The sequence below is a fragment of the Calliphora vicina genome, chromosome 5 (genome assembly GCF_958450345.1).
Source record: "Calliphora vicina chromosome 5, idCalVici1.1, whole genome shotgun sequence".
Classification (NCBI taxonomy): domain Eukaryota; kingdom Metazoa; phylum Arthropoda; class Insecta; order Diptera; family Calliphoridae; genus Calliphora; species Calliphora vicina.
The window spans coordinates 3,516,418-3,660,596 of NC_088784.1; the positions used below are offsets into that span (position 1 = coordinate 3,516,418).

Genomic DNA, 144,179 nt, shown 5'->3' on the forward strand with positions numbered 1-144,179 from the left:
TTTAGATTGTTAAAAAAAATTTAATTGCAATTTGGTACACTTGCATTTTTTGTAGTATATGCTAATATAAATAAATGTTTATAAATTAAAGCTTTTTTCTACACAACATTCTTCTAACTATTATCGCCTTGATAAATTTCATTTTTATTGCTAAACATTAATAAATGTAGAAACTATGTATTTTTTTACAAAAAATGGTAAAAAGTTGAAAAAAGTCGAAAATAGTCGGAAAATCGAAAATAGTCGAAAATAGTCTAAAAAAGTCGATTTAACTAAAAAGTCGAAAAGTCGACTTTTATAAATTACCAAAAGTCCAAAGTTCGAAAAGTCGACTTTTTAAAAAACGAAAAAAGTCGAAAGGTCGAAAAGTCGACTTTTTGTTTCAGCTATAGAACCCTAGTTTGTAACTAACTCACTTTATATTCAAAGAGGTGTTGAAGTGTTTTGTATATCAATATATGTTCTATACTTTTATAAAATAACAAATATTAAAAAAATATATTTTCGAATTAAAAAATCTTAAAATCTTTTCAGTGTTTAAAAACAGCGAAAATAAATAAATCTTCACATAGTATATCAAGTTGATATTATCAACACTGGTTAATGCTGATATTACAATCAGGGATGGAAAAGTTGTTGCAATTTATATTTTGTTTTTCTATAAATAACCCCCGTTGCCACATGCAAGTAATTACATGTAAGTAATGAATACGTATTATCATCGAAAAACACCGAAAAACCACAAAATTTTTTGTGTGTCTACACTATGCGTAGCAAGTTCATTTTAAAAATGTCGCCAACAATGATTGTTCTTGCTAAAATTGCTATGTTGAACGAATTAAAAGAAAATATTAAGGGAAAGCCAGTATTGCCGTGTTGTAAAAATTATAAAATTACTGAAAAAAATATTTTCGTTAATTTTATTTTAAATTAATTAAATTTATTTTTAAAAATATTAATATGTGTTGTATATTTGTGTTTTATTTTATTTTTTTTTAAATACATAGAAAATCTGCTAATTTCTTTTACTAAGTTCTAGTAAATTGATATAAAACTCATTCTTGGTAACACTGTTTCTTCATTTGTCATTTTGCTTGCGACAAGTGACACAAATTTACTTACAAGCAAATTCTCTTGTAAGCTGAGTTGTAAGTAAGAAAGATGCGATTGTGTTAGTAAAAAACTTTGAGTGTATTGAGTTTTTCGAACTTGCACTTACATGTGGGGGTAACCAGACGAATTTTCTGAAAATTTGAGTTCCTCAGAGAAATGTATTTTTTTTTTTTTATTATCAGTGTGAAAAATGCTTTTGATGGTGAAAAAAATGTAAAAATTCAATTTACGCTTTCCATCTTTGGTCTGTATTAAGTACTCGGTAGCAAATACTCAATATATGTACAACACTAGTACGGAGCCATTTTATTTTCCTATGTATTCTTTGATTTGCTATAAGAAGAAAGGGTTAGGAAAAGTTTGTGGAATTGTGTATATATAGCTGAAGAAAAAACAGAAAAGTTATTAAAATATGTCTCATGAAACTGAAATTCAAGGAGGTGGAATAGGTTATCAACCCAAGATAAATGATGTTGCCCAAAATTTCTTGGATGATCTGCAGAAGGAACGCTCTCGTCTAACGGAAGATTTTCCATTGTGTGCTCTTTTAATTGATGAAGGTATTGTACAATATATTAGTTATTATTTGGTAAAAGTCCCAGCAAGCTCCCTCTCATTTATTTTGTTAAAGCTTTCGATCGAGTTTATTCTACTGGGCGTATACCCGGCCGCGAATTTTATGCCGATGTACTCAAGCAAAAGCCAATGAAACTTACCCAAAAGGTGTTTGTGCCAGTAAAACAATATCCGAAATTTAATTTTACTGGAAAAATTTTGGGACCCAAAGGAAATTCCCTTATTCGCCTGCAGGACGAAACACAATGTAAGATAACTATCAAGGGCCGTAATTCCATGCGTGACAAGGTTAAGGAAGAAGAATTGCGAAAATCAGACGACCCACGTTTTAGTCATTTAAATAAGGATTTATTTGTGGAAATAAGTACAGTAGCCACACCAGCCGAATGCTATGCTCGTATTGCGTATGTTTTGGCCGAAATTCGCAAATATCTAATACCCGACAAAAATGATGAAGTCTCACACGAACAGTTACGTGAAACAATGGACATCGATCCTGAGATGGCTAAAGCTGGATATGGAGGTAAACCGGAAATATACAAGTAAGTTGGAAGATTTTTACTTTAAAAAAAAATGTCATAAATCAATTGAAATATGTACTCACAGAACTGTATTTGACAAAACTGGAGGTTCAAAAGGAACACGGAAATATTTGGAATTTTTGAAGCATACTTCAAATGCAGAGTGAGTATTACTATAAATGAGATAAAATATAAATGTTATTACTAAAAATTTAATTGTTTGATTCGTTTTAATTTAAAATTTAATCATTTGTATTTTAAAACATTATTTTTCTTTTAGGCGAGAGGAATTGGAAGACGAATATGAGTATGAACATATTTCACATGGCCCACCACCAAAACGCCCTTCAAATTCAAGTGGTTATGAATATATTAAAGGTAAGTGATTCTTCTAAAAATAAAGCTTAGTTTGTACCAGGGTTGGTATTTGAAATTGTAGTTTTTCATTATAAGTCGTAAGGGTATATATGAGTTTGTTATTCCGTCTGTAAATTATATATATACAGGCCTGTCACACATTTTGTTCGGAATGGTTTCAATTCCGTAGTTTTTATTCCGATCGATTTCGTTTTAGGTTCTTCAGATTCCGTGTAATTTATTAATTCCAAACATATTTAATAATTCTATATTTCTGATTTAAATTAGAAAGCGTTTTTATATTAAAACAAAAGGGAAGCTTTTGGTACAGAAATTGATTAAAAATTTTAGAAAATCAAATAATTACAAAGAAATATCAATTCCACTTTGAAAACTGAAAGTGGTTTCATTCCGAAAGAAATTTTCGTTTTACTTTTTCTGAAGAAGCAAAATACGGAATTAATTCCACTTTCGATCGGAATGGAATTCTGTGACAGGCCTGATAATTGATCGTTATAGATACTGGAGTCGGTATAGTCACGTCCCTCTGTCAGTTGAATTCAACATTCCGAAACCCCCAAATAACTTACATATGTACATGATACATCAATATATCCGCTATGGTCCCCGTTCAGTTGCTATTCAAATTCGAGAAAATCGGCCCGGAAATGTTAGATATATGCAAAAACATCGACTATTTCGATTTTCGGTATGGATTACTATGTCATTAACATCGACAATATGGATATATAATTAATATTTCAAATACCTTTCCAACGACCTATAATGACACCTTAAAAATTCAGACCGACAATAGGTCAAAATCGGGAAAAATATTTACCAGTATTTTTTTACCAACAAATTTTTTAATCCCAACAAAATTGTTTATATAAATTTTTTTTAGAAAACTGTTCTTAATCTTTATTTTGAAGTGCTTTGATGAATGGTATATAAGATTCGGCATAGCCAAATATAGGTCTCATACTCATTATAATCCATTTTAAATTACATATTTTCACATCATTACTTCATGTTTTATACAATAATAGTTGGCAACGCTATGCCTGAATAGTACGCGTGTGTAACACAGCTGTCTTTTGTTATTAAAAATAAACACTTAACTGCTGCTTAAATAAATTAATTTGTGGTGATTTATAAAGTATTTATTGCTTGGAACAATATTCCTTTGAAGTTTCCTATATTTTTTAAACAATAAACATTTTCTTGACTGCTGCTGGTGTTGGTGTTTAAGTTGCCTTGTTGTTTGTTGCTGAATAAATAACTGCATTTACCACCTTTATTTTTGTTGCTGTTTTTTTTGGGCTGCGACTGCTATTTCTTTTTATTTACATATAAATAAAAATGCCTGCTGCTAGAGCTATTAAATGTGCTTCATGTAATGATAGTATTGCCAAAACCCATGGTAGCATCAAGTGCAGTTCATGCAACTTGTGGCTGCACCTTCATTGTGCTGATGTTTCTGAGAAGCACCTCGCCTTACTTAAAGACAAACCTTCATTTGCATTTACCTGTGCAGCTTGCCTCAACTCATCTAAAAATGACAACTCTCTTCGTGATGAGCTTCGTGATTTGAAAACTAGTTTTAATGATTTTGTTAAATCTGCGCAAGAGGATCGTGATACTTTTAAGAGCACTATGACGGAAATGTTTTCCGAGTTAAGGCAGATGAAATCAGACATAATCGCGTGCAGTAAATTAATAGAAAAAATTGATTCCTCGACTACGGCAAAAATCAATAATTTAATGGCGGAGAACAATGTCCTGCATCGCAGACTTAATCGCGGTGACATTGTGCTCAGTGGATTGCCCTCTGGGTTGAACGATCTTACGTCTACTGTTATCTCTTTATGCTCGTTCTATGGTGTTAATATTACTGATCGTGACATTAATTATGTTTGCTATATGAGCAACAGAAAGCTTATCCTTGCCAAATTTAATAATGTTTCTGTGCGGGATAACATTATGAGCCAATACTTCAAGACTAGATCATTGAAAGTAAGCGATATTATTGGTGGTGAAATATCTGGACGAGTATACTTAAATGACCACTTCTCTCCTGCTGCTTCGAATTTAAATGCGTTTTGCCGAAAGTTGTTGCGTCAAAAGATTATTTCAAAATTCAAAATTCTGAATGCAGATAAGGTTAAAGCCAAATTAACTATGCCTGACGGAGCAGAAGTTTTCTATGACCTTGATGAATGCACTGGCTTATATAAGGATAATATTGGTGTCCATCAATAGTTTTTACCTTTACTTTTTTGATTATTATTTATTTATGCTTTTTATAATTTGTTTTAATGGCGTATTTGAATTTAAAGTATTTTTTGTATGCCTTTTATTGAGGTTTTTGTTTTTTTTTGCTGTTTAAACAAATTATATGAGCATTAACAGTTATAAACTTAATTAATTTATTTTTTTTTTCTCTCTCTGTTGTAACTTGATCTCATTTTTTTTTGATTGCTTGATAGCTGTATTAATATATAGTTTGTGATTTCATTCTATGCATTTTGTAATTATAATTTTAATCTCTTGGTTCCCCGCCATTTACAAATTTCTTTTTGATTTTCTCCATGAGTAACATTAATATCGGTCCTGTGGTAAGTAGTAGCTTATCTATTAAATCAATCATGTCAAATTGTTCTTCTAACCTGTTAAAAATTGCACACATTAATTGCCAAAGTATTAGGCCAAATAGTAACTCAGTTAAATTTGATGTGCTCAAAAATATTGTTATTGGAAACTTTGATATTATTGCAATTTCTGAATCCTGGCTTAAACCATACGTTTCCAATAGCTCGCTTAACATACCTGGTTTTACCTTGGTTAGGAATGATAGACAACATTTGCGTGGCGGTGGTGTTTGTATTTATGTATCGGGCGCCATTAAGTTTAAGGTAATTTTTAAAGTTTCCGATCCTGGAAGTTGTGAATCGATGTTTATAGAACTTTTTGACGGCAATATTAGGATTATTTTTGGTGTTGTTTACCTTCCTAATGGAGATATTGTGTCCTTTGAAAACCACCACGTTGACTTATTTTCTAGATTTTCCAATGTTATAGTTGTTGGTGACTTTAACTGCAACTTGTTTAATGTTATGAAAGCAAATCTGATGAGATTGCTTTGTCTTAGGTGTAATTTATCTTTATATCATAATTCCAAACCTACTTATTATGACGTTGCTCATTCTTCTACATCATTGTTGGATTATTGGTTAGTAAGTAATTGCTCTATGATAAGTTATTCTGACCAGGTGCAAAGTCCTTCTGTATCTCATCATGCACTTATTTTTGCTTTATTTTGTTTTAATACGGAATTATTATCACCTTATTTTGAATATAGAGATCATAAAAATATAGATTGGAATGGTATTTTTTCATCTTTATCTAATTTTGACCCTTCAAATTTTTATGAAACCATTGACGTTGATTATCAATGTTCCATTCTTAGCGCTTTAATTGAGTCTACGTATTCATTTGTTCCAGTCGTTAGGCGAAAGATTACTAAGCTAATTGATAATTGGATGAAGTCTGATCGTGTAGTTCTGGCAAATTCTATGAAAGATTTAGCATATTCTGCATTTCAAACATGTTCTTCGAATGAAAATTGGAAAGTCTTCTGTCGGTATCGTAATAGAGCCAAAAATATAATACGCAATGAAAGGAAAAAACATTTTGCTAAATTGTTTTCCGGTTTAGACTCATCTGAAATGTGGAAAGTTTTGAAAGCACGTGGTTTTTCTAAGGGAAAGGATGTCCTGCGTGACTTTGATGTGGATGAAGTCAATGATTATTTTGCAAATGCTGTTGATATGGATAATTATAACAATATTGTTTTTGATAATTTTAGTGGTACGTTTACATTTAGGTGTATCTCTGAGGAGGAACTGTGGGTTGCATTGTGTAGAGTTAAATCCAAATCCATTGGCAATGATGGTATTCCAATTTCGTTTTTGAAAACAATTTTTCCACATATTTCTAGTCTTTTAATTTTCCACATTAATTCTATATTGACTTCTTCAAAATTTCCTAATATTTGGAAAGTAGCTCGCGTTGTCCCTATACCGAAATCTAAAGTTGTGCATGATGTTGATGACTTAAGACCGATTTCCATTCTTCCTGCATTATCTAAGGTAGTTGAGCATATTCTTAAGGATCAAGTTTTGTCTTTTGTTCATGGAAATATATCTGCCTCACAATATGCTTTTCGTCGTAAACATAATACTACTTCCTTACTACTAAATATAACTGATTCTATTAGAGACAATATTAATAAAGATTTCCTGTCAGTGCTAGTATCTCTTGATTTGTCAAAGGCCTTTAATTCTATTAGTTTCTCTGTTTTGATTGAAAAACTAAATTCAAACTTTGGATTTTCTAGGTCCGCGTGTATGCTTATTTATTCGTATTTGACTGGAAGGTCTCAATTTGTTGATATTGATGGTGTTTTTTCTGGAATACTTCCACTATTTTCTGGAATTCCACAGGGTTCTGTTCTAGGTCCGCTTCTCTTTATCATGTATGTTAATGATATCCCTGAATGTATTGACACTGGTGTTTGCAGATCTTTTTTGTTTGCAGATGATATTTTTTCTCTTATTTAGTACTGATCGTGGTAATGTAGATGTTTTAGAATCCAATATTAATTTTAGTCTTCGACGTTTTTTGAACTGGACATCTGTCAACTCTTTACATATTAATTCTTCTAAAACAAAGGCAATGTTTTTTGGAAACACTGAAAATTATATTTCTGATATTAATATTTTCATTGGTGATAACAGAATACTGTTTGTGGATCATCTTAGGTGCTTAGGTGTGTATGTTGATCATCGCCTGTCATTTGAAAGGCACATAGATCATTTACATGGCAGAGTTTTGGGTATTTTGCGTACAATATATTCAAATAACATTTATTTACCAGTACGGATTAAATACAAATTAGCTTATGCTCTTTTGATGCCACATATTCTTTATGCTTTAGAAGTTTTTTCTGGCACTACAGCTTTCAATCACGCTAGGCTTAATCGTATTGTAAACTCAATTGTTCGTTATGTCTATGGTATTCGCAGATGGATGCATATTTCTGAATATGTGAAACGATTTTTGGGATGTAGTTTTAAGGAATTTATTTCTTATCGTAACCTGTTTTTTTTCTTTAGGGTTATTAAATTTGGTTTACCTTTTTTACTTTTCTCAGAGTTTTCATTTTCTCATTCTAGGAGAAACCCCCAAATTGTAATTCCTAGAATTAGATGTTCCCATTTTGAGCGTTCATTTATTGTTAGAATTGCCCGTTGTTGGAATTACTTGCCACTTGACCTACGTGTTTTTTCTCATTCAAATAATGCCTTCCGTTTAAAATTATTAGCACATCTTACTTCACATTAACTTTTTGCACATTTACTTATTTTTTGTAAACTTTATTTTTTTAATTTTACTTTATCCCATTTTGATTTTTAATTAAAGAAAATGTATTTCTTTTTGAGTTTATAGTCGCCATGTTGCCTTTTCAGATTATGTTATGCTACTACTTAGGGACATTTTATTTCTTTTTTATCTTTTTTCTTCTTCTTCGGCTGGGGAGCCATTTTTAATATTTTTTTTTTTTTTCTTTATTATTAATTAATAATTGATTAATATTAATTTAGTTTGTATTATTATTTATAATAATTATAATGAATTGTATTCAGGAATTTACTTTTGTAATATATATTGATTGGCCTTATAGGCTTTTTATATTACTTGGAATAAATAAATAAATAAATAAATAAATTGACTTTAAAAATGCTCAATCAATCTTAATATCCAATATTTATATTAAAAATAAAACCCTCGTGTCTTATTTATAACAAGAGAAAACTATAAACAAAATACATAATTGAAATAAAATAACACAAGCAACCACTTTAGATAATTTTGTAAAGAATAATAAATTTTTATAAATAACTATAAACATATAACAAAAAAAAAAAAAACGCCAATAATGGGTATGAACTGAAAATACTCAAACGATTTAAAAAGTAAATCAAAAAAGATGTAACGAAACAAACAATTTAAATGATAATTTTACTTAACATTACATATAAAAAGTAAAAAATGCTACACAAAAAAAATTAAATCTGAAACAACAATAACAAACTCATTACATTGTTGGTTGATTTTAAATCGTTTGACTATAGATTTTCATTACATATCTGAATATAATTAAAAAAATCAAATATAATTTTATAGTTCCATCATCTTCGAAAGGATACAAACGTGCTGTACCCATGTATACAGATACCAAACGCGTACGTGAAGTCTCTTCATCTAAACCGTATAAAAACCGTTTATAAATATAAAAACTTCTAATATGTATGGAATTAAAAAATAAATCTAACTAAAATGAAAATTAATATAAAACATTTTATAATAATTTAAAAAATATATATGAAATATTAACAAAATAAAATATAGATATTTGAATTACAAACAAGAAAAGTGTTCACTTAACAAATAAAACTCTAAGATAATTTTACATAAAAAATAAAGTAAACCGAATTTACTATCTAATTAATAGATGGTAAAAACGGCATATAAAATATTATAAACATCGTTAGAATAAAAATTTTGCTTATAATAAATAGATGCTGCACATATTAGGCCGTATTCATAATTTTGTATGGAAATTTGTATAAAATTAAAAATTGATTATGAATAATAGCATGTAAATTTAAAAAAAACTTTTTTTAATTGGCACAATAAATAGAAAATTATTCCGAAACATATACATTTTTAAAAACTTTTGCACATAAATTTAGGTTATACAATTTTAACTCTTTGAAAAGCCATCATTTTATCTCTGTCCAAAAAGATGTTTACGGATTTTAACTATAATTCAAACAGAATAATGTTTTAACTATAAGTTAAGATAGAGACGAAGTCAAAAAGTATTTTTGCCTGTTTAGGCTTTATATAAATAATATAATAAATAAAAATAAAAAATAAAAATTAATCTTGAGAACAACAGCATATAACTAAAAACACTCATATCTGTCAGATTTACTTTCTGAATTGTCTGTGTTGAAAACATCATCCAAAATCGGTACATAAATGGTCGACATAAAAACGAAACCCTGTTTTTGGGTTCTAGACATTTTTTTATATCGGATTTAAAAAATATTAGGACTAAAATTATAAATAAAATGAAATTTATATAATTCTATAGAAACCTCAACATACAATCGCTTATAATCAAGCGTATTGTAAGAGATGGTATAAATAATAAATTTTGAAAGAAAAGAAAATGTATCAATTATTATGAGTATAATCCCAATAAATCAGAAAACGATATGATAGCAATACCGATATTACTTTATGGGGGCGATTATGATATCATATATTATTATTGAAAACGATATTCTCATAATATAGTTTTCAAATATCTTCCTTCCAATAAAGTAAATAAACCAAAAATATTTGAAAAAATCGAACTGAGAAATAATATAAATTAAAAAAATTGCAAACAACATACGCAAGATGAAAACAAAATAAATATTAAATTATTTAAAACGTTATTAGTTGATCTATAATGTTCTCTGGTTTATTGGGATAATAAATAAGTAGTAAAATCACAAAAACAACAAGATTTAACAGAGGTTGTGGTGAACGTAAGGTAAGTAAGTACATATTTTAATGAATAAATTCAGTAGCAAATTAGGTCTGGGTGGATTAATTAACTTGCGCGTCATTGTCATTATTTCTTAAGGGAAATTAGGTTCGTTTTCATTTTTTTGTCTTTGACAGTTTTGCTTCTCGTTCTGGCGCGTGTAACGGTTCCTTAAATCCTAAATTGGTGGACTACCATTTATAACTCGACGTATGAACTGGTGCAGAACTATTATAACTCTTGATATTAATAATAAAGTTTAAGCGTTCCAGCTTCTTATATGATGATATAGGTCGACTATGGACTTGATTCGATGTGGGATAACCTGGCAATTTGTGGGTCGTTAGATTCCGCCATTAAACTTTAAATTACAAAAAAAAAATAGGTATGAAAAATTTGTTAGTATTAATGTATATTAATTTTTTTTATACAAAAATAAAAAGAAAGCCACGTGGCCAATAACTTTCGTTTAATAAAAGAAAAGAAAAATATAAATAATTTAAAATTGTTTTATTTATTTTAAAAATTAATATATAGTATCTAATAGCAGAATCTAATGCTAGGTATACACGTTACGATAAATCGTATAAGTATGAAATTAGTAACGTGTATCATGTTGTCGTACTAACGAAGTATGAAAATCAAAAATTTTTGATTTTTGTGATATTTTTATTACTTGTCATTTTTTTCAAAGGAAATAGTACGATTTGTAGTAACGTCTATCACTCATTAACGATACTACGATTAGTACGAAAAATGGTATCGTGTATACCCAGCATAAGGGTTTGTAATAGGGTTCTATAAGTCGATTGTTCGAACAATCGACTTTTTGGTCGGCAAAAAGTCGAACAATCGATTATGTCGATAAAAGTCGAATAGTCGATAAAAGTCGACTTTTTAGATTGTTAAAAAAAATTTAATTGCAATTTGGTACACTTGCATTTTTTGTAGTATATGCTAATATAAATAAATGTTTATAAATTAAAGCTTTTTTCTACACAACATTCTTCTAACTATTATCGCCTTGATAAATTTCATTTTTATTGCTAAACATTAATAAATGTAGAAACTATGTATTTTTTTTACAAAAAATGGTAAAAAGTTGAAAAAAGTCGAAAATAGTCGGAAAATCGAAAATAGTCTAAAAAAGTCGATTTAACTAAAAAGTCGAAAAGTCGACTTTTATAAATTACCAAAAGTCCAAAGTTCGAAAAGTCGACTTTTTAAAAAACGAAAAAAGTCGAAAGGTCGAAAAGTCGACTTTTTGTTTCAGCTATAGAACCCTAGTTTGTAACTAACTCACTTTATATTCAAAGAGGTGTGAAGTGTTTTGTATATCAATATATGTTCTATACTTTTATAAAATAACAAATATTAAAAAAATATATTTTCGAATTAAAAAATCTTAAAATCTTTTCAGTGTTTAAAAACAGCGAAAATAAATAAATCTTCACATAGTATATCAAGTTGATATTATCAACACTGGTTAATGCTGATATTACAATCAGGGATGGAAAAGTTGTTGCAATTTATATTTTGTTTTTCTATAAATAACCCCCGTTGCCACATGCAAGTAATTACATGTAAGTAATGAATACGTATTATCATCGAAAAACACCGAAAAACCACAAAATTTTTTGTGTGTCTACACTATGCGTAGCAAGTTCATTTTAAAAATGTCGCCAACAATGATTGTTCTTGCTAAAATTGCTATGTTGAACGAATTAAAAGAAAATATTAAGGGAAAGCCAGTATTGCCGTGTTGTAAAAATTATAAAATTACTGAAAAAAATATTTTCGTTAATTTTATTTTAAATTAATTAAATTTATTTTTAAAAATATTAATATGTGTTGTATATTTGTGTTTTATTTTATTTTTTTTTAAATACATAGAAAATCTGCTAATTTCTTTTACTAAGTTCTAGTAAATTGATATAAAACTCATTCTTGGTAACACTGTTTCTTCATTTGTCATTTTGCTTGCGACAAGTGACACAAATTTACTTACAAGCAAATTCTCTTGTAAGCTGAGTTGTAAGTAAGAAAGATGCGATTGTGTTAGTAAAAAACTTTGAGTGTATTGAGTTTTTCGAACTTGCACTTACATGTGGGGGTAACCAGACGAATTTTCTGAAAATTTGAGTTCCTCAGAGAAATGTATTTTTTTTTTTTTTATTATCAGTGTGAAAAATGCTTTTGATGGTGAAAAAAATGTAAAAATTCAATTTACGCTTTCCATCTTTGGTCTGTATTAAGTACTCGGTACCAAATACTCAATATATGTACAACACTAGTACGGAGCCATTTTATTTTCCTATGTATTCTTTGATTTGCTATAAGAAGAAAGGGTTAGGAAAAGTTTGTGGAATTGTGTATATATAGCTGAAGAAAAAACAGAAAAGTTATTAAAATATGTCTCATGAAACTGAAATTCAAGGAGGTGGAATAGGTTATCAACCCAAGATAAATGATGTTGCCCAAAATTTCTTGGATGATCTGCAGAAGGAACGCTCTCGTCTAACGGAAGATTTTCCATTGTGTGCTCTTTTAATTGATGAAGGTATTGTACAATATATTAGTTATTATTTGGTAAAAGTCCCAGCAAGCTCCCTCTCATTTATTTTGTTAAAGCTTTCGATCGAGTTTATTCTACTGGGCGTATACCCGGCCGCGAATTTTATGCCGATGTACTCAAGCAAAAGCCAATGAAACTTACCCAAAAGGTGTTTGTGCCAGTAAAACAATATCCGAAATTTAATTTTACTGGAAAAATTTTGGGACCCAAAGGAAATTCCCTTATTCGCCTGCAGGACGAAACACAATGTAAGATAACTATCAAGGGCCGTAATTCCATGCGTGACAAGGTTAAGGAAGAAGAATTGCGAAAATCAGACGACCCACGTTTTAGTCATTTAAATAAGGATTTATTTGTGGAAATAAGTACAGTAGCCACACCAGCCGAATGCTATGCTCGTATTGCGTATGTTTTGGCCGAAATTCGCAAATATCTAATACCCGACAAAAATGATGAAGTCTCACACGAACAGTTACGTGAAACAATGGACATCGATCCTGAGATGGCTAAAGCTGGATATGGAGGTAAACCGGAAATATACAAGTAAGTTGGAAGATTTTTACTTTAAAAAAAAATGTCATAAATCAATTGAAATATGTACTCACAGAACTGTATTTGACAAAACTGGAGGTTCAAAAGGAACACGGAAATATTTGGAATTTTTGAAGCATACTTCAAATGCAGAGTGAGTATTACTATAAATGAGATAAAATATAAATGTTATTACTAAAAATTTAATTGTTTGATTCGTTTTAATTTAAAATTTAATCATTTGTATTTTAAAACATTATTTTTCTTTTAGGCGAGAGGAATTGGAAGACGAATATGAGTATGAACATATTTCACATGGCCCACCACCAAAACGCCCTTCAAATTCAAGTGGTTATGAATATATTAAAGGTAAGTGATTCTTCTAAAAATAAAGCTTAGTTTGTACCAGGGTTGGTATTTGAAATTGTAGTTTTTCATTATAAGTCGTAAGGGTATATATGAGTTTGTTATTCCGTCTGTAAATTATATATATACAGGCCTGTCACACATTTTGTTCGGAATGGTTTCAATTCCGTAGTTTTTATTCCGATCGATTTCGTTTTAGGTTCTTCAGATTCCGTGTAATTTATTAATTCCAAACATATTTAATAATTCTATATTTCTGATTTAAATTAGAAAGCGTTTTTATATTAAAACAAAAGGGAAGCTTTTGGTACAGAAATTGATTAAAAATTTTAGAAAATCAAATAATTACAAAGAAATATCAATTCCACTTTGAAAACTGAAAGTGGTTTCATTCCGAAAGAAATTTTCGTTTTACTTTTTCTGAAGAAGCAAAATACGGAATTAATTCCACTTTCGATCGGAATGGAATTCTGTGACAGGCCTGATAATTGATCGTTATAGATACTGGAGTCGGTATAGTCACGTCCCTCTGTCAGTTGAATTCAACATTCCGAAACCCCCAAATAACTTACATATGTACATGATACATCAATATATCCGCTATGGTCCCCGTTCAGTTGCTATTCAAATTCGAGAAAATCGGCCCGGAAATGTTAGATATATGCAAAAACATCGACTATTTCGATTTTCGGTATGGATTACTATGTCATTAACATCGACAATATGGATATATAATTAATATTTCAAATACCTTTCCAACGACCTATAATGACACCTTAAAAATTCAGACCGACAATAGGTCAAAATCGGGAAAAATATTTACCAGTATTTTTTTACCAACAAATTTTTTAATCCCAACAAAATTGTTTATATAAATTTTTTTTAGAAAACTGTTCTTAATCTTTATTTTGAAGTGCTTTGATGAATGGTATATAAGATTCGGCATAGCCAAATATAGGTCTCATACTCATTATAATCCATTTTAAATTACATATTTTCACATCATTACTTCATGTTTTATACAATTGACTTTAAAAATGCTCAATCTTAATATCCAATATTTATATTAAAAATAAAACCCTCGTGTCTTATTTATAACAAGAGAAAACTATAAACAAAATACATAATTGAAATAAAATAACACAAGCAACCACTTTAGATAATTTTGTAAAGAATAATAAATTTTTATAAATAACTATAAACATATAACAAAAAAAAAAAAAACGCCAATAATGGGTATGAACTGAAAATACTCAAACGATTTAAAAAGTAAATCAAAAAAGATGTAACGAAACAAACAATTTAAATGATAATTTTACTTAACATTACATATAAAAAGTAAAAAATGCTACACAAAAAAAATTAAATCTGAAACAACAATAACAAACTCATTACATTGTTGGTTGATTTTAAATCGTTTGACTATAGATTTTCATTACATATCTGAATATAATTAAAAAAATCAAATATAATTTTATAGTTCCATCATCTTCGAAAGGATACAAACGTGCTGTACCCATGTATACAGATACCAAACGCGTACGTGAAGTCTCTTCATCTAAACCGTATAAAAACCGTTTATAAATATAAAAACTTCTAATATGTATGGAATTAAAAAATAAATCTAACTAAAATGAAAATTAATATAAAACATTTTATAATAATTTAAAAAATATATATGAAATATTAACAAAATAAAATATAGATATTTGAATTACAAACAAGAAAAGTGTTCACATAACAAATAAAACTCTAAGATAATTTTACATAAAAAATAAAGTAAACCGAATTTACTATCTAATTAATAGATGGTAAAAACGGCATATAAAATATTATAAACATCGTTAGAATAAAAATTTTGGTTATAATAAATAGATGCTGCACATATTAGGCCGTATTCATAATTTTGTATGGAAATTTGTATAAAATTAAAAATTGATTATGAATAATAGCATGTAAATTTAAAAAAAACTTTTTTTAATTGGCACAATAAATAGAAAATTATTCCGAAACATATACATTTTTAAAAACTTTTGCACATAAATTTAGGTTATACAATTTTAACTCTTTGAAAAGCCATCATTTTATCTCTGTCCAAAAAGATGTTTACGGATTTTAACTATAATTCAAACAGAATAATGTTTTAACTATAAGTTAAGATAGAGACGAAGTCAAAAAGTATTTTTGCCTGTTTAGGCTTTATATAAATAATATAATAAATAAAAATAAAAAATAAAAATTAATCTTGAGAACAACAGCATATAACTAAAAACACTCATATCTGTCAGATTTACTTTCTGAATTGTCTGTGTTGAAAACATCATCCAAAATCGGTACATAAATGGTCGACATAAAAACGAAACCCTGTTTTTGGGTTCTAGACATTTTTTTATATCGGATTTAAAAAATATTAGGACTAAAATTATAAATAAAATGAAATTTATATAATTCTATAGAAACCTCAACATACAATCGCTTATAATCAAGCGTATTGTAAGAGATGGTATAAATAATAAATTTTGAAAGAAAAGAAAATGTATCAATTATTATGAGTATAATCCCAATAAATCAGAAAACGATATGATAGCAATACCGATATTACTTTATGGGGGCGATTATGATATCATATATTATTATTGAAAACGATATTCTCATAATATAGTTTTCAAATATCTTCCTTCCAATAAAGTAAATAAACCAAAAATATTTGAAAAAATCGAACTGAGAAATAATATAAATTAAAAAAATTGCAAACAACATACGCAAGATGAAAACAAAATAAATATTAAATTATTTAAAACGTTATTAGTTGATCTATAATGTTCTCTGGTTTATTGGGATAATAAATAAGTAGTAAAATCACAAAAACAACAAGATTTAACAGAGGTTGTGGTGAACGTAAGGTAAGTAAGTACATATTTTAATGAATAAATTCAGTAGCAAATTAGGTCTGGGTGGATTAATTAACTTGCGCGTCATTGTCATTATTTCTTAAGGGAAATTAGGTTCGTTTTCCTTTTTTTGTCTTTGACAGTTTTGCTTCTCGTTCTGGCGCGTGTAACGGTTCCTTAAATCCTAAATTGGTGGACTACCATTTATAACTCGACGTATGAACTGGTGCAGTACTATTATAACCAGGGAAACCAAAATATGCAAATGCATGTTTTTTCTGGTGAGTCTAATGATCACATGGATAAGATATTTACACGTTTCAGAACTATTTAAGAATTTTGGCATCGATTTGTTAGTGCATATTTTTGCATATTTTACCCTTAAATACATATTTTTGCATATATTTGTTTTAGGAGCATATTTATGTCATATTTTGCGTTTTTAGAGCATATTTTACTGTTTAATTGCATATTTTGAGTTTATCAAAAACAAATTTTGTCTTACTTATTTTTCGCTGTTGTGTTACAGGTTTTTACTTCCTTTGTTTAAAATTCAAAATTGAAAAATAGATGGCTTTACACCCAAAAAAAAAAAAATTAAAAAACAGAAATTTTTTTTTTAAAATTTAAAATAACAAATGGAAAAAAATTTTTATCCAAAAAATTAAAAAACTGAAAAAAATGTTCACCTAAAAAAAAAATATTTTTTTTTCAAAAATTAAAAAACTGAAAAAAAAATTTTGTTCACCTAAAAATATTTAAATTTTTTATTTTGAAGTATAATTAGGTAAAGGGTATATAAGATTCGGCACAGCCGAATATAGCTCTTTTACTTGTTTTAATATAAAATAAGTACTATTTTAATAATAGCTCCATCTAAATATCAAATTTTAGTTCTAATTCAGACTTAACCGTTCTAAGTGTTAATGAAATATTGTCTTTTAAATTTGCTCCTGCAACATCAGTTGATGTCGAAAGAACATTTTCTATGTATAACAATGTTTTCAGATCCAATAGACAACGTAAATTTTTGTTGGGTAAAAATTATGTAAAAGTTTGTTTTTTTAAGAGCATATTTTTTAAATTTTAAGAGCATATTTTAAAGTTTTTACTGCATATTTAAAGCGCCTAAAACGCTTTTTTTAGAGCATATTTCCGGTTTCCCTGATTATAACTCTTGATATTAATAATAAAGTTTAAGCGTTCCAGCTTCTTATATGATGATATAGGTCGACTATGGACTTGATTCGATGTGGGTTAACCTGGCAATTTGTGGGTCGTTAGATTCCGCCATTAAACTTTAAATTACAAAAAAAAATAGGTATGAAAAATTTGTTAGTATTAATGTATATTAATTTTTTTTATACAAAAATAAAAAGAAAGCCTCGTGGCCAATAACTTTCGTTTAATAAAAGAAAAGAAAAATATAAATAATTTAAAATTGTTTTATTTATTTTAAAAATTAATATATAGTATCTAATAGCAGAATCTAATGCTAGGTATACACCTTACGATAAGTCGTACGATAAATCGTATAAGTATGAAATTAGTAACGTGTATCATGTTGTCGTACTAACGAAGTATGAAAATCAAAAATTTTTCAAAAAGTCGAACAATCGATTATTATATCTCAAAAGTCGATAAAAGTCGTCTTTTTAGATTAAAAAAATTGAATTGCAACATTATACTAAAACTATTGCAATTTGGTACACTTGCATTTTTTGTAGTATATGCTAATATAAATAATAAATAAATGTTTATAAATTAAAGCTTTTTTCTACACAACATTCTTCTAACTATTATCGCCTTGATAAATTTCATTTTCATTGCTAAACATTACAAAAGGCGCATCAATAAATGTAGAAACTATGTATTTTTTACAAAAAATGGTAAAAAGTTGGAAAAAGTCGAAAATAGTCGGAAAGTCGATTTAACTAAAAAGTCGAAAGTTCGAAAAGTCAACTTTTATAAATTACCAAAAGTCGAAAGTTCGAAAAGTCACTTTTTAAAAAACGAAAAAAGTCGAAAGTTCGAAAAGTCGACTTTTTAAAAAACGGAAAAAGTCGACTTTTTGTTTCAGCTATAGAACCCTAGTTTGTAAATAACTCACTTTATATTCAAAGAGGGGTGAAGTGTTTTGTATATCAATATATGTTCTATATATGTTCAATATATATATAAAAAAATATATTTTCGAATTAAAAAATCTTAAAATCTTTTCAGTGTTTAAAAACAGCGAAAATAAATAAATCTTCACATAGTATATCAAGTTGATATTATCAACACTGGTTAATGCTGATATTACAATCAGGGATGGAAAAGTTGTCGCAATTTATATTTTGTTTTTCTATAAATAACCCCCGTTGCCACATGCAAGTAATTACATGTAAGTAATGAATACGTATTATCATCGAAAAACCACAAAATTGTTTGTGTGCCTACACTATGCGTTGCAAGTTCATTTTAAAAATGTCGCTAACAATGAATGTTCTTGCTAAAATTGCTATGTTGAACGAATTAAAAGAAAATATTAAGGGAAAGCCAGTATTGCCGTGTTGTAAAAATTATAAAATTACTGAAAAAAATATTTTCGTTAATTTTATTTTAAATTAATTAAATTTATTTTTAAAAATATCATTAATATGTGTTGTTGTATATTTGTGTTTTATTTTATTTCTTTTAAATACATAGAAAATCTGCTAATTTCTTTTACTAAGTTCTAGTAAATTGATATAAAACTCATTCTTGGTAACACTGTTTCTTCATTTGTCATTTTGCTTGCGACAAGTGACAAAAATTTACTTACAAGCAAATTCTCTTGTAAGCTGAGTTGTAAGTAAGTAAGAAAGATGCGATTGTGTTAGTAAAAAACTGTGAGTGTATTGAGTTTTTCGAACTTGCACTTACATGTGGGGGTAACCAGGCGAATTTTCTGAAAATTTGAGTTCCTCAGAGAAATGTATATTTTATTATCAGTGTGAAAAATGCTATTGATGGTGAAAAAAATGTAAAAATTCAATTTACGCTTTCCATCTTTGGTCTGTATTAAGTACTCGGTACCAAATACTCAATATATGTACAACACTAGTACGGAGCCATTTTATTTTCCTAGTTATTCTTTGATTTGCTATAAGAAGAAAGGGTTAGAAAAGTTTGTGGAATTGTGTATATATATCTGAAGAAAAAACAGAAAAGTTATTAAAATATGTCTCATGAAACTGAAATTCAAGGAGGTGGAATAGGTTATCAACCCAAGATAAATGATGTTGCCCAAAATTTCTTGGTTGATCTGCAGAAGGAACGCTCTCGTCTAACGGAAGATTTTCCATTGTGTGCTCTTTTAATTGATGAAGGTATTGTACAATATATTAGTTATTATTTGGTAAAAGTCCCAGCAAGCTCCCTCTTTCATTTATTTTGTTAAAGCTTTCGATCGAGTTTATTCTACTGGGCGTATACCCGGCCGCGAATTTTATGCCGATGTACTCAAGCAAAAGCCAATGAAACTTACCCAAAAGGTGTTTGTGCCAGTAAAACAATATCCGAAATTTAATTTTAATGGAAAAATTTTGGGACCCAAAGGAAATTCCCTTATTCGCCTGCAGGACGAAACACAATGTAAGATAACTATCAAGGGCCGTAATTCCATGCGTGACAAGGTTAAGGAAGAAGAATTGCGAAAATCAGACGACCCACGTTTTAGTCATTTAAATAAGGATTTATTTGTGGAAATAAGTACAGTAGCCACACCAGCCGAATGCTATGCTCGTATTGCGTATGTTTTGGCCGAAATTCGCAAATATCTAATACCCGACAAAAATGATGAAGTCTCACACGAACAGTTACGTGAAATAATGGACATCGATCCTGAGATGGCTAAAGCTGGATATGGAGGTAAACCGGAAATATACAAGTAAGTTGGAAGATTTTTACTTTAAAAAAAATGTCATAAATCAATTGAAATATGTACTCACAGAACTGTATTTGACAAAACTGAAGGTTCAAAAGGAACACGGAAATATTTAGAATTTTTGAAGCATACTTCAAATGCAGAGTGAGTATTACTATAAATGAGATAAAATATAAATGTTATTACTAAAAATTTAATTGTTTGATTCGTTTTAATTTAAAATTTAATCATTTGTATTTTAAAACATTATTTTTCTTTTAGGCGAGAGGAATTGGAAGACGAATATGAGTATGAACATATTTCACATGGCCCACCACCAAAACGCCCTTCAAATTCAAGTGGTTATGAATATATTAAAGGTAAGTGATTCTTCTAAAAATAAAGCTTAGTTTGTACCAGGGTTGGTATTTGAAATTGTAGTTTTTCATTATAAGTCGTAAGGGTATATATGAGTTTGTTATTCCGTCTGTAAATTATATATATACAGGCCTGTCACACATTTTGTTCGGAATGGTTTCAATTCCGTAGTTTTTATTCCGATCGATTTCGTTTTAGGTTCTTCAGATTCCGTGTAATTTATTAATTCCAAACATATTTAATAATTCTATATTTCTGATTTAAATTAGAAAGCGTTTTTATATTAAAACAAAAGGGAAGCTTTTGGTACAGAAATTGATTAAAAATTTTAGAAAATCAAATAATTACAAAGAAATATCAATTCCACTTTGAAAACTGAAAGTGGTTTCATTCCGAAAGAAATTTTCGTTTTACTTTTTCTGAAGAAGCAAAATACGGAATTAATTCCACTTTCGATCGGAATGGAATTCTGTGACAGGCCTGATAATTGATCGTTATAGATACTGGAGTCGGTATAGTCACGTCCCTCTGTCAGTTGAATTCAACATTCCGAAACCCCCAAATAACTTACATATGTACATGATACATCAATATATCCGCTATGGTCCCCGTTCAGTTGCTATTCAAATTCGAGAAAATCGGCCCGGAAATGTTAGATATATGCAAAAACATCGACTATTTCGATTTTCGGTATGGATTACTATGTCATTAACATCGACAATATGGATATATAATTAATATTTCAAATACCTTTCCAACGACCTATAATGACACCTTAAAAATTCAGACCGACAATAGGTCAAAATCGGGAAAAATATTTACCAGTATTTTTTTACCAACAAATTTTTTAATCCCAACAAAATTGTTTATATAAATTTTTTTTAGAAAACTGTTCTTAATCTTTATTTTGAAGTGCTTTGATGAATGGTATATAAGATTCGGCATAGCCAAATATAGGTCTCATACTCATTATAATCCATTTTAAATTACATATTTTCACATCATTACTTCATGTTTTATACAATTGACTTTAAAAATGCTCAATCAATCTTAATATCCAATATTTATATTAAAAATAAAACCCTCGTGTCTTATTTATAACAAGAGAAAACTATAAACAAAATACATAATTGAAATAAAATAACACAAGCAACCACTTTAGATAATTTTGTAAAGAATAATAAATTTTTATAAATAACTATAAACATATAACAAAAAAAAAAAAACGCCAATAATGGGTATGAACTGAAAATACTCAAACGATTTAAAAAGTAAATCAAAAAAGATGTAACGAAACAAACAATTTAAATGATAATTTTACTTAACATTACATATAAAAAGTAAAAAATGCTACACAAAAAAAATTAAATCTGAAACAACAATAACAAACTCATTACATTGTTGGTTGATTTTAAATCGTTTGACTATAGATTTTCATTACATATCTGAATATAATTAAAAAAATCAAATATAATTTTATAGTTCCATCATCTTCGAAAGGATACAAACGTGCTGTACCCATGTATACAGATACCAAACGCGTACGTGAAGTCTCTTCATCTAAACCGTATAAAAACCGTTTATAAATATAAAAACTTCTAATATGTATGGAATTAAAAAATAAATCTAACTAAAATGAAAATTAATATAAAACATTTTATAATAATTTAAAAAATATATATGAAATATTAACAAAATAAAATATAGATATTTGAATTACAAACAAGAAAAGTGTTCACTTAACAAATAAAACTCTAAGATAATTTTACATAAAAAATAAAGTAAACCGAATTTACTATCTAATTAATAGATGGTAAAAACGGCATATAAAATATTATAAACATCGTTAGAATAAAAATTTTGCTTATAATAAATAGATGCTGCACATATTAGGCCGTATTCATAATTTTGTATGGAAATTTGTATAAAATTAAAAATTGATTATGAATAATAGCATGTAAATTTAAAAAAAACTTTTTTTAATTGGCACAATAAATAGAAAATTATTCCGAAACATATACATTTTTAAAAACTTTTGCACATAAATTTAGGTTATACAATTTTAACTCTTTGAAAAGCCATCATTTTATCTCTGTCCAAAAAGATGTTTACGGATTTTAACTATAATTCAAACAGAATAATGTTTTAACTATAAGTTAAGATAGAGACGAAGTCAAAAAGTATTTTTGCCTGTTTAGGCTTTATATAAATAATATAATAAATAAAAATAAAAAATAAAAATTAATCTTGAGAACAACAGCATATAACTAAAAACACTCATATCTGTCAGATTTACTTTCTGAATTGTCTGTGTTGAAAACATCATCCAAAATCGGTACATAAATGGTCGACATAAAAACGAAACCCTGTTTTTGGGTTCTAGACATTTTTTTATATCGGATTTAAAAAATATTAGGACTAAAATTATAAATAAAATGAAATTTATATAATTCTATAGAAACCTCAACATACAATCGCTTATAATCAAGCGTATTGTAAGAGATGGTATAAATAATAAATTTTGAAAGAAAAGAAAATGTATCAATTATTATGAGTATAATCCAGCGAAATGCAAACTCACACCACTACAGTTTTTAGATATTGTAGTTGTATGAGTTGAGAATTATTCTCTGGAAAAACAAAAACAAATAGCTGAAATAATGAAATAAACAAGCATAAAAGCGTAACACAACCTGCTTCTATCAATGCTCATGCGAGACTGACTGTTTTTATACAATGTGTGTGCTTGCGTACATGTGAAAATAAAAACAAGAGAGCTCATTTGAGAGCTCATTGCATTTCGCTGGTATAATCCCAATAAATCAGAAAACGATATGATAGCAATACCGATATTACTTTATGGGGGCGATTATGATATCATATATTATTATTGAAAACGATATTCTCATAATATAGTTTTCAAATATCTTCCTTCCAATAAAGTAAATAAACCAAAAATATTTGAAAAAATCGAACTGAGAAATAATATAAATTAAAAAAATTACAAACAACATACGCAAGATGAAAACAAAATAAATATTAAATTATTTAAAACGTTATTAGTTGATCTATAATGTTCTCTGGTTTATTGGGATAATAAATAAGTAGTAAAATCACAAAAACAACAAGATTTAACAGAGGTTGTGGTGAACGTAAGGTAAGTAAGTACATATTTTAATGAATAAATTCAGTAGCAAATTAGGTCTGGGTGGATTAATTAACTTGCGCGTCATTGTCATTATTTCTTAAGGGAAATTAGGTTCGTTTTCATTTTTTTGTCTTTGACAGTTTTGCTTCTCGTTCTGGCGCGTGTAACGGTTCCTTAAATCCTAAATTGGTGGACTACCATTTATAACTCGACGTATGAACTGGTGCAGAACTATTATAACTCTTGATATTAATAATAAAGTTTAAGCGTTCCAGCTTCTTATATGATGATATAGGTCGACTATGGACTTGATTCGATGTGGGATAACCTGGCAATTTGTGGGTCGTTAGATTCCGCCATTAAACTTTAAATTACAAAAAAAAAATAGGTATGAAAAATTTGTTAGTATTAATGTATATTAATTTTTTTTATACAAAAATAAAAAGAAAGCCACGTGGCCAATAACTTTCGTTTAATAAAAGAAAAGAAAAATATAAATAATTTAAAATTGTTTTATTTATTTTAAAAATTAATATATAGTATCTAATAGCAGAATCTAATGCTAGGTATACACGTTACGATAAATCGTATAAGTATGAAATTAGTAACGTGTATCATGTTGTCGTACTAACGAAGTATGAAAATCAAAAATTTTTGATTTTTGTGATATTTTTATTACTTGTCATTTTTTTCAAAGGAAATAGTACGATTTGTAGTAACGTCTATCACTCATTAACGATACTACGATTAGTACGAAAAATGGTATCGTGTATACCCAGCATAAGGGTTTGTAATAGGGTTCTATAAGTCGATTGTTCGAACAATCGACTTTTTGGTCGGCAAAAAGTCGAACAATCGATTATGTCGATAAAAGTCGAATAGTCGATAAAAGTCGACTTTTTAGATTGTTAAAAAAAATTTAATTGCAATTTGGTACACTTGCATTTTTTGTAGTATATGCTAATATAAATAAATGTTTATAAATTAAAGCTTTTTTCTACACAACATTCTTCTAACTATTATCGCCTTGATAAATTTCATTTTTATTGCTAAACATTAATAAATGTAGAAACTATGTATTTTTTTTACAAAAAATGGTAAAAAGTTGAAAAAAGTCGAAAATAGTCGGAAAATCGAAAATAGTCTAAAAAAGTCGATTTAACTAAAAAGTCGAAAAGTCGACTTTTATAAATTACCAAAAGTCCAAAGTTCGAAAAGTCGACTTTTTAAAAAACGAAAAAAGTCGAAAGGTCGAAAAGTCGACTTTTTGTTTCAGCTATAGAACCCTAGTTTGTAACTAACTCACTTTATATTCAAAGAGGTGTGAAGTGTTTTGTATATCAATATATGTTCTATACTTTTATAAAATAACAAATATTAAAAAAATATATTTTCGAATTAAAAAATCTTAAAATCTTTTCAGTGTTTAAAAACAGCGAAAATAAATAAATCTTCACATAGTATATCAAGTTGATATTATCAACACTGGTTAATGCTGATATTACAATCAGGGATGGAAAAGTTGTTGCAATTTATATTTTGTTTTTCTATAAATAACCCCCGTTGCCACATGCAAGTAATTACATGTAAGTAATGAATACGTATTATCATCGAAAAACACCGAAAAACCACAAAATTTTTTGTGTGTCTACACTATGCGTAGCAAGTTCATTTTAAAAATGTCGCCAACAATGATTGTTCTTGCTAAAATTGCTATGTTGAACGAATTAAAAGAAAATATTAAGGGAAAGCCAGTATTGCCGTGTTGTAAAAATTATAAAATTACTGAAAAAAATATTTTCGTTAATTTTATTTTAAATTAATTAAATTTATTTTTAAAAATATTAATATGTGTTGTATATTTGTGTTTTATTTTATTTTTTTTTAAATACATAGAAAATCTGCTAATTTCTTTTACTAAGTTCTAGTAAATTGATATAAAACTCATTCTTGGTAACACTGTTTCTTCATTTGTCATTTTGCTTGCGACAAGTGACACAAATTTACTTACAAGCAAATTCTCTTGTAAGCTGAGTTGTAAGTAAGAAAGATGCGATTGTGTTAGTAAAAAACTTTGAGTGTATTGAGTTTTTCGAACTTGCACTTACATGTGGGGGTAACCAGACGAATTTTCTGAAAATTTGAGTTCCTCAGAGAAATGTATTTTTTTTTTTTTATTATCAGTGTGAAAAATGCTTTTGATGGTGAAAAAAATGTAAAAATTCAATTTACGCTTTCCATCTTTGGTCTGTATTAAGTACTCGGTACCAAATACTCAATATATGTACAACACTAGTACGGAGCCATTTTATTTTCCTATGTATTCTTTGATTTGCTATAAGAAGAAAGGGTTAGGAAAAGTTTGTGGAATTGTGTATATATAGCTGAAGAAAAAACAGAAAAGTTATTAAAATATGTCTCATGAAACTGAAATTCAAGGAGGTGGAATAGGTTATCAACCCAAGATAAATGATGTTGCCCAAAATTTCTTGGATGATCTGCAGAAGGAACGCTCTCGTCTAACGGAAGATTTTCCATTGTGTGCTCTTTTAATTGATGAAGGTATTGTACAATATATTAGTTATTATTTGGTAAAAGTCCCAGCAAGCTCCCTCTCATTTATTTTGTTAAAGCTTTCGATCGAGTTTATTCTACTGGGCGTATACCCGGCCGCGAATTTTATGCCGATGTACTCAAGCAAAAGCCAATGAAACTTACCCAAAAGGTGTTTGTGCCAGTAAAACAATATCCGAAATTTAATTTTACTGGAAAAATTTTGGGACCCAAAGGAAATTCCCTTATTCGCCTGCAGGACGAAACACAATGTAAGATAACTATCAAGGGCCGTAATTCCATGCGTGACAAGGTTAAGGAAGAAGAATTGCGAAAATCAGACGACCCACGTTTTAGTCATTTAAATAAGGATTTATTTGTGGAAATAAGTACAGTAGCCACACCAGCCGAATGCTATGCTCGTATTGCGTATGTTTTGGCCGAAATTCGCAAATATCTAATACCCGACAAAAATGATGAAGTCTCACACGAACAGTTACGTGAAACAATGGACATCGATCCTGAGATGGCTAAAGCTGGATATGGAGGTAAACCGGAAATATACAAGTAAGTTGGAAGATTTTTACTTTAAAAAAAAATGTCATAAATCAATTGAAATATGTACTCACAGAACTGTATTTGACAAAACTGGAGGTTCAAAAGGAACACGGAAATATTTGGAATTTTTGAAGCATACTTCAAATGCAGAGTGAGTATTACTATAAATGAGATAAAATATAAATGTTATTACTAAAAATTTAATTGTTTGATTCGTTTTAATTTAAAATTTAATCATTTGTATTTTAAAACATTATTTTTCTTTTAGGCGAGAGGAATTGGAAGACGAATATGAGTATGAACATATTTCACATGGCCCACCACCAAAACGCCCTTCAAATTCAAGTGGTTATGAATATATTAAAGGTAAGTGATTCTTCTAAAAATAAAGCTTAGTTTGTACCAGGGTTGGTATTTGAAATTGTAGTTTTTCATTATAAGTCGTAAGGGTATATATGAGTTTGTTATTCCGTCTGTAAATTATATATATAATTGATCGTTATTGATACTGGAGTCGGTATAGTCACGTCCCTCTGTCAGTTGAATTCAACATTCCGAAGCCCCCAAATAACTTACATATGTACATGATACATCAATATATCCGCTATGGTCCCCGTTCAGTTGCTATTCAAATTCGAGAAAATCGGCCCGGAAATGTTAGATATATGCAAAAACATCGACTATTTCGATTTTCGGTATGGATTACTATGTCATTAACATCGACAATATGGATATATATAATTAATATTTCAAATACCTTTCCAACGACCTATAATGACACCTTAAAAATTCAGACCGACAATAGGTCAAAATCGGGAAAAATATTTACCAGTAATTTTTTACCAACAAATTTTTAAATCCCAACAAAATTGTTTATATAAATTTTTTTTAGAAAACTGTTCTTAATCTTTATTTTGAAGTGCTTTGATGAATGGTATATAAGATTCGGCATAGCCAAATATAGGTCTCATACTCATTATAATCCATTTTAAATTACATATTTTCACATCATTACTTCATGTTTTATACAATTGACTTTAAAAATGCTCAATCAATCTTAATATCCAATATTTATATTAAAAATAAAACCCTCGTGTCTTATTTATAACAAGAGAAAACTATAAACAAAATACATAATTGAAATAAAATAACACAAGCAACCACTTTAGATAATTTTGTAAAGAATAATAAATTTTTATAAATAACTATAAACATATAACAAAAAAAAAACGCCAATAATGGGTATGAACTGAAAATACTCAAACGATTTAAAAAGTAAATCAAAAAAGATGTAACGAAACAAACAATTTAAATTATAATTTTACTTAACATTACATATAAAAAGTAAAAAATGCTACACAAAAAAAATTAAATCTGAAGCAACAATAACAAACTCATTACATTGTTGGTTGATTTTAAATCGTTTGACTATAGATTTTCATTACATATCTGAATATAATTAAAAAAATCAAATATAATTTTATAGTTCCATCATCTTCGAAAGGATACAAACGTGCTGTACCCATGTATACAGATACCAAACGCGTACGTGAAGTCTCTTCATCTAAACCGTATAAAAACTTCTAATATGTATGGAATTAAAAAATAAATCTAACTAAAATGAAAATTAATATAAAACATTTTATAATAATTTAAAAAATATATGAATGAAATATTAACAAAATAAAATATAGATATTTGAATTACAAACAAGAAAAGTGTTCACATAACAAATAAAACTCTAAGATAATTTTACATAAAAAATAAAGTAAACCGAATTTACTATCTAATTAATAGATGGTAAAAACGGCATATAAAATATTATAAACATCGTTAGAATAAAAATTTTGGTTATAATAAATAGATGCTGCACATATTAGGCCGTATTCATAATTTTGTATGGAAATTTGTATAAAATTAAAAATTGATTATGAATAATAGCATGTAAATTTAAAAAAAACTTTTTTTAATTGGCACAATAAATAGAAAATTATTCCGAAACATATACATTTTTAAAAACTTTTGCACATAAATTTAGGTTATACAATTTTAACTCTTTGAAAAGCCATCATTTTATCTCTGTCCAAAAAGATGTTTACGGATTTTAACTATAATTCAAACAGAATAATGTTTTAACTATAAGTTAAGATAGAGACGAAGTCAAAAAGTATTTTTGCCTGTTTAGGCTTTATATAAATAATATAATAAATAAAAATAAAAAATAAAAATTAATCTTGAGAACAACAGCATATAACTAAAAACACTCATATCTGTCAGATTTACTTTCTGAATTGTCTGTGTTGAAAACATCATCCAAAATCGGTACATAAATGGTCGACATAAAAATGAAACCCTGTTTTTGGGTTCTAGACATTTTTTTATATCGGATTTAAAAAATATTAGGACTAAAATTATAAATAAAATAAAATTTATATAATTCTATAGAAACCTCAACATACAATCGCTTATAATCAAGCATATTGTAAGAGATGGTATAAATAATAAATTTTGAAAGAAAAGAAAATGTATCAATTATTATGAGTATAATCCCAATAAATCAGAAAACGATATGATAGCAATACCGATATTACTTTATGGGGGCGATTATGATATCATATATTATTATTGAAAGCGATATTCTCATAATATAGTTTTCAAATATCTTCCTTCCAATAAAGTAAATAAACCAAAAATATTTGAAAAAATCGAACTGAGAAATAATATAAATTAAAAAAATTGCAAACAACATACGCAAGATGAAAACAAAATAAATATTAAATTATTTAAAACGTTATTAGTTCATCTATAATGTTCTCTGGTTTATTGGGATAATAAATAAGTAGTAAAATCACAAAAACAAGAAGATTTAACAGAAGTTGTGGTGAACGTAAGGTAAGTAAGTACATATTTTAATGAATAAATTCAGTAGCAAATTAGGTCTGGGTGGATTAATTAACTTGCGCGTCATTGTCATTATTTCTTAAGGGAAATTAGGTTCGTTTTCCTTTTTTTGTCTTTGACAGTTTTGCTTCTCGTTCTGGCGCGTGTAACGGTTCCTTAAATCCTAAATTGGTGGACTACCATTTATAACTCGACGTATGAACTGGTGCAGTACTATTATAACTCTTGATATTAATAATAAAGTTTAAGCGTTCCAGCTTCTTATATGATGATATAGGTCGACTATGGACTTGATTCGATGTGGGTTAACCTGGCAATTTGTGGGTCGTTAGATTCCGCCATTAAACTTTAAATTACAAAAAAAAATAGGTATGAAAAATTTGTTAGTATTAATGTATATTAATTTTTTTTATACAAAAATAAAAAGAAAGCCTCGTGGCCAATAACTTTCGTTTAATAAAAGAAAAGAAAAATATAAATAATTTAAAATTGTTTTATTTATTTTAAAAATTAATATATAGTATCTAATAGCAGAATCTAATGCTAGGTATACACCTTACGATAAGTCGTACGATAAATCGTATAAGTATGAAATTAGTAACGTGTATCATGTTGTCGTACTAACGAAGTATGAAAATCAAAAATTTTTCAAAAAGTCGAACAATCGATTATATTATCTCAAAAGTCGAAAATAGTCGATAAAAGTCGTCTTTTTAGATTAAAAAAATTGAATTGCAACATTATACTAAAACTATTGCAATTTGGTACACTTGCATTTTTTGTAGTATATGCTAATATAAATAATAAATAAATGTTTATAAATTAAAGCTTTTTTCTACACAACATTCTTCTAACTATTATCGCCTTGATAAATTTCATTTTTATTGCTAAACATTACAAAAGGCGCATCAATAAATGTAGAAACTATGTATTTTTTACAAAAAGTTGGAAAAAGTCGAAAATAGTCGGAAAGTCGATTTAACTAAAAAGTCGAAAGTTCGAAAAGTCAACTTTTATAAATTACCAAAAGTCGAAAGTTCGAAAAGTCACTTTTTAAAAAACGAAAAAAGTCGAAAGTTCGAAAAGTCGACTTTTTAAAAAACGGAAAAAGTCGACTTTTTGTTTCAGCTATAGAACCCTAGTTTGTAAATAACTCACTTTATATTCAAAGAGGGGTGAAGTGTTTTGTATATCAATATATGTTCTATATATGTTCAATATATATATAAAAAAATATATTTTCGAATTAAAAAATCTTAAAATCTTTTCAGTGTTTAAAAACAGCGAAAATAAATAAATCTTCACATAGTATATCAAGTTGATATTATCAACACTGGTTAATGCTGATATTACAATCAGGGATGGAAAAGTTGTCGCAATTTATATTTTGTTTTTCTATAAATCAGGTATGTTCTGCAAATCACATTTTATAAAAGTGGTTTGAAATCACATAAAAGGTGTTCTGTGCACATAATTTTGTGATTTTAAAACGTTCAGCAAAGTCACTAATGTTTTCAAATCACTTGGTTATTTCTGCGGCTACTACATGGAAAATATTAAAATAAATTACTTAAGTATATTAAACAATATGTCCTTTATTAATTTTCTTATAGAATTACTTGTTTTATTAAAAAAAACACTTAAAATTTAATAAAAATCTAGAGACACATATTCTGTTGTAAAAAGTTTTTTTGCTTGTGTGATTTCTTTTGTGATTTCAGGTTTGTTTTCAGTTGTCAGCTGTTTATGATTTTCGAAAATACATGGAAGCTTGCCAGACTAAAATTTTTTAATGGTTGTCTAAAATATGTTCAATATCTTTAAATTAATTATAGAATTCAGCATAAAATTTATAATATTTGTTAGATTATATTATAAGTTATCAATATGCGTTAAGTTTTTTGCGCTAATTGGAAAAAAAATGCAACAAAGTTGAAGCAAGTGGTAACCAAAAGCAATTGTGTACTGTGGCAGCTTTGCTGTTTTGTTTTCTTTTTGACATAGTGGTTGAGTTTGCGCCATAGTTTTTGCAAAATTTTTATAAAATGTAATTCCATTCTTTTTAATTCAATTAAAGATATAACAGAAGCTCCAGGCATTTTTTTATTTTCACTTTAATATTTCTACAAAATTATTTGCAAAACAAAACATTTAAAATAAACGAATCAGCTGTTTTCTTGTGCTTTCGAAAATTTAAAATCACACCGAAAAATACAATAACAGTGTGATTTACAGAACAGGCACAAATCACACGTGTGATTTTAAAACGGTATGTGATTTGAAATCACGTGGATTACAGAACATACCTGAATAACCCCCGTTGCCACATGCAAGTAATTACATGTAAGTAATGAATACGTATTATCATCGAAAAACCACAAAATTGTTTGTGTGCCTACACTATGCGTTGCAAGTTCATTTTAAAAATGTCGCTAACAATGAATGTTCTTGCTAAAATTGCTATGTTGAACGAATTAAAAGAAAATATTAAGGGAAAGCCAGTATTGCCGTGTTGTAAAAATTATAAAATTACTGAAAAAAATATTTTCGTTAATTTTATTTTAAATTAATTAAATTTATTTTTAAAAATATTAATATGTGTTGTATATTTGTGTTTTATTTTATTTTTTTTTAAATACATAGAAAATCTGCTAATTTCTTTTACTAAGTTCTAGTAAATTGATATAAAACTCATTCTTGGTAACACTGTTTCTTCATTTGTCATTTTGCTTGCGACAAGTGACAAAAATTTACTTACAAGCAAATTCTCTTGTAAGCTGAGTTGTAAGTAAGTAAGAAAGATGCGATTGTGTTAGTAAAAAACTGTGAGTGTATTGAGTTTTTCGAACTTGCACTTACATGTGGGCGTAACCAGGCGAATTTTCTGAAAATTTGAGTTCCTCAGAGAAATGTATATTTTATTATCAGTGTGAAAAATGCTATTGATGGTGAAAAAAATGTAAAAATTCAATTTACGCTTTCCATCTTTGGTCTGTATTAAGTACTCGGTACCAAATACTCAATATATGTACAACACTAGTACGGAGCCATTTTATTTTCCTAGTTATTCTTTGATTTGCTATAAGAAGAAAGGGTTAGAAAAGTTTGTGGAATTGTGTATATATATCTGAAGAAAAAACAGAAAAGTTATTAAAATATGTCTCATGAAACTGAAATTCAAGGAGGTGGAATAGGTTATCAACCCAAGATAAATGATGTTGCCCAAAATTTCTTGGTTGATCTGCAGAAGGAACGCTCTCGTCTAACGGAAGATTTTCCATTGTGTGCTCTTTTAATTGATGAAGGTATTGTACAATATATTAGTTATTATTTGGTAAAAGTCCCAGCAAGCTCCCTCTTTCATTTATTTTGTTAAAGCTTTCGATCGAGTTTATTCTACTGGGCGTATACCCGGCCGCGAATTTTATGCCGATGTACTCAAGCAAAAGCCAATGAAACTTACCCAAAAGGTGTTTGTGCCAGTAAAACAATATCCGAAATTTAATTTTAATGGAAAAATTTTGGGACCCAAAGGAAATTCCCTTATTCGCCTGCAGGACGAAACACAATGTAAGATAACTATCAAGGGCCGTAATTCCATGCGTGACAAGGTTAAGGAAGAAGAATTGCGAAAATCAGACGACCCACGTTTTAGTCATTTAAATAAGGATTTATTTGTGGAAATAAGTACAGTAGCCACACCAGCCGAATGCTATGCTCGTATTGCGTATGTTTTGGCCGAAATTCGCAAATATCTAATACCCGACAAAAATGATGAAGTCTCACACGAACAGTTACGTGAAATAATGGACATCGATCCTGAGATGGCTAAAGCTGGATATGGAGGTAAACCGGAAATATACAAGTAAGTTGGAAGATTTTTACTTTAAAAAAAATGTCATAAATCAATTGAAATATGTACTCACAGAACTGTATTTGACAAAACTGAAGGTTCAAAAGGAACACGGAAATATTTAGAATTTTTGAAGCATACTTCAAATGCAGAGTGAGTATTACTATAAATGAGATAAAATATAAATGTTATTACTAAAAATTTAATTGTTGGATTCGTTTTAATTTAAAATTTAATCATTTGTATTTTAAAACATTATTTTTCTTTTAGGCGAGAGGAATTGGAAGACGAATATGAGTATGAACATATTTCACATGGCCCACCACCAAAACGCCCTTCAAATTCAAGTGGTTATGAATATATTAAAGGTAAGTGATTCTTCTAAAAATAAAGCTTAGTTTGTACCAGGGTTGGTATTTGAAATTGTAGTTTTTCATTATAAGTCGTAAGGGTATATATGAGTTTGTTATTCCGTCTGTAAATTATATATATAATTGATCGTTATTGATACTGGAGTCGGTATAGTCACGTCCCTCTGTCAGTTGAATTCAACATTCCGAAGCCCCCAAATAACTTACATATGTACATGATACATCAATATATCCGCTATGGTCCCCGTTCAGTTGCTATTCAAATTCGAGAAAATCGGCCCGGAAATGTTAGATATATGCAAAAACATCGACTATTTCGATTTTCGGTATGGATTACTATGTCATTAACATCGACAATATGGATATATATAATTAATATTTCAAATACCTTTCCAACGACCTATAACCTTAAAAATTCAGACCGACAATAGGTCAAAATCGGGAAAAATATTTACCAGTAATTTTTTACCAACAAATTTTTAAATCCCAACAAAATTGTTTATATAAATTTTTTTTAGAAAACTGTTCTTAATCTTTATTTTGAAGTGCTTTGATGAATGGTATATAAGATTCGGCATAGCCAAATATAGGTCTCATACTCATTATAATCCATTTTAAATTACATATTTTCACATCATTACTTCATGTTTTATACAATTGACTTTAAAAATGCTCAATCAATCTTAATATCCAATATTTATATTAAAAATAAAACCCTCGTGTCTTATTTATAACAAGAGAAAACTATAAACAAAATACATAATTGAAATAAAATAACACAAGCAACCACTTTAGATAATTTTGTAAAGAATAATAAATTTTTATAAATAACTATAAACATATAACAAAAAAAAAACGCCAATAATGGGTATGAACTGAAAATACTCAAACGATTTAAAAAGTAAATCAAAAAAGATGTAACGAAACAAACAATTTAAATTATAATTTTACTTAACATTACATATAAAAAGTAAAAAATGCTACACAAAAAAAATTAAATCTGAAGCAACAATAACAAACTCATTACATTGTTGGTTGATTTTAAATCGTTTGACTATAGATTTTCATTACATATCTGAATATAATTAAAAAAATCAAATATAATTTTATAGTTCCATCATCTTCGAAAGGATACAAACGTGCTGTACCCATGTATACAGATACCAAACGCGTACGTGAAGTCTCTTCATCTAAACCGTATAAAAACTTCTAATATGTATGGAATTAAAAAATAAATCTAACTAAAATGAAAATTAATATAAAACATTTTATAATAATTTAAAAAATATATGAATGAAATATTAACAAAATAAAATATAGATATTTGAATTACAAACAAGAAAAGTGTTCACATAACAAATAAAACTCTAAGATAATTTTACATAAAAAATAAAGTAAACCGAATTTACTATCTAATTAATAGATGGTAAAAACGGCATATAAAATATTATAAACATCGTTAGAATAAAAATTTTGGTTATAATAAATAGATGCTGCACATATTAGGCCGTATTCATAATTTTGTATGGAAATTTGTATAAAATTAAAAATTGATTATGAATAATAGCATGTAAATTTAAAAAAAACTTTTTTTAATTGGCACAATAAATAGAAAATTATTCCGAAACATATACATTTTTAAAAACTTTTGCACATAAATTTAGGTTATACAATTTTAACTCTTTGAAAAGCCATCATTTTATCTCTGTCCAAAAAGATGTTTACGGATTTTAACTATAATTCAAACAGAATAATGTTTTAACTATAAGTTAAGATAGAGACGAAGTCAAAAAGTATTTTTGCCTGTTTAGGCTTTATATAAATAATATAATAAATAAAAATAAAAAATAAAAATTAATCTTGAGAACAACAGCATATAACTAAAAACACTCATATCTGTCAGATTTACTTTCTGAATTGTCTGTGTTGAAAACATCATCCAAAATCGGTACATAAATGGTCGACATAAAAATGAAACCCTGTTTTTGGGTTCTAGACATTTTTTTATATCGGATTTAAAAAATATTAGGACTAAAATTATAAATAAAATAAAATTTATATAATTCTATAGAAACCTCAACATACAATCGCTTATAATCAAGCATATTGTAAGAGATGGTATAAATAATAAATTTTGAAAGAAAAGAAAATGTATCAATTATTATGAGTATAATCCCAATAAATCAGAAAACGATATGATAGCAATACCGATATTACTTTATGGGGGCGATTATGATATCATATATTATTATTGAAAGCGATATTCTCATAATATAGTTTTCAAATATCTTCCTTCCAATAAAGTAAATAAACCAAAAATATTTGAAAAAATCGAACTGAGAAATAATATAAATTAAAAAAATTGCAAACAACATACGCAAGATGAAAACAAAATAAATATTAAATTATTTAAAACGTTATTAGTTCATCTATAATGTTCTCTGGTTTATTGGGATAATAAATAAGTAGTAAAATCACAAAAACAAGAAGATTTAACAGAAGTTGTGGTGAACGTAAGGTAAGTAAGTACATATTTTAATGAATAAATTCAGTAGCAAATTAGGTCTGGGTGGATTAATTAACTTGCGCGTCATTGTCATTATTTCTTAAGGGAAATTAGGTTCGTTTTCCTTTTTTTGTCTTTGACAGTTTTGCTTCTCGTTCTGGCGCGTGTAACGGTTCCTTAAATCCTAAATTGGTGGACTACCATTTATAACTCGACGTATGAACTGGTGCAGAACTATTATAACTCTTGATATTAATAATAAAGTTTAAGCGTTCCAGCTTCTTATATGATGATATAGGTCGACTATGGACTTGATTCGATGTGGGTTAACCTGGCAATTTGTGGGTCGTTAGATTCCGCCATTAAACTTTAAATTACAAAAAAAAATAGGTATGAAAAATTTGTTAGTATTAATGTATATTAATTTTTTTTATACAAAAATAAAAAGAAAGCCTCGTGGCCAATAACTTTCGTTTAATAAAAGAAAAGAAAAATATAAATAATTTAAAATTGTTTTATTTATTTTAAAAATTAATATATAGTATCTAATAGCAGAATCTAATGCTAGGTATACACCTTACGATAAGTCGTACGATAAATCGTATAAGTATGAAATTAGTAACGTGTATCATGTTGTCGTACTAACGAAGTATGAAAATCAAAAATTTTTCAAAAAGTCGAACAATCGATTATATTATCTCAAAAGTCGAAAATAGTCGATAAAAGTCGTCTTTTTAGATTAAAAAAATTGAATTGCAACATTATACTAAAACTATTGCAATTTGGTACACTTGCATTTTTTGTAGTATATGCTAATATAAATAATAAATAAATGTTTATAAATTAAAGCTTTTTTCTACACAACATTCTTCTAACTATTATCGCCTTGATAAATTTCATTTTTATTGCTAAACATTACAAAAGGCGCATCAATAAATGTAGAAACTATGTATTTTTTACAAAAAGTTGGAAAAAGTCGAAAATAGTCGGAAAGTCGATTTAACTAAAAAGTCGAAAGTTCGAAAAGTCAACTTTTATAAATTACCAAAAGTCGAAAGTTCGAAAAGTCACTTTTTAAAAAACGAAAAAAGTCGAAAGTTCGAAAAGTCGACTTTTTAAAAAACGGAAAAAGTCGACTTTTTGTTTCAGCTATAGAACCCTAGTTTGTAAATAACTCACTTTATATTCAAAGAGGGGTGAAGTGTTTTGTATATCAATATATGTTCTATATATGTTCAATATATATATAAAAAAATATATTTTCGAATTAAAAAATCTTAAAATCTTTTCAGTGTTTAAAAACAGCGAAAATAAATAAATCTTCACATAGTATATCAAGTTGATATTATCAACACTGGTTAATGCTGATATTACAATCAGGGATGGAAAAGTTGTCGCAATTTATATTTTGTTTTTCTATAAATAACCCCCGTTGCCACATGCAAGTAATTACATGTAAGTAATGAATACGTATTATCATCGAAAAACCACAAAATTGTTTGTGTGCCTACACTATGCGTTGCAAGTTCATTTTAAAAATGTCGCTAACAATGAATGTTCTTGCTAAAATTGCTATGTTGAACGAATTAAAAGAAAATATTAAGGGAAAGCCAGTATTGCCGTGTTGTAAAAATTATAAAATTACTGAAAAAAATATTTTCGTTAATTTTATTTTAAATTAATTAAATTTATTTTTAAAAATATTAATATGTGTTGTATATTTGTGTTTTATTTTATTTTTTTTTAAATACATAGAAAATCTGCTAATTTCTTTTACTAAGTTCTAGTAAATTGATATAAAACTCATTCTTGGTAACACTGTTTCTTCATTTGTCATTTTGCTTGCGACAAGTGACAAAAATTTACTTACAAGCAAATTCTCTTGTAAGCTGAGTTGTAAGTAAGTAAGAAAGATGCGATTGTGTTAGTAAAAAACTGTGAGTGTATTGAGTTTTTCGAACTTGCACTTACATGTGGGCGTAACCAGGCGAATTTTCTGAAAATTTGAGTTCCTCAGAGAAATGTATATTTTATTATCAGTGTGAAAAATGCTATTGATGGTGAAAAAAATGTAAAAATTCAATTTACGCTTTCCATCTTTGGTCTGTATTAAGTACTCGGTACCAAATACTCAATATATGTACAACACTAGTACGGAGCCATTTTATTTTCCTAGTTATTCTTTGATTTGCTATAAGAAGAAAGGGTTAGAAAAGTTTGTGGAATTGTGTATATATATCTGAAGAAAAAACAGAAAAGTTATTAAAATATGTCTCATGAAACTGAAATTCAAGGAGGTGGAATAGGTTATCAACCCAAGATAAATGATGTTGCCCAAAATTTCTTGGTTGATCTGCAGAAGGAACGCTCTCGTCTAACGGAAGATTTTCCATTGTGTGCTCTTTTAATTGATGAAGGTATTGTACAATATATTAGTTATTATTTGGTAAAAGTCCCAGCAAGCTCCCTCTTTCATTTATTTTGTTAAAGCTTTCGATCGAGTTTATTCTACTGGGCGTATACCCGGCCGCGAATTTTATGCCGATGTACTCAAGCAAAAGCCAATGAAACTTACCCAAAAGGTGTTTGTGCCAGTAAAACAATATCCGAAATTTAATTTTAATGGAAAAATTTTGGGACCCAAAGGAAATTCCCTTATTCGCCTGCAGGACGAAACACAATGTAAGATAACTATCAAGGGCCGTAATTCCATGCGTGACAAGGTTAAGGAAGAAGAATTGCGAAAATCAGACGACCCACGTTTTAGTCATTTAAATAAGGATTTATTTGTGGAAATAAGTACAGTAGCCACACCAGCCGAATGCTATGCTCGTATTGCGTATGTTTTGGCCGAAATTCGCAAATATCTAATACCCGACAAAAATGATGAAGTCTCACACGAACAGTTACGTGAAATAATGGACATCGATCCTGAGATGGCTAAAGCTGGATATGGAGGTAAACCGGAAATATACAAGTATGTTGGAAGATTTTTACTTTAAAAAAAATGTCATAAATCAATTGAAATATGTACTCACAGAACTGTATTTGACAAAACTGAAGATTCAAAAGGAACACGGAAATATTTAGAATTTTTGAAGCATACTTCAAATGCAGAGTGAGTATTACTATAAATGAGATAAAATATAAATGTTATTACTAAAAATTTAATTGTTGGATTCGTTTTAATTTAAAATTTAATCATTTGTATTTTAAAACATTATTTTTCTTTTAGGCGAGAGGAATTGGAAGACGAATATGAGTATGAACATATTTCACATGGCCCACCACCAAAACGCCCTTCAAATTCAAGTGGTTATGAATATATTAAAGGTAAGTGATTCTTCTAAAAATAAAGCTTAGTTTGTACCAGGGTTGGTATTTGAAATTGTAGTTTTTCATTATAAGTCGTAAGGGTATATATGAGTTTGTTATTCCGTCTGTAAATTATATATATAATTGATCGTTACTGATACTGGAGTCGGTATAGTCACGTCCCTCTGTCAGTTGAATTCAACATTCCGAAGCCCCCAAATAACTTACATATGTACATGATACATCAATATATCCGCTATGGTCCCCGTTCAGTTGCTATTCAAATTCGAGAAAATCGGCCCGGAAATGTTAGATATATGCAAAAACATCGACTATTTCGATTTTCGGTATGGATTACTATGTCATTAACATCGACAATATGGATATATATAATTAATATTTCAAATACCTTTCCAACGACCTATAACCTTAAAAATTCAGACCGACAATAGGTCAAAATCGGGAAAAATATTTACCAGTATTTTTTTACCAACAAATTTTTTAATCCCAACAAAATTGTTTATATAAATTTTTTTTAGAAAACTGTTCTTAATCTTTATTTTGAAGTGCTTTGATGAATGGTATATAAGATTCGGCATAGCCAAATATAGGTCTCATACTCATTATAATCCATTTTAAATTACATATTTTCACATCATTACTTCATGTTTTATACAATTGACTTTAAAAATGCTCAATCAATCTTAATATCCAATATTTATATTAAAAATAAAACCCTCGTGTCTTATTTATAACAAGAGAAAACTATAAACAAAATACATAATTGAAATAAAATAACACAAGCAACCACTTTAGATAATTTTGTAAAGAATAATAAATTTTTATAAATAACTATAAACATATAACAAAAAAAAAACGCCAATAATGGGTATGAACTGAAAATACTCAAACGATTTAAAAAGTAAATCAAAAAAGATGTAACGAAACAAACAATTTAAATTATAATTTTACTTAACATTACATATAAAAAGTAAAAAATGCTACACAAAAAAAATTAAATCTGAAGCAACAATAACAAACTCATTACATTGTTGGTTGATTTTAAATCGTTTGACTATAGATTTTCATTACATATCTGAATATAATTAAAAAAATCAAATATAATTTTATAGTTCCATCATCTTCGAAAGGATACAAACGTGCTGTACCCATGTATACAGATACCAAACGCGTACGTGAAGTCTCTTCATCTAAACCGTATAAAAACTTCTAATATGTATGGAATTAAAAAATAAATCTAACTAAAATGAAAATTAATATAAAACATTTTATAATAATTTAAAAAATATATGAATGAAATATTAACAAAATAAAATATAGATATTTGAATTACAAACAAGAAAAGTGTTCACATAACAAATAAAACTCTAAGATAATTTTACATAAAAAATAAAGTAAACCGAATTTACTATCTAATTAATAGATGGTAAAAACGGCATATAAAATATTATAAACATCGTTAGAATAAAAATTTTGGTTATAATAAATAGATGCTGCACATATTAGGCCGTATTCATAATTTTGTATGGAAATTTGTATAAAATTAAAAATTGATTATGAATAATAGCATGTAAATTTAAAAAAAACTTTTTTTAATTGGCACAATAAATAGAAAATTATTCCGAAACATATACATTTTTAAAAACTTTTGCACATAAATTTAGGTTATACAATTTTAACTCTTTGAAAAGCCATCATTTTATCTCTGTCCAAAAAGATGTTTACGGATTTTAACTATAATTCAAACAGAATAATGTTTTAACTATAAGTTAAGATAGAGACGAAGTCAAAAAGTATTTTTGCCTGTTTAGGCTTTATATAAATAATATAATAAATAAAAATAAAAAATAAAAATTAATCTTGAGAACAACAGCATATAACTAAAAACACTCATATCTGTCAGATTTACTTTCTGAATTGTCTGTGTTGAAAACATCATCCAAAATCGGTACATAAATGGTCGACATAAAAATGAAACCCTGTTTTTGGGTTCTAGACATTTTTTTATATCGGATTTAAAAAATATTAGGACTAAAATTATAAATAAAATAAAATTTATATAATTCTATAGAAACCTCAACATACAATCGCTTATAATCAAGCATATTGTAAGAGATGGTATAAATAATAAATTTTGAAAGAAAAGAAAATGTATCAATTATTATGAGTATAATCCCAATAAATCAGAAAACGATATGATAGCAATACCGATATTACTTTATGGGGGCGATTATGATATCATATATTATTATTGAAAGCGATATTCTCATAATATAGTTTCCAAATATCTTCCTTCCAATAAAGTAAATAAACCAAAAATATTTGAAAAAATCGAACTGAGAAATAATATAAATTAAAAAAATTGCAAACAACATACGCAAGATGAAAACAAAATAAATATTAAATTATTTAAAACGTTATTAGTTCATCTATAATGTTCTCTGGTTTATTGGGATAATAAATAAGTAGTAAAATCACAAAAACAAGAAGATTTAACAGAAGTTGTGGTGAACGTAAGGTAAGTAAGTACATATTTTAATGAATAAATTCAGTAGCAAATTAGGTCTGGGTGGATTAATTAACTTGCGCGTCATTGTCATTATTTCTTAAGGGAAATTAGGTTCGTTTTCCTTTTTTTGTCTTTGACAGTTTTGCTTCTCGTTCTGGCGCGTGTAACGGTTCCTTAAATCCTAAATTGGTGGACTACCATTTATAACTCGACGTATGAACTGGTGCAGAACTATTATAACTCTTGATATTAATAATAAAGTTTAAGCGTTCCAGCTTCTTATATGATGATATAGGTCGACTATGGACTTGATTCGATGTGGGTTAACCTGGCAATTTGTGGGTCGTTAGATTCCGCCATTAAACTTTAAATTACAAAAAAAAATAGGTATGAAAAATTTGTTAGTATTAATGTATATTAATTTTTTTTATACAAAAATAAAAAGAAAGCCTCGTGGCCAATAACTTTCGTTTAATAAAAGAAAAGAAAAATATAAATAATTTAAAATTGTTTTATTTATTTTAAAAATTAATATATAGTATCTAATAGCAGAATCTAATGCTAGGTATACACCTTACGATAAGTCGTACGATAAATCGTATAAGTATGAAATTAGTAACGTGTATCATGTTGTCGTACTAACGAAGTATGAAAATCAAAAATTTTTCAAAAAGTCGAACAATCGATTATATTATCTCAAAAGTCGAAAATAGTCGATAAAAGTCGTCTTTTTAGATTAAAAAAATTGAATTGCAACATTATACTAAAACTATTGCAATTTGGTACACTTGCATTTTTTGTAGTATATGCTAATATAAATAATAAATAAATGTTTATAAATTAAAGCTTTTTTCTACACAACATTCTTCTAACTATTATCGCCTTGATAAATTTCATTTTTATTGCTAAACATTACAAAAGGCGCATCAATAAATGTAGAAACTATGTATTTTTTACAAAAAATGGTAAAAAGTTGGAAAAAGTCGAAAATAGTCGGAAAGTCGATTTAACTAAAAAGTCGAAAGTTCGAAAAGTCAACTTTTATAAATTACCAAAAGTCGAAAGTTCGAAAAGTCACTTTTTAAAAAACGAAAAAAGTCGAAAGTTCGAAAAGTCGACTTTTTAAAAAACGGAAAAAGTCGACTTTTTGTTTCAGCTATAGAACCCTAGTTTGTAAATAACTCACTTTATATTCAAAGAGGGGTGAAGTGTTTTGTATATCAATATATGTTCTATATATGTTCAATATATATATAAAAAAATATATTTTCGAATTAAAAAATCTTAAAATCTTTTCAGTGTTTAAAAACAGCGAAAATAAATAAATCTTCACATAGTATATCAAGTTGATATTATCAACACTGGTTAATGCTGATATTACAATCAGGGATGGAGAAGTTGTCGCAATTTATATTTTGTTTTTCTATAAATAACCCCCGTTGCCACATGCAAGTAATTACATGTAAGTAATGAATACGTATTATCATCGAAAAACACCGAAAAACCACAAAATTGTTTGTGTGTCTACACTATGCGTTGCAAGTTCATTTTAAAAATGTCGCCAACAATGAATGTTCTTGCTAAAATTGCTATGTTGAACGAATTAAAATAAAATATTAAGGGGAAGCCAGTATTGCCGTGTTGTAAAAATTATAAAATTACTGAAAAAAATATTTTCGTTAATTTTATTTAAAATTTATTTTTAAAAATATTAATATGTGTTGTTGTATATTTGTGTTTTATTTTATTTCTTTTAAATACATAGAAAATCTGCTAATTTCTTTTACTAAGTTCTAGTAAATTGATAAAAACTCATTCTTGGTAACACTGTTTCTTCATTTGTCATTTTGCTTGCGACAAGTGACAAAAATTTACTTACAAGCAAATTCTCTTGTAAGCTGAGTTGTAAGTAAGTAAGAAAGATGCGATTGTGTTAGTAAAAAACTGTGAGTGTATTGAGTTTTTCGAACTTGCACTTACATGTGGGGGTAACCAGACGAATTTTCTGAAAATTTGAGTTCCTCAGAGAAATGTATTTTTTATTATCAGTGTGAAAAATGCTATTGATGGTGAAACAAATGTAAAAATTCAATTTACGCTTTCCATCTTTGGTCTGTATTAAGTACTCGGTACCAAATACTCAATATATGTACAACACTAGTACGGAGCCATTTTATTTTCCTAGTCTTTGATTTGCTATAAGAAGAAAGGGTTAGAAAAGTTTGTGGAATTGTGTATATATATCTGAAGAAAAAACAGAAAAGTTATTAAAATATGTCTCATGAAACTGAAATTCAAGGAGGTGGAATAGGTTATCAACCCAAGATAAATGATGTTGCCCAAAATTTCTTGGATGATCTGCAGAAGGAACGCTCTCGTCTAACGGAAGATTTTCCATTGTGTGCTCTTTTAATTGATGAAGGTATTGTACAATATATTAGTTATTATTTGGTAAAAGTCCCAGCAAGCTCCCTCTTCCATTTATTTTGTTAAAGCTTTCGATCGAGTTTATTCTACTGGGCGTATACCCGGCCGCGAATTTTATGCCGATGTACTCAAGCAAAAGCCAATGAAACTTACCCAAAAGGTGTTTGTGCCAGTAAAACAATATCCGAAATTTAATTTTACTGGAAAAATTTTGGGACCCAAAGGAAATTCCCTTATTCGCCTGCAGGACGAAACACAATGTAAGATAACTATCAAGGGCCGTAATTCCATGCGTGACAAGGTTAAGGAAGAAGAATTGCGAAAATCAGACGACCCACGTTTTAGTCATTTAAATAAGGATTTATTTGTGGAAATAAGTACAGTAGCCACACCAGCCGAATGCTATGCTCGTATTGCGTATGTTTTGGCCGAAATTCGCAAATATCTAATACCCGACAAAAATGATGAAGTCTCACACGAACAGTTACGTGAAATAATGGACATCGATCCTGAGATGGCTAAAGCTGGATATGGAGGTAAACCGGAAATATACAAGTAAGTTGGAAGATTTTTACTTTAAAAAAAATGTCGTAAATCAATTGAAATATGTACTCACAGAACTGTATTTGACAAAACTGGAGGTTCAAAAGGAACACGGAAATATTTGGAATTTTTGAAGCATACTTCAAATGCAGAGTGAGTATTACTATAAATGAGATAAAATATAAATGTTGTTACTAAAAATTTAATTGTTGGATTCGTTTTAATTTAAAATTTAATTATTTGTATTTTAAAACATTATTTTTCTTTTAGGCGAGAGGAATTGGAAGACGAATATGAGTATGAACATATTTCACATGCCCCACCACCAAAACGCCCTTCAAGTTCAAGTGATTATGAATATATTAAAGGTAAGAGATTTTTCTAAAAATAAACCACCTTACTTTTTAAAATTTCCTACATATCTATGTTAGTTTGTACCAGGGATGAAAATGTTTCGTTTACAGAATATTGAAATTGTGATTTTCATTATACTATGTAGTAAATTGTACAATTTTCATTTCCGTAAAGTGGAAGCCCTCAAATAACTTACAAACATGATTGATATTATTGATTATTATATCGATAATCTACGATTTTCCCCAATGTAATGATGTATCATCAAAGGCATTTCAGACCTTTCCAACAATGGTATCAATGTTTCATTACCCGAATTTGTTTACAAAGACAACATGCATTCCTAATGAACAAAATTTCAGTATTCACCAATTTTTTGCCACCAACAATTTTCTGGTAATTATTTTTGTTTACCAAACATTACAGCATTCATTAATGAAATATTATATTAACTATTCCATCCCTGGTTTGTTCTATAATGTGCGGTTTATTATATCATTTTGTATACTTTTTACCATAAGATTAATGGTATTATAAGTTATTCCGTTTTTAATTTCCACATTTTTCGTTTTCGTCTGTCTGTTGAAATCAACTTTTTGAAGCCCGATATAGTCCCGGTTCGCTTGCTATTTAAATTCATAACGCCAATAGGTAAAAATCAAGAAAATATTAACCAAAAAATTAATGTTTTCAATATTTATCTTAAAGTATACATTGGTGTAGGGTATATAAGATTCGGCACAGCCGATATTTATATTAATAATAAACGCTCGTGTCTTATTTATAACAAGATAAAACTATAAACAAAATAAATAATTCAATAAAATATAACACATAATTTTTAAGACAATAATTGAATAATTTTTTAAAGAATATTAATTTTTTATAAATACATAATTCGAAAAAGATGTAATGAAATGATAATTTTTCTTAACATTACAAATGAAAAGTTAAAAATGCTACACAAAAAATTAAATCTGAAGCAATAGATTTTCATTACACATCTGAATATAATATAAAAAAAAACTCATAAAATCAAATATAATTTATAGTTCCATCACATTCGAAAGGATACAAACGTGCTGTACCCATGTATACAGAAACCAGACGCGTACGTGAAGTCTCTTCATCTAAACCGTATGATACAAATATAAAACCTTCTTATATGAAAGGAATTTTAAAAAAATATAAATAAATCTAACAAAAATAAAAATTAAATAAATAAAATAAAAATAAATATATATAAATGCAATTATAAATAAATACAATGATTTTTATAATAATTTAAAAAATATATACATATGAATGAAATATTAACAAAATAAAATATAGATATTTAAATTACAAATATAAGAAAATATAACATTAAAAAAATAAAGTAAACCGAATTTACTATCTTATTAATCGATGGTAAACACGGAATATAACATATATACATCGTACAGATAAAAATTCTGCTTATAATAAATATATGATATACATATAAATTGTTAATTAAAAAAAAATAATTTAAATTGGCACAATAAATTGAAAACTATTCCGAAACGTTTTTTAAAAACTTATGTAACATAAATTTAATTTGAATTCTTTGAAAATAATAATATTACCTCTGTCTTAAAATATGTTTATGTAATTTAACTTTAATTCAAATAGAATATGTTCAACTATAGGTTAAAATAGAGACGAAATAAAAAAGTGGTGATATAAGCAAGAAACCACAACTCCGTTGATTTTTTACCCAAAATTTAAACATAAAAATTAAAGCATATAACTAAAAACAATCATATCTGTCTGAATTGTCTGTGTCGAAAAAATTATCCAAAATCGGTACATAAATGTTCCAGATATAAACAAACCCCGGTTTTAGGGTAGGTGCAGCCAATTTCAATTTTTAATCTGACATTATGTATAAAATCAGATTTCAGTTAAAACACGTAAATATTTTTTTTAAAAACTGAGGTAGTATCATGTTCTAAAGTTATAAATAAGAAATAAAATTAAATTTATATAATTCTATAGAAACCAGAACATACAATCGCTTAGAATCAATTTATGACAAGCGTTTTGCAAGAGATGGTATAAATAATAAATTTTTAAAGAAAATAAAATGTATTAATTATGCGTAAAATATCCAAATATATTTATCATATATACTTTTTTTAATTACCCAATAAGCACCAAAGCCCCAAAAATTTTGTTGGAATTGAACATTTTGTTGGAATTTGACTTGAATGCAAAATTGAAACAAAAAACAAGGCTTGAATTTATGTTTCCTTTTTACTGGATAATGATATTAAAATAAATTGTAATTCCAGGCTTTAATTACACTTGCTTTCAACTTGAATTCCAGTTAAAATGCTTATTGGGTACGTATAATAAAATAAAAAAAACACAAGATTTAACAAAAGTTGTGGTGAACGTAAGGTAAGTATTTTAATGAATACGATTTTTAGTATTAAGGTTCATTTATTTATTCATGTTTGCGTATACATAATGTATTTATTTATTTTATATAATACAAAGAAAGCCTTCGGGGCTAATAATTTTCGTTTAATAAAAGCAATTAAAAATACAAATAATTAAAAATTGTTTTATTTTATTTAAAAATAATATTTAGTATATAATAGCAGAAACTAAGGGTTTGTACCTCACTTTATTTTCAAAGCGGGTGAAGTGTTTTGGTGGCATAATGAAACGCCGCCGAAATAAAATAAATGGCTTATCATGACGTATCATCAAGTGCTTCTTAAATACCTTTTGAATAATTAATAAAGTTTTTTACCTTATTTATAACAAATTATTTATAAAATATATTTCTAGTTTCATGTTAATTCAGATTTTTAAATTTTGTTTCAATATCACAAGTAGTATCCATTTTTTATAGGTTTTTTGAGTTTCCTATAATCTTATGAAATGTGACGTTACGTTATTTCGCATTTTAGTTAACGATAAAAAAAAATTGTTTTACCAAAAAATTTTTCCCAATTTTTTTTTAAAAAAAAAGTTGTTTTTGGTAAACATTTCAATAAAAACAGCTATCATTACGCAAATAATGAAAAGTATTTTATTTTTCTTAAAAAATATAATATGACTGTAATAATAATACATCGCAACACATTTCAGTTAATAAAATATGTTTATTTAAGAAATAGCTCCTACTATTACAATTCCTTCCTTGTTTCAGTCTTAAATAAAGTAAAATACTAAAAAATATTAACCCCAGTATTCATAAAAAATTTTAAATTTAAACAATGTTTTAAAACAAAATTTCCATACAAAATATGATTTCAAAACGTTGTTTAAATTTAAAATTCGTTTATGAATACGGCCTTAAAAATACAAACAAATTTAAATTTTTAAGAAAATACTAAAGAACAAGAAGAGCGTAAAATTATTCTACATTTACAACATTATGTTTTAATTTCATATGCGTTTCATAGGCATCCTTATGTACAAATTCCAATGAACAATAATCGCAATAATACACAATAACATCTATTAATTGAAAGCAGTCATTAGTAGTTTGGCCGTCAATTTTATAGTTTTCCTGTATGTGAACCAACTGATGTTTCATCATTGTTTTGTTGGTCGTAAAACGTCGATCGCATATTTCACAAGTAAAATTATCAATAGATTTACCCGACATTTCCTGCTTTTCGTGCAGCCAGATATGACGTTTGTAACGATATTTTTCATAGAATTTCTTTTTACAAAATTCACACTCGTAGGCGGGTAAACTGTGGCTCTTCAGGTGAACATTCAAGTTCGTTTTTGTTTTATAGGCCAAACCACAAATGGTACATTTATGAGGCTGCCGGGAGGAATGTGTAGCCAAATGTTTGATATAATCCGATTTGGAAGCTGCTTGATACCGACATATATTACAGGGCCATACGTGTAGTTTTATATGTCTGTTCTCGTGCATCTTATGCGATGACTGATGTATGAAGCCATGACCACAGTAGCGACAACGAAACGGTACCTGCCCATTATGATATTTGTGCTTATGGGCCATTAGCAGATGTTCGGATTTAAATCGTTTAGCACACTCATCACATTTCATTGGTTTTAGATGCTGATAAGGTAGAAATTCCAATAACTTTTCAAAATATTCACTATGCATGCAAACAAATTGATAATCGTTTTGCTGGCAATTAAGGAAACGTATATACTCCCGATCAAACCAACGCAGAATAGATAGAACACTGGCTCGTGTGCTTTGTGGGGTAATGTTGAGATTTAAAACTTCGTTTAGTTGTTTGGTTAGGTTCAATGTACTATCGATTCTTTTATCTTTTTGTGTAAAATTGTAGTGTTTGTGATCCCATTGACAGGGATGTTGACGCAATAGTTCAATAAATTTAAGCATGGTTTTGGAGTCTGTAGTATATAGGCGAAAGCAACTGGTACTGACGGATTTAGTGGTCTATAACGATAAAGATTTGTTTAAATTTAAACCGATAAAGATTTGTCTTAATTTAAAACCACTTTAGGAAAATTATAATATCTATTTCAATAATTTTTGCATCATTACAAAACAAAAAACGGCAAATATATTTTTAAAAAAAAATTCAAATATGTAGCTTCAAATTCGTAAAAATAGAAAATTATTAAGGGGTCGCTAATTTGGTGCTCAATTATTCTTTTGGCTTTAATTAAAAAATATGTTCATTCCCGAGATTTTTTTTAAATTTAAATATCTTTCAAAATTTTTGCTTTCGATTTGAAAACGCCAAACAGGTGTTCTGACAAACTAAAACGCTATAAATTTTGCGTTTTTAAAGCGCAGGTGTATACTGAAACGAATAGCGAATCGCAGTTTTCAGAACATGCTGAAATGCGTTTTTCAAACCGTAAGCGTTTTGAAAACGCTGCGGAAACAGAAATGATAGCTGCCAGTTGCCATCTGTAATACCATTTAGGTAACTGAAGTTCAGTTGCCATCCATAATCGACTCATATGTATTTACCGAAAAATATAAACGAAATAGGCAAACTCAAGGTCAATTTGTTTGTGATTTGCAGTAGAATGAATGATTAAGAAATTTATATCACATACCTAGTCTGTTTTATTTTTAATACCATTATTTTGTATGAATATTATAAATTAACTTACTTTTTCCATGTCCAAATTTTCGCCATGAACCGAAATGTTTTCACATTCCTCATAATCTTCCTAGAATGATGAAACAAGTATCAAATTATAAAATAAATTTATTTATCTAAATTTAATTTACTCATGTACCATTAAATACTCCTCAAAAAACTCTTCATTGGTTGTATATTTCAAATCTTCGCTTATTGTTTTCTTTGTAATATCGCCATTCCTTTCACTACAAGAAGTTTCTTCATTCAGGTATTCATTTGTAACTTCATATTTTTCAAATGAATCTTCATCCAATTGTACATTTTCTTCTAAATATTCACTATCATTAGTTTGTTCCAGTGGCACATTTTCTATATGGTGGCTAAGTAAATGTTTGTAAAATTTCACCCATTCACTATAGTCCTTATTACAATATAAACAATTTATTACAAAGAAGGTTGTATTTTCTTGACTGAGGAAAACATAAACTCGAGCACACTCTGTCAGATGGTCTGGCGATAATGTCGTGGTGTCCATCGTTCAGATAAGAATTGTGATTTTCAATAAGAATTATACATTTGTTTACAAAATAAATTACTAAAAATATCCAATTGTAAATAAAAAACTTTCAATTAGAATCTTGACAGTCACGTTAGAATGATATCATTAAAGATAATTGCCAGATGTTTTACAAACAAACAATGTGAAAATAGTATTATACATTTTATTTTCTAAAATGTTTATAATTATTTTAATTACATATTTATATAAAGCCATTTAGATCATATAAATAAACACATTTTAAAAAGAAAATTCTTTAAATAACATTTTGGAGATTATAGTCATCTGTCTTACTTTTTAAAAGAATGGCATCATCTCACTATCCCTTGTTCTCTGCAAAAAATTTGTTGAAAAGATTTTGGCAACACTACAATTTTTACATTCTTCTTTTATCAATTATTGAACTTTTTTTATGACATTTGTCATTATTTTGTGAAATTTTCTTTGAGTGCGTCTTTCTTCACAAAATATTTTACAATTCCATTAAAAAATTCGTGAAAAACACTAAAAATACAAATATACACAGAAATATAAATAGATTTGAATTATTTATAGTCTATAAAGTATCGAAACTCCAATGAAAAGATGGGCGACAAGAAATTCGTACAGGATTACACCATGGTGTGTCGGACATGTCTGCAATCAAATGTGGAAATGCTAAATTTAAGCGCGCTTATCAATGATAATGTACAGGAGGAAAATTCGAAAATATCATATATGGAATGCTTGCAAATGTGCATACAAGTCGAGGAGGCGGTGGACATTGAGATGCCACACAATATTTGTTTAGAATGTGCGTCTGCCTTGCAAGTAGCTTACTGGTTCATGAAAAATGCTAGCCAAGCCCAGGAGTTGTTGAAATTAAAATTGAGAGAAATTAAACGTAAAAAACAACAAATTATGGTGGAGGTATAAAAGAAAATAATAATTTATTGATTAAACATCTAATTGTTAAAATGTTTCTTTAATTTAAAATTTAGATGGCGGCGGAGGAAGTAAGAAAACCTAAAAGATATCGTTGCAAAATTTGCAATGTAAAGGTGGAAACAAAGAGATCTCTTAAAGACCATGTTAAACTACATTTAGGTGGTTATATATTAAATAATTCACGAAATTTTGAATATAAATTAAACATGATATTTGCATTTCAGATATTATTATATATAGCTGTCAAATATGTTCCTTTGAAAGTCACAATCGAAACAGTTTATGTGACCATTATATACAAATGCATGGTATAGAAGCCTCAAAGGAACAATTGAAACCAAAAACAAAGATATCTACGACGTCCTTTTCATCACCCGCCACGATAACATCCCAGGATCAAACAATGGGAGCCATAACTAATGAACATTTTCAAATATTGCCCGAAGATACAACAGAACAAACATCATACGAGACATTTACCACAAATACAGTTTGCAGTAGTGGACCTCTCCAAGTGTCTACGATTATAACAACAGCACATCCCAATTACAGCACAATAACTGCACCATTCACGGCCTTGGAGGGTGATATAAATAGTGTTTCAACTAATGATCTAAGCATGGCTAATGAATTTATGGTTATGGCTGATGGCAGTTTAGAAAAAGTCATTAACAAAGGTATGATTCATTGATAATTTGTTCGTATGTATATATTTTTTTTGGTTTTTTTTAACATCAATTTCCTTATTCCAGGGGTTGTTATAGAGTATATAAATGCACCTCATAATACGAGCAATATTACTTTGGATAATGACATTATTTTAGACAATATAATACAGTTGCAGAATATAGATAACTCGGTCATGCTGGAACCGCAAAATAATATTGTGCAAATGGATGTTGATGATATGATTATAGAAGATCAAGGCGATGTAATAGAAGAAACACAAGGTAAATTATTATACATATTTAGTTTACTTAATATTTGATATTGCAGTTGAAAATATGTTATCTTATTTGTAAATACGTTTTTATACCCCTTCAAGAACTTGATTTTCCGAAGTATCAAGTTGTCTTTTTTCTTTATTTAACAAATCAGATATATTCGACAGTTTTATTATTGCAAATCCTTATATAAAAATTAAAAAAAAAAAAGTTTACTCGTTCTTCAATCTACTTAGTTTTAAGTACAAACTAAATTTATTGGAAAAAGTTATTTAACAGCATAACTTTATTATTTTTAGAACCCATCCCTCCCCCTCTTGAAGAGGAAATAATACCAGTTACGATTATTGAGCAGCCTAAGAAAATTATTTGTAAAATTTGTACCAAAGATTTCACGACACAAGAAAATTTAAAGAATCATATGCTAACACACAATGGTAAGTTTGGAACGAAACCAACGTTATATTTCCACATAATTGTATGAAACGGATAATAATAATCTTTTTTTTTTTTAATCTGTAAAGAAATTCCCCACTTCTTTTGTGATCAATGTAAATTTTATACATTTTTTAAAATCGATTTACATCAACACTATAAAAGTAAACATAATTTACAACCGACCAACAAACAGTTACAACCCAAAAACAAACAAAGAGCCGCTAATGAGTTATATGCCTGTGATTTGTGTTTTTATGAGTCCGAGACAAAGTCGGATATAAAAAGACATTACAAAGTTAAACATAATATAGAAGCCAACGAAATACATTTAAAGCCGACAAAAGTACCAACATTGAATTCCAAATTGTCTCCGCTCTCGGCCAAGGCAAAGGCAGCCGCTATTGTAAGCAATGCAACAACAGCAGCAGCAGCATCATCTAAAAATGTTAAAATATGTTCTATCGAACAAACAACACCAGATTATCCAAATGGCTTAAATTGTCGCAAGTGCCATGAAGTGTTCTATTGGCGCAATAAACTGTACGAACATTATAAGTTGCATAATGCCGAAGAAGCGGCTCTCAAGCAAGAGAAACAGATTGTAAAGGTTCAAAACAAACCAACTTCAAATCTATATCAAAACAAGGCGAAAAACTCTAAGACGCCGTCAGTTCAAACAATTATACATGCTCAGTTGGAAACAACGAACTCACCTAACTATTCTAGCTTAGATTCGTTGACGGCCTTAAATGTCACAACACCAAACAATACGACACACAATTTAATAGCTCCGTTGACACCATCCTCCAGTTCGACCTACACTTTACCCTCGGATGCCATACCACAAATTGTGGAAACCGAACAAACTATTGAAAATGACATGGACTTTGATTTTAATGGCGACGATGATGCCTTGTTCGGTGACTTTGATGACGATGTTGATGTAGAAAACGATTCCGATGACAATGATACTGAATTTCGTAATGTGTTGTTAACGTCGGATGATGATTTCGATGACCTTTTACAGGAACAAAATAGTCTGAATAATGCTACCGGGGAGGCGGCGACAACGGCAACCACACGTGAATCTTATTGTGCCCATTGTCAGAAGTCTTTCTTAAGTCAATATCAATTTGAAAATCATATGTTTGTTCATAGAGGTGAGTGCTTGCTGCCTTCAAAATGTATCCATGATATAATGAAATTATAACTTTCTTTAAAGGGCTGGCTCCTTATCGCTGTGAAATGTGCACAAATCTCTACAACACCAAACGTTGTTTGATACGCCACTACAAAGCTGTACATAAAAGTGTACCTACCCGAGATATGATCCAAGCCAAAGGTGATAAAGGTTTGTATTCCAGCAGAGTGACCAAAATTATTTATACCCTTCATCATTACTTGTGTTTTCGTGTCTTTTTAGTGTGTGAAGATAAAACTCCAGTGGAACATTTAAAACTAGAAGAAACAACTTGTAAGTAATTATAACTAAAATCTATTTCAACATGATTTTCATTCTTAGCATTTGCAGCTCATATGTGTGCTAAATGTCCTTATGAATCTTCAGAACTAAGCGATATTAAATATCATCTCAATTCTAGTCATAATATAAGTGATGGTAAGTAAGAAAGAATTAAATTTATTAACAACTTAAGTAATGTTTTTTAATTAATTATCCCGTTTTTATTTTTCAGAATCCTATATAATGAAAAGTAAGTAAAGTGTTTTATTATTTTTGTGGCTTAGAAATAATCTCATTTTAATATTTCCTAGAACTTCCTTATGAGTGCCCGCGTTGTATACGATCATTTGCAAGTAATGTGAAAATTCTAAGGCATTTACAACGTAATCATAGTTCGACCCCAATTAATCAGCATCAAATACGTTTCGAAAGTGCAGACAATGCATCCTCGTCAATGGCAATAGCAACAAGCACATCCGCAACATCAATTACAACAACACTAAATAACCATGTAAATATGATGAATACAGAAACTAGTGAAACAAACGCAAGTTGCGGTAAGATATACAAGGTCAATACTAGTGCTTCTACCACTAAATTTCTAACAAAAAATCCAAATGAAAATACAGATATAAACTATAATAACAATAACAACAATAATAATCCTATAAATAGTAGTTAGTTACTGGAAGTTAATGGAACAATACATTTTAGTATATTTAGAAAAAGTAAACACTCTACATTCTGAAGATTTGTTATGGATATAATAAATTAAAAAAGCGACACCATGCCAAAAACTTATAAATTTATGAGAACATTTTTTTTCTTTTTCTGGTTAATAATGAATTGAGAATGTGTTTCTCTTTCTCTATCTATTTCTCTCTCCTTATCTTCCTTTGCCTTTATGTGTTTAATTCATACAATTGCCACACGCAGGATACAATGATATATTCACTAAACAAGAACAAGGACAACATCAATGTCAACAACAACAACAACAGTACTCTTATCCAGACTCAACCAGAAAAAAACTGTCAATTGAAGATGCCGTAGCACCCAATGTTATTATGGCCCGCTTCCCAGAATCTACCAGTTCAACAACATCTTTGGCTTATAATGAAACCATTACCAGCATCAGCGATAACTGCCCCATTACCAACATGCCTTCCAGCTCAACAAACTTTACCGCTGACTCGATCGCACCAACCGCCCTAGACGAAGCTGAGCTTGACCAACAACCCCTTTTTAAATGTAAAATATGCCTTTTGACCTGTTACAATCTCGAATCATTTAATGAACATAGCAAACGTATTGACTGTCGTAAATTTAGTTTTAATAGTCCCGGCGACCGAATGTTATTCGAGTGCGAAATATGTCATTGCTATTATAAAACCATGTATTTATTAAAACATCATCTCAAACGACACATAGGCAGGAAATTTCTCTGTGCCAATTGTCCTAAAACGTTTATAAACAAAGTGGAATTGGAGGCCCACAAACATGTGCACAGCGGAGAGCGGCCACATAAATGTGATGTGTGTACAAAATCGTTCCGTTATGTCCACCATTTGAAACGTCACAAGGACAGCGTTCACTTTGGCAAACGTCACGCTTGTACCGTACCCAATTGTGGTCGAAAATTTACAACACTAGCTCAATTGAAGGTGCACATATGGACTCACAATGGCATTGTGCCCTACAAGTGTCCATTTTGTAATCGTTTATTTAAAAAGAGATTGCTGTAAGTTCATTTTAATAATTTATTTCTTATTTTCTAATTTAAATCAAATACTTTTTTCTTTTTATTACAGTCTACGTGGACATTGTTTTAAAGTCCATAAAGTCAATTTGAGTGAAGAGGAAATGGCTGAAATATTCCGCAATAGTTTGGGCTATACAAATCCTCATGATTTTACTGTGACCATTGGCAATGGTAAAATGTTACGTCGTGGTGATTTAGAAACAATGGGTGCTTCTGGCGTTATCAAATCTTCATTTAAATAGATTTTAAATATATTTTTATATATTATGTATATATTATAATAGAATATGTATGGATGTATATATGTATGTAGGTATGTTTACACACATGAAATGTATATTTTAAAATCATATTAATTAAAAATTAATGATTATTCGAATATTTGATCTCTTGAGACGTTTACAAAAAATATACATATAATTCGTGAATCTTTAGATACACAAGATTTAGTTTATTACTTTTTTATGCATAAATATAAAAACTTTAAACAATTATAAGTCTTTTTAGAGTAAACCCATAAACTAGAAACTCAAAATTATCCAATAATAAATTGATTTAGACGTTGCCGTAATTTACAATAAATCTCATATTAAATGCAGCTATAATACAATTTTTTTCTCATTTTTGAAAAATTCTAGGAAACAGTAATAAATTATAATTAAAAGCCTTTATTCTATGTAAAAATACACTGTCTGGTATGGTATATGTAGTTGCTATCAATTACAATAGAACACTTCTAATTATATCTCAGAAATTTCCCATAGCATTTCAGAATTTTCCAATTGAACTCTAATTAGATTTTAGAATTTTCCAAACTAGAGAACTAATCACGATATAAACATGTTTATATTTCCTTAGAACAGAGTCATAAATAAGTAAAATATCGTAATTTGCATTTGATTTCGATCGGATCTTTCATTTAAATAATCAGATATGTGATGGAAATCGATCGATAAATTTTGTTTGATTTCAAGTATGATTTTTTAACAATTGGGTTATTATTCCATTCAAAAATACATACTAGATAAATAAAAAGTATAAAAAAATATCAAGTGATTTAAAATAATTTAGTCAAAAAATTTATAGAAAATAATTAAATTGGAATTTTTAACAACACCCAAAATGAATGTAATAAGTCTCCATTACAAACTTTTTCTGTTTTAAAATTGATTTCGTTCGAAACCTCGAGAAAATTTCCAATTGTGTTTCAGAAATTTCATACAAATGCGTAAATAATTTACAATTATAACGTTTTTTCTTGTTGTAAAGTGCTAAATCCATTTTATTTTGTTAAAATTTGCAAAATTACTATCTCAGTCAAATATAATTGATTATAACTGCGTTATTAAATTTATAATAGCGTCAAACATGTTTTAATTATTTGTTTATTCATTAAATTTCAGCTAAAAAACCTAAATCAGATGTATCTTAATCAAAATCGTTTTAAATTACGGAAATAAATGAAAATGAAAACATTTTATAAAAGTATATCAATATTTATATGTAAATTAGCACAATATAGAAGCGAAGAAAATATAATTATATTTATAAAACACATTAAGGATGTTCATTTAATTTCCAACAACATAGTGAAGTAAGTAAATATATTCCCAGCAGTAGGAAAAGTGCCAATTGGAAACCTTACATTAGTTCGATGTGGCTGCTAAAGGGGAAGAAAAATGGTTATCATTTGCACTACATTTCGCCAGCATATTCAGTAATAAACAATAGCCAGATATTCGTTTTCAATCAAGAAAAAGAGCTATATTCGGTTGTGCCGAATCTTATACATATAAATTATACTTTAAAATAAAATTTTTTAAATGTTTTTAGGTAATTAAAATGTTATGCGGAGTGTGCTTATCGGCCACCTGCAATGACATCCCCGTGTTAAATTCATTACAAAATAATGTTGTTCGTGGGTTGAAAATTTACTAGTAGTAGTTCTCATTGGCTAACTAATTTGATGCAAGGAAACTAGCTCAATGAACTGCAGGGTTATTAATCTAACTAGAGATTTTTTCTCTTTTTATATTCTTTATACCAAAAGAAATTATAGTGTTATATTCGGCTATGCCGAATTTTATATACCCTTAATTCACTCTATAATAAAATTAAAAGTCGTTTTGGTGTAAAATTAGTTATTTAGTAAAAGTTTCATGAAAAAGCTGCATCGTAAGTTGATGTTAAAATATAAACGGCCTTTGTTATCATGACTTCTCTAGCTATAAGGATGCAAAAAAAAAAAATTATTTACCACCATATAGCAAATACATAAATATACATTGTAGAAATTACAAACGGAACGAACAATTTATACTTACCACTCATGGAGAAGGGTATAAATATCCGTTATATTTTATTAAGCGTTTTTGTATTCTTTTTTATACAAAAAATTTACGAGCATTTCATTCAGTTTGTTAGAAATCCTTTAACTAGCTAGCGTTAAACGAATTTTTTTTAAAATAAATTAATAATGTTTCCAAATCACTGCCGCTGTTGCTTTACAAAAACTGGAATTTTACTGTCTTTAACATCCAAATCCTCTCACATGGATGGTAAAACTTTATTGGACTATTTTAATGTAGTTTTTTGTTCATTTAAACCAGAACATGATACATCAACATATATTTGCCTAAGGTGCAGCAAAGCATTGCAAGTGGCCTATCATTTTATCAGTATGGTCGAAGAATCTAGAAAAACTGATGCAAGTGTTAAGGAGGAGTCAAAATGTTTGGGGAATCCATTGAGTAAAGTAATGGAAAATATGTTGCAAGAAGGAGAGGTGGGTATTTGTATCACTTTATGAATTTGAATACATAATAATACTCAAGAAAATAGTAACTGCGATCACCTTTCGAATATGTTTGCTCTATGGACTAAATATTGATTTAATTTAATTTTGCCATCATAAGAAAGATCTTCTACATGAATCCCAATATGACTTTATAATAATATTTATTTTTTTTTTAAATTTTAACTATTCGATAGTCTTAAAAGAACAACATTTTGGAATCATATAATTATTAACCAAACTTTATTTCTAGAGGTCGAGTAGTTCAAATGTATGTATATTCACACTTGTACCTATTCCATTTTAGAGTTCTCAATTGAAACTTCAAATGAACAAAAGTGTCCTGCCGGCAAAACAATTTGTACCATTAAAATTACCCAAAAGTTTTAAAATATTATTGCCGGATTCAAATAAAGGTATATAAATAATAACATAGATTTAAAAAAAAAAAATACTTTCAAATTTCTAAATTTGATTATGACATTTATTTTAGATGCTGGAACATCAATACTGGACAATCAATTAAACAACGATTTCAAGTGTATTATTTGCAATAAATTCTTTGTGGACAAGAAAGGATTTTTTGAACACAATAGGCTAAAACATAAAGGTACATATAAATAAATTTTGATGTAAAACGACAGACAGAGCATTGAATTAATCGAATTTGAGCTTAATTCACTACAATGTTAATTCAGCATTACAAAATATTAACAATTCATTGCACAAAATGCTTCCTACATGCAAAGGCTTTTGTTTGAATATAATTCATTCCAGAGCTACAAATTAATTAATTCAATTCCGGCTTAATTCACTGAAATGTTAATGCAGAATTCAAAGTGTCAGCAATTCATTCCCTACATAACAAATTCTTTAGCTGCCTTTGAATTGCATTTATTTTTGAATAGAATTTCATATATTGTCATAATGGAATTAATTCATAATAAAATTCATCCAACCATTGAATGATTAAATTGTTTTAATTCAAATCTAATACAAAATGTATGAAAATATTTTTTTTTTTTTTAGAAATTGTTCCCTTTAAATGTAAGCTGTGTAACTTTTACACCTGCTATACGGAAAGTCTTTTCAAACATTATAAAAAGGCTCATGGTCTAGATAATGTGAAACTTAACTTGTATCAAACTAAACAGGGTAAATATTGAAATACTTAAAGAGAATTCCTGCATTTAATTAATTATTTAAATTCTAGTCTCCCATATGATTAAAAAGAATCCTAATTTTGGTGAGATTTTTCAAACAATATATATGTAGTTAAGGAAAAAAATAAATTATTATATATTTTTCTAGAAATAACTTATATATGTCTGCAGTGTGACTTTAAAAGTTCTAGCCAAAGCCATATAGATGATCATTTATTAAATATACATTTCATAGACGAAGATAAGGATTTGTTTATAAACAATTTTTTCAATTGCCCCTCTTGTCATCGTTCATTTAATGATCTTAAATCGGCCAAAATCCATTATAGCATGTATCATAATTGTTCCTATAAAAGAAGCAACAGATGTGCCAATAAAAAATATGCTTGCGAAAAATGTGGTATGTAACTGCTAGTTAAATGTGTAAATAAAAATAAACTTTATTTGAATTTCATTAAAAGGTAAATTATTTGATTTAAAATCTGGCTTATTTTTGCATAGACGTGTGTGTGAAACACGCAATGAGGTTAATTGTAACTTTTGTAAATTAAAATTTACCTCGGTCTTAAAATATGAAGAGCATTTGCAGGCCAAACATTTGGTGGCTATTAAACATGAATGTGAAATATGTAGTAAAACATTTAGTTGCTCCGAGTATTTGACGGTTCACCGCAAACGCCACAATGAGCGTTATTACCAGTGTGATTTGTGTCCCAAAAATTATATTAGTAACGCTGAATTAAAAGTGCACAAACAACGTATACATGCCAACAAATATTCCCAAATGGCTCTCTTAAGAAGTCATGAAAATAAGAAGCTTACAAAACGTTGTTTTAAATGTGCCTTTTGTGAGTTTATGTCCTATTCAAGTTTCTCTGTTAAAGTTCATCAATATAATCACACCGGCAAGCCTTATAAATGCCCACTGTGTCCCAAAGAATTTGCCTTTCGCAATGAGTAAGTTCTTCTTCCTGAAAATTATATACATACATATATCATTATTTTTTTCTTTTTATTCCTTTTTATAGTCTGAGACAGCACTGCGAAAGACATCATTCCCTTAGTATAACCAATGATGAAATGGCAAAAATGTTTAAGCAATCGAATGGTTACATCAGTCGTTTTGATGCCTTTTCCAAACAGAATAACAGCCTGGAGATAACAGAAATTAATGATTTGGAACTGGAAGGAGAACTAGAGGAATTTGGTTTGACTCTGCAAGATATTATGCATGATCTGTTTGACGATGAAAATAATAATAAATTACCTTGAATGATTAAATCGTAGTGTTTTTACATTTTATTCATTTGATAACACTCATTTTTTTTATTGGTTATTGATAATTAGACTATTTTTTTGAAATGGTTTAGTTGATACCTTGCACAAATTTGGAAAGGAAATCTGTTGGTTTGGGATCTTGTGATTCTTTCCAGTAGCGCATAATGTGACCCTTTTGTTTCCAGATTTCAATTGTTTCTTTGAGTTCCATTTGACCCTAGAAGAATGAAAGATATTATTTAAATAGTTCTTACATATTTTTAAAAGAATTGCAAAAATCAATGCTATTGTATTATTTGAACTTCAAGGAAAGTATGATTCTTGTTTGTTTTAAATTCGAAACTAGAAATTAAACTCGTAAATAGGAATGGCTAATTTGAACGTAAACTTAATTAGATTGTTTCACCTTTCCAATATAATCTTTAGAAAATTATAAACAATGTCTTTCACGTCATGATTAGCTTAGTTTTTTGGTCATTCTGAGACATTCAAGTCTTTTATTTTTAAGACAATTACAAGAATATGTTTTCTCTATTATAAAAACTTTATCAGGTTTATTGCTTCCTTGTTGGCATTTCAATAAATTCACTTCCAGCCTTTCGCTATACAAACAATAAACAATTCATAAAATTATTCAGCACTGTCTTACCTTAATGACCAACATATCAATGACACGAACATCGGTCACGTTGCGATGCTTAACATATTCATCCCTCAATTTGGAACGACATTGTTCAATCGACATGGGAATATCATAGTCCATAACTGCAAGATGAAAATTTGTTTATATACAGATATTTTCAATATAAAAATACATCTTCCATGATGACATAACATAGCCGCAATCTTCATACTTACCAATATATGGAATCTGGCGATACCAGGCTTTGTACAAATTTAAAGCACGTTTGCGAGCCTCCTCACGATCCACGGATAGAATTGGACGTACTTGTTGTACAGCCCTTTTTACTGCTTCACGGCTAGCCATATTTTTCTAGGAGTTTTGTTTAATCTGCACAAGAATTTCGCTCAGCTAAAAGCTGCACTAATTTTTAATAAAAAAAAACAACAAAAAAGTTGTGGCCAACTGTCAAAACTAAAATATTTAACAGTCAGCTGCTGATTGTCAAATTGTGGTCTTTTGTTGGTAGCACTGCGTAGATTTAGAGATGTCAGTTCTTGTTAAAGCAAATAATGAAATCGATAAAAAAACGATTGTGTGAAAATTGTAAAAATATATGAAAGCTAAAATCTATCTGTGATACGGAGAAAACTTTGAAAGTTCCCAAAAATTACTTCCCGGGAAGTTATCAATGATCTAAAATTGGAAATTAATTCTCGAACGGTTAGTCACAGGCAAATTAAAAAAATCGTAATTCTCTTATAGAATTTACCAAAGAACATTTTAAGACAGTCAAGTTTAGCGTTGGAAATATTATGGTGTGGGGCTGTAATGTTATATCCACACGCTGATGAAAATATGCCCCTAGTTTGGAGAATCCAGCACGACAATGTAACTAAACACACCTCTAGAGTTGTAACCGAGTGCTTACTATCCAATGATGTATGTGTTTTGAAGTGGCCTGCTCAATCACCAGATCTCAATCCCTTAGAAAACCTATGGGAAATTATTGATTGCAAAATACTGATTCTAATTTATACCTCGAAGGAAGCTTTATAAGATGTGGTTATAAGGGAATGACAAACATAATCAAACTAGACGATTTGAATCTTTAATCAATTCAATGCATCGTAGCAGTGAAGTAGTAATAAAAACAATGGATATTCAACAAAAGACTGAGTCAATAAAAAAATTGCCAGACAATTTTTGTAAAAATTAAATCCAAGTCTCCATTGTTTTGTCAATACCATAATAATAAATACTTTTTAGTTTGTTTGCTATTTACAGGGTTTAATTGAATTTGTTCTTATTCCATACATCCACAAAAATGCACCGTTTGGTTTGCACGCTGGATCATCGGAGATCGTTACTGCAACATGATCAATAATTTTTTGTTCGTAAATATGGATGACATTGATCCGGGCGAGCTGTGGATAGCGCTACGTGCAATACGGGGACCGCAACCATCGATGTATTGAAATCAAAATTTGGCTGTAATTTGATTGCAAGAAATTGGCCTCCAAGATCGAGCGATCTGACACATCTCGATTACTTCCTGTAGGGCCACGTGAAGTCACTGGTTTATGCTGATAACCCAGAAACAATTGCCATTGTTCGTGTTATTCGTGGCATACGGTCAGCAATGCTAGAAAAAGTGACCCAAAATTGGACGTCCAGAATGCGATTCGTCAAGAACAGCCAAATATTAATGTCATAAAAACCTTATTTTTATTAATATTTAATTTTTTGTGTTGTTGTTTATAATTTCAAGTTCTATCGGGCTTAAAAACCTCCCTTTATTTTTTTTTGAATTTTGACCTTTACCTTTATTTCGAATAGTTGTTATTGTATTGTGATTTAATTTGATTTCATTTAATTTAAATCGAATAAAAATATTTTCTTTAAAGTAAAAAGATAATTTGTTAGAGACTATTTGCATGTACTATGAATACAAATTTAATTATTCAATAAATTTTAAATTTTTTTTCTAATAAATTAAAAAAATGTAAATGTTTTTATGGCAGTGGTCGGCACTCATAGCCACCAGGACCAGAACATAATTGGTAATTTAACTGTAAATAATCCAAATACAGCGAACTTCTTAAAATTTATAAAAACGAAATAAATTTCCAATGCTTCTTAGGGTACTGCTACACGTTCAGTATATATTGACCGCGATCCAGTATCGCGATATTTATTTAACGTATAGCATGCAGTATTGATGGATCGCGATCCAAATTGCAGAATAACCTAATTTTGCGTGATCCATTAAAATGGATCGCGATCCAAATATCACAATATATATTGAAAATCTACCACGTATTATAATCCAAGTGGCGACCACTGTTTTATTGAATAGTTAAGAGATGAAATTAAATTTTAAAAGTTGATTGAAGAATTAATCCATGCAAACATTTTGATACATGCTCACTAAAACTAAATATTATTTCACTCTTAAATTAAAAAAAAATCAATCATGAAATAAATTCTAAAATCACTCAAAACAACTTTCATTTCCGATATAAAAATAAAATGTGCGATGCAAAAAATTGTATTGTATTATTTTATTTTAAATATAATAAAACCACAAACAAAAACAAAACTTCTCATGTGGAATCTTAAGTTTGAAACATGTTTGTTGTATTTACAGACATATAAAAACAATAAAAATGACTCACTCAGGCTAATTTTAATAATTTTGTAAAATCACAATCAGGTTTCTTAAGTACAATTCACCAATTCACACAAAAACAAATCAACACAAACAAACTAAAAACAAATGCATACAAAAGATACTTCTTAATAGTTTTCAATATTAAACTAAAAATTAAATGTCATAACAAAAACAACAAACAACATCATAGAGAACAATAACAACAAAGCACCTACAAAAACTTCAAACCAAAATCAAAATAGAGAATGTGAGGCTACAGGTAAAGAGAAAGAAATAAAAACGTCACAATGTCTAATCTAAAGAGACACAAAACAAGTAAAGCTTAAAATATGTACAAATGAATGATATATCAATGCAGTGATATAATAAAAGCTTCTCCTCACACACGAGTACCCAACAAATACCCTGATGTTTGCTGTTGGCAAACCTGTGCTCTAAGACCATTTTTCATTGCGAGTTTAATTTTAAACTTTGAAGTGTTAAAACCTCAATTTCATTGTACTTAAAGCAAAAGCGCATGCGTTAATTTTAAATATTTTTTTTAAAAGTTAAATTAAAATTTAAAAAAAATAATAATAAAAAAAAAACGATCTGTAAACGGACATTTGTTTTTGAAAACGTGCGGCAGCAGTATAAAACACCTCAAATACCCTAAACTACACAGTGTTGAACTGAACTGAACAACACAAAACAATTCATTGTTGGATTGAAATAAATTTATTATGCAAATAAAGTAAGAATTTATTTAAACAAAAAATAAAAATAAAAAAATTAAAACAGACAAACAACAATAAAATAAAATATGTATGTATAACGACAACAATTACAAAATGTTTATTTGTATACTATACCATGTTTTGTAGTGTAGTGTAGGGTATACTTACATAGATAAATATAGTTTGTAAATATATTTTAATTAGCAACAAATATATACAATAAATACCACTCACTATTTATTGTAAATAACAATAGACAAAAAGAAAAAAATTAAAACGGCAAAATTAACAAAAAAAAAAACAAAAAAACATTCATACATATAAATGTAATAAATTTGTCAAAAAAGAAAGTGGTCAACAGTTGATATTGTGTTAAAATCGTATTGTTAAAAAATTTTAAATTAATATTCAAATTATATAATTAATTGTTATCAAAGTTATTCGCACTTTTAAATCCAGTCAACTTTTCAATATAAAGAAATCTGCATTGAATTGATTGCAGTGATTGCTTTACACAAACATTATTTCAATATTATTAAAAAAAATAAAACATTTTATAAAATTCAGAACTCTCTCTCTATAAGGAGGGTTATCTTCATTATATAATTTCCTATGCTCTTTTTTAATGTATGTTCGCATCTTTACAGAGCTTTTTGATGCTCCGAAAAGTCCTAGAAATTTGAAATGCTAATGGAGCCAGATTCCTTAATTTCGATCAGGCAGCTCTTTTATCACTATTACTGGTAGAAAAAAAAAATAAAAATGTGAAATAAATTTTACTTTATTTCCTTCCCCCCAAATGGTTGACCTGGATCCATGCCTGATATATACTACATACATCAAAAGTCAAAAATTTAAAAAACTATGCCATTTTCATGTCATAGTCAAACTTAAAACCAGTTTTAAATTTCGCATTTCAATTCAATTTGAGGTAGTTTTGAAAATATTCCACATTTACATTAATGAGCACTTTATAATTTAATTAATTTATTAAACTAGTTGTCCCGGCAAACGTTGTTCTGCCATAGCTCACACAGAGTTTGAATACTCCCACTATAATAGTACCCCAGATATGCAATAATAAATTTTTACTTTGTATGGGAGGTGCCATGCCCAATGTTCCTATATAGGTCAATTGTGAATCTAAACCATCCAGGGACCCACTCAAACACACACAACAAATTTCATCGAAATCGGCCCAGCCGTTAAGGAGGAGTTCAGTTACTAACACACGTACAGAAGAATTATATATAAAGATATTATTGTTTTTAAGGGGGTTTTTTAATAATTACTTTGTTGCATTTAATAGCAAAATATGGTTAGGGGATTTTCACACTTGTTTATCTTAGAAAAATACGAGATCGGATGCAAATAGTGCTGCCAAACTTACCACTGTTCCGCTTCGCTGAATTCCAAATTTAATTTAATAATTTTGAATGCGAACGAAATCTTTCTTTCGATATTGTGAAACAGGCAATAAGAGTATATATATTCTGGACCTAATAAAGTATATTCTGGATAGTTATAGATAGCGGAGTCGATATACCCATGTCCGTCTGTATGTTGAAATTAGGGTTTTTAATTTCCCGACCTTTTTTGATTCCCGGGAATCGGCAAATTTTTTTCTACATTCCCGGGTACCCGGCTATTCCCGAAATATATGATACTGTAAATTAAGAATATTATAACCAAATTTCATATAAAAATTTAGTTTTATAATTATTAAATATCAGAGATTCGAATTAATTAATAAAATTTGAGCTTAATTCACTAAAATCTTAATCCGTAATTAAAGAGTGTCAGCCTTTCAGTCTATAAATCCACTATTTCTAAAGTAACAAGTAAGAGTGCTATATTCGGCTGTGCCGAATCTTTAAGTAAACAAAATTTATTATTTTTCCAGCTGTTTTTTAATTTTTTGGAAATTTTTTTTTCGAATTATTTTAAAATTTTTTTTTTGTTTTTTAATTTTTTTTTGGTGAAAAAAAATTCAGGTTAAAAAATATTTTTTCCGATTTTGACCCATTGTAGGTCCAACTTACTATGGTCTTATGTACGTCGTTGTAAATATCTTTGAATCTATCATTATCTATCATTATCTATCATTAGATATCCATATTGTCTATATTAATGTCTTAGTAATCCAGATATAGATCAAAAATCGAGGTTGTCCTGGTTTTTTCCTAATATCTCAGCCATTTGTGGACCGATTTTGCTGATTTTAAATAGCAAACTTCTCGAAAGCATGTCTGACAGAATTATTGAGGATTTGGATCCCGAAGATATCTGGGGTATTCAGAAAATTGATTTCAACAGACAGACGGACATGGCTTAATCGACTCCGTTATCTGTAAGGATCCAGAATATATATATACTTTATAGGGTCGGAAATGAAAAATGTAGAAATTACAAACGGAATGACAAACTTATATATATCCTTCTCACGAAGGTGAAGGGTATAAAAATGAAACTTGTCAAGACGTTTTGAATATTTCAAGGCTAATTAATGGCTTCTTAGACAACAAGTTTTTAATTTTATAAGATTATAATTGTCCACTTTTAAGAGTCTCCACTGTATGTACATATATATACATACGAGTACATATAAAGCAATTAAACGTTTTAAAATTAAATTTATTTAGTATTTACTTAAAGCAATAATAAAGAATTTGAAAAATGTTATTGAAAATAAACAGCTTTCATTGCAATATTTATGTAAATTTATTCCAAAATTATAGCAAATTTTTTGGATTTTGGAAATCGTTTATAAATTGGCAGTTGTTAATTAAATATAAAATAATAATAATTTGTTTCTATCTATGTATGTATGTAGTTAGTATAAAAAAGACTTTTTTACGACGGTCGACAAGGTGGGGTTTTGAACTCTTAGATACACCATATTTTTATTTAAATCAATTTACAAGAGTGTGTACGTATGACAAGTATTGTATGGCATATTATTTACATGCCATATTTATAAATTAATAGTTGGCTACGGTCTCCCAATAAGACCCCAAAATAAAATTAAACACATGGAAACTTACACACATATTAAAACTATAGTGCGAGTACTATAAAGTTATGATTAAAACGTTTTTTTTTGTCGATTTTTTCTACTTTTTTTTCATTACCAATTGCTATCAAAATAAGTCAAAATGACAATAACAACAACAGGAATTTGTCTATAAAAACATGACAAGAAGAGGTACTACACACTCATACTTATCAAGCCCCAACCGGCCAAACAATCGAAAATATATTTGAAAAAGGCGAATAATTTTCGAACAATAAGGTTCGTAAACTTATCAAGAATTTTTAAATACATAAAGAGTGAGCCAAAAAAAAACTTATGCTTGTATTAAGTTAAATAAAATTTAAAAATTCTTTATTCAAATATTGTACAAATTCATTAAATATGAAATAAAATATTTGCATTTTAGTCGCTATTTATAAATTTATCCACTTTTTCCGGAAATCCACCCATTAAAGATTTTATAGTTGCTTCCGTTACCCTTTTGGGCGAGGTGGTATGCTTTTCCAGTGTACTTTAACCCTCTAATGCCCAAGCATACTCAAGGCACTCATCGCAAAAATGCCTATAAATGCTTAAGCATTATAGGGTTAATTCTTCTTTTACAAGAGACCAATACCTTTCCACAAGCCGAAGTTCTGTACAGTTGGGTGGATTTACCTCCCGTGTTACAAATTTGACATTATTGTTTAAAAATCACTCACATGCCTTTTTTCCATAGTGACATGATGCCAAATCGGGCCAGAAATATTAAGGAACTCTGCTCGGTTTTAAGAAAGTTAAAACCCGTTTTTGTAGACACTCCGTAATATTCAGCCCAATTCTGAAAAAATTCCCAGGGAGTTTTGGGAGTATGTTGAAATCAACTTTTCTTGGTCCCCAAATAACTTACATACGTGATTCATACATCAATATATCGGGAATTCTTCCGGCTCGATTGCTGTTTAAAAGGAAAAAACCAGGACAACCTCGATTTTTGACATATTTTTGACACATATCTGGATTACTAAATCATTAATATAGACAATTGATATCTAATGATAGATATTGTGCAACGACAATACATACATATGTATAAGGCCATAGTAAGTTGGACTCTACAAGGGGTCAAAATCGGAAAAATATTTTTTTTAATTTTTTTGTCCAAAATTATTTTTCTCCAAAAAAGATTTTTTAAAAATAAAAAATTAAAAAAAAAATGTAAAAAACTTAAAAAAAAAAATATTTTTAAGTAGAATTTGGTGAAGGGTATATAAGATTCGGCACAGACGAATATAGCTCTCTTACTTGTTGTATTAAAATTATTAAAAATAATCGCATAAAATCTTAAAATAAATTTTAAAAAATATTCGATTTTGTCGAATAATTCGAGACAAAAAAACCGGTTTGTCGAATAACTCGAAAACCGTCCTTTTGTAAAAACCGGTTTAAAAAAACCGGAAAATTGGAAAAACCCGGTTTTTCGAATAATTCGAAAACCGGTTTGACAACTCTATTTGCGATAGTCGTTCTCGAATGTTTGTAACAGAAATGTTTGAACATAAAATTCAATATAATTTTTGAAGGCTGTGGTCAGGTGGGTGTTTGTTCATATATAGTACATAGTATCGTATCGTTCGTATCATGAGGAGTATTTGAGCACTTACCTTTAATAAGGCCCAAACTAATAAACAATAAAACACAAAATAATAATAAACTGCTAAAAAAAATAAGTTATCAAATCAATATCAGTAAAAGCTGTAAAAAAAGAGCTTTATATGTCTGAGTGTATAGAGTTTTATAATTTCTTGCAATTGTGTGATATTTATTCTTTAGAAAAGAATACGCTACGTTAGGTAATGTTTACTGTTTAAACAGTCATATCAAATAAAATATTGATTTTTTGGTCCAATATTAGATTCAGTTGAAATAAAGCTTCTAAGGTTTTCTAGGGATCCTCGTTTAGGCCCTATTGCGTTTTAATGGTTTCTAAAATTCGGACAGCTGGCCATTTTGTGCTAAAATTTGTTTTGGACTTTTTCCATTATTAATACCAAACATTTCTGATTAATAGAAAATATTTGGGGAAAAATTCTTCCCCCTAGGTCCCATCGTGCCTTCAACAGGGAGAAGGACGGACATGAATAGGATACAGAATATATAAACATTCGATGTGTTGCAAACGGAGTGTCAAAATCAATATGCTTCCAAAGCTTTTTCAACATTAGCTTAAGAAAAACCGGGCCGGGATCTTCCTAATTTGAATCCTTTTAGCCATTTCTATCATACATTTCGGATCAATATTTGGGGACAATTTCATATCCCTTCCCTTTAATAGACAGATGGAAGTACATAGCTTGATCGTCTTAGAATTTAATAAGAATCCAGAGAATATACTTTTGTGGATCTACGACCAATATTTCTATATGTTGCAAACTGAATGACAAAATCAATATATCCCCCATATTTTTCATGGTGGATATAAAAACCGGTTTATTTCGCTTCAGCTTAATAAAACAGGCCTAATCTCCCTACTTTTAATCCTTAGCTTTTTCCACCCTTACTAAGTGGGAGAATCACTATAGACAAACATTTACATATTTATTTATATTAATTAACTTTATGATACCTTTAGTACTATTGTATCTAGTTAATACATTTCCCCTTTAAAATGTCATTAATTTAACCCCTTTTTTACCAATCAAATTCCAATTCCTTAATGACCTATTATAGCTCTAGCACATGATAACTAAGAACAAAACCAACTGCTTCGCTTTAGCTTTTTCAATACAATTTTCATTTAGTCTGGTGGGGTTTGGCGATAGTTTGTTAACAACAATATACCGTCGTCGTTGTAGTCGTCGTCGTCGTCATCTCCATACAATACAATATTATATTCAGTTACGTTTCTGCTGTGTTTTGTAGCACATTATTATTTTCTTTCGTCGTTTCTGTGTTTTTGGAGGGTTAGTTCAGTTTATAACATCAAAAATATAATACATATACAATATAATAATAATAATAAAAAAAGAAGTTATAAAAACGTTAAATATTTATTAATAAAAAAAGCTGAAATTATATTTGAGTGTTCTATTAGAAACTTTACCTTAATTTGTGTTCTACAATTCATTCACACCTTTTTTTTTGGCACATAATAAATATTTTCTGTTCTGTTTTTCTGATTATAACAACTTAATAATAAATATTTTCTGTGGTTAATAAGAAACGGCCAAAAATTCATTTCGAACTAGAACAACTTTTGATACGGCCGTGACTTTGACTTTGTAAATGTTATTAACGGTTACAATAAATAAATACTTATTTATTACTCGTATTAAAAAATAAATAAATGAAAACTGTGTTAAAAGCTTTTTCCTGTTTTTTATGTGTTAAATATTGAAAGAATTTTAATTTCAAAACGTGTTTATAAATTTTTTTAATAAAAATTGTGTTTTCTTACTCCTACGCTAGTCTAAATTCTTCAGCATAATTTGAATTTCTTAAGGAAATTTTTGGATTAATATTGAACAAAAAATAATAAAAACTTTTGGTGAGTTTATTAAAAATCTAAAGAAAACTTTAAAAATAATTAAAAAATTAAAAAGTCTAAGGTAACTTATCAAAATTTTAACATAGTTTAAATATTTTTTTTTCATACAAAAAAATATTTTTAAACATTGATTAGCCTTAACTATGTTTAAAATTTCGATAAGTTACCCGGCCTAAGGACCTTAATTGAATCTAAAATAGGTGTAAATATTTAAATAAATTCATTTGTTTTATATAAAGTTATTGAAAACGTCTTTCAATTGAACACAATATTGTGTAGATTTTAAACAAAACAATTATTTTTTAAAAAATTATTCAAACAAATATGATATTGATGTCTTTAAATTATTATACATATCTTGAATGTCTTACTATTATTAATACATTTAAATATAAATAAACATTTACTTATTTCAAAAACACTTGAATAATTTATAAAACCTTTAAAAGATAATAAAACTAGGTCATTTTAAAACTTCTTTTTAAAAGATAAATAGCTATACTCGTTGCAGAAAGCTTGTTCTATATGAAGAAAAGAAATGTTTTAAAATATCTTTTAATAAGTCTAAAAATATGAAATAATAAAAGCAAAATGTGTTCCCTCTCATATATCAAAGGAAATTATTTATGATATTTCCTTCTAGTGTCGTTAACCTTCGATTTTAAAGAACTTTATTAAGAGAACCCTGAATTTGAAGTACCTCAGAAGAGAAATTCTCTGAGAAAGTTCGAGCTCCGGCTAAACTAAAAATCAGTATATGGCGAAGCCGTCATTATAAACTTCCCCTTCGTGAGAAGTGTATATATAAGTTTGTCATTCAGTTCGTAATTTCCACAATATAATTTTCCGACCCTATAACCTGGATCCTTATAGATAGGGGAGTCTATTAAGCCATGTCCGTCTGTCTGTTTTCTGAAGACCCCAGATATCTTCGGGATCCAAATCAGCAAAATCGGTCCTCAAACAATGGACCTACAATGGGTCAAAATCGGAAAAAATATTTTTTAACCCGAATTTTTTTTACAAAAAAAAAAAAAAATAATTAAAAAATTTTTCTTAAAATATAAAAAAAAATTAAAAAATTTTTCTTAAAATATAAAAAAAAAATTAAATTTTAAGATAACAGATCGAAATTTTTTTCCAAAAAATTAAAAAAAAACAACTTTGGAAAAAAACATTTTGTTTACCTAAAAATATTTAAAAGTTGTATTTTGAAGAATAATTTGGTGAAGGGTATATAAGATTTGGCACAGCCGAATATAGCTCTCTTACTTGTTTTATTTTTAATTCAGTTTTATTGAGCAATAAAATGTTTGACATTGTGTCTTAAGACTAATCTGCGAAGCCATTTGGCTTGCCACGCAGAGGTGAAAGACTCTGGGTCCGGCCAAAGGTCGTCGACATAAACAATTTGTGTTATTTCATATGAAACAACTCTCAACACTCTCAGATATTGACACCAGAACATCGAATTAATTAATTAAATCTAAGCTAAAATCTTAACCATTCCCAACCTTAAAAAAGCTTCATTCCAAGGAATTATTGGAATAGAATTCCTATATTGTTGATTTAATTCATAATGTATGACTTAAAAATGCGGGATTTTTAAAAATGTTTAGCTTATATTTTGAAACATTTATTCAAAGTATTGGACATTGTTAGCTATGACTTTTTCCATCTTACTGGCTACATAAGGATTCCGAGCCAAAAGAAATGCTCATCTTTTGAGTTCATGAACGAATCAAGACAATATCAGATACTCCGCTCCAAAGTTAAGCGTATCCCAGAGAGAGCGTACTGCATCGATCGAAACAAATATTAGTCGGACAGGGCACGGTCTGGACTATAAAGCGGGTGAGGCAAAACTTCCCAACCACTTCATTCTAAATACTTTTTAACAGGTATTGCAACATGTGGCCGATCGTTGTCATTATGAAATATTACGGTTTCATGTCTGGGCGGTTTTCGGCCAATGTTCGCTTCAAACGGTCAGATTTATGCAGCTCAAAATAGATAGAACCCTTTTGCTACCACCAAATTCAGAGAATTACTTAAGCGCCATGGATATTTTACTATGGTGCCGAGCTTCACATACGATCTCTTACGCTTCGGCTTATTGTAGTGGATCCATTTTTCATAGTTAATTTCATAAATCTAACGAGTAATAGTTTAGTTTCCAATAAAATGTCTAAATATTCAATTGAAAAAGAAATATTACTTATATTTTTATCATTACTCATTAATTTGTATCCATTAGCTGGCTATTCAATGACGTAACACTCAAAGTGTTGACAGTAATTTTAAGAAATTATGTTTTGAAACACTTGATATATTTATATAAATTGTTTACATTAATTTCATTAAGAATACTTGTACGTATTTTATAAACAAAACAATATTGTTAATAATACATTTGCAAACATGACGAAAGTCGTAATGTCAACAGAATTTAACAAAATAACGCAAGAAATTAAAAAAAAGCTAAAGTCTATTTTGAACAAGATTCATGATAAGCAACAGCAGCAGCATGTTTAAAGTTTGTACACAACTAAGTTTAACTAGGGCTTTGTGTTACATTTTTATAGACATTTAGTTATTATCATCCTTTATTCCGTTGTTTTTTGGCCGAAATTTGCATTTTTTGCTAACTTTTCTTAAAATTTCGCTCTATTGAAGGCAAATAGAGTAACATTTTGTGCCAAGGCGAATTCAAATTTGCATTTTTTGCCTACTTTTCTCAAAATTTCGCTCTAATGAAGGCAAAAAGATTAACATTTTGTGCCAAGGCGAATTGTCAAACAGCTGATTACTTTTATTCGCTTGTTTGGTTCTACCGTCTGTCAAAGCTTGTTTTTATATTTGAATATCTTTCTTAAGTCCCCACTATTCAATTATCCACACTATATTAAGTTTTAATAAACTTTTTTTAATTTTTCATTTCTGTTTTTTGACATTTGGTAAGACAAATTGTTGTTTTTGTAGAATTGCCAAAACCATGTATGAATTCGCCTTGTTCTGTGCCTTAATTTGTATTATATGCTAAAATTGTTGCCTTCCTTACATTTTTGAATTAAAAAAAAGCTGTTTTGCGCATTTGATTATAAAATGTGTAGGCGCATAATTGGCTTTGTAGATTTACTTGTCATCCTTTATTCTCGCAAAGAAATGTTTTATTTTGCCAGTAAATTGCATTTTTTATAACTTTTCCAAAGAACTCGCTCCAAAAAGGCAAAAAATTTTTTACAATCCTTTGATTTCTTGAATAAGCAATTTTACGCAGTTGATTTTAAACAAGTAAGCAATACTTTAAGATAAAGATTGAAAATATTTTTTGGTAAATTTTTTAGCTGAACAATATTTTATTAGCACAAATATGGTTTAAAAAAATTAGTTTTGGTGAAAAAAACTCAAGTTAAAAAATATTTTTTTCTATTTTGACCCATTTTCTGTCTGAATTGCTTTACATACATCGTTTGAAAGGTCTTAGAAGTGTTTATCAATAGATATAAATATTGTCTATATTAATGACTTACCCGCATTAACACGAAGTCTGGTTATGCGTTAACTAATAGTTATACTGTCGGTTAAAAATAATTTTGTATGAAAACTGTCAGTATAACTATTAGTTAACACATAACCAGACTTCGTGTTACTGGGAATTAGTAATCTAAACATAGATCAAAAATAGGTAAAAAATCTAAAAAACTATTTAAAAAATACGATTTTTCCGAATTTGATGTATGAATCCTGTATGTAAGTTATATGGGGGCTTCAGAAAGTTGATTTCAACATACATGCGGACATGGTTATATCGACTCCACTATCTATAACAATCCAGAATATATATATTTTATGGAGTCGCAAATGAAAAATGTAGAAATTACAAACAGAATGACAAACTTATATAAACCCTTGCCAATTATGGTGAAGGGTATAAAAAGGCGGTGGAAAGGGCATAATATTTAAAATGTTGCCCTGTAACAAGGCAATATTTTTTACAATTATATGCAATTAGAATATGAAATGTCTTTGTTAAGCAAGATCTAAATGGCTTTTATAAAAGTAAGAAGCAAAAATTGTTATTGCTTAAAATTTATTTCAAATATTTTATCAGTTGAAATTTGTCTAAATTGTATTTTAAAAATTTCTTTGTGTACCGCCTTTATGTGGACTTAAGAGTTGTTATAATTAAATAAATGTGAAAAAGACAAACAAGAAATGTTAAATAAACTACAAATATTTTAATTATTAAAATACAGAAACAAAAAAGAAACGTTAAACTTACAGCAAAAGGTTGAGGAAGAAACAAAAGCGTACATATACCTCAAATGAAGATGAATTAAAAGTAAAAGTATTTAAAAATGATAATATTATATTTCCAAAAAAAAAATAAAACCATAATAATAAGATCTTTCACCCAGTTTTTGTGGTTGATTAATAAATACTCTGAACTTCGAAAAACAGAAACAAAAACAAAGAAAATAAACTGGAAATCTGAGCTTCAAATGTTTAATTATGATCAACATAATGACAAAGATGTATGTTGTTGCTTGGTGGTGGTTGATTGTTTTTACATACAAATATTTATTTATTCAACATAAATAAATAAATTTAAAAGCATATGTAATCGTATACATAATCTCTAATAGTTTTTATAATCATTAGTTTTAAATTTGAAACTAATTTAAATAAATATTTTATACATCTTTAATTTTTAACTTCACGTGTCTATTGAACCCTCGTCATCTTAAAAAACGCAACAAAATTTCAAATTTCACTTTCTATTTCATTCTGAAGGTGTTTTGAGTTTTGTTTCAAATACAATAAATAATTTATATTAATTATTTCTCTTTTGTATTTTGTAATCTTTGTTCAAGACATTGAAATCAATCATATGATTAAAAATTATTTAAAAATAAAACAGTTCTTCCGTTAGTTTTATTTGTTTAGTTTTTTTGTAACACAGTTTATTATTAAATTTGTTTCTTTTCAAAATCATGAAATCTGCAACAGTTATAAAATGCAAAAAAATAAAACAGTAAATTTTTGCAAACTTTATTAGTTTAATAATAGTAATAATACTAATAATAAAAGACGGCGACTGTAGCTTTCTAGTGATTAGATTATGAAAAGAATTTATTATTAATTTAATAAATTCAATTATCAATAGCAAACCAATTAAATCCAATTTTAAGTTATGGGTTTTTCGTTTATATTGTGGACTTTGTTATGTAAATATTTGCGAAATAACTATTTGAAAGTTAAAAATGTTATGCTTTATTTTACCTAGGAAATTAATGATTTAAAGTTGTATTAATAAAATACAGGTGAATCAAATCGAAATTGTTATAAAACAAACATTTTAATATATTGAAAAATATTAAAAATCAAAAGGGTAGAAACTTGTCAAAACTGCATCAGAAAATTGCATTTGCATTATGAATGCACTATTATATTAAAATATCCCTATGTATTCATATAATTTAAAGAGGACACCATAACCTTACAGACGGTTCCTCAATCAACCAAATCGGACACAGAATATGAAAAAAATATCAATACATGGCATTAACATTTGAAAATGATTTAGGGCATATGGTCACCAAGGCTGTTCTTGACAATGTGAAATCTGGACGCCCAATTTTGCGCCTCTTTTTCGAACATTTCTGGGCGTATATCACGAACAATGTTGGCCTGTAAGGCGTCAATTGTTGCTGGTTTATCAGCCTATACCAGTGACTTAACGTGATCCCACAGGAAATAATCGAGAAGTGTCAAATCGCACGACCTTGGTGGCCAATTGACAAGTATTTTTCTCGAAATAAAAGTTATTTTGATTTCAATAAATCGATAGTTCAGTCGTCGTATGCCACGTAGCGACATCCACCATCTCGCCCGGATCAATGTCATCCATATTTTCGAATAAAATATCATTGATCATGGTGCGGTAACGATCTTCATTGACTGTAACGCGAGATCCGGCTTAATTTTTTGAAGACAATGGTCCGATATTGGCACCAGCGTTTAAACCACATCAAACGGTACATTTTTCTGAATGCCGCTCTCGCTTCACACAATTTTATATAGAATAGATGACTTATTATTATACTCTTCATCATGAGTGGCAGGGGTATATATAAGTTCGTCATTCCGTTTGTAATTTTTACGTTTTTCATTTGACACCCCACAAACTATATATTCTGGATCGTTATAGATAATGGAGTCAATATAGCCATGACCGCCTGTATGTTGAAATCAATTTTTCGTATCCCCCAAATAACTTACATACATGATTCATACATCAATATATCGGGAATTCTCCCGGCTCGTTTTCTATTTAAAATCGAGACAATCGGCCCATAAATGGCTGAGATATAAAACAGGGCAAACACGTTTTTTGACCTATTTTTTATCTATGTATATTAGGATTACTAAGTCATAATAGGGATATCCAATAATAGATATTTCAAAGACCTTTGCAACTGTGTATATCAGGCCAAAGTCGGACCTACTATGGGTCAAAATCGGGAATAATATTCTATAATCCGAAATTTTTTTCACCAAAAAATTTTTTTTGTTATAAAATTTTTATTACTAATAAATTTAAAAGAAATTTTTTTTAATGTAAAAAAATTGAAAAAAAAAAATTTTTTGGCATAAATTTTTTTCGCTAATAAATTATTTTTTATTTTTTTTTAAATTTTGTTTACCTAAAAATATTAAAAATTTTTATTTTAAAGTATAATTTGGTCAAGGGTATATAAGATTCGGCATAGCCCAATATAGCTCTCTTACTTGTTTTCAAAGTAAATTTGGATAATTTGATATCGTAGTTCAAGCGTCAATCTATTCATGATGATTTGTCAGAGTAAACAGATCATAAATGTCAAAAAGTTCGTTTGACAGTTAACCCTTTCGTAAGTTCTTGTCCGCACAAAACGATGGCATGTCAAGAGTGGAGTAAAAAAAGTTGTCAGCTAAAATTTGGCCAAGTTTTTTGGATGTAGATGAAATATATTCTTTGGCTAAATGTCGCATAAACTGAAACTGTATTTTTTTAATAAAGGTATTCATAGACGGCAATACTGAGTGTTAATATTTGTCAAAAACTCAAGTATCATAATACAATTTCATAGTCTAAACTAAATTTGTATTAGATTTTCAAAAAATACGAATGATTTTTTTGATTTACGGTCGGTATTCAAAATTTGTTTAAGGTATTTACATTGAAATCATTAATTTCTTGACATACCGAATGATTTCAATAATATTTTAAATTTGAAAAGTGTTAATACTCAGTATTGCCGTCTATAAATACCTTAAGAGATATCTACTATATTTATAAAATAGTTTTAATCCCCATTTCTACAACATTAGGCAAAATGAGAATTAAAATTTGAAATCAAATGCATATTGGAAAATTTTTAAATTTGTTTTGAAAATTTGTCGGTATTCAAAAGAAATTCTGTATTTGATATAAAATTTGTATTTGTTTGTAAAATTCCCTAGATTTTTTTGTTTGCTATTTATTGCCATTTAAAAGGTTATAAATAATAATAATAACAATATACCAAAAAATTATTTATAAAATGACGCATATCAAAAATTAAACAATTTTAAATGTCTTTCTACTTTATCACGTCTGGCAAAAAATAATAAACAAAATATACTTTAATATACGTACATAAGTTCGTAAATTAAAATTAAAAAAAAGTTTGAAACATTCAACACACTTTGATAAACAAAATTAAACATAAGAAAGGAAAATAAAAAAAAACTACATACATAATTATAACGAATAATTTCAAATGTTTATCTAAGAATTTTAACAATATGTATTTGCATTTAAAATTTGAATCATAATTTAAATTTAACCTTGAAATCCCTTACTCACATCCATCATTCATTATGAAAATCAACTAAATAATGAGTTTAATGAGTTTTTTAAATATTTTCTTAAGCAATAAATATAACCTATTTACGAGTTTGAAGTTAATATTAAGTATTATTAAAACTTATTTCAATTGTTTTTAGTCATAAATATTTATTTACTTAAGATACGCGTTATAAGTTAAAACTGTTTAATTAATGGTTTGAAATTACACTGAATACTAAATAGACGATTTAAAATCCAAAAGTTCGACATTGGCTAACTATAGAAGTCACTGTCTCTAAGTAATCTAGGAAATAGTCACTTTCAAATAGGCATGTTTAAACGTTATTAAAGTCTCAAGTGTTGTTTTAAAAAAAAAAACTTATTTAGAAGTACGAGTACAATCATAAATCTAAGATGCAAGTGTATTTCATTTAATTTTGTGTTGAGGTAATAAGTGATAATGGTGGGTCGGCCAGTGCGGTGTTGAATTGTGTGTTTAAACCCATCCATTCAATTGTATTTGACCAGTTAGTTTAGTTATAGTTTATCTATGACCATGAAGTGTATAACAAATAAAGTGTTTTATTTGTTTCTGAGAGCATCTCTGTACACTCTCGTTACGCTTGAGTACAATATAAGTTAGTATGTCAAAAGTTAACAAAAGTTGTATTTTCTTTAGCTCTGTCAAATTCAAAACTTTCAGGAAAAAAGGGGATTTTTTTTTTGTATTTAAATTTTAAATAATTGTTTCGTAAGAAACATTTGTTTTTGTTAACAAATAAAATGAGTCATATTTTGTATTTATTTCTAATTTGTTCTTAAAAAAACACTTTATTGAAATATAAAGTTTAGTCATATTTTCTTTTTTTTGTTGAAAATTTTAACAGTAATTGTTGTTGAAATATATTAAGTTGTTGTTTGTCTATGCTCTGCTAACTGCAGTTACGTTAAGTTAAATAATCGTTTAAATAGTTTCTGTGTATTAAAATACACATATGCTTTTTTGTAACTAATAGACTTTTTTTTTGTTAAATAATAAACATGTATTGTTAAATATAACCAAGATGTTGTTGTCTATTAAATTAGTTAAATATTTAGCTATTAATGAATGACCTTAACAATAGTAATGGATAGAAAAGTGTTGTAAATACTGTTAATGGAATTATTAACAGAGAAAATAAACATATAGCTTTGTTGTATAGTCTTCACAAATAGCAATATTTTGTTTTGAAATTTATTTATTTATATTTTTATTTGAAATGAATACAATATAATAGTAATTATAATTATTATTACCGCTACTCACACGTTATGTGAGTAATGAAATGAATTACTTTAGTCTGAGGAATGTAGTTTAGGGGCAAACGTGTTAAGTCCCTTTTTTAATAAATATGACAGCAGAGTTATACAAGAATTATTCTAAAAACTTGTGTTTAAACTATCTGTTAAAGCAGGGTTTATTCTTATTTAGTAAGGATTCTAATTACAGATTAAACATAGTTTAGACTTAGCACTTTTGCTTGCCACAGCAAAAGTTAGTTTTCGAACAATTTTGAGAATATCGCTATTGAAATTCGAAAATGTTTTCTTTCGAATAGATTTAGGAATACTAGAAATATCCTATAGGAGAAATTTATTTAAAGTGAATAAAACTTATTATAAACTTTGCCTAAAAATCACAAAATCCCAACAAATAAATTGTGATTTAACTTTAAAAATTTCCTAAAATTTAAAATCAAATAATTATATTTTACAAAACTTTTTTAATTAAAAAAATTTAATTTTTTTTTTCAAAATTTATTTCATTTCAAAATTTTTACGTAATTTTCCCAAAAAAAATTTTCGACTTCTGCAAATTTTGAACTATTTAAAAAAAGGAAGTAAGGAATCACTACGACTCTTTCAGAAATTATATAAAGCCACAAAGTGGTTTAAAAACATTTTATTTTGGAAATAATTCGGTAGCTCGTGAACGATTTGAGATATCTTAATGACATTTTACACAGTCAAAGCAGAGGTATTTCTGAGTTGGTAGTTGCAATGGGGGCTATCGGATACCAAAAGTTGGTATCTGAAAATATTTAATTTATATTAAGATAGTCATTGAAAATCTTGGGGTTCCAACACTAACAAAAAAGCTAATAGGGCAATATATGCCTGCCAGCAACTTTTTGGTAAAACTAGGAGTTTAAAACCGTAATAAGGCCAATAATAACATGGAATAAAGTGGAACAGATGACTGCGAGATCATTACTTGATAAGGTCTATCTGTATTTCTATTACTGGGACCACGGGGACCCACTCGTCCCAATCTTACATATGTATATTGATAATGGATAAAGACTATAGGAGTGCATTCACATTTCCGGGGTATCCCATTCACATTTCCATCAATATTTCAGGCGGATATTTACGCCATCCTTATATACTCTAATGAACGTTTATGGAGATTAAGGAATACTAGAATATTTGTTATTTCGGATAGCCAGGCTGCTCTTAGAGCCTTATTGTTATATGAAGTGAGCTCTGGTGTTGCTATGGACTGCTGGACATTCTTAAAGGAACTATGTGCGCACAATGAACTCAACTTGTGTTGGGTCACAGGTCATGAAGGTCACGCTGGTCAGGGGCGCCCGACTCTTATTCATAGATCCTGAACCGTTCTTTGGCAGATTTTAGGGTAATTTACCGGGACTTAGACAGTCCAAAATGTTCAAACGTAGATCTCAATTGTTGCTATCGCTCGGAAAGGTTGAGAATGCTTATTGGCTTATTCACCGGACACTGTGGTTTAAGGTATCACCAATTTATTTTAGGTAATGTTGAGAATGAACAGTACAGGTTTTGTGAACTTCATGCTAAAACCTTTGAACATGTTCTATGCGATGCCCAAAGTTTTCAATGTGCCGAATCGGAGGGCCTTTATGGGAGAAGTATTGATCTCTTATCAAATAGAATAGTTGGAATGGTAAAATTTAAGGCTGCACAAAAGATGCTATGGGTTGCATATAGTATCCAAACAGTAGCTAATCAAGCGATCATATAAATATTTATCAACTTTATATGTGAAACCGCAGAGGCGTGTTTTTCTGGCCGAAATAAAATAAATTTAATTGTACATAAATATATTACGGAATAACTTTATATATTTAGTGCTAAAAATAAAGAAATATTAATGTATATTTTGGTTAAGATATACATATTTAGTTGCACCTGGAATAATAAGTATTTTTTATACCTTAAATATTTTAACTTTTTAAAACAAGTTTCAAAATAAAAAGCAGAGACCACAAATAAGGGGTCCACTTATTTTCAGAAGCTTATTAGCTGCTATTAGCTTCTTTGTTAGTAAAAAACTGAGAAGTCTTAATGTAAGAAATTTGTGATAAATTCTTAAAGGAAACTCAACCTATTTATTGCAATTTTTTACCATCCACCCCTCTATGCACTAAAATACAAAATTGTAATGATAATGTACTCCTTAAACTGTTTAAAAAACACTCATATACATTGTATGTACGTCATAATAAGATTTTACAATAGATATCAACGATTTCATAAAAAAATACTTTAAACAACATAATCAGGAAGTTCATTAACACACAAAAGTCATCATTTCGAACACGTATTTAACAACCAAAATAAACAATAAACATAATTTTATGTGTTACTAACCATTTTCTATGGGTGTGCTATATTTATTTAACCAGTAATTGTGGTGTTTTGCGTAAAGACGAATAACAAAAACACTTAAGTTAATGTTAAATTAATTAACAAATCAAACAAATAACACTAAAAACACTAAAAACAGGCACAACACATATTAAACAATAGAATAGAATTGAAAAAAGAGAACTTAATAACTTAATAAATTTACAACTGAAATTGTACACGTCTTTTAGATAATTTTGAATGAAGCAGGCATTTAAATTGTTGTTAAAAAAAAACATACAAAAGTGCGAGTTAATTTGAAAAATTTAAAGCTGGCGTCACGTGTTTAAAATACTTTTAACAAGTTATCAAATAATTTCATTAATTAACCAGTATTTGCAGGTTTTTTTGTTGTTTGTTTCTTTGATGAGTTTTAAATGCAATGATAAATGAAATACTTGGCAAATTGTAATTAAATAAATTGACTAATGATTTTGGTTTTAAATAACAATTAACCATGATTATGAAAAAGACACGTAAAATACTTGAAAAGAAAAATTTTAATTTTTTCTTTCTATGAATTGGCTTAAACCAAAATTTTGATGGACTTGACAGCTTGTTAAAGCTTGTTACATGTCGTCCAAGTTTTGTGTTATTTATGAATTTGTCAAGGCATTGTATGAGTGTGTAGACAGACAGTTAGACTTGATTTCTATTATCATTTTTTGTAAATCAAATACTTGTATGCGTTTTATTTGCCAAGATTTTGTTTTTATTTTTTTACAAATTACAATTAATTTAATTTATTTTGATTTGAAGGTTAAATGTGCAATAATAATAAAACGTTTTTATATGTACATATTTGAAGGTATATGTTTCAATTTAAGTGTGGGAAAGTATAAAGCTAAGGTGAACTGGATATAAAACCCATTTGTGAGAGAGATTCTAGAAATGTTCATTAAATGTTTGGTTTAAATCAAACACTTTTTACAGCTTTTATAGGAGTTGTAATAACAACACTTGTTTTTTAATTTTTTTTTTAAAAATTTAAATTTTTTGTTCATTTAAATTAAAATTAATGGTTTTATTAACACCTGGGGTACTTAAAATTTCTTTTAAGCTTGAAAATTACTCATTTTAAAATTCTCTTGTTAGGAATTCATTTTTCAAACAAATATTTCTTAGACATTTCAAATGACATCATGGCGAATTATAAAAAACATAATTTGTTTATACAATAATTCTTAAATTACTATACAGACGTATGTATGTCACTAATTAAATATTAAAAATATAAATTAAAGAAATTATTATTTCTTACTCTTGATTAGCATGACATTTTATTTTAATTAAAACTTGTTTTCTGTATTTTTTCTTCTCATTTCATTCTCATTGGCAGTGTTGCCGCTATATCAACAACGTAACTACTACAACAACATGGCTGATGTAAACAAACCAAAATTACAATTGCGCTCCGGTTTATCCATCAACGGAGACAAGACACCCTCACCGGCCACCAAACTCTTGATCAATCATGGCAAACCCAATTTTACCATACAACGGTCACCCAAGGTACAAAACGGCCATGCAAATCCTTTGTCACCCACACCAGATGCACCAGCTGTGCTAAAGGCCAACAACAACAACAATAATAACAATGAGTTTGTGGTTAAGAGCACCACATTCAATGGGGTATTTAAACCTTCGAACATTAGTGCGGCCACCAAGCAGACTTTGCAAGAAAATGGCAACAGCAACAGTAACACCATGAATGGCAATGATAATGAGGCTGCTAAGGTGGTTTTAAGAAGGGCCAAGGTTGTGCAAACAGAAACGAGGGAGGCTGCAGAGGAGGATGGAAATGTTCCTGAATTCATACTTAGACAAAGGCGCATACAAGAACGTTTGGCCAATCAAAATATCTTGGATTTTGAAAATAGACGCAGTGGCTATTTCACCCAAGTCATGATATCGCCTTCGAGTCCCAATCGCCAATCGTTTGCGGAGACCATGGCCAGTCCTGCTGTTAAGCCTGGTTTGGAAATACCACCACCACCAGCCACAACGCAACATGAAGAAGACATTAAGGAAGAAACCGCACAAGAAAAGCTAGAACATGAGCAACAAGAGCATGAAGAACAACAACAAGCTGATGTAGTGAAAACAGAAGAGACTGTTTTACATGCTGAACCTTTTACACTTAATGGCCAAGATGAAGAAGAAGTTGCTAAGGCCATTGAGGAGGTCAACAAGGCTGTAGAGGGAGAGGATGATGATAAAACGGAGTTAGAAGAACAAGTTGAAAATCACTTTGAAGAACCGGTAACAACTCTAGAGCAAGTAGAAGAAACAAAACCAGAAGAAGCTCAGGAAAAACAACAAGAACTAGCTCCCGTAGTGGCTGTAGTTACCTCTGCAGCTGTAGAAGAAGAACAACAAGTAGAAACCCCAATTGTAGCAGTCGTTGTTACTTCAGCCCTAGAAGTTGCGGAAGAGCAACAAAATGGTCATGTGGAAGCTGAAGTCACCTCAACCCCTATAACTGAGGACACAGCTAAAGAACCCCAGTCTAATGGTGTGGCTGAAGAACCAGCAGAACCTCTACAAAATGGCCACACTACTAATGGCGAAGCTTTAGATAATGGAATCACCATTTCTCATACAAATGGCTTAAGTGGCCCCACACTACCTTCCCCCGATCCCACAGGCGAAAAGGGTGTTAATTTTGAGCCCAAAACTGTAGTATCTTTCTCCCAGGAATTAGGTAACAATGTCAACAAATATCCTGATACTGTTAAAGTGCATAGAGACACAGAAACTCCGGAAGTAGACAATGAATTAAAGGAACTAACCAAATTGAAATTTGAAATTAAGGGAGATGATAAAGATATTGAAGTTAAATCTGTACTAATAACCGAAACAGCTTAAATTAAATCTTGTGAGTTAGATACAATCAGTATACAGCTAACAAGCAAGTGTTATTTATCCATAAATATCAAGCTATTTATTATTATATAAGTTATTGAAACTGGCATTATGTGTAAAGTTATTATAAATATTTAAGTACATTGCTAATCTGTAAAAGATTTCAATTTCAGTACTTTAACAGTAAGGGTCTGCATGTGAGAGTATAAATGTTAATTATTGTAATTGTGTACAAAATATTTAAACTGTGCAATGTTTTTTTTGTATTGTATTTTAATGAAATGAGCGAGCGACCCTTAGTAGTCTTTTGTTTTATTATACATTACTATTTTTTTTTTTTGTTTAGTTTTTAAGTTTAAACTGTTGCCAAATTATTAAAATTAAATTATAATTTAAATAAATAAAAAAAACAAAAAAATTAAATTTGGATCATTGTATTCTAGGGCGGGGCATTATTACTGTTAATGGACTATTAAAGGATTAGTGCGGTAATAATGTTGATTAGAATCAACATTACGGCCTCGGATTTCATACGGACCCAAATCATTTATCAATTATATAAATTTGGTATTGAAAATAAACAAAATCGGTATGAAATATAAGCAAGAAAACAGGATTTTACAATTTTTATATTCAGAAATCAACTATTGACTGTTTGTATTGTTGAGTTAACCTGAGGTTTGCAAATAATGAGGGTTATCTAAAGTAAATATTTTTCGAATCAAAAATATTCGAAAAATTTTCTTGATTTTTAAAAATATGAACTGAGTAAAACTTTCAGAAATAATCTACAATTTGTTAAATATTCTCTAAAGAAATTTTCAAAATTTGAAAAAATGTTCGAATATCGTTATATTTTGTCAGTAATTTTTTTTTTCAAAATTAATTTTTTTTTTTTTTAATTAAAAATCCACTTAGTTAGCACTGCGAAATATAGAACTCATACTTGTTTTTTCACATATTGTAGAATGTTTCCCAGACAGATCTTTGTTTCACGTTAAACATTTCTAGAGAAGTCTAGTTTTGGGAGTCTGATGAAGGATATTATTTACAAGTATTTCATATTATTGAAATCTTTAGAACTTGAGAATCAACATTTTAAAGCAAAAATGTTTCTGATCCATTTTCAGAATAACATTTAAACATAAAAACTAAAAATTTCATAAAGTAGTGATTTTATGTGAAGAAAAATCTTATATTCGAATTGCTAATCAAATGTTTCTGTCTTAATGACCGAATTTTTTGTTATGACATAAAAAATTTAGTTGGTTTGACAAAAATTGGGTTATTCCAATCGTAATCATCTGCGTTAGTTAACCTAAAAAAAATTGGTAAATATAAAAAAATTTATGGTTATAATCGATTCATTCGATTGGTAACAAATAACAACGAATTGTGCAGAAGAAATAAAACTAATAAAAAAAGATTCAGAAAATGTTTTAAAAAACTCACGGGAAAATATTCCCATTTAGGAACTCTGAAAAAGCTCAGCTAGAGACCAAATAACTGCATGAACCTTCTCTATATAACTGATATTGAAATTCAGATCCTATTCACAACTAAAAACGAAAATAAAGTCGTGCAAACATTTAAAAATAATTATTTTTCAACCGAAATATTTCCTTAACTAAAAACAAGTAGGAGAGCTATATTAGGCTGTGCCGAATCTTATATACCGTTCACCAATGTGAATATGTATTAAAATTTTTTTTAGAAAAAAATTTTTGGTGGAAAAAAAAATTGTTGAAAATTATTATTTTTTTTGGAAATCTATTTTTATTTCACAAAAAAAAAATTTGGTCAAAATATTATTTTTTTTTAAATTTAAAAAAAAAATGTCGGTGGAAACTATTTTTTTTGTGAAATAAACATTTTTTGAAATAGGACAGCTATCCCCTATGTCACAGAATTTCATTCCGATCGAAAGTGGAATTAATTCCGCATTTTGCTTCCTTAGAGTAAAACCAATAAATAAAACCACTTTCATTCAGTTTTCCTGACTTTTGTTTTAATATACAAAACTTTGTCAAATTAAATTTCGAAATTCCAACTATTTTGGGAATTGAAAAAATCAAACGGAATCAAAACAAGCTAATAAATAGATCAGAATAATAATTACGGAATTGAAACAATTTCAAGATTCCGATTTGTTTATAATATAAAAAACAAGTGTTTTACTTTTATTTTACTACTTTTCTAGACAGGGAATTTATTGAAAATAATGGCTTACAAGGTGTTTTTTCTAAATCAATATAGAGAAGAAAAAACAACCCTAAAATAAATCCTTAAACATGACCGATTAATAATATTTCAAGAAATGTGTGACAGGCCTATATATTAGGGTGTGCCGAATCTTCAATGTGATTTTTTTTTAAATTTAATTTTTTTTCGAAAACTAATTTTTTTATGAAATATTTTTTTTTGGAAAATTCGGGTTGAAACTATTTTTTCATATTTTTTTTAACCCATTGTCGATCCGAATTTCTTTCTATACGCCCTTGGAAAGGTTTTTGAAAAGTCTAGTTGATAGTTGTGGTTTTTGGCTTTTATGGGTCGACTTTCCCGAATTTAAATAGAAACCGAACCAGGACTATAGGCTATTGTATCATACGTTTTTTTCTTATATTTAATTTTCCAATTTCTGACACTTGTAGAATTGTCTGTAGATGATTTTTGGAACGTGTGTTCCATTATATGTTGTTTAATAATGCATTTACTATCAGACCCAAACGATATGATGCTTCATTAAAAAATTACCTTTGATATAGCCAAACTCCCCATAGACATTATCTCATAATTTGCAATAGAAAAACCATTAATTTTCGACAAACACATTTATGTGTGTTCTAGTTTTTAGATAAACCAACGTTATTAAATAATATGTTTATATTTATTCCTATGGGATAACTACAATCATGTTGGTAAGGAAATATTTAAATTTTTTACAAAAAGGTTTAGTCAACTTTAAATATTCTATATACATAATTTCGTAAAAGAAATGACTGAAAGAATGATAAGGTTTAATATTATCTACCATGTACGTCAGGAGTTAGACAAAAACCCAAAAAGCTTCCTTCCGTATTTAGATAAAAAAAGAAATCAAAAATTGTTTCTAATATTAAATGACACATTCTGAGCACTTTAAAACAGGAATTTTTACACATTCCTAACCATAATCATAAGTTTTCTGAGTTAGAGCACAACAACACAAGGTTTTAAAATCAATTATTGTCTCGTGATTTTATGAGCGATTACACCTGCCTTGCTTTAACAAAAAAATAAAAAAAATAAAAACATTTCATCAATTTTAATAAAACTCATACATTTTCTTTAGTTATCTAAAAGAAATATAAAAGACATGAGCCATCAATTCTCTAATTAGAAAAAAAGTATAAATTTCCACTTGAAATATTATTAATCGGTCATGTTTAAGGATTTATTTTAGGGGTTTTTTTCTTCTCTATATTGATTTAGAAAAAACACCTTGTAAGCCATTATTTTCAATAAATTCCCTTTCTAGAAAAGTAGTAAAATAAAAGTAAAACACTTGTTTTTTTTATATTATAAACAACCAAAATAAAAAAAATTCAATTAACATGACTCTGACATTGACAGTGACAGTGACGTTTAGCTGGCTGACTGTCTAATTGACGGTCTGACTTGGTGTGTTTGGTTGTTTAGTGTTTGCTTATGTCTTGTTATCAATTTTTATAAAAATGATTTTGTTCTCCTAGCCAAGTTGCTAATCTTGAGTTTTTGTTATTGTATGACTTGGTTTTTTTTTAAACATGCTGCAGGTTTGATACTTTTTTTTGTTCTTCAATATTTTTAAGGTTTTTTCTTTTTTTGTGAATAAAATTTCGAGGTTAAGTATTGCTATAAATTTTGTGATTGATTATCTTCTGCAATATAACTGTAAATTCAAATACATACAATAGTATTCATATAGTAAATATAGTTTTATCTTGAAAACAAACCTGTCAAAGCCAACCAGTTGTTGTATGTGTGATGTACTATCATAAATATGTAGGTATAGATAGGTGTGGTTTTAAATTACATACAAAATTTCTAATTGAATTTGTTATAATTCTGTAGAGGGTTTCAAAATTATGATCTCACATACATCATAAAATATCTTTAGAAATTTTTATTAAATTTTATAAACAATAAAAATATATTTAAAGCATTTAAAGCACAGTTAAAAAAAGCTTAAAAAAATAAATAAATAACTACACCATTTTTAGCAATCCAAATATATAAAAAAAAATCAAAGATAGACCCCATATTCTGAACTTCTTCGGACAAAATTATAACAAACATTGATTTTTAACAACAATTTCAATAAAAACATTTTCAATGCTGTTATTATTTTGTCACTGTCATAAACTTTAGAATCAAGAGGAGAGTTTATCAGGCCTGCCACAGAATTCCATTCCGGTCGAATTAATTCCATATTTCTCTTCTTCAGAAAAAGTAAAACGAAAATTTCTTTCGGAATAAAAAAAAATACGGAATTGAAACTATTCCGAACAAAATGTGTGACAGGCCTGTATGTTAGTTTGTAATCGTTTTCATTTAAAATGTCTTTATTTAATGAATATATTATTCAAAGTTAATGAAAATTGAAGTGAATTTTTTTTTAAATTAAATAATTACAACTTAGAAGTAGAAAACTCTTTCATTTTAAAACTAAAAATATTTTAAAAAGTTAAATTTTGAAGAAAAAAAAAATTTAATTTTAAATAAAATGTGAAATTTGTTTAAATAAAATAACAATTTAAAAAAAAAAAATTATAAAAAACCTAAAAAACAATAAAAACTTAAAATTTTGAAAAAAAACATGATTTTTCGATAAACATTTTGAATGAGAAATAAGTTTAAGTTAAATAACTACAATTTAAAAAGTATACAATTTGTAATGTGGCTAAAAAAAGTCAAAATTTTGAAATAATTACAATTGAGGTCATTAGCGCAAAAGTGATGTAACCCACATTATTTTTTATGTTGTTCTTCTAGTGTTACACACAGTCCTTACATTACCAATATCAATACAAAAGTGGGTTAAGCTTCATTTTCCTATTTAAAAGCACAGAGCATAATGCAACAAAAAAATGTAGCAAAAGAGTAGAATATACCTCTAAAAAGTGTAGAATATACCTCTAAATAAATAGTTTAGGGCTACACCACTTTTACACTGATAGCCGCCTCAATTTGAATATTAAGTCAATATAAACAATTTCATTCAAAAAAATATAACAATTATTATCAAAAATGTAAAAAAATAACGACTAAAAATCAATCCAATATTCATATACAAATCTAACTTCGTATAAGTTAAAATTTTGTAATAAAAACGAATGTTTAAATTAAATAATTACAATTTAAAATCTATATAATCCCAATAAGCACTAAAGAACTAAAAATTCAAGCACTTGAATTAATATATTGTAGTATTACATTTTAAACTTGAAAAATATATGAAAATTTTAAATATTTTCAAATAAAAAATATTTGAATTTTCTTTTTACTATAATACAACTATAATGCAATTGCTTGACACTGGGCTGAAAGCTGCAATTAAACTCTCTTATTGCTTATTGGGAACTGCTGTAATTTATAAACTAACCAAGTGGAAAAATCGTTAAAATTTTGAAAAAAAATTTAAGAAATAGGTAATTACAATTTGAATATTAATTAAAAATGGTGTAGTTGTTAATCAATATAAACAATTTCATTTAGAAAAAAAATAATTAATAGCTAAATTAATAAAAAAAACTTTTCACCTGTGCTTTATGGGTCCAGAGTATAAAAATCAATCCAATATTCATAAACATATAACTTCATATTTCAGATCCAGCTAAAACTGATGTTGCTTACTTAACTCGTCAAGTAATCATTCCAATCGTCTCTTTCCACTTTATGTATACTTCTTAAATGTGATGTAGCCGCTTTACGATTTGTATATTTCTTTAAGCATACTTTGCACACATAAGGATAAACGTTCATGTGCTGATTTAAATGACTTTTCATGGATTGAAATTGCCTATAGACACTATCACATAATCGGCAATAGAAAAACCATTTGTTTTTGCCAAAAACGTTTAAGCGCAGTTTTCTGTGCCACCATTCATTTTCATAGGTTTTGTAGACTTGGGTCAGCCACATGGCATCCATATTGGTGAATTCCACCACGACATTTAGTTTCTTCAGGGAATCATCCACGTTATCAAATAATATTTTTATATTTGTTCCAACAGGATTAGAAGTGGAAGTATTTAAGAAATCCTTATTATTACGGGTAATTGAACCAATTGTCATTGCAGCTGCTGAGCTATTTAAAGCCATCTCACGCTTGCCATTAGCAGGCGTTTTTCCTTTGTCAGGAAGCTATTTCAAATAAATTTAATTTTAAGCTTATTTATGTATAAACTCTACAAGATATTTACAAACCTTTTTGCCAATACTTTTATTGTTCGTAGAAACCCCCAGGCCATCGGCATTATTTTTTAATTTAAGATATTGTGAACGTAGTATCTAAAATTTAAGTAAAATTATAAAATAAAAATCAAACAAGAAACTAAATAAATGTTAGAATTTTCGATTAATTGAAATTTACCCGCATTTTGTATAGTTTTTCTAGTGAATTTCGTTTATTTTGAAACAATTAATGAATTTTTTCTTTGAAAAATTACACTTTTGACAAAACTTTATTGAATACTGAATTATTCGGCGGGTCTAACGGTTTCTCTAGTAGAATACAGTGTAGTATATATTTGTAATTGCAAAAAAACACTAAAAATAAGAAAAATTTTAAAATTAGAGTTCACCAAGGCCAAGGTGCAATTTACATTGGTGACAGCCGTGACGAATTGAAATAAATACAGGCGAATTAACTTATGATTTATATATAATTTATTATTATTATATTATTTATAGTTTGACATTAATACGTTCCGGAGAATATTTTTTTATCAATAATCATATTTCTATATGTTTTAAAAAACGCTAAAAGATGTGCTAAAAGCACTTAGTTGACAATACAGATAGCATTTTCTTGTAAACATTCAAAGAGTTGCCAATTTCAGTTAAATTTGACATTTGACTACCGTTCTAGAGTTGAAAGGTCGACTTTACGACTTTTATATATTTTTGACTTTTGCTAATTCAGTGGTTTAAAATTAGGATATTTGAAACAAAAAGTTGTCGTTTCGACCTTCGCCCTTTTTCTGTTTTTAAAAAGGAGGAATTTTCGAATTTTTCAACTTTTCTAAATTTTTGATAGTTGATTTTTCGTCTTTGCTATTTATGAAAACTCGACCTTTTAAATTAAAAAAAGTCGACTTTTATGGGATAACGTAATTGACTGTGTGACCTTTTTAGAACAAAAATTAATTTCGCCTTTTACAGCAAAAAGTTTACTTTTACAGAAAAAATTCCGTTTACCTTTTTGGACGCTTAAAATTGGACATTTCCTGGGATATATTTCCTGTATCTTTAAATATTTTTTTACAACATCCAAATACCTTTCCATAGGCTAATTTTCTGGACAGTTGGGTAGATTTGCCTCCCGTGGTAAAACATTTAAATTATTGTTTGAATGCTACACATGGACCTTTTTTCCATAGTGAAATGATGCCAATTCGGGCTAGAAATATGAAGGCACTCTGTGTTTTAAGAAAGGTAAAAAGATGAAATTTTGTTTTTTTTTGTCCGGTATTATTCTTTAACACTGCCTCGGCCATTAGCTACATACAAATCTTGACCTGGAAGTTGTGAAAAGTCTGCTAGTACATAAGTTTCATCATGCATCATACAACAGGTGTATTTTTTATACCTTTCTGTCTTTTGAAATCAACTTTCCCTTTGCTATTTAAAATTGAGAAAATCGGTTCACAAATGGCTGAGATATAAGGAAAAAACAGGACAACCTCGATTTTTGATCTATATCTGGATTACTAAGTCATTAATATAGACAATATGGATATCTAATGATAGATATTTCAAAAGACCTTTGCAAAGACGTATATAAGACCATAGAAAGTTGGACCTACAATGGGTCAACATCGGAAAAAAAATTTTAACCAGAATTTTTTTTAACAAAAGTTTTTTATCGCTAAACATAAAAAAAATTAAAAAAATTTATAATTTAAAAAAAAAAAATTTAAATTAAAAAAAACAATTCGAAAAGAGTTGTTAGTCTTCTTTTGCCTTACCAATATCTGTTAGAACTTTTTTTCCTGATCTGGGGTTTCTTTCAATGTTCAAGTCTTCCTTACACTGTTTAATGGCTTTGGAAACAGTGTAACGATGAACCTTCAGACTCCATATTCGATTTTTTTTGAATAGTTGTAATTATTTTTTTACCGAAATATCAGTTGAAAATTACTGTTTTAGAAAATATAAAGTTTTCATTAGTACCAAAGTTAAGGAAGAAGAAGTAATTATTCTCTTTCTCCCATATCCTGTTACAATTAGTTTCTCTTTTATATTCAAACACCTGTCGCCAAAAACCGGACAACCGACAACAAAAACATAGCAACCAAAACAAAAACAATGCATTACTTCTAATATCAGCCCTTGGCCAAACACTAGGGTAGATTTAGCTAAACAGAAAAGTGCAGTCTAGAGAGGTACGTTAAGGACACAACAACAGGGTTGTAACGGCCAAATTTGAAAAGGCAAAATAACAACAAAACAAAAATGCACCTTGCTTGACCATACGAATGAGCCACTAAATCGATATTTTTGGTATAATGATGGCGACGTCACACATAGTAGCATGGCACAAGGCCAAAACAAATCGTCAACGCAAGTCCTACTGAATGGACGTCTGAGTAAGAAGGCTGGTTAAAAACCATTTTTATAATATTTTATTATACAAAGTAGGACAAGTGAAACTTGTTTAAAAAACTATTAGTAAAAAAAACAACAAATCAAATAAATTATTCATTCAAACAGAGAGGAAAAATGGTCAAGAAAAACAAATGACAATTTTTAAACAAAATAGAACATTAGTATGGATTTAAGTTTAAAGGGCTCGCAGGTGAGTTGATGGTGACACATAACGCCTTTTTTTTATTTTATTTATTTTTTCTTTTTTTTTCAAGATAAATTTGGTTACACGACAAAAGCCTAAACCCAAGTACTCATCACAAACAAATCTTTTAAAGCCCACAACACGCTGTTATTCTAGACCTAGATCGGCTAGTTTTTTCGAAAGACGTTCCTTAACATCTTTGCACTTAAGGCCTCAATCGGCGGATCCTAAATTTGGTAGAAATTTCGCAAGCCCATGTGGTTCTTACAGTACACAGGATTCTGATTTTTCTAATTTGAATTTGAGCAAAAGGCAACAGAAAAAGTTTCAATCTGTGTCTTCCTCAAATCTGTTGAAATTATTATTGGATGAACCTATTAAAAGGTCGTGGTTGTGTAAGGATTCTACAAATAATAGTGAGGGAGATGCATCTGAATTGAGTTCTTCTAGGAAAAGTGGCAGTTATAATTCATTGCATAAACCGGTGAATAACGAAAAATATATGAGCACGATAAGAAATCCAACTAGAAAAATTTCATCAGCTACCTCTTACTCTATGCTACAGGGTGCCAAAGACAAAGTAAATCGAGAGGAATACTATAGCTATCGTACAGCATCATCTAAACCAGATCTTCCGGGTAGAGTATCGTTTTCAAAACCCTCCACTCTGCAGCTGCAAAGTGATGACAATGATTCTAGTGATTATGAAAATTTAAATACTTATGTGTTACAAAACTCTTCTATAACAAAATCAGAAGATATATCTGCACCAGGGCCTATAAATCCCATAGATTATTCGTTTAAAACAAAAACAGAAGTGGCTGCTCCAACTCTGCACAAGGAATTGTCTTCTTTAAGTTTAAAAAAGTCTGTACACTTCGGTTCTTCCGCCAATGGTGAAGAAGTTTTAGCTGAGACTTTTGAATATCCCAAGTGTCCTTCGGAAAATTGTTCTTGCAGTACCAGATCATCATCTTCTGGCTCCATACAAGAATCCCCCAGTCCTAAATGTTATTGTGACTCATCTACTTGCAAGTATCTAATGGAACCTTTTGATAAACTTCCTGAAGTAGACCCAGAAATGGCAACAAGTAATGATACTAACACACCAAAAACAATTCAAAAAACTAATAAAATCTCTTTGGACATAGCAGAACCAGAGGAGTCTCAAGTTATACGAGACTATAAAAATGCCATAGGTGAACAGCTGGAAAATTCAGTAGTAAAAAATCTTCTTGAAGAAAATAAACCAAAATCTTCCTCTAACTCGAATTTAAACAATTTTGAATTGCCTTCTTATCTGTCCAAGTATTCGAATCCTACACAAACGCCGCCCGATGTCATAGAGAAGCCAAATAATTTAGCCGAACACAAAACTATCAATTCCAACTACAAATCAGAAGTGGCTAAAAAAGATTTTCTTAAAATGGAAAATCAATTGGAAAGTCCCACAAAAAAGAGCTCAAGTGATACGGTCATTAACAATTACTTAAAAGTGGCCGCCTCCACATCTGCCATTATTAAGAAGAAGGAAAACAATAATAACAAACCAGAAGCGAAAAAATCTTCAACCACAGGCAATAATAACTCGTTGTCCAAGCCAAATCCCAAAACACCTTCCATAGCGCCCTTAACGCAAAATAACATTAAAAAAGCCAAAAGTTTTGGTAATTTAAGAGAAGATTCCAATTTGCATGAATTCAATATTGATAAAATTGACACTTGGATGTCTATGCATGAGCAATCCTCTCAAGCCATAAGCACAAAGTCTGCACTAAATGATCATGCCGCTTTAGAAGAGTCATTTGAAAAATTCACCCAAGAAACACTGGAAGCCATGTCGGCTCTAGATCCCGAAGAGGAGGAGGATGATGATGATGAGGAAGATGAAAAATCTATGGATCAATCACAAGATGATTCAACATACGATGAGATAGTATCGGTGATTAAAGAAATAGAGGAGGACAAAAAGAAGGGTAAGTAAACATTACTAGTATTTCTTTACAAATTTAAAAATATTTCTTAAAATTTTATTAGACAATTTAGCCGAACGTGTTAATTCGGAAATGAATTTAAAATTGAGTACCACACCCAGTACTGGAACACCTCATAGTCCACCAGAAACTTCTAAATCAAAAGAATCTCCGGATAAATATAAAGATATTTTAAGCTATTTGGATAATGTGGAGGATAGTTGTGAGAAAACTTTAATGGAAACCAGACGTTCCATGCCAGACACCAATCGCAGCGAAGTGGAATTTGTGGTAGAACCAGATATAGCAGAGGATGTACCCAAGTTAGTTTTCTTTGTCAAACAATTCTTTCTTTAGGTTTAATTTTTAATTCTCTTTTAAAAGGCTTTCCGATTTATTAATGCTGCCTAACCATCAGTTAGCTCGCCGTGTTATAGCTCTCAGTTTGAGGGCCAATGAACTGGCTAATGCTGTACACCTGTCCAAAGAACATATCATGAAAGTGCGCACCGAAAAACAAAAAAGCATTAGATCTGAGAAAACCAATGCCGCCAATCGTATGAAAGAACAAAAGAAACACTATGAGGCCATAGTCAAAAGGCATCAGGGTTTCATAGAGCAATTGTTAAAAGACAAAGGATCGCTGTGTGAAAAAGTGGCTGCTCTTACCAGGCGCTTGGAGAGTCAAAATCAAGCGTGGGAACACAAATTGGAAACAGAAGTAACACGTGTTAAAGAAAACACCATGGCGGGAGAGAAAATACGTCGAGAAAGATGGGTGAGAGAGAATACCAAGAAAATTAAGGTGAGTTAAAATCAAACAAATATTTGGATTATATATAATACCAATTTAAAATTTTTAGGAACTTACGGTTAAAGGTTTGGAGACGGAAATCAATAAAATGAATTGTAATCATCAAAAAGAAATCACCGAATTAAAAAGAGCCCATCAGCAACAATTGCTGGATGCTTTGGAAGAAGACCGTTTGAAACATGAACAGATTGAAAAAAGCATAAGAGAGTCTTGTGCTCAAGATCGGGAATCTATAATAAGTAAAGAAAGAAATGCTATAAGAGAAAGGTAAGAGATATCATTTGAAACATGGTATCTATACGGTAAAGTTATTTATTTTCCTAGATTTGAGCGTCAACTGGAAGAAGAACGAAATTCTTTTGACGAACAAAAGCAAAAGTTAATAGAAGATCATCATGGAGAAAAGCAGCGTTTGCAAAGTGAATTAAAGTCCAAAGAACAAGAACTACAAACAAAGCGTGTCGAATGGCAACAAGAAAAAGATACGGAAATGGAGCAGGCCATTTCAGAACTACAGGAAAAAATGTCGAAACAAGAAGAAAAGTTCCTTAATCGTTTAAATACCATGGAAAAACAATATGAGGCCGATTTTGAAATGTGGAAAACTGAATACGAAAACAAATGTAAAGTCCAGCAGGTGGAAAAAGAGAATGCCATACGCCAACACTATCGCAGTGAGAGAGATCGACAAATTGATGCAATTGTCCAAAGAATGGATGCAGAGGCGGTCAAAAATAATGAGGAGTTTGAAAATAAAATAAGGTAAATATTTGATATCAAATTATTGGGAGATTTTGGGATTGTAACATGATTTTATTAAAGCCGTTTGAGGGAGAAATATGACAAGGATTTGCAGGAGCTGGAGTGTGTGGAAAAATCTGTAAGAGAAAAATATGCGGAAACAAGAAGCAAATTGGCTGAGTCTGATGCCCAAGCAAGAAATTTACAGGCCGAAATTAAACAATTGCAAATAGAGCTGGATCATAGTAAGAAGGTGGGTTTGTAAGAAGGGATTTGTTTATTTTATTTTGGTATATAAATTATTAATAATTGTTGTTTTTAGATGTGCTCTGAATTTGTTAACGAACGTGATCAATTGCGAGAAAATCTTCGTTCGGATATACAAAATGAAGTGCAGTCCTTGAAACAAGAACGAGATCAAGAAATACAAAAGATTCATAAAAGGTTAATTTTTAAATAAAAATAAATATATTCTCAGTAGTTATGTAATAATCTATAAATTTCAGAGTTCAACAGGCCATTGAGAAAAAGGATGCCACCATCGACATATTGCAAAAGGAAAATGGCAGTTTGAGAGAACGATGTTTAAAGTTGGAGGCCGTTATAAGGCAGCAACGAAAGGACTATTGTGTCAAGTAATTCAAAATCACTTAATGGAGAATTTAAAATTTTCCCAAATAATGTATTTTTCTATGCCTAAAAAATAAACATATTCGACTTATTTATTAAAGTTAGCATAAACAATTTTTGATTTTAATTTACGTCTATATATGGCAACATTTACATTTTATCAGTTTTATTTAATAAAATCAGTAATAACTGCCACAATTTTAAATGTCTACAAAGTTTAGTTTATCTTTACAAACAACTATTACGATTTATTTACCAGTATTTTAAAAATTTAAACCCTGCATGAACTGTCTTATCTACATTCAGTACATATATTTTAGCATACTTTTAGGAGGTTTATTTAAAAGAAAAATAAATATGTAGCACAACAAATAATGTTATAAACAACTATTTTTTCTTTATTTTATAAAAAATTGTCTTTATTTAAATTCCTAAATGCCAATTTAATAGTTTAAGTCCGTTTAATGTCTGTGCAAGAAACTGTTTGTTATTATTATGAGTACATATTTAATTTTGTATAATTTTGAAACTGCGCAATTTAAAGTCAACTTCAAATTACAATTGAACACACCAGTGACACATTATTATTTATTTTCATTGTTAATTAAACAATATCAATCAGTTTCTAATGCATTTTTTAAAATGTATCTTAAAAATAAAACCTAAATATTTAAACCTCCTTAAAGTATGCCTATGAAATATTTTATAAAGTAGATAAGGCAGTTTAAGTATAAAACTATTGAGGGAAAGTCAGTCTATGTTAGTTAGTGAGAATGAGTGATTAATTATTCTGCTCTTGAGTGCATTTAGTTGTTTAGGAAGATAATAACCCAGCAAATCAGTTTCAATTATTTCGTAATTTCAGTTTTTTTCACAGAAAACTAACAAAAAGACTAGTAATGTTTGGCTTCATCAGGGATGGAAAATCAACTAAAGAAGAAACTGTTTACGCAAAGTTATAAACAGAAAAAACTGCGAAATAAAAATTTTCTATGGAAGAAACTATTAAATATGTAAAGCATTTGGAAATTCAAATTTAGATTTCAAATTGTACTTTTCTAATACAAAAAAAACAATAAATTTATTAAACATGTTGAGCACTTTCAATTATAAATAGAAAAAACTGTTATACAGAAAATTTTCTATGGAAGAAACTATTAAACGTGCTAGTTTCCTTCGAAGAAACTGTTATACAGACAATTTTCTATAAAAAAAACTTTTATACAGAAAATTTTTCATAGATCAAAGCTGTTATAAAGATAATTTTCTATAGAAAAACTGTTATATTAATAATTTCCTTTAAAAAAATGTTATATAATAATTTTTTGTTGAAAAAACTATTATACACTAAATTAGAAATGAAAAAACTGTTATACAGGCAATTTGGAAAAAAAGTGCGAGGGATTTGGATCCGCTAATAACAAAAACCCAGACAAAGGTAGGTAAAAACCTGGAATTTTAATTTTCAAATGTGAATATCTCATAATGTAGCTCTTTTTTTGTAGCTCTCTTTTTGTAGATTCTGCATATGTAAAAATCTCACAAATCGGATTGAGAACAAAAATGTGGCGTCATTTTTAATTTTTCATATACCCCAGATATCCCACATTGGGGACTTAAGGCTCCGCCCCACTTTAGTATTTGAAGTCAAAATTCAAAACATAAACCCAGCTACACCTCCTCTATAGTCGTGGGAAATTTTATTAAAATCAGACTATTGTTTTAAAAGTTACAGATTTATTTCCCCTTCTTTTTCATTTCCCCCACTGTGCGACATGAACGGACATGCTTATGTCCAACTGGAAATTGTTCTGAGTATTTTTAAATAAAACACTGAACATTGTTGGTATTTTTGTATAACTGTATCAACATTTTCATCCCTGACTCACAATGTCAACAAGTGTTTGAGTGGATTTTCTCAGTTGCGGTAGCAACTGTTTGAGTTGCTAGTTGTTGGTTTGACAAACTGCCTGATGGTTTGATGAAATGTGAAATACATTGGTTTGGTTGCGCACTTTGGTTTGAACAATTCACATAAGAAATATTTTGGTTTGTGTGGAAATGTGGTATGAATTAGGCAAAAGAGAGAAAAAACTCAATAGCACACATTTTTATGCAGTTTGTACTCATCACTTGTAAAGTAACTCATTTTTTGTTAGAGAGGACTTTACTAACGTAAAATTTGAAGATTTATTTCAATGTTATACGTGTTTACGTTGAGAACGGTTGTGCGTCGTGGATTTGAAAATAAAATTTTTAAAATATTAAATAAAATTTTAAATTAATTTAAACAAAATTAACATAATTATTTAAAAGAAACATAAATTAAAAACGTGGTATAACCAAATAATAAAAAAAAATTTAAACAAAACAAAGCATTTGGAAAATCAAATTTTAAATTCTACTTTTGTAATACAAAAAAAACAACAACAAATTTATTAAACATGTTCAGCTCTTTCACAGGTAAATTCTTTAAAATTTGTTTTTATTAATCATATTAAAAAAATTCGATTATAATTTCATAAGTGAAAAAAAATATATGTCATACATTAAATATTGGTATGATTTCATCTGAAAAAAAAAAACAAACAGAATTTCATTATAATTTATTGATTTTCAATTCGCCTTTTTGGCATTAGTCATCAGAGTCACTCAGTCCTTTCAATACAACACTTTATTCTTATTTATAAAATACTATAATATAATACAACAGTCATACTTTAGTATGTTGTAAATATATAGTATAAATAGCACTGTACAATAACCTTATTATTATTTTCATTGTTGTAGCCAACAACTTTACAAGGATTTACTTCCTTCCTTATTGCCTGCCTCAGCTCTTTCCTCCCCCTTATATTGTTACCACTAAAAAGCATTATGTCATCAACAGTTTGAAATAGAATTCTATTTTATATTTCATTATTTTATTGTATGTATCACCAACACCAAGAAATATGGAGCCATATCAGCCATCATTCGCTCGCTCTGCCATAATCCCCAACCTCAAACACAATTAATCATCATCTCAAACTTTTTTTATTATTAAAAAAATTGGATTGGCAGGAGTATTCGAATTCCGGGGTTTATTTTTTTATTTCTTAACAGTTTAGTGATTTGTTTATAATGTTTTAGGGAAGAATTGGGTTCCAAAGATTAGAATTTGAAAGCAGTTTCCAAAAATTTTCATATTTTCAATTCAGTTTGAGAAATTTTGGTGACCCAGCCCGTAATACGGAACCATATGTCTCTTTTCTTTTAAATGAATTAGGGATGTTAATACAAATCGATGTTTGAAAATACTGGGTTACAAACTTGTCTATTCTGTATGTGAAATTTGGGGGACCCACCCCTTGATGCGGCTCCATATGTCTCTTGTGTACTAAATGAATTAGGGATGCTAATACAAATCGATGTTTGAAAATACTGGTTTACAAAATTGTCTATACTGTATGTGAACTTCTGGGGACCCAGCCCTTGATGCGGCTCCATATGTCTCTTTTGTTCTAAATGAATTAGGGATGTTAAAAACAAATCGCTATTTGAAAATACTGGGTTACAAAATTCTCTATTCTATATGTGATGCGCCACCAGCATTAGGAAAAGTTCCGGAATCCATAATGTATTTGAAAACATATTTTGTAATAATACATTTACAATGTTAATCAAAATACAATTTGTTGTTCAATCCTATTGGAAATTTTCTAAGCGGTGGTCTTTATTTATGAGTTTTTTTTTATATTTTCAAGTTTTCATCTTTATCTTTCTCTGCTTCTTCTCATTTTCTTAACATATGCACACAGTAAAGTAAATGGATTGATGATGTTTTAAAATTTATTTGGTTTCCATATTTTTCTGCGGTATTTGAGGTTTAACATATGGACGCATCTCTTTTTCACACACATTCAGTCGACTAGATACGGGCGGGCAGACAGCCAAACAGTAGCAGCATGCATCATATTGTTTATTTGTTTTTTAATTTAATGGAATTTTAAGTTTTTATTGCTGTTTCTATACAATATACCCTCTTTACTGCCCACTTAAATTAAAAACTCACCCCCTTAAACAAAAAAAAAAAAAATTCAGTTTCTTAAATGCACCACACACTCAACAGAGATGGGTTAGTGGTATAGACAGCAAGTTTCAAGTACATGTGCACTCTACTTGAAGGAATTTTAAATTATATTTTATTTGTGAACAATGATTTGAGAAAAAGTCAACAGAAATTTTAGGAAAATATCAGAATTATCATATTAATCATTTTGAAAAATCGTTGATTTTAAAAAAAAATTATAGAAAAATATAATTGGAAATATTTGTTTAATGTTTTTAGATAGTTGCTAAAAAAAACAATTTTTTTTTAAATTCCAATAATCTTTTCAATGCTAAACTTCGCCAAAATATCATAAGAATCAAGGCATATTGATAAGAATATGAAAACTAACGAAATTTAAAAACTCCCACATTTTCTAACTAAATTCCTTTAAAGAAAATCCCAAAAATCTCCCACTAATCTAATTTTGAGGTTAAAATCCTTCAATCTGTCAGTTCAGTTTGTGACTCAATTGTAATGTACTACTTACTACTCACTAACCCAACTCTGCTATAGTTTTTGTTGTTATTATAATTTCTTGCTGGGTGTAAGAGAGTCAGTGAGTGAGTGTGTGTTTATGTAAATGTAAGTGAAAATGTGTGTGCGTTTAAAATTTATATTATTTTTGTTGTTATTTTTCATTTTCTATTGTACGAACACACCCTTTTTTGTTGTTTTTTTTTGTTTTAGATGAAAATACAGCAACAATAAAAATTATTAATTCTTAAGGAATTTATGTTTATTTTGTTATTGTTGGTGTTGTTTTTGTTACGATTTTATTATACACTTTGTTTTTGGTCTTAATTGGTTTCATCAGAAGAGATACAACTTTAAAATGATGTTTAATAATGAGGGCTTTAAGAAGGCGGATTTTTTTTAAGGAAAAGTTTGAAAAAAGTAGTTGTGAGATTTTATGAAACTTTAAATGTAATTAATTAAGCTTGAGGTCCAGTTTTTTTAAGTTTTTTTTATTTTATTTCCAATAACATGCATTAAAAAGATTTTCTAAACTTTTTAACACAATATGGAATGGATCAGTGTTTAAAAAAATGAGTTTTAAATAGGTAGATATTTATTAATTTTGCTGACTTTTGGCCAGATTTTCTTAACTAAAAAAGTTTTTCTCTTATGTTCATCTGAATAAATGTCAACACTAGAAAACCAGCACATTGTCAATAGTACTGACCGACTAATTATCATTATCGAGATACAGTGAGTGTCACTCAAAATCGTACAACATATTTTTTTTTAAATATTATGAAATTATACAGGCAATAATAGGTGATTATATAAAAAATTAAAAGTCATTTTATTAATTGGAACAAAAAGTATGTATTTCAACAAAAAAGTTAACAAAACCTCAATTCGTTAAAAAAATATTGATGAAAATTAAAGAACATCACAAAATTCATATTTCACTTAAATTCGTACAATTATATTAAATTATAATTAAAACTTTAAAAATTAAAAAAAATGTTAATATTAAATAATCCTAATACTTTGTAGGGTATCATTTGCTATTTTTTAGTGCCTTTAGGATTTTAAATGAAGCGTTGATATTCTGGGCACTGACAGTCTTACCCAATTTTTTTATTTGTGGATAAGGGCAATTAAAATTATACCCAATTTTCTGATAGGTAATAGCACACACAATATAAAAATAGCATTTTAAAATATTTCCAAAACGTCAACTTTCTAAAACTAATGAATAAAATTTGACTACGATAGTGTACGATTTTAAGTGACATTCACTGTACTCCAAAATAAATCTTTCCACCTGATTTTTTATAAAAAACCCCAGGGGAGTGTAGATTTTTCTCTTATGATCATCTGAAGAAATTACAACTCTACAAAACCAGCACATTGTCAGCATGACTGACTACATATTTTCAACAAAAAGTCTACTTTTCGTCTTTTTGTTTCTTAATATTGAAAATGTAATTAAATTCGAAGTTTTTTTTGTAGACCCTGAAAAGTAAATATATTCAAAGTCATTATAAAATGATCTAGCTATTAGAGGCTAGAAGGAAGGACCAGCTTGTCATTAAAAATGGGCAAAAAATTTTTAAAAATTACATAGAAAACTGAAATTTGTTAAAATATGTTGAATTGTTTAAAAGTTTTGCAACAAAATATATGAAAATCTTTTTTCTAACTTACCAATATAAAACTCTTACTTGTTTTAAATGAAAATCTTAAATTAGAATTTTGAAATTTCAAAATTTTTAAAATAAAAATTAAGATAATGCTGATATTTTTGGGAAATTTTAAGGATTTTCCATCAAAATTGCATAGTTTTATTGTTTGCGCAAACATTCATTAACAATTTTCAATATTTTTCACATCAACACTGGCGATTTTCTTGAATAATATCTAATATATCTTGATAAGCGACTTATGCCCGTAATTTCAATAAATAGAAATCGATCAGTGCTTAGTTACTTATGGAGTAAAAATATTTGGTAATTTTGACCCGAAGATATTGATTTGAAATTTATCTGCTGGGTAATTTACACCGTAGATATCTATTTGTTGAAATTACGGGCATTAATCTCCGTTTTTTCTTATCCCAGTGAGAAGTTTTTATCGTTTTAAACCAGTGGTCGGCAGTTGTAGCCATCTGGGAGCGAAAATAATTGGTTATTTGCCAATAAAGTTCATAAAAATGTTCAAATAATAAACAAAAATCACTATTAATAGCTGAAAACAGAGAAAAAAACTGCATAACAATTTCTGAAAATAAATGTTCTCTTTAAGCGGACCTCAAATATAGGAAGAACAAATATTTGCATTCAATTAAGATTAGATTTGAATAAACAAACATTTTATAATTCAAAAGTTGAAAGAATTTTATATGAATTAATTCCATTATAAATTAATTCAACAAGGAATGAATTCTATTAAAACAACTATGTATCTGAATGAAGCTAAAAAATTAGTTTTGGTTTGAATTGTTTTATGAAATGAATTGCTGAAATTTTTAAATCTGAATTAAGATTTTTGTGATTTCTGCTTGCAATTTATTTATAAAAGAAAATCAATTAATTTAAAATATCCTAAAACCAAAGAGTTCACTTATGTTAGTTCAGTGACCGGTCACAAAGTGTCTAAAAGGGTGTTAATGTTCCCCTCCTGGAACACCATTTTAAAGTGCTGTTATAACTATTTAGAACTAGTTCCTATTCCCGAGGAATGAATTACGGAACTATTTTTGTCAGTTTCCTGCTCTCTAGATATCCTTCTCTTTCATCTTGAAATAATTGTTTTGTTAGATTAAAAAAAAAAACAAGTAAGAAAGCTATATTCGGCTGTGTCGAATCTTATATATTCTTCACTATAGTGAAGAAGTATACTTTCAGATTGAAAATATTTTTTTGGTGAAAAAAAATTTTTTTTTTGAAAAACAATTTTTTGCTGAATATTTTTATTAGTGTAAAAAATATGGTTGAAACAAAATTTAATGGTAAAAATTTTTTTTTTGTTTAAAAAAAAATCGGGTTAAAAATTCCTGTTTCCGATTTTGACCCATCGGTATTACTATGGTGTTATATACGTCATTGACAAGGACTTCGAAATATCTATCATTAGATATCCATATTGTCTATATAGATAAAAATAGGTCAAAAATTGAGGTACTCCTGCATTTTTGCTTATATCTCGGTTATTTGAGGTCCGATCTTCTCGATTTTAAATAGCAACCGAACCGGGTCTATAGCGGATATACGTGTATTTAAGTTATTTGGGGCTACGAAAACTTGATTTCAACATACAGACGGACAGAATGACATGGTTATATCGACTCCGCTGTCTATAACTATCCAGAATATATATACTTTATGGGGTAGCAAATGAAAAATTTAGGAATTACAAACGGATCCAAACCGATAAAACGAGAGATAATACATTTTGCCTTATTTCCACACCCCTCCTTCCAAATGGTTGACCTGGATCCATGTCTGCCCTTTGCCAAAAAAAAGTAAATGATTCCATTAAGTTTGTTTTCTCGAATAGTGCTGATTCTATTCATAATGTATGAACAAATTTTTGTGAGTAGTTTAATTGGAAGCGATTATGGCCTATTGGCTAGGATTCTGTAACTGAATGAATAAAAAAAAATTGTAAATACGAGTATTTTCAGGAAAACTTAATTTTTGGCAATTGTTTGTTCCATATTTTTATATTTGCGGTGGCTAATTTCATAATATTATTTATAAAGAATAAATTTAATACATAATACAACAATGAGGTCAAAGGTCAAACTTTGGAATATTTGCTATTCTCATAAAAGTATGAATACATATAAATAAATTCATGGGTTTGAATATTAAATAAATAAGTTTCATGCATGCATGTTTGTTCATGACTCATCTGAATATTCATGTACATACCAATGTATGTATTTTTTAAAATATTCTTGTGTAAATAGCACTACCCCGGAAATAAAAAATACGCCTTATTTAAATAACTTAAATTTTAAAATAAATTAAACAAATTTCAAAATATTAATTTCAAAAACATTTTCTAAATATTTTCTGTTCATAAAGTTTTTTTTAAATTTCTAAGATTCTATTTAATTAATTTTAATTGTTTATAGCTGTTTTTGTTTATACTTAATAATTTAAATATTTTAGAAATTTCTTAATTGAAGTTTTTCTCTATAAATTCTTTAAATTCAGACATGTGTTTATTTTCGTTTTATGTGTGTAGTAAATGTAGGTAAATTTCATGATTATTTGAAATTATTTTTTTTATGATTTTTCTATTTCGAATTTCAATTTCCTGCTGTGATTTTTGTACACTTTAATCAAACTCATTTTCCATTATAATGAAAGAAAAAAATACGCAACAGCCAAAACAACACCAACTCAAATAAGTTTTCTTTCATTTGCACTTAAGCAGCAATAAAGTAGAGAGAAGAAATAGAAAAAAATATCACAATATTGTGTTTTATTTCTTTAATTTTATTTTATATTTTTCACTCTAAATTTAGAAAACACTAGAAATGCCAGCACGTAAAGTGGTCACTAACTAAATTTAGCCAAACATTAAAACAAAATAAAAATTTCGTTTAAGTAGCGGAGGGAAATGGCAAAAATAAAAAAAAACAATAAACGTGCTTGGAAATTTAAACAAATGAAATATAAGTAAATTAATAAAGAATATTATTAGGGAAATGGTTTGCAAAAAATATTAATCCTTATTATATTTGTTTCTATAAAATTCCTAGAATGAATTCGCTTGGAACTTTTTTTTGTTTTCTCTTTGTCATAAACCGTTCAAAATTACGTCATTTGACTTTTTGAATTTATAACAATAATAAAACAACACAATATATACATAAATATTCATTATTTAGACATTGCTTCTCTCCACATGGCCCCCTTCCCTTTCGCGTAACACAAATTTTAATCAATACCCACCACATTTTCAACATTTTGTACTGAAATTTTTTTGAAAATATCCACTAAATTCAATTTAATATTTATAAGTATACAATTTATTTTTAACATTTTCGACTTTTTGCTAATAATTTTCTTATTTGAAATACACGCAGACAGTTCTAAATGTAAGTATATCTATCTAACTAACTATCTTTTCTATAAATAAAGCTTCGATTTAGAGCACTGTTTCATTGAAAATTTTGCACTTGTTAGTTTTCTTAGATTTTTCAAATTATTTGAATATTTTTCAATTGCTTCAGTTTTCAAATTCGTTTCCATTTCATTGGTATTTGACACTATTCTGTTTTCATTGATTTTCAAAATTACATTTTTGAATATTTTTCAATTCCTACCCTTTTTAAATTTCATTTAGAAATATTTAACCTCATTTTGTTTAATTTCTATTAGCTCAAATCCTGTATTAGAAAAAAGTAGTGGAAATTAGTTCAAAATTTTTATATATATTTTATTAATAATGCATCAAACTTTTAATATTTTTATTAGACATTTTAGAACACAATATTTTAAATATTTTTATAGATAATTTATTTAAAATTAATTAACATTTCTATAACTTGAAATTATTTTCTTTAAATGCATATTTTCAGAACATTTAAATGAAATATATTTTGAAAATTGCTGACAAACTATGTTGTCTAATTCAGACCGATATTTATCTGAATTATTTGAATATTTTTCAATTGCTTCAGTTTTCAAATTCGTTTACATTTCATTGGTATTTGACACTATTCTGTTTTCATTGATTTTCAAAATTACATTTTTGAATATTTTTCAATTCATTAATTTTTCAAATTCCTAACCTTTTTAAATTTCATTTAGAAATATTTAACCTCATTTTGTTTAATTTCCTATTAGCTCAAATCCTGTATTAGAAAAAAGTAATGGAAATTAGTTCAACAATTTTATATATATTTTATTAATAATGCATCAAACTTTTAATATTTATATTAGACATTTTAGAACACAATATTTTAAATATTTTTATAGATAATTTATTTAAAATTATTTAACATTTCTATAACTTGAAATTATTTTCTTTACATGCATATTTTCAGAACATTTAAATGAAATATATTTTGAAAATTTCTAAGAAACTATAATGGGATCTAATTCAAACCGATATTTATCAAAATTATACAGTAATTTATTCATATACATACATAACTTAACAACTTGAAATTTTAACTTGAATATTTGTATTTGGAAAAGAAAGTCTTTCTCTTTTTTTTTTGTTGTTTTTTTTGTGTGTTCATTTTCGTCGTTAAAAAAAATGCAATGAACTTTAATTATAACACTGTGTCTATATCTCTACAAATAAACAGACATATTTATGTACATGTGTATCTAATTGTATATACGAATATACCTCAGACTGTACATAAATAGTGAAAGAGTAGTGAGTGTATGCAAGTTGTGTAGAGTAAATATTCAAACTCATCAGGCAAATGTAGTTTTTTGTATTTAAAAATAAACATTGACCATTAAATTTTACTGTGTAAATGAGCGGATATAGTTTTTTTTTATAAATTTGTATGGATGCCCTACATAATGAATGGTCAATATATGTTTGGATCGTTTGTTTTGTATGTAATTTGGAGGGTAACGGTTGAAACGGTATTTAAATTTGAGAGTGTTTACTTCCAGTTTTATTAATTGTGATTAAGCGTATTAGGGAAGTTCGTTTGTATGATTATTTAAACCAGAGGTCGAATTGGCGCATTCGATATAGAATAAAAGTGATCGTAATTTTTTATTCGAGATTATAGCATTCGATTCTGTATTTTATAAAAAATTCAAAATCTACTTTTTGATCGAAAAAAGTCTCTTAATCGACTTTTTTCTGAATCGATTTTTTGGTCGGAAATCGTTTCAAAAAAGTCGACTTACTGAAAAATGTAGATTTTAGTAGCCAACATTAAAAAGTCTTGTTTTTGTTATCAATGAAACGGGCAACTATATCTTTTTTACATTAAAATATGATAAAAAGTCGAATGGTCAACTCTTCAAAAATCGAAGTAAGCCGAAAAATCCACTTATGTTTCAACTATTATCAAAATAAAATTGAAAAATATCACTTTTTATAAATTCGCAAAGTCAAACAATTTTAAAGTCGAAAGGTCGACTATTTAAAAAATCAAAGAAATTCGAAAAGTTGGTTTTTCTAAAATTTAAAATGTCGACTATCCAAAAATCAAAGAATGTCGAAATTCGACTTTTCCTCTCAACTATCGAACCATAGTTTACCGAAAGAAATTTGAAAATACGACTTTTCCTGAATTCACAAAAGTCGTCTATTCAAAAATAAATAAAAGACCACTGTTCAAAACTCAAAGAATGTCTTTTTGTCTGAACTATAGAAGCCTAGTTTATCAAAAAAAGATTTGAAATGTCAACTTTACAATAATTTGCAAAAGTTGAAAAGTCGACTATTTAAAAATATAAAAGTCGAAAGGTCGACTATTCAAAAATTTAAGAAAGTCGATATTTATTTCAACTATTATACCCTAGTTTATTAAAAATAATTACAAAAATCGAATTTTCATAGATTAGCAAAACTCGAATAGTCGACTATTCAAAAATGTGAAAAAGTCGTTTATATAAAAAAATACAAGAATTTAGAATAAAGTCGACTTTTTTGTTTCATTTATAGAACTAAAGTTGTAAAGTGAAATATTCATAAAATTTAAAAAAAAAATAAAAGTCGAAATGTCGACTTTTCAATAAATCGTACAAATGGAAAAGTCGACCATTCAAAAATTTATAAAAATCCAAAGATCCAAAATATAATAAATGGAAATGTTGAATTTATTATCGAAAATAATTGAAGAGTCTACTATTCAAAAATGTAAAAAAGTCGTATACAAAAATTGGAAAAAAAGTGGAAAAGTCGACTTTTGGTTTCATTTATACAACTAAAGTTGAAAAGTTGAATTTTCATAAATTATCAAATGTCGATTTTTAAAAAAATTTAAAAAAAATCGAATGTCGTCTTTTAAAAAAACGAAGAAAGTCGAAAAGTCGACAATTGTTTCAACTGTAAATATCTAGTTTATTAAAAATAATTACAAAATTCGACATTTCATAAACTTCGACTATTCGAAAACATAATAAATCGAAAAGCTGAATTTATTCTCGAAGATAATTAGAAAAGTCGACTATTCAAACACTAAAAAAAAATCGTATGTAAAAAATTGAAGAAAGTCGAAAAGTCGAGCTTTTGTTTAATTTATAGAACTATAGTTGTTAAGTTGAATTTTCATAAATGTTGATTTTTAAACAAATTTAAAAAAGTCGAAGTGAAGACTTTTCAAAAAATCAAAGAAAGTTGAAAAGTCGACTTTTTGTCTCAACTTATCGAAAATGATTAGAAAATTCAACTTTTCATAAATTCGATAAAAATCGAAAAGTCGACTATTATAAAATCGAAGAAAGTCGAAAAGTCGAAATTTTTATAAATAGTCGACGATTCAAAAAATTGTTTAAAGTCGAAAGGTCGATTATTAAAATATTTATTAAATCGAAAAGTCGAATTTATTATCGAAAATAAATAGAAAAGTCTTAATAGTTGAAAATGTTAAAAAGTGGTATAAATAACAATTGAAGAAAGGCAATTTAAAAAAAATTAAAAATGTCGAAATGTTGACTTTTAAAAAGAAAGTCGGTTTTATGTTTCAACTTAGAGTCATAGTTTAGAAAAATCGAAAGGTCGTCTATTGAAAAATGTGACTCTTAAATCAACTATAGAACCCTAGTTCATACTAGGGTTTTTATGCAAGAAAAATTCCAGATCATATTTTGTTTCTGATTTGGGAGGGCGATTTTTAAAGTTATCACAATGTTTGATAAATTTCTCGGGAATGAAAAAAGTTCGGAAAATCTTTCTTATCTTTTTGTAATTGGTAGAATTATCAGTATCCGATATTTTAGCAGATTATTGAATATCCAGTGTTCAATGTTTCTAATTAAAATGTATTTTGGATATATTTTGTTTGATTCTCTGACAGTTAATATTTCTGAATTTCGGAGATTATTACTCGATTTAGGAAATGTCAACCTAAATAATTGTTTATCTGCTAATTTACCTTTTTGTTTATCTGCCAAACTGTCTGTTCAGTTGTCTGCTTCACACAGCTTCAACTTTTTTGATTGACTGCCAATCAAACTGTCCTTAAAGATGTCTGTCTGTCTGCCTGCATCTCGATATCTGTGTCTCGCCAAACATTTTCATGTCTGTCATTCTAGCACACAGGGTGTAACAAGTTCGTGTAAGACCTTCTTCTTGTTTTTAACGTATTTTTCTTGAATGAAATCAAACAAAAGCGAAAGTTTTTGTATACAATTAAAAGGTAATTCACCTCTAAATAAAAAAAAGTGTTGTAAAAACAATACAAGTATTTCGATACAAACATACAATTTTGTTTTTTGTTTTTGACAAAATTACCCACAGCTGGATAAAATACAATATTTGGTAACCTTTTCTCAGTGGCCTATATGTACATATATATGTATATTAGATATGTATGTATATATTTTTGTATTTGCTGTTGAAAATTCAAATCTTATAAACTAGCGAAATATTTTCTTTTCAAAACCAGATGTGTATAACAACAACTGCTGTAGCTACAAATTTATTTTGTGAATGTAAAGATTTTTCGTTTGAAATAATAAAAAAGAAAAACACCAAAGTTTAATGCACTTTTGTCCCAGAAATGAAATCTACAGCATTTTTGTAGCTGCAACTAAAATTACAGGCCATTTTGAATGAGACACAAATAAAAAAATGTAAAAAAAATAAAAATCGTAGGAGAGAAATGTAAAGTACGAGTATATAATTGAATAATAAAGTAAATTAAGCTGCATAATAGCTACTTACACTTGACAACAACTACGAACGAGCTCTATAAATTAGATTAAAAGATATACAAAAAAAAAACAAAACTATAAAAACTGAATTAAGAACAAAAACGCAGCCAGCACACACAAAACATAATGAATCTAAGTGATGCAAGTACTGCATAGTACTACGCTCAAGTATCTAGATGTTTAAGCAGCAAGTAAAAAAGGAAATGCTATAATTAATATAGATTAACGTCAATATAAAATGAATTTGAAATAAATGCTGACTGAGAAGGCATTTTTTTGTTTTTAAGTACTCTCTGCTGTATTCTGTATACATAAAAAGAAATTAATACTTAATCTGAAATATAGATACAAAATACTACATACATACATTAAAGATGTAGATACATTTTCAAGTTTGTTACAGTTTTTAGTATTTCTTTGTTTAGATTGTTTTTTTTTTCTTTTTAAAAAATTCAATATTTTAAATTCCATTTGGCAGTGAAATATAAAACAAGTGTTTACTTTAAATATATGTATTTCATTCTATAAAATGTAAATATTTATTCGATTCTAACGCATTGCATTGCACTGCATGCCTGCACATGTTTTGTTTTATTATTATGGTGATTTATAGATACATTTAAACATAAATATAGATTGCATCTTATAGATACATATACATAAGATTTTATTTGTTATTGAGAGAATGAATGAAATATTGTATGTTTATTTGTGCATTATTTTAAACTACTGCGTCTTTAGCTTTAAATGACTACAAAATATTTGATTTTAAATATTTTTTCAGCGTTTTTATGAAATTACTTAAATGAGATTTATTTTTGTAAAGAACAGTGGGCTAGAAAAAGTTTTGTTTTTCGAGAAAAGTAAGAAGATTAATAAAATTTCCAAATTTAATGTTTTTAAAAAAAAAATTAATTTTTTTTTGGTAACATTTGGTAACATTACTTTCAGTAATGTTTTCTAGATTTCCAAAAAATATATTGAAAATAGATTGGAGACAAAATTTTGTAAATAAAAATATTCCAAATAAAAAAAATTATTTTTAATAATTTTCCATGAAAAAATTTAGTATGAATCTCTAAAATGTATTATAGTTGATCGAAATACTATTTATTTGTATTCAAAATCAACAATATGCAAGATATTAGCTAAATCTAGCTGATTTCTCTTTTCCACGGCATTATCACACACTGCGTTATCAACCTTAATTACTAGCAGTTGATAGTTTTGAAGCCATTTGCGTCTTTAGCTTAAAAGCTACAAATATTTGATTATAAATATTTTTTCAGCGTTTCTATGAAATTACTTAAATGAGATTTATTTTTGTAAAGAACAGTGGGCTAGAAAAGGTTTTGTTTTTCGTGAAAATTAGGAAGATTCCTAAAATTTCAAAATTTAATGTTTTAAAAATCAAATTGGCGTAACATTATTTTCAGTAATGCTGTTTTAGATTTCCAATAATTAAATTGAAAATAGATTTGAGACAAAATTTTGTAAATAAAAATTTTCAAATAAAAAAAATTATTTTTAATAATTTTTCATGAAAAAATTTAGTATGAATCTCTAAAATGTATTATAATTGATCGAAATACTATTTATTTGTATTCCAAATCGACAATATGCAACGTATTAGTTAAATCTAGCAGATTTTTCTTTTCCACGGCATTATCACACACTGCGTTATCAACCTTAAAAGAACAGCACAAGGTACAACTAATTACTAGCAGTTGATTGTTTTGAAGCCATTCAAATGATAGCTGGAAAAGATAAGTTAGACATATTATATATCAAAGTTTGGCAAATTATGTCTACTTTTCATAAATATATAAATTATTTAATAATTTAAAAGTTTATTTAACACTTTTTGCAAAAACTAAACAATTTAAAATTTAAAGTAAAAAAATATTTTTGTATACAATATTATAAGTATATTTTTTCGTGTTCCTATTAATTATCATAGAAATTGTTTTTTTTTTTGTAAAAAATTTCGGAAAAAAAATTTTTTTGGAAAAATCAAATTTTATGCACCTTTAAAATTTATTATATTTAAATGATTAATTAAAGTTTAAATACTTTTTATTCGGATACAAAAACAACAATATGCTAGAAATTGGCAAAATCTGGCTTATTTCCTTTTTCCACGGCATTATCACACACTGCATTACCAACCTTATAAGAAGTTACAATTAATTACTAAAAGTAGTTAGTTTTGAAGTCATTAAAATGATAGCTGGTAAATATAAGTTAAAAATATTATATATCAAAGTTTGACAAATTGTGTCTACTTTTCAAAAATATATAAATTGTTTAATAATTTAGAAGATCATTTAACACTTTTTGCAAAAACTAAACAATTTAAAGTAAAAAAACTATTTTTGTAAAATATTTGTTAAGTTTTCATAAATAAAAATTTTATTTTTTTGTAAACAAGGTTTTTTTTTTTGAAAAGTTTTTTTTTTTTGAGAAATTTTTTTAAGCACTTTTAAAATTTATGATATTTAAATGATTAATTATAGTTTAAATATTTTTTATTCGGCTTCAAATTCATCAACAGGCCGGAAATTTGCTAAATCTTGTAGTGTTCTCATATATTTATCTGCCACGGCATTATCAAACACTGTATTATCAATCATTCAAGAAATTTTTAATATGAGGCTTATTACTGCGAGTTCTTAATTTTGATGCTTTTAATTTGTTCTTTGGACAAGATAAGATATACAAAACAAATAGTAGTGGGACGGAGCAAGGACCGGATGTGGCAAAACTTCCCAACCACTTATTTTTAAATAGTTTTCACGATGCAATATCATGCCTGGCGCATATTCTTGGCGTTTTTCGCATCAAACGAATCAGTTGCTTTTGCCAACTCATAATAGATCGCACCCTTTTGCTCTCACCAACTACAGAGCATTGCCTTAGCATCATGGATGTTTGACTTTGGGCTTTAATACGATCTCTTACGCTTTGATATATCGTAATGGATCCGTTTTTCAATGCCAGTAACGATTCGAAGTCATGCAAAATCGTCTTGGCATCAATTCGTATGGTACCAAATTTTCCTGCTTTTGTATGAATCCTGCTGCTCGAAAACGTTTTGAAATTGAGGCTTGAGTAGCTCCCAATGATTTTGAAAGCTCTTGTTGAGTTTGACAACAATTTTCATGGCTCCAATTCTTGGTCTTCAAACTTTTTTTGTCAGGCCTGAGTGATCTTTGTCTTCGGTGTCAAAATCACAGCTTTTGAACCGCACTTTTTTTCCAAATTAAAGAAGTAAAGCAAAACTTCTCGCATATGACGCTTTGTTGGCACAAAATTCAACAATTTTCGAAGCAAAAAAAACATTGTTGTTTACTGTATAATGTTCAATAACAAAGTGAGAATAAATGACAGATATTTAGACTTCAAATTGACATATAAGTTATTAAAAACAAAAAATCGTTCAAAAGATACTCCATATATTGTAAATTGCGCATTTTTAAGTTAAACACCCAATATTTTTTAAATTACTTGTTAATTTAAAGAATTTAACTAAAACGTTACAAAAAAATCAAAATATATATGTATGTCTAATTTCAATAATTTCAACTTATATAACTAAAATAATAAAATTTCTTACTATAATTAATATTATAATAAACTGTATTACCCACATTATAACTGTTTTACCGTAGAAACATGGCGCCGCTTTGTTTACATTAAAAAAACAAACATAACCTATAGAAAAAGCATACAAATAAATTTTTAATTAAATCTAATGAAACAACCCTCGGATTTCTTTAAATTATGCGTTATTTATACAGCTATTATTGCATTTTTATTTTTATTTAAAAATTATACAAAAAATATTTACTTGAAAGAGATGTGTGAATAATAAAAATACAAAACATGGAGAAATGCGCAGTATCTTTTAGATCTTTTTGTATATCAATTTATTTGTCTACTGTGGGGAACACAGAAATAACTGTCAAAATATTGTATATATGTATGTATGTATTGTATATGAGTGTATGTACTTAGTTGTTATTGTGTTTGACGTTTAGCTGCAGATTAAACAAACACATTTCTCAAATACTTTTATAAATAAACTGTTTGAAAGTAAATGGATTTAAAATGAATCATCTTTTTTTTGTGGTTTAACTAATGGGGGGAACCTTTAAAAGTGGGGGGTATTTTCAATAACATTAGCAGCAGCCAAATTTGGAAATTGAATATTGTTTATTATGTCATGTTCTTAACAAAAAAAAATACAGCTAAGCACACACAAATATACAGTGAAATCTCTTTAATTTAAAGGAGAGAGGAATTTTCATTTAAAAAAACTAAAGTGAAGTGATATTTTTCAATCAACATTATGGAATATGAATGTGAAAGAAATGAAAATGGATCAATATTCAATCGAAAGCTTTAAAAAAGACTGTCTTTTAATCAATTAATTGAAAAAAAATAGTTATTAAACAAAAATTTTGAAAACTTTTCGAAATTTGTTCTCTTGATCCAATGGTCATTTATTTTGAGGTTTTACTGTAACAAATCTTATTAATTTTCAATAAATATTTATTAGCTTTTATATTTTCTTGTCATAAAGATTTCTTTCTTTTCAAATAATTAAACAAAATTATTTTGTCTATAAGTTTTTCAAGTGTCAAATTATTTCAAAACAATTGAAATGTCGAAAATAAATTCATCTAAAGCTAATAAAATATAAATTTAAACACAAATATTAAGACATATTTATTGTTTATTTACTTAAAAAATCAGTTTATTACAAAAATCAAAATCAATTCTGTAGTAAAGTTTGTCCGTCCCCCTTCAGTCATTCTCAAACTCTTATACAAATTTCTACTTGTCATAATGTATTGCTTTTCTAAAGAGCAGGGATTCAGAATTTTGCTCCACATGTTTTGAATGTTTAAACTTTGTTTTGAATTAAGCGGCGTTAGTTTTGCGCAATTAACTAATAAATCAATATGTAAGGAATTCGAAATATGTTAAAACTACTACCTTTTATAAATATTTAACACCAGAGTGTTTAAACAATAATGTGCGTATTTAACATTCCAAAGTTTCCATTTATTTTCAAAATTTGTAATTTTTTTTACAACTTATGTGATTTAAATTCAAAATTTATGATTGTGTTGAAAATGTATATTATTATCATTAAAAAAAATCTTTATTTTTTTATTTAGAAATTCTAAACTCGTTCTAAATTTATAAACAAATGATTTTTGTTTTGATTTTTTTTTGCTTTTCATAGAAACAAAAATAAAGCTCGTTATGAAAATAAACCAAGCATTAAATTTTATTTTATTTATAAAATATTTTGCGCAGTTTTATAACCCACTAAGTTTTTTTTTTCTATCTACGTTTTTTTTGTTGTAATTTTAATATGTATAGGTATGTATGTATTACAGCTGAAATAATTGCTAGAAAATATTACTTACTTACAAATTAATATGGAGAATATTTTCATTGAAATAATTTTCTTTTCCTAAAAATACTTGGGTGAATAATATTACTAGAGAATTTCATTTATTTGTGGAGCTCTTCAATTAGTGCAAGTATTTAGAATTATTTGTAATTAAATTAAGTCAAGAGTATAAAAGAATTTGTAATAGTTTTTCTTTATACATGGCTGTTTTATTTAGTTAAACTTAAGTTCAAGTTTAAGTTCAATTAATAGACAAAGATAGGAACGAGAGATTTTTATATTAAATATAGGAACGTAAAATGAAAAAATAATTTTTCAAAACTTAACGAAATTTTATTTGTGCAACTAAAAGCTTTTACTATATTAATTTAAAGTAGACAAACAACTTTTTAAATTTACTTTCAAAGTTGATTAAAGTGGATTTTTTTTGAAAATTTAAAAAAACTTAACGAAACTTTATTTTGGAAACTGAAAGCTCTGAAAGAAAACTTTTACTATATTCATTTAATATGGATAAACTACTTCTAAAATTTATAAAAAATTTTATTTTTTGTTAATTTTTAAAACTTAACGAAACTTTATTTTGGAAACTAAAAGCTTTGAACAAAAGCTTTCACCAAATTCATTCTATGTGAATAAACTACTTTTAAAATATAGAAAAATTTATTATTTTTTGGAAAATTTTAAAACTTAACGAAACTTTATTTTGGAAAATAAAAGTTTTGAACAAAAGCTTTTACTATATTCATTTAATATCGACCAACTACTTTTAAAATCTATAAAAATTTATTATTTTTTGGACATTTTTAAAACTTAACGAAACATTATTTTGGAAACTAAAAGCTTTGATTGAAAGCTTTCACTATATTCTTTCAATGTGGGCAAAATACTTTTAAAATTTAGGAAACTTGATTATTTTAGAAAATTTTAAAAACTTAACGAAACTTTATTTTGGAAAATAAAATCATTGAACAAAAGCTTTTACTACATTTATTTAATATGAATAAACTACTTTTAAAATCTCGTAAAATTTATTATTTTTCTAAATTTTTAAAATTTAACGAAACTTTATTTCTTTAAACCAAACCTATTGAAAACTATTTTTCTCCTTATTTATAAAGCTAAGGATATGTTAATTGCAATAATAAAAAAATTTCTTATTTTTGGTCATTTAAAAAACTTAACGAAACTTTATTTTGGAAACCAAAAGTTGTGTAAAAAAGCTTTTGATATATTCATTTAATGTAATTAAGATACATTTATAATCTAAACAAATTTATTATTTTTGCCAATTTTTTAAACTTAACGAAACTTTATTTTTCCTAAGGAAACTTGTTAAAAATTTTATTTTTCTATATTTATAAATCTCTAAACCTGTTAATTCTAATAATAAAAAAAATTACCATTTTTTGTTATTTAAAAAAACTTAACGAAACTTTATTTTGGAAACTGAAAGCTTTTAACTAAAATTTTTTCTATATTAGTTATATGTACATATAATATTATTTAAATCTGGAAGAAAAAAACATTTAAAAAACTTAACGAAACTTTATCTTCCAAATCAAATCAGTTGAAACACTTTTGTTTACATATTTATTAAGATTTGATGAAATTTGTACTTTTGGCCATTTAAAAAACTTAACGAAACTTTATTTTTTCAGGTGAATCACTCTGTTTTGTTTCCACTAAGTTTTTTTTTAATTTCTTTTCATCTCAATATCAAAAAATAATCTCTAAATGCAGTTCACCCATTATGTACTTAGTAGAGAAAGTTGTATAATAAATTGTGAAATGCTTTTAATTTAATCGAATATTTTTATAGTTATACAAATTAACTATTTCAAATAATCAAATAATTTATTATCAATTCTATAAATATCAAACTCATGCTATTATATTAAAATTCTGTATAAAAACATGAGGGGAATTTTAATGAATCATCAAAAAGAAAATGTCGTAAACATTTCTAAATTAAACGAAATGAAATGAAATGGGGGATTAAGTTCAAAAGGTCATATGAAACTGATAATCATCTAAAGTAGTACATTTGACCCTTTTCATTCCCAAAAAACATTCAATCACTCACACTTTTATTTTGGCAGCAAACATACACTCAAAATAAAATGTCCAACAAAAACTTTAACATGACATGTGTAAGATGCCCTTCACTTAAAAAAATTAAATAAAAAACAATTAAATTTTTTGTTAACTTTAATTATATTTTCCCACTTTAAACAATTTAGAAAAAATTGCTTTTGTTTTTGGAGTAATAAACCCCAGTGGTGGTAATAAATCCTTGCGTGTTTATAAGTAGTTTAGTTTTTTTCTTTCTGAAATTCAAGTTCCTTTATTTTGTTGTTGTTGGTCTCGTATTCCACATAACAACAAAAAATTGTCTGAGGTCATTAAATTTTGTTTGGTTTTTAACGAAGACAAATAATATATAAAACGTATGAACGTAAAAAAAAGAAAATTAAAATAAATTACTGCAAATTTGGCTGTAGTTGCTGTTTAATTGTGAAATATATACAATTTATTTTAGGTCATTCTCTTGTTATTCTTCCTTTAAATGCCTTTTAATAATAAAAAAGCAGCAAAAATATTTTCTCACACTTGAAATTTTCTCATGTTTCTTAATTAAATCGCCAGCCCGGTCACATGATGTCATTGTCAAAATTGCTTAAATTCTGGAAAATTCTCAACCTAAAATATTTACACAATCAAACTATGAACAGATATGAACCCTAAAAATAAATACAAAAAAATTATTGGACTTTAATATTTCATGCACTGCCATGCCATACATTTCAAACTCCCAAATCCATACAAAATTCAACACAAAATAATGGAAAAATGTGCACGTACTTGTTTGCAAGTGCCATAAAATAGACACGAGCGTTAAATGTGGCAAGAATAAACATTTCAGTGAGTTCAAGGTTGCATGGAAAGTTTCTTTTTTTTTTGTTTTTGGGTGTCGTGTGTGTGTTTTATGGAAAAGTTGAGCTGCAAACAAAGTTTGGGAAAATTGCAATGAAAATGAGAAAATGAAGGTAATTTGGAAAGTTTATATTTTGGGGTGCTGCAGTAAGTATTCACACACATATTGTACGTAATAAAGTTTAATGTACGATTTTTTATTATGCCAGCAAACACAAAGGTTTGATCTTAAATTCACAATGATATGAAATCAAACTTTTTCCTAAATGCAACTCAAAAGTAACATATCTAATTTAATTAAATCTAGAAAAAATTTACTTTTTGTTTAATCGGTTTAGAAATTAATGTTTCGTTAAGTTTTAAAAATTCTCAAAAATTTAAAATTTTTCTTGATTTAATTAGTTAATCAAATATTTTCAACGAATTTGGCAAATTTTTTGCTAAAATATTTTTGGTTTAAAAATTAAAGTTTCGTTAAGTTTTTTTAAATTCTCAGAAACTTAAAATTTCTATGCAGCTTAAAAGTAATTTATCTAAGATAATTAAATATAGAACAAATTTATTTTTTGGTAAATCGACTTAAAAATTAATGTTTCGTTAAGTTTAAAAAATTCTCAAAATTTTGAAATTTTTCTAGATTTAATTAGTTAATTAAATACTTTAAACAAATATGGCAAATTTTTTGCTAAAATATTTTTGGTTTAAAAATTAAAGTTTCGTTAAGTTTTTTAAATTCTGAAAAACTTAAAATTTCTATGCAGCTTAAAAGTAATTTATCTAAGATAATTAAATATAGAAAAAATGTACTTTTTGTTAAAGCGGTTCAAAAATAAAACTTTCGTTAAGTTTTTTAAACTCTCAAAATTTTGAAATTTTTCTTTATTTACCTAGTTAATTAAATACTTTTAACGAATTTGGCAAAATTTTTGCAAAAATATTTTTGGGGAAAAAAAGAAAGTTTCGTTAAGTTTTTTAAATTCTCAAAAATTTTAAATTTTAATGGAATTGTAAAGAGTCTTATCCAAATAAGATAAATATGATAAAAATTTACTTTTTGTTAAATCGGTATAAAAATTAAAGTTTCGTTAAGTTTCAAAAATTCTCAAAGTTTTGAAAATTTGTATGGATTTCATTAGTTAATTAAATGCTTTTTACGAATATGCTAAATTTTTGGTTGAAATATTTTTAATTTAAAAAATAAAGTTTCGTTAAGTTTTTTATAAACCCAAAACTTCAAAACTTTTATGCAGCTCAGAAGTAATTTATCTAATAATATTAAGTATAGGAAAAATATACTTTTTATTAAATCAGTTTAAAAAATAAAATTTCGTTAAGTTTTTTAAATTCTGAAAAAATTAAAATATTAATGCAGCACAAAAGTAACTTATCTAAGTGAATTAAATATAGAAAAAATGTACTTTTTGTTACAGTGGTTTAAAAAATAAAGTTTCGTTAAGTTTTTTAAATTCTCAAAATTTAGAAATTTTTCAAGATTTACCTAGTTAATTAAATACTTTCAACGAATTTTGCTAAATTTTTGCAAAAATATTTTTGGGGTAAAAAATAAAGTTTCGTTAAGTTTTTTAAATTCTCAAAAATTAAAAATTTCAATGGAATTGTAAAGAGTCTTATCCAAGTTGGATAAATATGATAAAAAATAGCTTTCTGTTAAAGCGGTTTAAAAATAAAAGTTTCGTTAAGTTTTCTAAATACTACAAATTTGGAAACTTTCCTGTATTTAAATTATAGTTTGTCAATGTTAAACTTATATGGAAAATTGTTTATTAAATTACTTTTAGTTTAGAAAATAAAGTTTCGTTAAATTTTATAAATACTCCAAAATTAACAAATATTTTAGATTTAATTAAATAATATTGGTTTATTTAAAAAAGTTTCGTTAAGTTTTAAAAATGTTTGTAAAGCAGGAATTTTGTATAAAAATAACAATTTTTTTTTGTTATTCTGGAATATTGAAAAATAATATTTGAAATATTTTTAGTTTAGAAAATACATAAAGTTTCGTTCAGTTAAGAAATTTCTGTAGAATTATATATTATTTAAGTTTACAAGACTAAAAATCATTAAAACGTGTTTTCATTACATTCATTAATTACTAAATTTATGAAACAGTTTTCTTTAGTAAAATAAAAAAAATTCTCAAAAAGAAAATTGTCTCACACCGGAAATAATTATTGATATTTAATGAAAATCGTTTGTAATTTGTCCAAGTGTTTTATTATATTAAACAAATTTATCAAATATTTAACATCACCTGCACTACTATTTGCTGCTTGTTGGCTTCGTCGTAGTATCCTGAAATCAGACAATAAATTTATTCCAATTTTTCTCGTTCAACTTTTTTACGTTTAAGCCAACAGAAAAACTTGTAAAACTACATGTTTTGGCGAACACACAATAAAATACAACGATAACAGCAACAATAACAATGGCCACAATACAAAAGCAACAACAACAATAACAACAGCAAAAATATGTCTAGAATGAACAAAAAAAAAAGGTTGCCCTTGAATTAATGAACATGACATCATCACTACTACTACGACTCTTGGTAGTTGTTGTTGTTATTATTGTTTTTGTAGAGTACGACTATGAGTTCGAGTAAGAGTACGAGTAAAATGTAGTAGAACGAAACGAAACAAACAACAACAACAATAAGAAACCTCAATACTTGGCTTATATGTAAATGTATTGGTTGGTATGTGTGTAATAATAACAGAGAATGTTAAAAAAACAATTTTTAACAGTGGTGTTCAAAAAAATAGCTGGTTTACTAGCACTAAAGTGTTTTTAAGCTATAAAATTAATTACTTTACGAAAATTTGACTATTAATTACTGTTTTAAGAAACAACCGAATTTTCTTATTAAAATCTTGTCCCATCTTGTTGCTGCTGGTTTTTTTTTTGTTATTTATTTTTGTAAGTTTTGTTGTTATTTATTTTTGTAAGCTGCTTTTTTTTTGTGTTTGTTTTTTGGTTGCTTGGCAGCCCCACAATATTAAACTTGTTTTAAGTACAAGTTTATAATTTTGTGTGTTTTTGTTGTATTCCAAACACCTTTCACGCCTTTTGTTATTTAGTTTGAGAACAACAAAAAATGCTATGAAATACTACAAAAATAAAAAGAACTTTAAAAAACAGAACTTCATCATCAATCTGGCTTTAGAATAAACTTTAATACTCAACACTGTTTGTAAAGTTGTTATTGTTATTTGCTGGTGGAAGTTTTGAAAGCCGGTTTTTGGTTTTCTTTATTATCATTTGTTACCAAATGAATTGAGTGCTTTTTTTTTCTCTACTTTACTTCGAATTATACTGCTTTTATGGTTAAAATATCAAAAAAAATAAAAAAAGAAGGAAAGAAAAAATGATGTGGTTTAATATAGTTCTTCTATTTTGTGGGCAAAACATGACTGCGCCATAAAGTTTTGGTTAAAAATTCAAGCTTTTTTTTTTGCTTTTTGGTGAAGAGGCATATTTTTATTTTATATGCCTTGATAAAAATGAAATTGTGGTTTAATATGGTTGGCAGTTTGCCGCCATGAAACTTCTACCACGCAGTTGAGAAATTTCTATGAAATTTTATGAGAAATTTTAAACATATTTTTGTTATTTATGAAATATTTAAGTAAATTTTGCATTACTGTTACGATTGCTTTTAAGGAATGAGTTAAAATATGATATTTTGAAAAAAAATACTAAAAAAAAAATTATGTTGTATGTTGAATGCCTTTATGAACGAATTTTAATTTATGAGTTTAGAATTGGACTTTTTCAGTAGCTTTCAAATGTTTCTTAAATTTATAAAAATTATTAGGTTTCAAAAAAAAACATTCTTTAAGTTTTTTAAATGAACAAAAATATGATATTTCTGTGCAATTCTAATGAGTCTTATCTTAATAAAACAATTAAATTATAAACTAAAAAACAGCATAACTCGAAAATCATTTAACTTTTTAACACCTAAATTATATAATAACAATTGAAAGCTTTTCTATATTTAAGAAAATCTTAAATTTAGAGACTTGTTTCATTATCTTCAAAACGATATATAAATGACGCCAAATAAGTAAAAACTTATTTGGCGTCTCTTGTTTATAACCTCATAACTCGAAAACAATTTAAGTTTTTAATACTCTTCTACATTGGTGGAAAGTTTTAAGTTGAACACTTGTTTTATTATCTTTGAAACCATATATAAGTGAGTTTTTGTATAAAAGGTCAAAGTTGATTTTTTGGGGTCTCTTATTTAAAGGCTCATAACTCGAAAACCATTTAAGTGTTTAATACTTAATAAAATATATGAGAACAATTACAATATCTTCTATATTTATGGAATGTTTCAAGCTGGACACTTGCTTCAAACGATATGTAAATGAGTTTTTGTATAAAGAGGTCAAAGGTGAAACTTTTTGACGTCTTTTATTTAAACCATTTAACTTTTTAATTCTTTATAAAATGTATAATAATAACTGAAACCTTTTCAATATTTATTGAAAATTTCAAGTTGAAAACTTGTTTCATTGCAAAGTTATGATTATAAGTATAGATATACGACATTTTGAAAATTTTCCAAAAAAAGTAAAAAATTACTTTAAAATCCCTTGGAGAAACATAAATTGTAAAATAAACAATTATTTATTTAATTTCTTGCAAAACTTGAATATATTATCTTTAAAATAAAAAAATATTGAATTTTTGGAATAAAGGTCAAAGTTGACTTGTCTTGGGACTCTTATTGAAAGCCTTATAACTCGAAAACCATTCAACTTTTTAACACCTAATAAAATATATGACAATAACTAAAGCCTCTGCTATATTGGTGGAAAGTTTCAAGTTAAACATTTGTTTCATTAGCTTCAAAATGTTATAAATATTGAGTTTTTAGTTTAAAGATGTCAAAGGTGATATATTTTGATGTTTTTATTTAAAGTCTCATAACTCGAAAACCATATAACTTTTTAATACTTAATAAAAATAAAAAATACCTAAATCTCTTTTAAGTTTTGGAAAAGTTTCAAGCTGGATACTTGTTCTATTGCGCAGTTATAAAGCAAAACATGGCTGTTAAGCAACATAATTAAACAAAGACTTTCATTACCAAGTAATGGGTTAAAATGCTTTTAAAATAAGCTTCATTTAACCAATTTCGCTCCGAGATAAACTTTCTTTTTAAAATAACTTTTTTAGGGTAATTATGGCCCCTGATTGCAAATATCTGGTCAAAAAATTTCCGATTTTTCGTATTTCCAAAAAAGTCAGTTCAAAATTTCGAACAGTTAAGTTTAAACATATGTGATGTACCGCATTTGCATGAAATTATGGATTTTATATTTTATAATAAGCCGATAGCCTAAGTTGCTAGTGCTTTTAGTTATAAGATTTATTGTAATTTTAATTATAATAAATATCTAAATAAATAAATAATAAATAATATTTTATAAACAGTTACATACATATGTTGGCAATAATTCCTCATATTTATTATTTTAATTTTATTTTTTTTTACTATTTTTAAAAATTAATTTAAAAAGTGTCTATTTTTAGACACTTTTTTTAATTTAATGTAATTGTAGAAATTTGCCCCTAGCAACGAGGGGGAGGGGGATGGTCACGTCGGGATATAGTTTTTTTATTAACTAAAAGATGAGACTTAACATTCATACCAACATTTTTCAGAAATTCCACCTTTTTCACATATAAACATTTTTTTGAAAAATTTTATTTTTACTGTTCGAAAAATCGAACAGCGGAGCGAAATGGGTTAAAAGGGTTTAAATCTATACACTTGGAGGAATTTGTTGAAAATTAAAATCGTGAACAAAATCGAGAGCTTTTTCGGAAATAGAAAGGAGACTTTGAAATTAAAAAAAGTATCTAAATTAAAAAAATTATTTTTAAATCTATATAAATAAAAATGAAATGTCATCACGTGAGAACGGCTGGAGCGATTTGGCTGATTTTTTTTTATTCGGTTCGAAATTTTCAGGAAATTCAAAAAATTCCGGGTAAAACTCGGAAATTCTTTTTTTTGTGAGTCCAGTCAACTGTAATAAAAAAGCTCCCTAAAGTATGCAGTACAAATTTAGATATTTTATTTAGAAATTTTATTTGTTCTTAATAAATAAGAACAGGCTGGTGTGAGTGGGTTGGAGAAACTTGAAGAACTAACATTAGTAAATGCTACCGGGCGAAGCCGGAGCGATCAACTAGTTTTATATAAAAAACCTACAATTATTCGCGATTATTTAAAATCGATGACAACTTTTTGTTTTATATTAATAAAAATTAAAAAAAAAATAATATAAAATTATATTTTGTTAAATAAAACTTGGTTTCGGAATGAAAATTAAGTTTCTTAAAAAAAGCTTTACAAAGCTGTTTTGTTAAAAAGCTTTTTTTAATGATGTTTTTTTAAACAAAATTTCAATATATTTAAATATCTTTCACAAAATTATGATTGTTAAAAAAAGCTTTTCAAAGCTGTTATGTTAAATAGCTTTTTTAATTATTTTTTTTAAACAATATTTTAATATATTTAAATATCTTTTACAAGTTTCAATACTCTTATTAAAAGCTTTTATTAAAAAGCTTTTTTAATGACTTTTGTTTAACAAAATTTTAATATATTTAAATATCTTTCACAAATCTTTTTTAATTGTTTAGTTTTTGTTTAAAAAAAAGCTAAAAATTTTGTATTATAAAATAATTAAAAAAAAAATAGAATTGATTATATTAATAAACTTATTCTGTCATTTATTTAAAATACTCATGATGTTCTAACAAATTATTTAGTATTTTTAGATATTTTTATTTTGTTTTTTTTTTGCACAAAACATGATTTCATTCATTAAGTTTAAACAATGATAGATTTTTTTGTTGTTGCAAAAATAATATAAAACTGAAAAAACTAATTGCTTTTCTTAAACTAAAGGCGCAGTTGCAAACAAATCTTAATAAATTGTTTTACATTTGCATGTTAGTAGGTATGATGATTATTTAAGAGAGATTTCTGCTTTAGTAGTAGATTGGAATCTTTTCATTTAATTTAATTTTTTTTCTGAGAGACTGTAGGAGTTGGGAAATTGCAGTTTAAATGATTTTAAGCATCATTAATTAAAGAAAGAATGTTTTGAATGGGGAAAAAATTGTATAAGGTTTTATTTAAGGAAAAAATAAATTTAGTTTTAAACTAAAGATATAAAAAAAAGAATGGGGGGATACTCTGTAAAGTGTTTAAGAATTGAGCAGATTTAAATTTTAATTTGAGAATTTTGCTTCAAAAGTTTTAAATATTGTAAATAGAAAATTTAACTGCATTTCCGTTAAATTTTCTATTATTAACCTAGTTTTTTCAAAACTTATTTTCAAATTTTATTTTTTTACATAAATTTTTCATGTTAATTACAATACCATTTGGGTGTTTTATTTCAAAAATTCCATAATATGTTTTTTGTATAATTTTGTTTTGTTTACAAAAATTATCTCCACTTTTTTTTTTCTAAATTTTTATTGTGAATCTATTCTACGGCTAATTATTTGTTAATTCATTTTCATTTTCATTTCCATTTGTAATTTTTTAACCCCCCCCAAAAAGTATTTTTTAACCTCATTGTATGGAAAAATCTATACAGAAAAAAAACCTACTTTTTTTATGCATCAAATACTTTGGTTTGAGGTTTTTTTTATTTGATTTTACTTTGGTGACTGTTGTCTAACATCGAATGAAATGGCGTCATTAGATTTCTAAACTACTAGTAGTAAAAAGCTCAGGTTACTTTTACTACATAGTTTCTATTTAGCATCCAGCGTAAACGGTTGTGTGAGAGAAAATAATAGAAATAATACAATAAATAAAAATGTTTTCGGGTAAAAAGAAATATAATTTAATTAAATAAGTAACACTATTTTTATAAAGAGTTAAAAAGGTTAAATGACACATTGTTTGAGAAAATTTCTATTGAAAAATTTCAGAAATTTATTGAAGTGAAAGATACCTAGTGAACAGCCAAATGTTAACAAACTGTTGCTCTTTTTCTGCCCTCTTTATTGAGAAAGGTCAAAGTTGAGTTTTTTGGGTTCTCGTATTTAAAGCCTTATAACTCGAAAACCATTTAACATTTTAATACTTAATAAAATACATGACAACACCTAACACCTCTTTTATATTTGTGGAAAGTTTAAAAAATTCAAAACATTATAAATATTGAGTTTTTTGTTTAAAGAGGTCATAGTTGTATTTTTGGGGTCTCGTATTTAAAGCTTCATAACTCGAAAACCGTTCAACTTTTTAATATCTAGTAAAATACATGACAACAACAAAAAACCTGTTCTATATTTATGGAAAATTTCAAGTTGGAAACTTGCTTTAAATGAGTTTTTGTATAAAGAGGTCAAAGGTGACATTTTTTGGCTTCTCATATTTAAAGCATCATAACTCGAAAACCATTCAACTTTTTAATATCTAGTAAAATACATGACAACAAAAACAAAACCTGTTCTATATTTGTGGAAAGTTTCCAGTAGAACAGTTGTTTTCTTTTATTCAAAACTTTATAAATATTGAGTTTTTTTGTTTAAAGAGGTCAAAGTTGAGTTTTTCGGGGTCTCATATTAAAAACCTCATAACTCAAAAACCATTCAACTTTTTAATTCTTTATCAAATGTATGATAATAACTGAAACCTCTACTATATTTAAATTAATATTGTAAAGTATTGAATTTTAGTATAGATATAAGAAATTCTGAAAATTTGCAACAAAAAAAAATAAAAAATTTCTTTAAAATCTTTTGGATTTACAATAAGCAATTGTTTATTTAATTTCATGCAAAATTGGAATATATTATATTTAAAATGATATAAATATTGAATTTTGGAATAAAAGGTCGAAGTTGACTTGTTTTGGGTCTCTTATTTAAAGCCTTATAACTCGAAAATCATTTAATTTGAATTTTGTTCTTGTTTGTTACTCTAAATTTTGTAGCTGTCAAACTTTTGCTTAAAATATACACAACGAATTGGATATTTAATATAATTTTAGCATGTTTAGAAAATCACAATAAAATATAATAAATTAGAAGATTTTCTTTTAAAAAACAATTGAAAACTGCACTATTAAGTAGTAACATTTGTTTGTGTTGAAAATTCAATTAATAGTAGATTTTTTGAATTTTATTTTATTCAAAAAAAATCAAAACAGTTTCAAAAACAATGTTTTGTCCCCAAATAATATTGGCTGGTAGTTTGTAGAAAACTTTTAGCTAAAGTTTTGTCATATTAGCAGCATGTTTTCTTAATTTATGATTTAATGTTTAATAATTTTTTTGGTTTATTTTCGTTCTTTACAGCCTCCCTTAAGAATTTGGGCGATAAAACCGCCAACCTCTTCAGCAAGAAGAAGGATGAAGCTGAAAAATTGGCCAAAGAAAAGGCTGAGAATGCCCAAAAAATGGCTGAGGAACAGGCCAAGAAAGTAGGCGAGTCGGTGCAGCAAACCAAGAGCGAAGCAGAGAATTTGGCAGCCAGTACTGGTGAGTAATGAAATATGATAGCAAATACATATATTACAGACAGTAAAGACAAATTAAAAATAAGCCTTTTTGTTAAGTAATAAGCTTTAAGCTTATTTGTTAGTGAAAAAGCTTTATTTTTATCGAAATTGACTAATTCTTAATGAAAAAGCTTTATTTTTAGAGAAAAAAACTTTTGTTTTTTTCTTGAGAAAAAAGCTTTCTTTGTAGTGAATAAGTTTTTTTTTTGATGAAAAAGCTTTCTCTTTAGTTAAATAAAATTATTTTTTAGTGAAAAAGCTATCTATGTAGTGAGTAAGTTTTATTTTTAGTGAAAAATCTTACTTTTTACTGAAAAAGCTTTCTTTGTAGTGAACAAGTTTTCTTTTTAGTGAAAAAGCTTTCATTTTCGTGAAACAAAAAGCTTTTCTTTCAAGTGAAAAAGCTTTCTTTCAAGTGAAAAGCGAAATGAATTTCGGGATGAAAGCTTTTTTATGAACACTTTTTATTGAAAGAGCTTTTTTTATTGAAAAGACTTTCTTTAATGGAAAAGCTTTTTTAGCGAAAAATTATTTGGAAAATCTTGGGAAACATTTTATTATAATAAAGCTTTTTATTATAATAAAGCTTTTTATGATAATAAAGCATTTTATGCAGAAGCTTTAATTTATATTTTTTTTTTTGGAAAAATCGTCTTTTGTGTGAAAGCTTTTTCAAGTACATAACAACTTTTATAAAAAATCAAAAGCTTTTTTAGTGAACAAATAATTCCTCTTTTTTGATTATAAAACAGCATTTATTAATGTTTTTGAGAGAGCTTTTTCAGGAAACAGCTCTTTATGAAAAATCAAAAAAAGCTTTTTCAAAGAAAAAGTTTTGTTACTTGTAAAAAGTGCAAAAAAGCTCATTATCGTGAAAAAGTTGTTTTAATAAATTTTTTTTTGGTAAAATTTCTTATTTGTAATTTTTTTATCAAATTTTTTTTTTGGAAAAATCAAAAATCCTTAATGAAAATATATTTTAAGTAATTCCTTATTTAAGAAAAGCTTTCATATGAAATGATTAAAATAAAATGCACTTTCTGTGAAAAAGCTTTTTTGGTGAAAAAGATTTTTTTGTAAAAATTTTTAATTTTTTCATTAGAAAGCTTTCTTTGCGATAATGAAAAAGCTTTTTTTCGTGAAACGTTTTACTTTGAATTTATTTTTTTTATTAACTGTCTATTATTAATTATATTTTCAGCCAAGGAAGCTGCCGATTTAGCCGCCCAAGAAGCCCAAAAAGCCGGTCAAGCCCTTGATGCTGGTGTTAACCAAGCTGCTGCTGCTGTAGACAATACCAAGAATGCCGTCAGCAATACCGTGCAACAAGTTAATACTGTAGCCGCCAATTCCAAACAAGTTGCTGCTAACATAGCCGATGCTTCACAAAAGGTAATTTAATAAATTTTCTATACAAAGCCCTATTGAAATGTTATTAATTATTAATCTTCTCTTCTTGATTAGGCTGCTGCCAATGCTGTCGATCAAACCAAAAAGGCTGCCAACGAGGCCATCAACAAATCCGTCAAGGCTGCCGAACAGGTGGTGGAATCTAAAATGAAGGAAGCCGAAAATGTTGTCGATGGAGCCATGAAAACTACCAGCCAAGCTGTTGATCACAAAATGCAAGAAGCCAATCAATATGTGGATCAAAAGAGAGAGAATTTGGAAAAGACCCTGCACGACACCGCCGTCCATGCTCAAGAATCTGCTGGCAATCAGGCCGCCAATCTTATGGGCAAATTGAGTTTGACCAAGTAAATTACAAAATCTGGCTAAATAATAACAAAATTAAAAAACAAAAAAATAATTAACTTTAAATCATAAACAAAAACAAACAAACAGCAACAACAACTTTTAAATATAAACACACTAACTCAATTATTAAACGAAAAAAATCAGAAAAAACAGAAAAGAAAATCAGCTTCATAGAGAAAAAAATCGTGTGCCAGTTTTGTGATTTAAAAAAACCATATTTTTTTTTGGAAATTTATATAAACGTCAAAATAAAATGGAACTTTTTTAAGCATTAATGCTAAAAATATGAAAACAACACGTGGCCTATATAAAACAAGAAAACAATTTAACAAAATATTTCGCTTGTAGTTTAAATTTAAAGAAAAAGAAACAATCAAAGTCCATAAAATTAAAAAAAGAAGGAAAAACACTCAACTCTCTGTTTCTACTTTCTATTTTATTTTGCAGCTACAGTAATATTTAATTAAATAGTTTCCTTTTTCGTTTGTTAAAACTATCTTATCTATCTATCTTATACGTAAATAATATATTTGATTTTATGTTATTTTGTATATGTAGTTTTATTTTTCTTTAAGCATTTTGTTTTTGCTAAAAATAAATTTATTATTAAATATATGTATGGTATCAACAATATATTTTACAATTTAATTTTTAGTTCGTTTTTAGTAGTTTTTCAAAGAGATATTTTCTTATATTTTCTATTACTTTTTTTGTTTTTTTTTTTGAACATTTTAATTTTTGAAATCATAAATTTCTTATTTTCATTGATTTATAATATTAAAAACAAAAACATAAACAACCAAGAACTTTGATATTAGTTTTATAATTTATTTTGTATTATATACTATTTTTTTAAATAAATGTAATTTCTTAAATGAAAAATAAAAAAAATACAATAAAAAAATTAAAAAAAACAACAAAAAGAAAAGCGGATTTTATTATTTATAAAAATAAGTTATTTAAATTAATTGTTTAAGTGCTTAAATAGGGTCTTATTAGGGAAATATTTCAGCTAATCGGAAAATATGGAAACTAACCCTTGGGAGCAATTTTAACCACAAATGCGTTTATTTAATTAAAAAATCAATAAAAACAAATAAGACTGTTGTATTGGGCGGTACCGATACTTACTATATACCCACCAACGTTATAATATTGGGTGTAAACTTAAAAATATGGGATTCACAACAGATGGCGTATCTTTTGAACGCGTTTTTCGTCATTAATAACTTATGTCAATTTGAAGGGTACATATCTGTCATTTATTCTCACTTAGTTATTGAACATTATAGTCTAAAAAAAGTTATTTTTGGCTTTGAAAAGGACGAATTTTGTACCAACAAAGCGTCATATGCGGGAAGACGATTTTCAATGTCCCAAATGCTACTTGAACGCCATAAAAGAAAATAATTTTTGCACCGAATCATTACTTGCGTTGAAAATGGATCCATTACGATAACCCGAAGAATAGGAGATCATATGTGAAGCTCGGCCAACCAGCCGAATCGACACCAAAGCCAAATATCCAGGGCGCTAAGGAAATGCTTTGTGTTTGGGGGGACCAAAAGTGTTCTATTTACCATCACCAATACAAAATGTTAAAAAAATCAGAGTCAGTATTGGGTTTTATAACTATAAATGCCGGATTTTTTAAAATTTTTAAATTTTATTTATAAACTTTTGTACAATATAAATTTATTCAAAGTTTTGGTTGGTATTAGCTATGACATTTTCCCATTTTTCTTGCTCATCTTTTGAGGCCAAGAATGTGAAGCGTATGACAGAAAGAAACGATCGAAACAAATAGTAGTCGTACGGGGCAATGTCTAGACTAAAAGGCGGCTGAAAATTATAATGTAAAATTTATTTAAAATTTTTCTTTTTTTCCTTGTTTATATTAAAACTTCTCGGTTTTGGGGGCGGAATTTCCTTTTTTCACCCCTTTGATGTCGGCTGGGTTTAACATACAATCTCTTATTTAAGGGTCTCATTTTGTAAAACGAAGCGTTCAGAAACGTAAGCAATTTGAATGAAGAATACTGGGAAAAGGGTTTGAAACTTGAATATTTTCCATACAAAATTTGTTTAACGTTTGTCGTTTTATAAAATGAGGCCCTAAGAAAGTTTTCGAAATTTCAGTATGTATTGAAGAGAGAAATCGTTATTCCAGTTAGACAAAAATTCATATCAGAACATTTACGAATCTAGGAAACAGATTATCCAATATCCCACAATGAAAATAAATTTTAATTTTTTGTCTGAAAAAATTTTATTAGTGAAAAAATATACGGTTGAAATAAAAAGGTTTGGTTAAAAAATTTATATTGTAGGTCCAAATTATTATGGCGTTATATAGATCGTTGGAAAGATATATATCAACAAGTAAGAGAATCTTATATACCCTTCACCAAATTATACTTCAAAACACAAATTTTAAATATTTTTAGGTAAACAAAATTTATTTTTTGTCAAAAGTTGCTTTTTTAATTTTTTGTAAAAAAAATTTTTTCGAATTGTTATTTTAAATTTTTTTTTTAAATTAAATTTTTTTTAAAATTTTGTTTTTTTAAGTGTTTAATTTTATAAAACGAAACGACAAACGTTAACAAAATTTTATTTGGAAAATATTCAAGTTTCAAACCCTTTTCCCAGTATTCTTCATACAAATTGCTTACGCTTCCAAACGTTACGTTTTACAAAATGAGACCCTAAATTTTAAATTATTTTTTTTTTATTTTTAAAAAAATTTTTTTGTTTTTTCAATTTTTTTTTTGGTGAAAAAAAAATCGTGATAAAACTTACTATGGTCTTATTTACGTCGTTGCAAAGGTCTTTGAAATATCTATCCATATTGTCTATTTTAATGACTTAGGGTCTTATTTTATAAAACGAAACGTCAAACGTTAACAAAATTTTGTATGGAAAATATTCAAGTTCCAAACCATTTTCCCAGTATTCATCATACAAACTGCTTACGCTTCCAAACGTTTCGTTTTACAAAATGAGACCCTTAGTAATCCAGTACCTCGTTTCTGTATTGTATGTGAGAAACTTTTCATTCGAAAGATTTATAAACTTCTTGTTAAACACAGGGCGAGTATTAGTAAATCGTTTACTGTGTCTGTATTTTTAATGTATTCAGTTTAAACATTACCAAAGTCACCCTGTTAAAAACTGAATGACTACTAGAATTTTTAAGGGTCTAATTTTGTAAAACGAAACGACAAACGTTAAACAAATTTTGTATGGAAAAAATTCAAGTTTCAAACCTTTTTCCCAGTATTCTTCATACAAATTGGTTTCGTTTCTAAACGCTTCGTTTTATAAAATGAGGCCATAAATTGTTTTCGATGCGAAAACTTCTCACAAGTTACAGAAACGGGGTACAGATATAGGTCAAAAATCGAGGTTGTCCTTGTTTTTTCCTCATATCTTGTAGACCGATTTTGCTGATTTTAAATAGGAAAATTCTAGAAAGCATGTCTGACAGAAGATTTGGATCCGCTATCTATAAGGATCCAGAATATATGTATATACTTTATAGGGTCGGAAAATTGTACTGTGGAAATTACAAACGGAATGACAAACTTATTTAGGAAAAAATAGAGGTAGTAGTGGTTTTATTTCATAAAATTTTGCTTTAGAAAGTTGAAAACAAGAGCTCTAAATATCATACCTACATGTAAATGCACATCTTTTTATAACAGTTATTTTAAGTGAATTATTTCTTTTATAATTGAAAATAAAGGATTTGTGGACGAGTTATTTTTGGTCTCTGAATACCATCTTTGTTGCCAACCTTGTAGGTTTTCAAGCATAGACAACTACCTAACTGGTTTATGGCGGCAATATATTACCCACCCAAATTATTACCCAAATGTAAGTAATTTAGTGAAGTCAATTTAGATATTTTAAAAGAATAATAAGGGAAATTATGGAGATGAGGAAATTTGACAAACAAGAAAGAGAGCTATATTCAGCTGTGCCGAATCTTATATACCCTTCACCAAATACTTTAAAATACAAATTTTAAATATTTTTATGTAAACAAAATTAATTTTTTTTTCAAAATTGTTTTTGAAAATTTAAAAATTTTTTTTTTCAAATTTTTAATTTTTTTTTCTAAATTAGTTTTTCCATACAATTTTATTTTAACGTTTTTCGTATCGTTTTATAAAATTATACCCTAAAACTAAATTTCTTCCAATTATTTAATACACAAACAATTCTAAAAATTTTATTTACTCCTGAACGAAGTTCTAATTAGAAATTCCATGGTATAGTATTGTGCAACTATTTCCAAATACACTTAGGGCCTCATATTGTAAAACGAAGCGTTCAGAAACGTAAGCAATTTGTATGAAGAATACTGGGAAAAGGGTTTGAAACTTGAATATTTTCTATAGAATTTTATTTTAACGTTTAACGTTTGTCGTTTCGTTTTATAAAATGAGTCCCTTAAATTATTCAAATTCACAAACCCTCAACACATTCTAACAATTGTTGCAGATTTTTTCTTATACCGTCATTTTAACAAACACAACAACAAAAACCCGTACACGACTTCTACTAATTAAACGAAACGAATAGAAAAATTTGCAAATTTTAATTTCCAATTTGTGACTCAGCATTCATAGATGCTTTTAATTAAACACTTTTAGTTTATCATCAACACATTAGTTAAGACTTTTCACTAAATTTTAATTAATTTTGAACAAGTTTTATACTATTTTCCCGATTGAAATAACCCGACAACATTTTGGCGACCGATCATTTAAACGTTTGATAATAAGACTAAAAAGTGGAGATGAAAAGGAGTGCTAGTACAGGATTGGAAATGTCGAGCCCTTAGCGCCAAATTATCGTAAGCAACAAAACACAAATTTTACAGGAGAAGGTTTTTTCGATTATTTTGATATTTATACATAGAATTAAAAATGTTATGATGCGATATAATATAATTTCGTTCAAACTATTTGTCTATTTTTCAAAAATATTTATAACTTTTGACAATTAAAAATTCATGGAATACTTTATTGAAAAATAGATACAAATACAACACATAGATACAAATTTTTCGAATTGAAATAAAGGGTCTAATTTTATAAAACGAAACTACAAACGTTAACAAAATTTTGTATGGAAAATATTCAAGTTTCAAACCCTTTTACCAGTATTCTTCATACAAATTGCTCACGCTTACAAACGTTTCGTTTTACAAAATGAGACCCAAAATTGTTATTTATGAATAGTTTTTAATGAAATTTCACTGTTATGTAAAATTTCATACTTAAAATGGAAAAATAAAAACAAATTTTGATATTTTTTATCAGCAATCCCGCAATTCCCAAAAAAGTGTTGAAAAATCCCAAAAATGGAAATTTTTAGTTTTTTGACTATAATATCCATACCAGGGTCGGAGTTATCGGAATCCTTTACAAAATAATTAAAAGCATATCGGGCCGTCTTAAATCGGTTGAGAATTTTTGCCCTAAAGTTTAATATTACATAAAAAATAGGTTTTTTTTGATTGGACCTGGTCCCCTAGGTAACAAAAATTTTTAATTTTTTTATCATTTAAAATATTTTATGCAAATTTAGCTTTCAGAAAGTATAAATTTCTTATACATCCTCTTAGAAATTTTTTGCGATAACTTAAAAAGAAAAAAAGTTTTTTTTTCCCAAAAAATTAGCGAAAAATCGGCTTTTTAAAATTAAAATGCATATAACTTCGGACTTAGTCATTATTTTTAAAGAGTTCTTTTTCTATTTGACACATACATAAGTTGCTAGTCTAATGAAGGAAAACTGGAGAAAATCAGAAAATATTTGGATATGCTGTTATCAAAAAACTGGAGTAGATTGGGTAAAACTGTTGAAAATTTAATTTTCAAATGTGAACATCTCCTAAGCTATAAGAGATAATTGATAGCTACGACTAGGTCTAGGTAGCGCTCGATAAAAAGATTTTATATGTGTAATTTTTTTGAAATCGAAAGACAAACGAAGAAATAGGATCGTTTTAAAAATGTAACATACCCGAGGTGTCCTACTTTGACGACCCTTGGTAGCGCCCCTGTTGCGCCCATGAGGTCCACGTTCAGAACTTAAACTCGACAACACTTCTTCTTTGCGCATGTGAAATTTCATTCAAACCACTATGTGTCGCTTACGATAAAATTCGTTTACTGCAAAATGTAAACATTGACATACGATAAAATCTTACCCCTTATAATTTTGAAGTTATTAACAATTTTGATATTCTGAGAACGCTAAAACATCAGTCGCTCCATAGAATTTTAAATTTTGCAATAAAAAAAAATTTAGAAAATGTCGCTTACGATAATTTGGCGCTAAGGGCTCGATGTTAGTGCAATTGAAATTTATTTTACTTCAAATAAAGTATTTCTTAACCCTCCGTTAGTCGCTATCATTTTCAATGTATCAAATTGATATAAATAATAAAAAGGCGTGTTTTTAAATAATCTCTTCACTTTTTATTTCGAAAACATTTTTCATTTGCGACCCCACAAAGTATATATCGATGGCTTAATATAAAAAGGCCATCGTGTTTTTTTTGGTAAGTCCAGATTTTCGTTTATTTCGATTAATGGTCCAATCATATATCATAAATAGCCCAAAAAATATCGACTTAAAAAAACACGCGTTAGGGCGTTTTTATAAATTAAAAAAAAATTTAAAAAAAAAATTTATTGGCATATAACTTTTTTCACTTAAAAATTCGATTTTTTTTAGGCCCTCATTTTATAAAACGAAACGACAAACGTTAAACAAATTTTGTATGGAAAATATTCAAGTTTCAAACCCTTTTCCCAGTATTCTTCATAGAAATTGCTTACGTTTCTGAACGCTTCGTTTTATAAAATGAAGCCCTTAAATTTAGAAATGAAAATTAAAAATTTTATTTTTTAAATTTTGTTTACCCATCAAACATTAATATAAAAAATTAACATATTTTTCTCTGAATCAATTTTTAAGATTTTCCTTAAAAATTCAACTACACATTTTTGATTAAATTATATATTTCTTAAATAAAACTCTTTGTTAAACATAGTTTAAATAACAGATTTATTTTCCTTCAATTTAAACTATAGTTTAACTTTCTCTTTTAAACTGGCCTCACACGAAAACCATTTTAAGTACCTTCTTTTCTTTTTTTAACTCAAATAATAGATTTTCAATCAGAAAAAAAACTTAAATTACATATAACGAGTTAAACAAGGAAATTGATAACATCACCATAGATTTTTATGATTCATACGTTTTTTCCTACTTTTTAAAAGAGTAAAACGAAAAAAGGGGGCCATTTAAAACAAATGATGGTGAAAGGTGATAAACAGTACAGCTCTTACTGGCACACATTTAGTTAAGTCATAAAAAAATGCAATGAAAGTGAGTCTATTATTTAGGTAAATTGACAGTTTGATGAAAAAGATATGAAAAATAAATAATAAGTTAGCAGAGCATTGAATTTGTGATAAAAACAAGTTGGTAAGCCGAATTTTAAAAACCCTGTAGCTAAAAGTAGAATTATACAAATTATACTTGTCCCAACATTCATGGCTATTCTTAAACTCATGAGCATGTTATTGTTGTTATTAAAATACAACAACTGTCAAAACAATATGATTGCAACAATTGTTTCAACTAGTTTTAGTTTAAAAAATCATATAATTTCTAGATTGTCTTATATATTGCTTCATAACTTTTTTTGTACTATACCAATTTTGCTGATTTTCAATACCAAACTAACTAATGCAATGATAAATATTTTAAGCAAATCTTATTAATTTTGGTTTATTATTTAAGATGTGAGCGTGATTTACACACACATAGAGATAAAAACAGCTAAATCTACTTAGCATTTCATAGGAATGATAAATATTCACAGGTATTTAATTTGTAAGATTGTAACGATTTTTCCTTTAGTTTTTGCAAATACCAGGAAATTTTATAAAATATTTATAAGTGTTATACGATTTCGTTTATGTATTGGAAACCCTTACTTTACTAGCTTACAAATTTGCATCTCATGCTAGAATTTATTATTTTTTTACACACTCTGAGTACATACGTATAATTGCTCATTAATTGTGCGTGAGAAGGAGATAATTGCACACAAATATTCCAAATATTTAAAATATTTAATTCCGTTAGATTTGTCTACAAGCTACACATTGCTTTAAATTATTTTCATAAGTCATAAATCGTTTGAATTCCATAAGGTAAAGATCAAATGAAATGTGAAAGATCTACCAACTATAATAAGTGATAAAGTTTTTTTTTTAAAGTTAAAAGTATTCTTGTGTAAGAAACTAAGATAACAAAAATAAGGAAAAACTAAACTAAAAGTGTTTTTTTTGTAATAAATCCTCGAACAAGAAGGTAAAGAAAGTTTTTTAAAGATCTCGTATTAAAGTTTTAATTAAATGATAAATAATTTTATGTAAGCAGAATATATTGTTCCAAATCACGTGGTGTTAAATTCTACCCAAGCAAGACAAATAGGGAGAAAGCCACCAACCAGTTCGTTTTGCCAAATTGTTTAAATTCAGCTCAAAATTTACAAAACCAACACCTAATTAGAAAGATACAAGAATAAGCCTGTGGTCCTAATTTGGTTATATAACAAGCACAAACATTCATGGAATAGACTAATTTTTACTCTACCTACTCATTTTGCCCAACGATTCTGCTCATATTGCTGGCTGTAATATTCAGAAGACCAATTATTATTAGCAACAGCTCGTGGAGCTCATTTCCAAGGACACATTATCCGAGCAAGATTGCTTTAATTCTATGGAGACGATTAGTTTCATGGGACTAGCGGATCTTGCTCCAAACTACTAAATTTTTACGGAACTATTTATAATCTACAAAAACCTAAGTATAACCTATAAGTATATAATTTAAACTATTCAATTTAACTAAAACAATATTTAAATATTATAAAAATTTCAATATTTGCTAACACCTAATATAACTATTATTTAAATATAAAAATTTCCTACGTTTCCTAAATATATTTCATTCGACTTACATTTACATATATTTAAATTTATTGATTAACTAAAGATATTAAAAAAATTTGCTAAAAAGTACAATATAAAAATATATATAATGTAAATTCTATCAACATAATTTTCTAAATTTCCATAAATATAAATATCAACAAAATATAATCTATTAATTAATCTATTCTACTATTAACATATTCTACTTAAATTATAAATATGTAATTTACAAAATCAAATCATTTTCTATATATTTTTTTTTTTATTACTAATTAATATTTTATTCGTATGGCTAACCCTATATAAGTACCATTTTTTTTCTTCTTTCTTTATTTTTTTTAAAAGTATCTTAAGTTGAGAGCAATTACTTATTATTATGATTTTTCTTTAAGCTAGTTTCTTCCAAATCAGTCAGCTTATTCCTCTTCATTCCTTGCTGGGCCCATCATTGGAAACACTATTGAATCGAAACATCATCGAAA

General features: G+C 27.7%; 14 protein-coding genes across 24 annotated transcripts; 12 read left to right on the forward strand and 2 right to left on the reverse strand.

Annotated features, from left to right (window-relative positions):
• Positions 1-1,421: 1,421 nt before the first annotated feature.
• On the forward strand, positions 1,422-10,738 carry LOC135961884 (KH domain-containing, RNA-binding, signal transduction-associated protein 2-like). 2 transcript variants are annotated; one of them, XM_065513522.1, is made up of 5 exons: positions 1,422-1,673; positions 1,745-2,231; positions 2,296-2,373; positions 2,491-2,588; positions 10,371-10,738. In XM_065513522.1, exons 1-5 carry the CDS (start codon positions 1,526-1,528, stop codon positions 10,406-10,408), a joined length of 849 nt encoding a protein of 282 aa, XP_065369594.1. In that variant the 5' UTR covers positions 1,422-1,525; the 3' UTR covers positions 10,409-10,738. The 2 variants fall into 2 exon arrangements, with proteins under 2 accessions (XP_065369594.1, XP_065369593.1); XM_065513521.1 differs by lacking the exon at positions 10,371-10,738 and adding an exon at positions 8,817-9,065 and having other exon boundaries at positions 1,423-1,673.
• A 1,803-nt stretch (positions 10,739-12,541) lies between these two features.
• LOC135962110 (KH domain-containing, RNA-binding, signal transduction-associated protein 2-like) lies at positions 12,542-16,824 on the forward strand. 2 transcript variants are annotated; one of them, XM_065513856.1, is made up of 5 exons: positions 12,542-12,793; positions 12,865-13,351; positions 13,416-13,493; positions 13,611-13,708; positions 16,740-16,824. In XM_065513856.1, exons 1-5 carry the CDS (start codon positions 12,646-12,648, stop codon positions 16,775-16,777), a joined length of 849 nt encoding a protein of 282 aa, XP_065369928.1. In that variant the 5' UTR covers positions 12,542-12,645; the 3' UTR covers positions 16,778-16,824. The 2 variants fall into 2 exon arrangements, with proteins under 2 accessions (XP_065369928.1, XP_065369927.1); XM_065513855.1 differs by lacking the exon at positions 16,740-16,824 and adding an exon at positions 15,186-15,434 and having other exon boundaries at positions 12,543-12,793.
• Positions 16,825-19,674: 2,850 nt separating this feature from the next.
• On the forward strand, positions 19,675-24,519 carry LOC135960742 (KH domain-containing, RNA-binding, signal transduction-associated protein 2-like). Of its 2 annotated transcripts, none has more exons than XM_065512111.1 (5): positions 19,675-19,949; positions 20,023-20,509; positions 20,573-20,650; positions 20,768-20,865; positions 24,152-24,519. In XM_065512111.1, the coding sequence occupies exons 1-5, from the start codon at positions 19,802-19,804 to the stop codon at positions 24,187-24,189; spliced, it is 849 nt and encodes a 282-aa protein (XP_065368183.1). In that variant the 5' UTR covers positions 19,675-19,801; the 3' UTR covers positions 24,190-24,519. The 2 variants fall into 2 exon arrangements, with proteins under 2 accessions (XP_065368183.1, XP_065368182.1); XM_065512110.1 differs by lacking the exon at positions 24,152-24,519 and adding an exon at positions 22,346-22,594 and having other exon boundaries at positions 19,681-19,949.
• A 1,802-nt stretch (positions 24,520-26,321) lies between these two features.
• On the forward strand, positions 26,322-30,512 carry LOC135960743 (KH domain-containing, RNA-binding, signal transduction-associated protein 2-like). 2 transcript variants are annotated; one of them, XM_065512113.1, is made up of 5 exons: positions 26,322-26,573; positions 26,645-27,131; positions 27,196-27,273; positions 27,391-27,488; positions 30,146-30,512. In XM_065512113.1, exons 1-5 carry the CDS (start codon positions 26,426-26,428, stop codon positions 30,181-30,183), a joined length of 849 nt encoding a protein of 282 aa, XP_065368185.1. In that variant the 5' UTR covers positions 26,322-26,425; the 3' UTR covers positions 30,184-30,512. The 2 variants fall into 2 exon arrangements, with proteins under 2 accessions (XP_065368185.1, XP_065368184.1); XM_065512112.1 differs by lacking the exon at positions 30,146-30,512 and adding an exon at positions 28,609-28,840 and having other exon boundaries at positions 26,323-26,573.
• A 2,539-nt stretch (positions 30,513-33,051) lies between these two features.
• Positions 33,052-37,263, forward strand: LOC135962170 (KH domain-containing, RNA-binding, signal transduction-associated protein 2-like). Of its 2 annotated transcripts, none has more exons than XM_065513943.1 (5): positions 33,052-33,328; positions 33,402-33,888; positions 33,952-34,029; positions 34,147-34,244; positions 36,897-37,263. In XM_065513943.1, the coding sequence occupies exons 1-5, from the start codon at positions 33,181-33,183 to the stop codon at positions 36,932-36,934; spliced, it is 849 nt and encodes a 282-aa protein (XP_065370015.1). In that variant the 5' UTR covers positions 33,052-33,180; the 3' UTR covers positions 36,935-37,263. The 2 variants fall into 2 exon arrangements, with proteins under 2 accessions (XP_065370015.1, XP_065370014.1); XM_065513942.1 differs by lacking the exon at positions 36,897-37,263 and adding an exon at positions 35,360-35,591 and having other exon boundaries at positions 33,058-33,328.
• A 1,626-nt stretch (positions 37,264-38,889) lies between these two features.
• Positions 38,890-43,105, forward strand: LOC135962176 (KH domain-containing, RNA-binding, signal transduction-associated protein 3-like). 3 transcript variants are annotated; one of them, XM_065513950.1, is made up of 5 exons: positions 38,890-39,170; positions 39,244-39,730; positions 39,794-39,871; positions 39,989-40,086; positions 42,739-43,105. In XM_065513950.1, the coding sequence occupies exons 1-5, from the start codon at positions 39,023-39,025 to the stop codon at positions 42,774-42,776; spliced, it is 849 nt and encodes a 282-aa protein (XP_065370022.1). In that variant the 5' UTR covers positions 38,890-39,022; the 3' UTR covers positions 42,777-43,105. The 3 variants fall into 3 exon arrangements, with proteins under 3 accessions (XP_065370022.1, XP_065370021.1, XP_065370023.1); XM_065513949.1 differs by lacking the exon at positions 42,739-43,105 and adding an exon at positions 41,202-41,716 and having other exon boundaries at positions 38,897-39,170; XM_065513951.1 differs by lacking the exons at positions 39,794-39,871; positions 42,739-43,105 and adding an exon at positions 41,202-41,716 and having other exon boundaries at positions 38,897-39,170.
• A 1,670-nt stretch (positions 43,106-44,775) lies between these two features.
• LOC135962067 (KH domain-containing, RNA-binding, signal transduction-associated protein 2-like) lies at positions 44,776-48,508 on the forward strand. The gene is made up of 5 exons (XM_065513804.1): positions 44,776-45,020; positions 45,094-45,580; positions 45,644-45,721; positions 45,839-45,936; positions 46,975-48,508. Exons 1-5 carry the CDS (start codon positions 44,873-44,875, stop codon positions 47,115-47,117), a joined length of 954 nt encoding a protein of 317 aa, XP_065369876.1. The 5' UTR covers positions 44,776-44,872; the 3' UTR covers positions 47,118-48,508.
• Positions 48,509-49,271: 763 nt separating this feature from the next.
• On the reverse strand, positions 49,272-51,577 carry LOC135960316 (zinc finger protein 484). Its single transcript, XM_065511580.1, has 3 exons — positions 51,167-51,577; positions 51,038-51,097; positions 49,272-50,348 (listed from the first exon to the last, which is right to left on the reverse strand). The coding sequence occupies exons 1-3, from the start codon at positions 51,542-51,544 to the stop codon at positions 49,314-49,316; spliced, it is 1,473 nt and encodes a 490-aa protein (XP_065367652.1). The 5' UTR covers positions 51,545-51,577; the 3' UTR covers positions 49,272-49,313.
• A 442-nt stretch (positions 51,578-52,019) lies between these two features.
• Positions 52,020-57,711, forward strand: LOC135960566 (uncharacterized). The gene is made up of 13 exons (XM_065511884.1): positions 52,020-52,477; positions 52,549-52,654; positions 52,720-53,172; positions 53,248-53,445; positions 53,739-53,876; positions 53,964-55,037; positions 55,100-55,228; positions 55,301-55,351; positions 55,409-55,495; positions 55,572-55,589; positions 55,651-55,896; positions 56,276-57,080; positions 57,151-57,711. The coding sequence occupies exons 1-13, from the start codon at positions 52,154-52,156 to the stop codon at positions 57,341-57,343; spliced, it is 3,822 nt and encodes a 1,273-aa protein (XP_065367956.1). The 5' UTR covers positions 52,020-52,153; the 3' UTR covers positions 57,344-57,711.
• A 1,866-nt stretch (positions 57,712-59,577) lies between these two features.
• LOC135959796 (zinc finger protein ZFP2) lies at positions 59,578-62,330 on the forward strand. Its single transcript, XM_065510868.1, has 7 exons — positions 59,578-59,886; positions 60,203-60,311; positions 60,389-60,505; positions 60,925-61,050; positions 61,171-61,458; positions 61,520-62,015; positions 62,087-62,330. The coding sequence occupies exons 1-7, from the start codon at positions 59,578-59,580 to the stop codon at positions 62,328-62,330; spliced, it is 1,689 nt and encodes a 562-aa protein (XP_065366940.1).
• Positions 62,327-63,402, reverse strand: ND-B14 (NADH dehydrogenase (ubiquinone) B14 subunit). The gene is made up of 3 exons (XM_065511784.1): positions 63,195-63,402; positions 62,986-63,101; positions 62,327-62,553 (listed from the first exon to the last, which is right to left on the reverse strand). The coding sequence occupies exons 1-3, from the start codon at positions 63,322-63,324 to the stop codon at positions 62,425-62,427; spliced, it is 375 nt and encodes a 124-aa protein (XP_065367856.1). The 5' UTR covers positions 63,325-63,402; the 3' UTR covers positions 62,327-62,424.
• Positions 63,403-66,204: 2,802 nt separating this feature from the next.
• hebe lies at positions 66,205-87,783 on the forward strand. Of its 3 annotated transcripts, XM_065512205.1 has the most exons (3): positions 72,173-72,324; positions 72,830-72,908; positions 85,835-87,783. In XM_065512205.1, exon 3 carries the CDS (start codon positions 85,873-85,875, stop codon positions 87,361-87,363), a length of 1,491 nt encoding a protein of 496 aa, XP_065368277.1. In that variant the 5' UTR covers positions 72,173-72,324; positions 72,830-72,908; positions 85,835-85,872; the 3' UTR covers positions 87,364-87,783. The 3 variants fall into 3 exon arrangements, with proteins under 3 accessions (XP_065368275.1, XP_065368278.1, XP_065368277.1); XM_065512203.1 differs by lacking the exons at positions 72,173-72,324; positions 72,830-72,908 and adding an exon at positions 66,205-66,365; XM_065512206.1 differs by lacking the exon at positions 72,830-72,908 and having other exon boundaries at positions 72,164-72,324.
• Positions 87,784-96,376: 8,593 nt separating this feature from the next.
• On the forward strand, positions 96,377-100,637 carry dila (dilatory). Its single transcript, XM_065510869.1, has 9 exons — positions 96,377-96,403; positions 96,468-98,373; positions 98,435-98,693; positions 98,755-99,175; positions 99,234-99,451; positions 99,509-99,946; positions 100,007-100,178; positions 100,248-100,369; positions 100,432-100,637. Exons 1-9 carry the CDS (start codon positions 96,377-96,379, stop codon positions 100,562-100,564), a joined length of 3,696 nt encoding a protein of 1,231 aa, XP_065366941.1. The 3' UTR covers positions 100,565-100,637.
• A 2,147-nt stretch (positions 100,638-102,784) lies between these two features.
• Positions 102,785-135,028, forward strand: LOC135961692 (uncharacterized). 2 transcript variants are annotated; one of them, XM_065513233.1, is made up of 4 exons: positions 102,785-103,018; positions 132,702-132,884; positions 134,106-134,296; positions 134,369-135,028. In XM_065513233.1, exons 1-4 carry the CDS (start codon positions 103,000-103,002, stop codon positions 134,663-134,665), a joined length of 690 nt encoding a protein of 229 aa, XP_065369305.1. In that variant the 5' UTR covers positions 102,785-102,999; the 3' UTR covers positions 134,666-135,028. The 2 variants fall into 2 exon arrangements, with proteins under 2 accessions (XP_065369305.1, XP_065369306.1); XM_065513234.1 differs by lacking the exon at positions 102,785-103,018 and adding an exon at positions 131,126-131,222.
• The last annotated feature ends 9,151 nt before the right edge of the window (positions 135,029-144,179 follow it).

Coding starts and splice junctions, on each gene's coding strand:
- dila (XM_065510869.1), top strand. CDS start 96,377: ATGGATTTAAGTTTAAAGGGCTCGCAG. Junction 96,404..96,467: donor TAAGTTTAAAGGGCTCGCAG/GTGAGTTGATGG, acceptor TTTTTTTTCAAG/ATAAATTTGGTTACACGACA. Junction 99,947..100,006: donor GAGTTTGAAAATAAAATAAG/GTAAATATTTGA, acceptor ATTTTATTAAAG/CCGTTTGAGGGAGAAATATG.
- LOC135960742 (XM_065512110.1), top strand. CDS start 19,802: ATGTCTCATGAAACTGAAATTCAAGGAGGTGGAATAGGTTATCAACCC. Junction 19,950..20,022: donor TGCTCTTTTAATTGATGAAG/GTATTGTACAAT, acceptor ATTTTGTTAAAG/CTTTCGATCGAGTTTATTCT. Junction 20,866..22,345: donor TGGTTATGAATATATTAAAG/GTAAGTGATTCT, acceptor ATAATTTTATAG/TTCCATCATCTTCGAAAGGA.
- LOC135962067 (XM_065513804.1), top strand. CDS start 44,873: ATGTCTCATGAAACTGAAATTCAAGGAGGTGGAATAGGTTATCAACCC. Junction 45,021..45,093: donor TGCTCTTTTAATTGATGAAG/GTATTGTACAAT, acceptor ATTTTGTTAAAG/CTTTCGATCGAGTTTATTCT. Junction 45,722..45,838: donor AAGCATACTTCAAATGCAGA/GTGAGTATTACT, acceptor TTTTTCTTTTAG/GCGAGAGGAATTGGAAGACG.
- LOC135960316 (XM_065511580.1), bottom strand. CDS start 51,544: ATGGACACCACGACATTATCGCCAGACCATCTGACAGAGTGTGCTCGA. Junction 51,098..51,166: donor TTTTTGAGGAGTATTTAATG/GTACATGAGTAA, acceptor TCATCATTCTAG/GAAGATTATGAGGAATGTGA. Junction 50,349..51,037: donor AAAATTTGGACATGGAAAAA/GTAAGTTAATTT, acceptor TTATCGTTATAG/ACCACTAAATCCGTCAGTAC.
- LOC135962176 (XM_065513949.1), top strand. CDS start 39,023: ATGTCTCATGAAACTGAAATTCAAGGAGGTGGAATAGGTTATCAACCC. Junction 39,171..39,243: donor TGCTCTTTTAATTGATGAAG/GTATTGTACAAT, acceptor ATTTTGTTAAAG/CTTTCGATCGAGTTTATTCT. Junction 39,731..39,793: donor GGTAAACCGGAAATATACAA/GTATGTTGGAAG, acceptor ATGTACTCACAG/AACTGTATTTGACAAAACTG.
- ND-B14 (XM_065511784.1), bottom strand. CDS start 63,324: ATGGCTAGCCGTGAAGCAGTAAAAAGGGCTGTACAACAAGTACGTCCA. Junction 63,102..63,194: donor TCGCCAGATTCCATATATTG/GTAAGTATGAAG, acceptor TTCATCTTGCAG/TTATGGACTATGATATTCCC. Junction 62,554..62,985: donor TTGATATGTTGGTCATTAAG/GTAAGACAGTGC, acceptor TCATTCTTCTAG/GGTCAAATGGAACTCAAAGA.
- LOC135961692 (XM_065513233.1), top strand. Junction 132,885..134,105: donor GAATTTGGCAGCCAGTACTG/GTGAGTAATGAA, acceptor TTATATTTTCAG/CCAAGGAAGCTGCCGATTTA. Junction 134,297..134,368: donor TAGCCGATGCTTCACAAAAG/GTAATTTAATAA, acceptor CTTCTTGATTAG/GCTGCTGCCAATGCTGTCGA.
- LOC135960566 (XM_065511884.1), top strand. CDS start 52,154: ATGGGCGACAAGAAATTCGTACAGGATTACACCATGGTGTGTCGGACA. Junction 52,655..52,719: donor CCATGTTAAACTACATTTAG/GTGGTTATATAT, acceptor TTTGCATTTCAG/ATATTATTATATATAGCTGT. Junction 53,446..53,738: donor TGTAATAGAAGAAACACAAG/GTAAATTATTAT, acceptor TATTATTTTTAG/AACCCATCCCTCCCCCTCTT.
- LOC135962110 (XM_065513855.1), top strand. CDS start 12,646: ATGTCTCATGAAACTGAAATTCAAGGAGGTGGAATAGGTTATCAACCC. Junction 12,794..12,864: donor TGCTCTTTTAATTGATGAAG/GTATTGTACAAT, acceptor ATTTTGTTAAAG/CTTTCGATCGAGTTTATTCT. Junction 13,709..15,185: donor TGGTTATGAATATATTAAAG/GTAAGTGATTCT, acceptor ATAATTTTATAG/TTCCATCATCTTCGAAAGGA.
- LOC135962170 (XM_065513942.1), top strand. CDS start 33,181: ATGTCTCATGAAACTGAAATTCAAGGAGGTGGAATAGGTTATCAACCC. Junction 33,889..33,951: donor GGTAAACCGGAAATATACAA/GTAAGTTGGAAG, acceptor ATGTACTCACAG/AACTGTATTTGACAAAACTG. Junction 34,245..35,359: donor TGGTTATGAATATATTAAAG/GTAAGTGATTCT, acceptor ATAATTTTATAG/TTCCATCATCTTCGAAAGGA.
- LOC135961884 (XM_065513521.1), top strand. CDS start 1,526: ATGTCTCATGAAACTGAAATTCAAGGAGGTGGAATAGGTTATCAACCC. Junction 1,674..1,744: donor TGCTCTTTTAATTGATGAAG/GTATTGTACAAT, acceptor ATTTTGTTAAAG/CTTTCGATCGAGTTTATTCT. Junction 2,589..8,816: donor TGGTTATGAATATATTAAAG/GTAAGTGATTCT, acceptor ATAATTTTATAG/TTCCATCATCTTCGAAAGGA.
- LOC135960743 (XM_065512112.1), top strand. CDS start 26,426: ATGTCTCATGAAACTGAAATTCAAGGAGGTGGAATAGGTTATCAACCC. Junction 27,132..27,195: donor GGTAAACCGGAAATATACAA/GTAAGTTGGAAG, acceptor ATGTACTCACAG/AACTGTATTTGACAAAACTG. Junction 27,274..27,390: donor AAGCATACTTCAAATGCAGA/GTGAGTATTACT, acceptor TTTTTCTTTTAG/GCGAGAGGAATTGGAAGACG.
- LOC135959796 (XM_065510868.1), top strand. CDS start 59,578: ATGTTTCCAAATCACTGCCGCTGTTGCTTTACAAAAACTGGAATTTTA. Junction 59,887..60,202: donor ATATGTTGCAAGAAGGAGAG/GTGGGTATTTGT, acceptor ATTCCATTTTAG/AGTTCTCAATTGAAACTTCA. Junction 62,016..62,086: donor GAATTTGCCTTTCGCAATGA/GTAAGTTCTTCT, acceptor TCCTTTTTATAG/TCTGAGACAGCACTGCGAAA.